Below are 102,313 nucleotides of genomic sequence, written 5' to 3' on the forward strand. Positions count from 1 at the left end.
TTCAGCTGCATAATCATTATATATTTGGACAACTGATATAGTAAGCCTTGTTTGTTAAAAATTTTGTTTGATTCTTTGCATTAGTTTTTGTTTATATACTGATTATTACTGACATAATGATTTTTTTCATAAGTTAATGATATTTATTGTACAATATAATTTCTGTCGTTACTTATGACCTCTTTAGATCTTTATGATGTGAAAAACACCATTTTTTAAAAAGATATATGCGATATATCGAAAAATAAAATTACATTATCGGACAGAATTTTCCGGTGGATCTAATACATTTATTTAAATATATAGCGTCGAAGTCAAAGTTATACTAAACTCCAAATAGTTTCAAGAATCTCTGTAAGTAAAAACGGAAACAAAATCAGCTGTGTAGTGTCTGCCTACTAGTATTTCCCAGGAAAAAACTCATTTCTACTTACGACAGGTTTAACAATGTCGACTTATGGCCGGCTGAAACCGGCGAACAACCCACTGTGCGTCGGCCGAGGAGTCTCGCCAACAAAAAGGATCACTTTGACGACGACACCGGAGGACGGTGCCAGTGATGGTAGTTTGCGCAGAATCGCCGGTGACCGGCGTCTTGATCCGCGTCGGTCGCGCGCCGACAGTCGTGAATCGCACGGCGCCGGTGTCGGTTCGCCGTTTCGTAATTCCCGGTTTCGCGGTTCTCGATTCCTCCCTCGAAAACCCGGAATTGGTAAACCGGAGACACCTATAGCGACCAGTGAAGCGACCCGAAGCGAACTAGTGAAGTGAACAAAAAGAAGACCGGACCAGGTAGTGAGCCGCCAACACCGCTCGTGGAACGAAAAAAGAGACCAGTTTTCGATTGTGACCCTTAAATGGCCCGATCACGTTTGCCAGTCCTTCCCGGAGGCTCCCGATCGAATTGGATCAACCGTCAATGATGTAAGCCAGTTAGTTGTTCAATCAGGCAAAAGATGGACTGTGCTCGGGAGGGTGTCTTCTGATGGAGCGTAGGAGTTATCAGTGATCAGAATGGACGAGCCGGTGACGACGTCCTCTAGCAGCAGCTACCCTGGGACCCAGGACTACCTGCAGGACTACGCGTGGTGGTACAACGGCACTGGTTCCCATGACGATGACTTCTCGAAGGGTGATCAGAATCAGCTGAACAGTCAGGCCAGGAGAGACCCGCTTTACATCGTGGTGCCCGTGATCCTGATCTACGTGACCATCTTCGTGACCGGCACCATCGGAAACATCAGCACGTGCATCGTGATCGCACGCAACAAGTTGATGCACACAGCGACCAACTACTACCTGTTCAGTCTGGCGGTGTCAGACCTGTTGCTGCTGGTCTCTGGCCTGCCGCCGGAGATATACATGGTCTGGTGCAAGTACCCCTACATATTCGGCGAGGGGTTTTGTATTTTAAGAGGCCTGGCAGGCGAAACGTCTGCGAACGCGTCGGTTTTGACCATCACGGCATTCACCGTCGAGAGGTACGTGGCAATTTGCCACCCCTTCCTCGCACAGACTATGTCCAAGCTCTCCAGAGCTGTGAAACTTATCCTAGTCATCTGGCTCGTCGCTCTTTGCTTCGCTTTGCCCATGGCTTTGCAATTCGGTGTCGTGCAGCTGGATCAAGACCCTACCATGGTCAGCTGCACCATGAAGAAGGTCATCGTGCAGCACTCGTTCGAACTTTCCACGTTTCTGTTCTTCGTCGTGCCCATGAGTCTTATCACCGTGCTCTATGTTCTCATTGGCTTGAAGCTGAGGAAGTCGAACATGATGAAGAGGAGCCACGGAAGTGGGGAGGGTGGCAGCTGCAGGAACAACCCTGGAAGGTCATCCAGGAGGGTTCTGAAGATGCTCGGTAAGTGCTGGAATGTTTCTATTGGGTTTCTCGAGGATTTTCTTATAGTCTTTAAATACTTTATTGAATCATATATGTATTCTCCATTTTCATACAATACTTTTTGCCATCTTCCTGGCTTTGATTTGACGTGATTGACTTTTGATTAAAGTCATTTTTGACGTCTTTATTTGAAGCGAAGGTTTTGCCGTTTAAAAAATATTGTTTAGTAATAATCAACAAGTAGTAATCCGAAGGTGTCAGATCTGGAAATTATAGTACTTCATAATTGATGGTGATATTGTCTGGTAGAAACTAAAAAAAGAACGATTCCCTTAAAATCCCACTAAATAGACAGCATCACATTTTTTAAATAAATATTTATATTTTGGAAATACTTTGGGTCGGTTCATCTTTTTTACTACATGATCATTTGTGTTTAACATTTTTGTAGACAACTGATTTCTCATCCCCACTGACGATTCGCTTAAAAAATGGACGTTTGAGATTTTTCTTGACGTTTGAGAATATGCAGAACTCATTAGTTTTGAAATGAAACTAAAACATTTCACGTGATCGCAGTCGAAGTTAATGGATTTAACCTTTCAGCTATCTCAATACAATATACTTCAATCAATACCATTATTTTGTTTTTATCAACTTCAACTGACCGTCTAGAACGTGGTGCATCTTTAACATAAAAATTGCCGAAAGAAAATTTTACAAACCAGTTTTGGCACCGGCGTTCCGTCAATACATTTTCTCCGTTCACGTCAAATAATTTTTGTCTCGCTTGAACAGCATGTTTACCTCATCTATAGTAAAAACATAAAATATGCCGAAAATGCTGCTTGGCACCAAAGGAAAACTATTGCGCTAAATTGAACAAACTTGTTCACAAACAAAGCCTTACTATATCAGCTAGCAAAATATATAAAGTTCATGCGGTTTAAATGTAAAATTGACTGTGAAAAACTATAATTACGTTCTTTGTTGAGAAAAACGAAATTATTTTCCCTCATATAGCCTAATAGACGAAATTTCAATTGAATTTGTTTCTGCGGATGTTCTGTCCGCGTGTGCTTGATCTTCTAGGTAAGATCAGCATAAAATGATCATTTATATACTATGTTATTTAAAATTATTTAAAATATCTTGAGGTTTCATTTGGGAGAGTTCTCATGATCTGATCTTCAACTCATCGCTCGTATTATCGTATCTCCATCAATCTTTAGAAAGCATAACAGCTTCTTGTTAATGTTTCATTATTGAATAAACTATTCTGGGTTCCAATTTCGTTAGCTAAAAATGAAATAAATTTCTAGGGAAAGCTAGTGTCTCGAGTTTTTCAATTTCCAGAATTTTTTAACATTAAAAGTACCAGCGAGATGAAATGACCCCTTTCAAAATTTACTTTAAAATGAAGGAGAAACAAATCATACGCAAAAGTGTAATTAATTCATTATATTATATGTAAAAGTAAATATATATGTGTGATTATTTTATTAGAAATTAGAAATTATTTTACGAAATATTTCTTTTAATAAATTACGAATTTGTTTCTAAAAATTAATGTTTATTTTATAATGGATCAAATGACTCTTTATGGTACACATAGGTATACGTAAAGTGCTGAAACATTTAGTTTCTTACTCTGAAACATTTAGAAACTTAATCAGAAAATATATCGAACACAAGTAAAGTAAGTAAAGTAGAATACAATTAATAATGCAAAATATAAAATAGTACTTTATTGCGCTGTACAATACATTCCTTAAGCATAATTTTTCTGACAATTTCTATGCTACTATATCACAATCAATTGTCTGTTTCGGTAAATATTTTTATTAGTTAATATAAAGTTCAAAAATATTTTATATAAACGCCGCAATATTTTCTGTGTACGTGTATCTTTATGTTTACGTGCATGTACCATGAGTAGTCAAATGCATCGTTTTGCTGCTCGAAATCATGTTTTAGCTGCGGTGCTCAGGTGTCCCAAGGGGCTATACTGACAATAAGTTTTGCAAGGGAGGAAATTTTCTTCTAAAGTTTGCAGCGTTGCAGAAATGGAATTAGATTTTGTCGGCAGCATGGACGAGTTTGTCGAGAACCCGCTGGAAATATTAATCAAGAATTTTGAAGAAAGTTTGCGGTTTGGCGGATGGTATAGGAGAAAACTTTCGGCAAATATCTGCCACCTAGCAAATTAAATTTTCATGCTAAAATTGGTAGCACTTTTCGATCGGTTTCTATATTATTTCATTATTTGCTTTGCTCTGATATAAATGAATCAGAAAATGTCTACTCGGTTTGTGTTTCTTGCGGCTTTGCATTTCGCAGGAAGACACGCAATCCGCTAATGCTTAACAAACGATGAATTTCAATTGCCAAGCCGTTGTTACCCAACGACAAATTTCTCTATGCAAATATATTTTAATATATATTTCCCTATGTAGATATATTTTTTTGTATATTCCAAACTTTGTGCACGACTTTTTGCATCAATGTTACAAATTATAATTATAATTCCAATAGGGACGGGTCGATGTTGACAGTCTGTAGCGGCCATGTTGTTTTGAATGCGTCGATTAAATCTGTTGTTTCCAATTCAGTCGGTTATGCCAAATCACCATGGCAAGTTACACGATTGAGAAACACACCCAAATGATAAAATTGTATTATCAAAATCAGTGTTCGTTAGTAAAAATGTTGCGCGCGTTGCGCCCATTTTATGGTAGACGCGGTGGCCCTGCAAAGTCGACCCTCCAACGTTTGGTGGCCAAATTCTAGACGATCGACTCGGTAAATGATCAGCCAACACGCGTACGTCAACGGAAAGCCAGATCGGCCGAGAACATCGCCGCTGTCCGTGAAAGTGTGCAGGAGAATCCGAGGCAGTCAATTCCTCGCCGTGCACAAGAACTTGGTCTTTCGCAGGCTTCAACTTGGCAAATTTTGCGTCTGGATTTGGGCCTACACCTGTACAAGATCCACCTGACCCAGGAGCTCAAGGTTAATGACCACAGACAACGCTGTTTGTTCGCTGACTGGAATTGACCAACAAGATCGTGCGATTTAACCCCTCTAGACTCCTTCTTGTGGGGTTTTCTGAAGTCGCAAGTCTATACCAGTAAGCCACAATCGGCCAACGCTCTCAAAGTCAACATAGCCCAGGCCATCGCTCAAATTCAGCAAGAGCTATGCGGCAAAGTCATTGATAATTGGACCTCTCGGATACGTGCCACCGTGCAAAGCCGCTGGGGACATTTGAACGGTGTCATATTCCATATATATAATCGACCCGCTCTTACTGGAAAACCCTATATAAGATTTCATCTGTTCGAGCGAAAAGCGTAATTGATAAAAAGGATCAATAAGTAATATTTTTGAAAATATATTCTTTAAGAAACTCCACTGTACAGTAAATTGTAAGTAAGAAGATATATTTGCCACACTAAGATCAAAGGTTATACCGTTTCCTACAAATAAAATGCAAGGTTCGGAAGAAATGTCGTTTCAATATTCTCGAATACTATATTTTTGCGCAAAGTTGAATTGAAACCAACAATCATCACTTCCTGATGATTTGTTGGGATGATAAATGACCGAATAAAGAGACCAAAAATAACAGTTATGTTAAAAATTTACTAAGAAAAAACGTCGATAGAAAGTTGAGTTTAAATTACATAAATCGTTAAATTTTAAAGAAAATTTATCAAATGCAATGATTCAAAAAGATTGACTTTCATGTGCTATGGTTATATTTGATGATATATTTTATTTTATGAATTATCACAATAAAATTTCGGTTTCGATTAACCATTATAGATAACTAGAATGCTAAATCGTTACGGATAATCATTGTAATTGAAGAAAATAAGTTTTGCTTCTGGATAACTATCGCGAACAACAAGAAGTATTACATTGATTAAGAATAACCATGATCGATGATCAGAATTTTCTATCGCTTAACGGTAATCGATGTCGACAAATAACACTTTGTCTTCTCACAGTTACTTGCGTATTGAAGCATATTACAAAATAAGATGAAAAGTAGTTAAATTAAACTAGTAATTAAAATTTTTATGGAATGAAAATATTCCAATATATATATTGAATGCTTTTAAATATTTCAAGACCATGATTTCACTTACAAATTCACGCTCTGGTAATAATAAATGACCAACATCAAATTTTGTTCGTCGATAATGATTATTCGTAACAAATATACATATAGTTGTGAATATCATAATAGCTGTTGCTAACCGATGGTTATTGATACTATTGCGGATCTTCATGCAAAATACAAGTTTTCTACGTCGATTCTACGAAACAGAATTTAAATAAAAGTGAGTTGTTTATTTTAATAACTTTAATATATTGAAAATACTGTAACAGTATTATTAAATTCTCTATTATAGAATTCTATATAATACTAATTAATTCTATATAATATTTATGCTAATAATATTAGTAAATATACTTTTTTGGGGGGAGGGGGGGGGGGCAGGGAAGCGGAAAAATCTTCAGCAAGATACGCGGGATGGGCCGTGCATTCCCCAGGTTATGTGGAATTCTTACCCACTAAAAAACCGCTCCTCAACTCGCGACTTTGAACCCCCTCCCGGAACTGTTTATCACATTACTTCGTAAATATACTAATAATAATATTATACTTAATAATATTATAATCCAGCTACTCATTTTTCCAGTAAATGCATGAAAATCCACCGCCTAGTTATTACTAACCAAAATCATTTTAAACAATCCTGAACGGTTGTGCTTCATTTTGCTCTCGTTTTGGTTAGAACAGTTATGGTCTCTGCTCGAATACATAAGCAAATATTTCTGTATCGGCGCCCCATGGTTCGACGCCGAAAAAATTATTATTACTGTCTATTGTTATTGCGTGTACCGTTAGTCGCCAAGAAAAGAACGATTGTTCGTCTCGCAGCGGTCCTGGATATTTTCACGTTCGTCTCATTCGAACCCCTTTGAATTATTCCGCGAGAAAATTCAGTAAATCTCATCGATGCCGTACCTTCGGAAGCGTCGAGTCATGAGAAGCTATAACAGTTCGATTCACCGGCGAGTATACACTACATTGGTAATCCTGCTATACAGTCCACGCTCATTTCCATTTAAACGGACCCGAGGTCTTCGTTCTAAGACATCCGGGATTCTTTTGGGAGATTCCGCCCCTAACCCACCCTTGTCCCCCCCCGTTGAACTATACAAATTTTAACTGACCTGCTCCTTTGCGCGGGCGTTGTCGTCGACGTCATTCAGACCGCTATTTCCAGAAGATTGACTCCTCTTAATATTATTCATTTATGTGGGATACTCCAGATTGACTATAATACACGCCCCCAAATCAAGGCTACAGTTCCTCGTACAGTAATCCATATTTCGAGAATGATATCCGAACTGTTATGAAGGTAATTCTCGTCCGCTCCTCTTATCTTTTATATATATACTTTTGATTCTTGATAAATTAGATCACTCGGCACATGCATGTTCTATACATGCTTTTATATAGGGTCTGCAATTTTCACCCCTTTCGTTTAGTTATATTCGTCAAGTTTTACATATTTCTCTTTCAATCTTGAAAAACTATTATTTGATCCAATAATATGTTTACGGATTTTCTGTGATTTTATTTGATTCTAATTATGAACAACATGTGTCGAGTCTACATGATGCTGTTTATCTCTGTAACAGCATTATTGTTCTGCACGATTAGCATGTATTTTTATATTTATTGCTTTATTTATTTACCTATTGCTCTACAATATCTTGACGAACTCGTGATGAAGACTCTGACCAATGAGAGGCGAACTCAGCTAGAACGAGGCAGCTGAATAATTATCGTAAATGAAGAACTATGAAAGATTTTTAGTTTTGATACTCTCGTTTCAGTTACGTTGAAATATTTTCGAGAAATTCTGGAGCTCGATGTAAATCGTGTTACGCCCAACTCGCATGAATTAGCACTGAGTTCGTGCTTACATTCGGAAGACCATTCCAACAGTATGCCGCAGTAAATCTCGGGCAAACTGATGCAAATGTCTCTTCGAATGTCGTCCAAACATAACCGACGAGCACGTCACAATTAGTTCACGCGTTGCTCCACATCGTCACACTGTTCAACAACAGTCCATTTACTTCCGCGCGATAAGACATGCAAAACACAGAGATCATCGAATACATGCCAGGACAAGTGTGTCAATTACTCTGTGTCTATTAAAGTGACGTCCGAAGTTTTCGACGAATCAAATATCTAGTTTCTTTTACCTACATCGTACTTCTTGCTACATTTAATTTACGCGTTGATGTGTTTCATATAAGAACGAATTTTGTTATAAGCGAAATATACAGGGTGTCCCGCCGAAACCGAGTTACCTAAATGTCTGCTCCAACAGTGATGTTGCAAAAAACATTTTAGATGGAATTTAACTTATTATAGTGGATATTACGATATTGGAATTTGATCCAAAACATATTTTCTCGAAGTTGTATGTAATATAAGAATAATATAATATAATGATAAATGAATATACAAATGTAGAATATACATTCTTTTATTGCACCAATAAATTTATAATCATATACACTAATATAAAATTTACAGAAAATATTTGCATTCGGAATTATAAAATGTTCTTACGCAAAGGTAAGACAAATGGAGAACGTTGATGGGTATTTAAATAAAGTAAATAACAAAATAACGAAAATTTTTATTTATTATCAAAAGGAAGCAAAATGCCCTGTGGAAAAAAGTTTCTTATCATTGAATTATTAATATTTTGGTGCATTACCGCGTGCTCATATGTCACCTTTGAAACTTTCCACGACAATTTTATCATATTTCGAAGTTTTTTTTCAGTTCCTGCTTTTTCCTTGTGAGTCAATTTCTTAAATTTTGGCCAAATATTCTCGATTAGGTTCAAATTGGTACACTTCGCAGGCCACTTCTATACTGACCAGACCATAAAAGAAAAATTGCGTTATTTTCTATTTATTTTGTATTAGAACATTTTATAATCCTAAACGTGAATATTCTTTGTAAATTTTGTATAAGTGGACCTCGTACAGGCCAAAGCAAGATTATTTCTAACCCATGCCAAAATCAAGCATAAACGGATTTCGAAGCGTAATCTTTTCTTCGAATGATTCCTATTCGTCCTGCACGGGTTTAAATACATTGAGCATGTATAACGATTTGATCTTGAAATGATCTTTGTATCGAACGTGAGAACGAAACGTGGGATTGTCTGTCGGTATTCCAAGATTTAGTTTTCCAAGACAATGTTTGATGATGCGCCGTCAAAAGTCATTCAAGCGTGATGGTAAACATGTTATTTACTTGCACAGGTTTGTGCTCATCGCCTTCGCTATCTTGGGATAGCCACAGGCAGTAATTTCATGTTTCTCTTTCATGTTTGATGTCCAAGATCGTTTCAAGATAAAATCTTTATACATGCAGATTGTAATTTAACCTGGGCTACACGATGGAGTAAACGAAATAAACACTTTAATGCAAATTAACATCATGACCATGTAAACTTTGGAAAACATGACCTCGGTAAACAGACTACTTTGTGCATCGTATTATACATTTGTTGCTAGTCAAATTCCGCCTAAGATGTTTTTGTAACATCACTGTCAGAGAGGTTATTTTGGTAACCTGGATTAGATGGAACACATGCATAAAGCACATAATATGTAACCCTTATCACTCCAAGAACTGTACAGAACGCTGGAACGTCGGCTTAAGCTTGGCAGTATTATTACCGGTTGGAGTGATAAGGGTTAACGAAATGAGGAAAACAATTGATGGATAAATTACTGTTCTTGAAAATATGAATAGTTAATTTCTATGTGTCAGTTACCGAGGATTTCCTAATTACTGTGCGTCAATTCCAGCATACTGATCTAATTACTGTGCTTCAATTACTGAGATCAAATCTAAGTAAAAATAATTTTATTACAGAAATGTAAAAAGTGAAATATTCCATATTAAATTATGTAGCATTATTTATTGTACATATGTGCTTTAATACTGATGATATTATTAAAAAAGTATAGAATACTAAGGTTAGGTATAACGTGATGTTTGCATGAGAGTTGCTCGATAATCAAGGCATGCGGCGAAAAAACATGCAAAATTAATCCAGGTACAGTGCATAGTAATAAAAACATGACGCAAGGACTAGCGGTATATAAGCCTGGTAAAAGTGTTCAAAGTCGAAATGAACTTGGTATGCACGAATCGATAAGTTCTGCGAAGAAAACTTTTCCCACGAGTATTTCCCTTGGTATCTCCACTATTGGGGTGGTTACAAGGTTGAATGCGATTTACGATTCTAGCTATATCTCTCGGATTACCTTAAAGTCACCGACAATGATTTTATCGACACGACGTTAGCAATATATTATCGGCATTGTTATAATATAATTACGATATACGTTATATCGACACGTTTAAATCGTCGGCGAATGTTTACATCGACCCTCGTTTTACGAAAAGTAAACACTACTTTATGTAAAGTAGTGTAAGTACATTTTTTTAAAAAATAATATATGATACAATTTGTGATTAATGTGCTGTAAACTTCTATTTATAGCTAGTTAATATTTAATATAAAGTAACACAGAAATTAACTTTCTTAAAGTATTAGCAAATAATGTATTTTATATAATTATTTCTAACAAGTAAAATTATGTTATAATTTATATATGATTCTGTATAATTTATAATAATCGACTAATCAATGTTAAGAAATCTATATTTTGTACGTATAAGTATCAACTTAAATTGCTTTACCTTTCTTAGAATCGTCGTGTAATGTATGACAATTAATAAAAATGTTGATTAATAAAATAATAACAAACATATCTTTGTTGTTTCTATTTTCACATTTTTTATTGACAAAGTGTCAATAATAACATTCGTCGATAAAATAAGAGTTGATGTAAACGTTTGTCGATGATTTCAGAACGTAGATATGTAAACAATGTTATTTATATTTCTCCTAATCCATTCAACAGAAAATCATTTTAAAAAATTGTGAAGCTTCTATCCTCTTAGATACACATTCGAGAATTTTTTCAGATTTTTCGATTGCAAATCCGGTTTTTAGAGAATCAAGAAATATTTAAATTTTCGATTTTATATTGGCATTGTAAAGAGACATCTTTTATATTTTTACAGATCTTGACTTTTGTTCTAGTCAGTAACATATAATTTTGCCCAAAGTTTCTAAATGTGAGTACGCATTTGAGAAAATTATTTTTCCTCATATTCTATTAAAAACTCACACATTCGATACATGTCTCTCATTAAATGTTTCTTTCATTAAGCGAATCAATGCATCTGTTTAAAATTTTAAGTATATATTTTGAATTAATTGCGTGTATAAATGGTAACGGACGTTGTTGGTAAGTTAATTTTATCGAAACGCATATATTTTCGCTTTTCCGGCCAGGTTCCGGTCTCTTCTTTTTATACTGTTAAGAAGTACATATCGAGCGATGCCCCAGGGTTTTATGAGTCGCTTCTGGGAATTTATGTTGCTTTTGTTGAATACCTAGCAGAACGATTTGAAGGTCTTGCTTCTCAATGAAGACAGAGAGTTAGAGAAAGACCACAAGCTAGTAAATAATACTAATTACAAAGTAATTCTCAATTTTAGCAAACGGAAATTTGATTTTAATCATACCTTGGCTAGCTTTCAAGTGAAATAGTGCAATGGAAACAATTTCTACAAAACAAATGTTCTTGCGGATAGTAATTTTTTAAATTTCTGACTCAAGGTTTGATGTGTTTTTACCATGACACTGTTGATATACTTGAGAAACGGGTTGCAAATAAAGATAACAAAATACTAAAATAATTCTTTTCAAAACAAAAAAATAATTATGGTATTCACAAAACACGTCTAAATTACAAAAAATAAGTAATATAATTGAGTAATTCGGTTACTGTTTATTCAGTTATAGTACCAAGCAACAGAATTGTTTTCTCGAGAGAAAACTTTTTCCTCGAAGTGTCAGCTTGATGTCTCTACTGTGGAGTGATCACACGGTTGATCGTTATTTACGCTTACAGCTCTATTTTGTTCAATAGAAAATTGTGAAAAAAATCATAGAGCTTCTATCCCTTTAGATACACAGTTGAGAATTTTTTCAGATTTTCCGATTGCAAAATCAATTTTTAGAAAACCACAAAATATTTAAATTACCGATTAATTTTCTGATGTTCTGTTTACCGATAACCTTAAGAGAATATTTCTAACAAACGTTGGTCAGTATTTATTTTTCTATATATGCTAATATAAAAGCTTGCGAAAAAGATTTTTGTTTATAAACAGTAAAGAATTTTTTAAATGTTAATAGATACATATTTGTGACCTCATAATATCCTAGTTGATGTTAAAACTGTTTCAATGACCTATTATAGTCTGAAGCTTGAAATAATAACAAAGTAATATCAGCCATAAAAAACGAATTCCCAGGCCACTGTGCTTCGAGCGGATTTTCTTTTCCCTTAATTCCTCAGTGGCAATAATTGATCGCAAAGCAAAATTTTGCGGCTCGATACAAATATCCATGTAATTAGAAAAAATCGCCCGTAGCTTGCTACCAATTGACTCAATGATATCTAAGATCAGGTGCGGAGCTAATCAGATACGTACATAAAATTAGCGCCGTGTGGGAACGGAATGTTACTTCCTTCTTTTGTGACGTGTCTGCTTCGGAAGAGTGGGAACTTTTAACGAATTTCGTGACAACGTCCTCAAACTTTTAGCAATGTCGAGCCAGAGCAATGAAACTTTCTTGTAATTATAACTGAAACATTGCAGAATATGTATAACAAACATAGGACAGAGAATTTTACTTTGAAAATATCATATTGAAGCTGTTCTTTCTATCAGAACTTGTTGAATGTTATTTCTTAATATGTACGTAAGGGTAAAAGTACCTATTATGAAACACTGTCCACATTGTGACCCCTTCTTGAAACAATATAACAAACAATACAATAAAAAATAGATAGAGAATATGAAACTCTACTGAAATGTATTTCTATCACAATATATTCTACTCATAAATTCACTCAAGCAAGTATTGTTATGTAACAATCAGATGTAAAAAACATTTCTAAGGAATAACATACTATGAACATACTGTGAGCATCAGTGTTTCCATTGTCCCCATTTATGGAACAACGTCAGTGTTTCATATGTCAGATATATTATTAAATGGATCCGGACCACTATTTTGCAAACCGTTGATGATACCGAAAAATGTTTGAAATAAAAATGGAATATCTTTTGGAGGTATATAAGTTTATATTAGTAAGAGTTTTCTAGATCGACGCATCTTCTAGCATTTCTAGATCCACGTAAAGAAGCTATGAGGTCAACTTCATTTATCTAAATGGAATCGTTTTTGTTACACCAATCGATGCATCTACTTATCTTCTATAAAAAGAATACACAGCGCTTATTGCGAAAATTCATTGGTTTAAAAGATATTTTAATTTTAGTGATGCAGAGTGCATTCAAAGTAGGCTATTGAAGTTGCTATTCCATGATGCGACCTTCAGTTTGTGTGCAGAGATTTACGCGTCTCTAAAAGATCTTTTAACGTATTCCATTATTTCCATAAAAGTTTCCATGGAAATTGTATACATCGTATGATAAATATTAGTATAACATAATATAATTTAATATAATGTAATATACGACACGATGCGATGCGATGCGATGCGATACGATACGATACGATATGATACAATATAATACAGTATGATATGATATGATATAACATATATAATATAATATAATAATAATAATAATTTAATATATTATATAATAATACATCAGCCGGAGTTATGCAGTTCTGTACGTACATTATTTTTCAGGTATCGCCAGCAGAACAAAATATTTTAGTAGCGACAGGTATTAGTTATTGAAACTTATTATATAAAAAATAAAATATTAAATATAGAATATAAAAATAAACTTAAAATATATTCTAAACCAATTAACTTCTGCAATAAATGTACTTAGTACTTTTTACGTAAAAAAATAACAAGTTGCACCGATTAGTGCAACAAAAACTAAGTTACTCCGTTTGAATAAAGGCAATTGACCTTTACATTTCCTTCATGTGCTCCCTAAAACTAACTTTTGTTTGAAACGTTTTTCAGTATTACCAACGGTTTTTAAGATATTCCTCTGGATCGATATAAACTGGTGACCATGTGTGTATACATATACATGCGTGTGTTTATATGCGTGATTATATGAGGTTCCGTCGGAATCTCTGTGCGGTGAAGTGCTTATTAAAAAGAAAATGAAGAGCAACAAATAATAAAACAGAGAAAGGCAGGCTGTAGGAGAGGAACTGCAGGGATAAAAGATACAAGTTAGCCAATGAGAGTAAAAGATTATAGGAAAAGATGATCGAGATGCAAAAAGGAATTAGAAAGGTATTAGTAGTTCAGGTGTACACTGTTCATATTATACACTTTCAAGTATACACATGTATAAGTTTTTTATTAACGAATATAATGAAATTAAACACAATATTAATTGTTTATCTAAAACCTTTCCGTATAAATTAAGACATAGTAATAAAAAACATATCTTACACTTTGTAAACGGTTCAAATTGATGTTTACAATTTATGATATATGCAAATCTGTTGTTTGTAGAGGGAGAAATTCCCGTTCCGAAATAGGAACGTGAATAAGTAACACGGGGACATGGTCCAAAAACGATATTCCATAATGATACATGCTCGTAATGCATTGCTTTACGCGGAATGTTTTTTATTCGTATTAAATAAATGTTACAAAATTGTAATGAAATTGATAATAATCTTACGTCCCCGTAAATAGCGTTCCATAATAGGTACCTTCATCTTACATTTATTTTTCTATGATTTTAACCCTTTGCACTCGAATGGTGACTCTGAGGCACCACTAAAATTATTTTATTACGTTCGAAAATAATTTTTATAACAATAAAGTTTAGATTTGAAACATTGCTGAGTAGTGAAACTGTAGCTACGAGTCCCAAGGATCAATTTCGTACGTATGAAAGTGCACTCTTTATTGCATAGAACAAGAATACTGCGAGCCAGGAAAATTATTTCACATTTACAGTTAAAATGGCTTCGAGCGCAAAGGGTTAATATTATATCTGATGGCAACATTTCGATAGATTTTTAAGAACTGCAATTTACTCGAAAGCATGTTTCGTTCATTATTTATTTCGTACAGAAATAATAGCAAAAGACAACAAATCATAAAATCATGTGAAATATATGAAATGGCGTCGATCATTATAAATAGTAATTTTTAAAATATCATACCTCTTGAAACATATTGTTGAACAATCGAGGTATAAAACTAGTAACAAAAATGTAAATTTAATAATATAATAATAATGAAAATCGCAGAATAGCAGATATCGAAAATAATATTTTTTGCTCCCATTTCTAAAAATCTATGAAAAATTAAATTATTCCAAAAATCAAGTATCAGTTTTGTAGAGCCGAAAGAGATCTTTCGAATAGCTTACTCACTTTGCTAATTAATGCACGAGAACAAAAATTCTACGAATTTATTCGCCAACTCATTATATTTATTTAAATATACGGCGTAGCGGTCAAAATTACCCACTGTTGACCAGTCTGTGTAAACACACTCCGAAGAATCGCCAAGATGTGGCGTGCTGGCACGAGCGACTCGGAAACGTTATTTCAGATTCAATGGGAGTAGAAGGAACATTCCTGAATGACAGTGACGGAATATGAAATCACAACGGAGTATTATTAATCTCTTGTTCCGAGGTTGATGCTGCCCGCGGATCGCGTCCACGTTTGGAAATTTTATTAAGAGATTTACATGTGTCCAACGACGACACCAACGGGCACAGGCTTGATCAAAGATTGATGAACACGCCGGTCTTTGAATAATTTCGAAAGTAGACAATAGGTCGCGGGTTGTTCCACGAATACGTAATGAGACTTTATTAACCTTCGAACCACTGCACTAGCCGCGTGCTCGTAATTATTCCAATGACTTATGTGCCAACACAGATGCGCGGATTTTTCCTCTTGAAGTAGAACGTAGTATGAATCGGGGAGCTGAATTTCGATGCTTGATTTCCGATTGATCGATACCTCTGTTTACTACGCTCGTATACGTTCGCCGATTTCAGCGACGCGTTCACTCGGTGTAAAATATATTCGGACACCTTTGAGAACGATATAACGTTCTTTAAAACTAGTTTACTGTACAATGACTTAAACGATTTGTTTGCAGGTTTGCTACTACTTGCAGTGACAAGAAAATAAAAGACTATAGTATTTTTAAGTTTCACATCTGATTCAGCCTAGGATAAGTATGTCAATTACTATGTCTCCCTCCGGTTATTGTGTTCTTCATATAATTTTACTGATGTTTAAATATAATATTAACAAATTAGAGATATCGAATTAGTTTTTAAATAAAATTTAATCTGTAATTTTCATAGTTGAATTGAAACTTTAACTTCTTAAGCATTTCTTTTCATAATCTCATCGAAACATTCTAGAAATACGTTGCAAATTAAGACGAAAAAGATACAGAAATGATGTTTAGAAAACAAAAAAATAAACGATTCTATTCATAAAATTTGTTTGAATTATAGAAAATAAATAATAGACTTGTTGACTATTGTTTCAAATTTAATGTAATTCAGCAACTGATACAACACGTCCTGTTGCTATTGTTGTGCACTGTAACTGGGTTAATATTACATGGCTTTTTCGAGGCAAAAAATCACTTTGCTTTTGATTAAGATGATTCACGCTTGCTTTTATATTAATATACTTTTCACCAGAAAGATATTCATTTGATGTGGCGAAAATTCGTATGAATGATTAAGTAATCAACTCATGACTGCGTTTCCATGTTGGAATTCATACAATGTGATTTCAAAAATTTCATGCTGGATGAATGATTAATGATCGCGAGCTTTATGCGTTTGCAATAACTTTGATCTTTGGAGGATTATTAAATCTGCAGCCATGCTTCCACGCTTTGCAGAAAATTATTTCGCCATCTTTGTGGTCGTGTGATAACTAGAACTGCTGATTTGACAAATTTATGATTGCTAAGAGAATTACAGACAGTGTGCATTATTTTCAATCTATCGAATCTGTTGAAAATTAAATTTTAATTTGAAGTGCTTTACACAATTGTTGCAAATTTGTTTACAAATTTTAACTTCAAATTATTCTCTAAGTTTAACTATTTCGTCACAACTCATTTGTTGTCTTTTCACGCAATAGCTGTTTAATTAATTCAGTGACATTATTTCCCACCAGCTTATCGTGGATATAAAAATGTACATAACCTATTTCTACCATTCGGTGTCTTTTGACACCAAAAGGATTTCATAATAGTGTTCAATTTTAACCATTCGCGATCGAGTGATGACTCTGATACACCATTGAAATTGTTCCTTTACGTCCCAAGACAATCTTCATATAAATAAAGTTCAGATTTAGAAAATTGTTAAGTAGTGAAACTGATGAAAATAAGTAGTGAATCTATTTCGTATTCACAAAAGCGCATTTTATTAAATAGAATAGAAATACTACAAGCTAGAAAAATTATTGCAGATTTACACTTAAAATGGCTTCGAGTGCAAAGGGTTAAATAATTTTACATATCAACACCATTTTGTGACATAAGATCGATTATAATCACATTAGATAATCCCTGTTTCAGTTATAACAGAAAATACAGGAGTTGTAGCATAACTTTGATATTCGCTTTCTTTCCGGCATGTTGTATAATGCAGGTCATTGCAGTGTTTTGTTTTTAAAAGATTGAATAACGCCTTTTGTTCTCCAATTCTGATAGTGAGTTCAATACATGTGAATTTTGTTTTTATATATATGTATCTATATAAATTATTGTGGAGTAATTAGTGATTTGTAAAAGCTGTAGTATTGAATAAAGAAAAACTTGTATTACAATACTATTATTATAATTATTGTTGGCTTAATAACATTATTGTGCTTGATCATCTTTCTAATAAAAATGAAAAGATGAAAAGGATAATTCCTTTTATTATTGCTCCTATTGAGATAAGGCATATTTAATTACATGCGTATATTATATATTCATATCTTGCAGATTGATGAATTAATCTAGAATTTACAGCCTAATTAAGTAGTGTTTAATAAATTCATATAGTAGAATTTGTTAGTTAAATTTGCCTGTAAGTAATATTCACATAATCAAATTACACACTGATGAATTAGAAACATTGGCAGACTTAACATAATGCAATTATATTTTACAATAATCCTTTAATTTTCTCGTGACAACAGGAAATGGACTTGCATCACTTTCAAAATAAATGATCCAAATATATCGTTGAAATTATCTATATATAACTAACTATTTAAAAAACACATAAGTTTCGGAAGACAATAAGTATAAACAAAATCGCGGCAGAAATAGTGTTCCAAACCTTCGTTTGAATGTGAAACACACAAGCCCTTGTTACAGTTTCGACGCCGCCACGAATTATTGCAAATCACTCTATAAAAGTGCTCCAGACACACGAACAATTAAGGATCGAGCAAAGAAAAACGTCTAAAAATATATCAGCCGCGTTTCAGTAGCAATTTACGACACGTTGTTGGGATCGCGCGGAAAATTACATCCGGTTTCGCTTAATCAACTTGGACAGCATGAATCAGTGGCAATTTAACGTCTGCCGGTGCATGTATCCAGTTTTTCCCGGAACCGTTTTATTCTCACGCCATTGGGCATTTCAAGCGATTATGCTAAGCAAATCGCTCATGTGTAGAAACACCGAGCGCAAAACAATTTAGCCCGCGATCCAGGTACGGTGTCGCCCTAAGGAGAGAAAAAAAGGAAAATTAATAGACAGCTCGTCATTATTGTACACAGTCGGAGGAAGTGATTGCCATGCATTTGCCATATTGTAATTAGCCTGGCGGCCTTTGGAAATGTACAGGAGGTGGCAGAGAACTGCGGGAAGATCGATCGCGTGATTTACGACGCGCCGATAATTATGAAGCAATAATCGCGGTCTATAATCAGCGTCGTTCCGCGTTCACGATTCGTGTAACGAAATTATAACGCGTTCGAGACGGAAGCTTTCTTATTTAATGCAGAACGGGTCGACAGAAATGCTTGACCAATTAACTGGCAACACCTCGTGCGCGTCTGGAATCTGAAAGACGCGAAATGACATCGATTTTATCGCTCGACGACCATGCAAACTGTCTACGGAGGTCGGTTCGTTATGTAAGGCGAACTTCCTGTTATGGACACGCGAAGTGATCTCCATTTTGATCGGGAAATCGCACGAAAAGAACAGTCCTCGACGAGAATCGATTCGATATCGGTTCTGCCATTATTTCGAGCCTATTGACAGCTTTTTCCGCATTACCGAGCCGAGCACGTGCTCGCCTGACACGTGATTTATGTTCGCAGGATACCTGAGATAAGATAGATCGTCTTATTATTTATTCGAGGGATCGCAATCGATTCTGCCGCGACAGTTTCGGTTATTTCGAAGAGATTCTCCGCTTACACCATCCAGCAATTACCATGCAAAGAATAGTTGGCTAACTGCGGATCTTTATGGAGAATAAACATTTTCTAGATACATTCGAAATCCGTCGCTTTTACGTGATCGGGCCAGTCTTTACAGGAATTCTATATGCCCATCGTAAAAAGTGATTGGTCCATTGAAAATGTAGAACTAAAAATATTCAGTTACTAATAGAACATTGACTCCTACGCTGTATGTTTAAATAAATATACAATGTATGGAGAAAATCTTTTACGATACGCTAAAGTTATAATATTTGAACACACTTTAAAATCCAGTAACGCTTTCAACCCTCTTACTGCCGAAGAACAATATATCGTTGTTGACTACTCTTAAAGAAATATTGTGCTCTTAATATTTTTACTAAATAATAATTGCATTTCTTATTTCCCTCCCCTTCATGAATTTGGTAGCTATCAGATTCTGCAAAATTCTTGCCATTTCTTTTCGAAATTTTATCAAACTTCATGAAACGAGTTTTCTACATTTCCTTCGGATACTCACGACCCTTTAGGTCAGCACTAAAAGAGTTAAAACTAGGCTAAACAACTTAGATTTTGTTTAATTTATAGAGGGACCAGTCTACTAGATCGTAATTATGGCAGACAAATGTTTTCAAATAAAAACTTTAATTTGGACGATGGAACCGGACGATAAAAATGACGATGCGAATTTTGTTTCTACGCTTTATATGCAAACAAGTTGTTGCTAAGATTGGTTTATTGCTTAATTTTCCATAAAGATAGCTTCCTCAGAAGTTCGTCCGATATAATTGGAAAATACAAAAATCGTCTGGAAGATATATTTCGAGTGACTTAAAGAAATGACTCTTCTTTCAGACGTTGAAATGATGTCCAATTCGGGACGTTTTTAAGACGTCTTTTATAGGACATCTGTTTTTGGACGTCTTTAAGACACTTTAAGGGCGTTCTTTTAATGTCTGGTATAAGACGTCTTAAAAACGAACACTTTAAGGCGTAAGATGTTCAGACTTAAAATGGACATCTTTAAGACGTCCAATGTTTATTGAAATTTACATGTGACGTATGCATGACTCTGTATTCCCATAAAATGAATTGTGCCATAGAAAAAGAAAAAAAAAGGAAAAGGTAAAGGTTTCTATTAATGGATACAATGAGAACACTTTATTCACGCCGACTGCTTTCGCTAAATATCAAAATTCGACTAACGCTCTCCTTGGGCAGAAGTTGTAACACCTGCCACTTCAATTGTTTTCCAGTGCGTTCTATTGTTTCTAATGAAGTCAGGCATCGTCCCTCACCACGCACCCAAATAGCTTGCACTATAAACGAATGCTAAACTTGTGTAAAATAGAGATATAAAACTACACCGATCGTAAATAAATATAATAATTTCTAAATGTCGAACTTCTCGAGATGTTGAGACTTTTATTTGATTGCGTACAGTTTTCACGACCGAGTTTAACGAATTGTCGAAGTTCGTTTTTAAATTCAGAGTCAGACGATATATCAAAACATTTGCAAACTTCCAAGAAAACTGATTCATCGATCTCTAACATGTCGCTTGGCTAGCTCAGGAAATGTTATGTCCAGGAAAACATGCCGCTGATTTACGAACCACGATCTAATTACAATTTTGTTTATTTGAAAAAATCAAAATTTTATCCAGGAGAGTGTTAGTGTTTACTACACTATACGTATAAAAAAGAAGTATGCACTTATATGCTTTGAAAACACCGAAAGAAGTGACCTTGAAAATTTTCAGCAGAACACCCTATATAGATCTTGCAGATGTCATGAAGATTTTTCACGAAACCACGCCGCATATAAATTGTTAAAGCTGACTAGACGATGCAAATTAACATCGACGACTGTGAAAAAACCGAAAAAAGTGACGTTGAAGAACAACTAGTCTATGCATCGTATTCATCCCTTGATATTAGTCAAATTCCATATACAATATCTCGTAGATCTTTTAGAGATGAGAAACGAGATCGTCCTAGTATTTTTCATTCGCAGTGATTTTCGAGAGGAATGATCATAATGATCTAGTGACAATGTTTTCAATGCTACATCTAAACAGACGGTCGCTATATTTCCGGGAACGCATTATTATTTCAAAAGATGGATCGCAAACTATAACTTAATTATAATCTCATTCATTTGTAAAATAGCAGTTTAATCCTGGATAAAACGTCGTCTCCCATTAAGATTTTCCATAAAATCGCGCGTCCTGTAAAGTGTCGGAGAACGATTCCGTCAAAGCGGCCACGGTACGTAATCTCGGTAACTCGCATGCTATTTTCTATTGAAACGCATGTTGCATTTGATCGCTTACACTGCGAACAGCCTTTTATGTAATTCACAGTAATAACTGTCCAGGAATATTAGTCGATTTTAGGGATGAAAAACGAGTTCGTTCGACTATTTTCCGTTCCCAGTGGTCTTCTAGAGGAATCATCGTAACGATCTAGTGACAATGTTTTCAACAGAAAGAAAGTCGATATGAAAGCTCCAATAAGGAACTCCATCCTTTCCGAAACTCAAACAGCAATTTCATTCCTCACTTTTCCCCCTATCCAGCGTTACATCTGGACAGACGGCCGCCATATTTCCGGGGACAATTATTATCTCAAGCGATGGGTTAAGCTGCTCTTTATAGCCTCCCACGCCCCTTCAAATGTTCATAAAGTCTCTCACGTTTTCCGACATTTATTCGCAGAAGTATATTTTTATCGTCGTCATCCTTACTGAGTCGCATGTCAAAAGAATTCAGTCTCAAAGAGCTGTCTAATAAGTGAATAAAAGTAAATCGCCGTCAAATTCTACGAGTAAGTATTGGGTTGGCAATTAAGTGATTGCGGATTTTGTTAATAGATAGTGTAGGGGGAGGAGTCGTGCGTGAACACCTCCGGAACTAATATTCCGCGAGATAAACTATCTGTCGGGTTGTAAGGCCGATTACGCTGTGCGACGGAATAGATTAGTCCCGCTATCCGTCTAATTAAAGATGAACAGCTGTTTTCCTTTTTGCGTATAAAATGTATCGCTACAGTGACACGAAGTCGAACTACAGGAATGTAGTAGGTAATCGCTGTGTTGCGTGTCCGGACCTTGAAGACTGAACTTGAAGTGCTATATAAATATAGACTAAATTCGATGGTCTAAGGTGGAATCTGGATGTATCTAACCCGACTCTGGCTGGATGAGAGACGATGTTGAAGATACGTTGATTTGTCGCTATACGAGCGATGCTGTGACGATCAGGAATACTTGTTTTCGATATACGAGCGATGATGAATATTTGCGGAACTCAGAATACTTGTTGGGAATAATATAGCGGAAAATAGAATACTAGAAATATAAGTTCTGTACCCTTTTTATCATTTTCCCGAAAGAACGCTCGAACGCGTATTGGTTAGCGATGAGGTGGAGAGGGAAGTCAGAGAGGGAACAGATGGTTTTAGCACATTCTTTTGTTTTATCAATGTGTTCAAAGCAATTAAGTTATATCGTTTTCTTACTGTCTGGACTTTCATCTTCAATTTAGTAAGAAAATTGTATCAATTAGTTATTTAGTTTCGTTTTTATCACTGTTTGAAGCTGGAAGGGCAAGAAGCGTATTTTATACATATTTTATTGTATTTCCAAAATGACAGGATTAAAGCACCTGATCTATATTGTTTTCTTGCTGTTTGGACTTCCACCTTTAATTTAGTAAGGAAATTGCACAGACTAATTATTTAGTTTTTGTTTTTATTACAGTTTGGAGATGGAAGGGCAAGACGCGCGCGTTTCAGACGAATTTGATTAGATTGTTTCCAACAAAGCAAGCACCGCAAGATTTTTATGTTATATATACAGTATATTAAAACGAAGCCTTGAAAGAAAGACAGTGTCAAAATTGATTTGTCTAATTGAATAAACTTATATTATTTTAAATCCGCAATTACTTAGTTGCCAACCCAATAATTCTCTTCTCTCGTGTGAATCTTTAAGTAGTAATGACGAAAATGTGTAAGTGAAAAGAACTGTAAGAAGGTAAATAATAAAATAAATTATAAAAAGAAGACTTTAACGAAATACTAAAAATGATCGAAGAACGCTTATGCAGTTTCACCATATGCATCTACGACAAAAATATGAAAAAGAAATTCTTAGACACGGTTTTTAAATAAATTCTTTATAATAATTGAGGACATTGATCCTCTGTCATTGGACTCCGGATCTTGTGCATTTATTATAGAAACGAATAGACACGATACAAAACTGTTAGGACACTAGAAAAATTCATAATTAACGTTAATTGTTCCTAATTCAGATTATTCAAACGAAAAACACATTCTCATCTGATATATCTTATAATTAATTTAGAAAATTTCTGTTTTTTACAAAGATCCGCAATGCAATTATTTTATTTTTTTATTTACAATTATATATTAGTAAATACAAAATTGGAAAATTAAAAATAAACTGTACCTTTAATATTTTATTACCTTTCCATTGGAACGGTTAAAAATGGAATTTCCATATAAATGTCTTCAATTTTGTTGCAATGATTTACAAATCGCATGACGACCTTCTCCAGCACCTTCAGGGAATTTCCCACGGTGGTTCACCCTAAGAACCGTTGAATGAAAGAGCGGTGGTGGTTTACCTCGATAATGTACCTAATAAAACAGAAAAGGGGTCATGAGAAACAGGAGACTCGCCGAAGGGAGAACCAGTAGTTCTCGTCCTAGTGCGGCCGCTTAACGAATTACCAATGCCCGAGCGAAACCGCTTTTGCGTTAACGAGTCAATTGAGAGCATAATTTCGTTGACGGAAAAAACTCGGAAGTTTACCGAGGATGGAGTATCATCGGTTATCGCTGCGATGCAAGTATGTACAGGCCGTGATGTATAGCGACGTAACGAATGCGTGGAACGAAAGGGAGGTGATGTTTGCGGATACAACGATGGCGGAACAAGTAAGCAACTTGCCAAGGACGAACGAAGGCAACTCGGAATTTCTGTGCAATTTATAGGAAGCCAATAAGCCCCGTGAAAGCGCGCAGACCTCCGAGCGATTACAGTTCGCCATTTTTACGTGATTTTTATATATTTTATATTACAACCGGGGTTCTTTTTTAAATAATACTGGGTTTATTTCATATTAGATTATGTTGCACTTGAAAACACAATTCGAGCCAAAGGATATCATTTTTAAATGTATGCTCATACACGAAAATATTCGAACACTTACATTTCTAATATTCAGCTATTGAAATATATATGTTAAGCTGAAGCATTTGAAATTATATTGCACGCATAACAAAGGATGAATCTTAAGATTACATAAATGACAGCAGAAAATAATTCAACAATTTATACCGTTTATACAGTACATGTGTCGTAAACACGTCCTAGAAGTGGCTCACAAAAGTATTTAAACGGAACATTTAATAGTTATTTAAATTGAACGACTAAAGATTTTAATAGGAAGTTGATCTACCGTTTACTTTTATAAAAACCCTAAGTCTGTATTCCATTCAGTGGACTGACTTGGAAGTAACATTTGCATCTACTGATTACCATATGTCAATAATATTTCGTTTTAACACTTCTTTCGAAGTTATAACCGCATTTCTTAATCGTTTTCCGATTTGATTCCATAAGTGTTCGATGGGGTTTAAATCGGGACTTTGCGGTGGATGTGGCAACACGCGTGGAACATTATACAGTATCCACTTTTTGACTATTTTAGCAGCATGCTTTGGATCATTGTGTGACTAAAAACAATAATTGTTTGGTAAATTCAATTTTGATACACTGTTTTCTTTTGTCTGTAGAACTTTTAAATACTCCACTTGAAATACTTATACGTTTATAATAAAAATTAATAAATCAAATTCTAAACAGTGAAGACATTGAAAGAATTTAAAGCTACTGTTGTATCATGTTTGACTCCATTACACTTATTAAGAAAGGAAATATGTAACTTATTTTGCATTGAAACGCACAGTCTGATAATTATGCACACCTCTGTACGAATGATCCCAATTAAGATACTAGAGGCGTTGTTTAGCTTATTCTCGAAAAAAATAACTTTATATTTATGAAATAAGACATTAAATTCTTCTATTCTTTTATTCTATTTATTTCTGAATGAAATAATTAAATCCATCCTATTCGATAAATGTAAAGTTAACTACACCTTTGCACTACGACTTCTTCCTTATAGAACAAAATAAGCTTTGTTTCTTGCATAATATCATCACTTACTTTCATTTCGAAACTCTAATAGTAAAACAATCAAATTCTGTTTCGATTCAAAAGAAATTACTAACATTTACGTTTAACAAATTATAATAGTGGAACCAGCTACTGTCGGATGACAAATCGCAGCGCCTTTAGTGTATTTTCGACCATGATAAATTTATATTTGTTGAATAGGACATATCAAATATTTTCATTCAGAAATGAACAATAGGAGAAAGTAAAAAGAATAATTTACTAGTTCCGCTATCATTTATTTCAACGTTTCTTTTAATTTAAAGACACGTGTGAGATATAAAATGCTACAGCAGACCAAGACTTCTAAAGACAAAGAATTCTGAAACCTCGAATTCTGAAGAAGGTGGTAACTAAAAGACGGAATGCCTGTTATCTGTTCGGCTAATTAGACAATGGTGGACGAGATACATTCGTTGACGTCAGGCGGAATTAATCAGCTGGCACTGATACAACATAGATGTTATTTGATCGGGATCGAGCTCGTCAATCAGAAGCATGGGCGAGGTGTAATTCGAGCGGCGTGTTCTGTAAGCACATGTACAGGGTGTAAGAAAAGGTTATACCATAGCTATCATAGGCATTTTCTACCCCTTTAGATCCACGGAAATCTGTTAACAACATTTCCCTTGGCATAACCATGACCATTTTTTTCAAGATCAAATTTTCTTATGATTGCTTCCTATTTTACTCATCGAGAGGAGCAAACTTGCAAAAGGAACCATATGTCCCGAAGCAACCTACTTCCCAAAAAGAAATAAATAATGGTGGCCATATTGAAATTAAAGTACAAGCCGATTCGCTACGTAATATAAACCAAAATGGATTTGTCCTTTGAATTCGAACAAAGAATGACAGATGATTATTTTTCAAAATACGGAGGTAAGATTAATTTCGAACGTTTACGTTCTATAATCACATTTTATTTTCTATTTGATTGATTCTGTTTTCAGTAATGTGTAGCGGCAAATACTAAAATAATTAGAAACTATCGATTCTTAATTATGTCTTTAATGTAACATAATAAATAGTTAAAGAAATAAGGATATTTCTTACCTTTTGGAAAAACGGTTGCTTTGAGATATCGATGAGTAAATTAGGATGCAATCGTAAAAAAATTTGACCTTGAGAAATGTCAAATTTTGAGGAAAGTTTTATTAACCCTTTGCACTCAAAGCCATTGTAACTGCAAAATCTGAAAGTATAGTATTTTCATTTTATGTGACAAAAAGTGCATTTTTTGCATACGAAATTGATTCTTAGGAATCACACCAACACTTTCACTATTAACAATTTTCTAAATCTAAACTTAAAAGATCTCCATCGATCTAAAGGTGTAGTACACGTCTATGGTAGCCACGACTTAACCTTTTCTTACATCCTGTACAATTACAAAATTAAAGATGCTCGCTTACGAGACGTGTTATGAGAAGATAAATCGAACGCGCTGCTTCATAGTTTATAATAATAATCGTTTCGGGTGTATCGTTACATCAATTTTCTCGCGGGTAGACGGCTCTTTCTTGGACCGACTATCAGTCGTTCGATCGGCCGGGAAATTTTTGATGGGGTTCCCTCTTCATCAGCATTCCAGGTCATGACTTCAGGAAATCCGATTTGGCCAGTTAAGATTCAATTAAGAGTTTCGGGTTAATACTTCGTGCACAACTGTTGGTTATGGATCCAGACGATCCGGGAAGCCTGATTTAATTACGTTTGGTAATCACAGTGGTGCGAATAATTATAGATTCGATGTTATTTTCACATTGGTACTGGCATCTAAACGAAAACTTATACAAAATTTCGTATTTGTATATTTTCCATTGTTTCTGATATACGATAGTACAAGGTGTCCTAGTTAAATGATATCACCTACAGTGCTGTGAATAATTATAAACTAAGAGATTATAATTATCGACGTTAATAATTATCTTCTATATCTTCAATGATATTTTAACTAAAATCGAAAAAAGCTATATTTGTATATTTTCATTTTCTATTCTTTTTAATACAGAAGTATACAAATATTATGTTTTATTGAGTTTTTGTAATGTCGCCACTCACTACAGGGTGACCAACTTCTGTACCTTTGGTATATTTTCGAGCATAATTAACTTGATATTTTTCAAATAAGAGATATCAATTTTCTTGTTAAAAAATAAACAAAATAATGAAAAGAAGAATTTAATTCGATGAATAGATTGGTTGATTATGTCGGGAAATAACTCAAAGCACAGCAATTGATCATCGCACAGTAACTGGCTCCATTATTCTAGACGGTGAAATTGATTTTACGCTTTTCCTTGATTTTTAGATTTGTTTGGAGAAATTTTGCTTTAATACTGCAAATATTAAGTCGAGGTGATAGAATATAATCAATTTTTCGTACGTTTAATAAGATTTATTGTACAATTTAATTTCATTGGCTACGACCTTTAACCAGCGTGATGGCAATTTGTAAATAACATTTTTGAAAAATATATGTCTCAAATGAGCATGTGCATACTTATTAAAACTCGATGTGACATTATCCGACAGAACTTTCCGGTAGACCTAATATTTATAATGATGTCTCATGAAAGATGATTTCGATGCAATCTTTCAACATTCGAAAAATTTGATTGACGCTTAGAAACACGTTGATTCAACATTTCATACTCATCTCGCTGAATACTATAACACTGTGAAGTCATGGCCAACTTCTTTTTAACACCACGTATAATTAAACACCGACAGTGAATTCAACCTTTCTGGTATCGAGTCATTATTTGAAGCCATCGATTCAATTAAATCAAACCTTGGAATTCGATTTTGTTTGTCCAAGGCGGGACTAGGTCTATATCATCTCTAAATCGGTGTACACTCCGTTTATTTTCGATTTATAAATACCTCGAGTGTGCTGGGTTGCTCGTGCGCTAAATCTAAATTCAACTTTTGCAAACCTTCCTAAAGTCAACAAAAGAATCACAGAAATTAGAATTTACATGTCGGTAGAAATTTCACCAGTGAAGATTTACGTTAATTATCCACGTTTCTTATTATCCTTTGGATTATTTCGTGCGCGACATAACTTGTTACGCTATTAAAGCGGTGCTAAAGACAATTTAATATTTATCGTTGCATCTTTTCACTGCAAACACCGTATTTGTTTTTCTTCGATGCGATTTCAACTCTCAAAACAGTCGTCCAATACCGAAAACTCGAATAGAAGCGCTGGAGTGAACGCGTTAATTATGTTACGTACGGAGATTACTCCTGACGTTTTCTGCTCCTTCTTGAGGGTTTAGGCTAGCCAACGTCGGTCGGGAGCACGGTTCTGCGATCATAATACAAAAATGTTTAGTCTTCCGACGAACGCCAGCCTGAGGGCTGGAACCACCTGTTTCTGAGTCACGGTATCATCCGCGGTGTAGGCCCCCACGATTCAAACATCAAAAATGTTTAGTCTTCTAACGGACGCCAGTTTAAGGGCTGGGACCACGTGTCACTGTATCATCCGCGGGATGGTCTGGTCACGTAGGCCCAGTCCCCAGTACCAAATTTTATAGTTCAGCCGCATATAAAAGGGTTAAGATTTTTCTTCTCATCGGGCAGTTTCAAGTCAAATCGCGACGCGAGACGTAGCAAGATCGAGCCGAGTTCTTCTTCGAGCAATATTTAACCCCCGCCGACTGGGTGCGTAAACCAGGGAGCGTGTCTTAGGACTATCGCGAATCTTTCACTACACTTACGCACTTGTAATAGACTGAAGTTGTTAGATTATATTAGTTTTTACTTGCAATTCAGTGTACAAGTTATTTCATTCCATTTCCCAGTTCGAGTCAGTTGATGGTAACGATCCCACAAAGATACACCTTTACCGGTCGAGGTGTATCAATTAATATTTGTTTTGAAGTTACGAGGCCAATTAGAATCAATCCAAAACCCCATTACCCAATCAGTGGCGACCCGGTGATGAAAGAGGCATCGACCAGTCGACGCAATTTCCTCCTAGCGGCGACCCGTTGATGAAAGAGGCAACGGCCAGTCCACGCATTTCCTGTCTAGTGGCGACCCGGTGATGAAAGAGACATCGGCCAGTCCACGAAACCATTTACCTTTACACCCTGTGGCTACCCGTTGATGAAAGAGGCAACGGCCAGTCCGTGAACCATCCCTACACCTAGTGGCGACCCGTTGATGAAAAAGGCAACGACCAGTCCACGCAATTTCCTACTAGCGGCGATCCGTTGATGAAAGAGGCAACGGCCAGTCCATGAAACCTTATCCTACTAGTGCCGACCCGGTGATGAAAGAGGCATCGACCAGTCCACGCATTCCTTTCAAAATATCCGCACAAACTCATTTACCTCCGGCCACGTGTGTAAGTGGCCCTCGGCTCGTAACAACTAAAAAACATATCTACTAAGATGACTATAATATTATTGTTTTCTTGTAATTTAATTATACTTTTAGTTTTATGAATATTATAATTTACTTTTTGTTTTCGAAACGTAATTTCTGTATGTTTTTTCAGTTTTATTTGTGTTTCTTAAGCTTTCCAACGAAATCAAAAGAAAAACATATTAAACTATTAGGACCTTGAATAAGTTCTCGCTGTTTTCTTCCCAAAATAAAAGCTTTATTTATAATATAACGTTCAAAATCAGTTCACTCAAAGTGTTGCCCATTACTAGAGACCACTTCTTTCTGACAGTAAAAGAATTCCGCATCGGAAAAACAATTTGTCTTTTGAGGCAATCCATGAATCGATCCATTTTTGGTCTCTTCGTAAGAATGGAAGCACTGCTCAGCCAGGCCATGTGCCATCGATCGGAATAAGTGATAACCGGAAGGAGCTATGTCCGGTGAATATGGCGCGTGAGGTGGAACTTCCGGTTTTATGCGTTTCCAGGTAGGTTTTCACTGATTTTGCAACATATGGCCGAGCGTTGTCATGTTACAAAATGACTTTGTCATGTCTCTGCTCGTACAGCGGTCGTTTTTCTTTTAGGGCTCGACTCAAACGCAACAGTTGTAGTCGATAGCGATCTCCTGTAATAGTTTCATATGGTTTGAGCAGCTCATAATAAATTACACCGTTCTGATTCCACCAAATGCAGAGAAGAAGCTTCGAATCTTGGATATTTGATTTAGCAGACGATGTTGATGCATGGCCGGGCTTATCCACGATTTTTTATACATGGATTATCGTAATGAATCCACTTTTCATCACCAGTGACAGTACAGTGCAAAAAACCTTTTCTTTTCTGTTGTTCAAACAGTAGTTCAGACATCAGAAAACACCGTTCAACGTCTCTCGGCTCCAATTCATACGGCACCCAATGTTCCTGCTCTGCATCATTCCTAACCCTTTTAAACATTTTGAAACTGTTGACGCATCTACTTGTAGTATTTTTCCAAACTCTGCTAACGTCTGACATGGATCTTCATCAAGCAATTCCTCTAATTCTTCATCTTTAAACGTTGTCGGTGCGTCAGAACGTTCCTTATCCTCAAGTTGAAAATTATTATTTTTGAAATTATTTTATTTATGCTCAAAATTATTATTTTTGATTATTATTTTATTCGGCACAAAAGTAGACATCTTCGGAACCAATAAACAAAAGCGTGATTGACACAATAGTGAACAATCATGCACTGAAATTTAAGGTAACATACAGTACTTTCTTGCCGATGAGTCACCATTAGAAATTCCATGCACACAGTATTACTAATACTGTCGTTTGAGAAACAGCGAGAACTTATTCAAGGACCTAATATTATTAAAAATTAAAAAAGTTAGCTTTTGCATATTAGACACCTTAAGAAGTTAAAGTTTCAATTCAGCTATGGAAATGATGGATCAAATATTTAAGAAAATCTGTTCGACCGCGAACGTAAATCTGTCCGCGGCGAAGATTATTTTTTGTATACCGCGTTAAGCGTTTCGAGACAGTCCGGGAAGACCCTTAGACCCCGGACGCGGTCATCATAGGACCCCTTTGTTCACGGCTAGCGCGAGTCGGTCCCCGGATGAGCACGTGCGGGCCAATAGTCTAAACATTCAGGCGACTTTTCGGCGCCGGGTTTTTCCGGATCCCTCGGACGAGAAAGCGGAAGAAGTAGGTATAAATTCTCGGTCCCTTTCGTGGAAAAAGTTAGTTACAATCGAGACGGTCCGGGACGGACACGGTTAAAGGAACGAGTAATAACGTAAAATTTACACATACACTACATACACTAAGAGCGTTCCCTCGGAGTCAATCCAGGTCGAACATCGGACCACTTGTTCCGCCATCGGACAGACCCAGGAGTGTCTGTCATACACTATATACATACCAGAAAAGGTAAAACGCACACACCTTCGTCGAGTAAATGTAAAGATTTGTAACCTGGTCATTATTGTCTGTTTCCATTTTATGGGGTTTTTTATGCCACAAGGCTTTTTCCCCAATGAGCCAATAAATTACTCTAATATTCTCGGCTCAATTCGGCATTACTCATTAATTAATTTTCCTTACCTCTCCTCACACCTTATAATAAATTGAAATACGGAATTTCTCCATGTTGGAGAGATTTCGACGAAACAAAATCTATATCATTCATTTATTGCGAGGACAAAGTTTGAAATTATTGTAAGGACACGGTAACCAGGGGAAAGCACAGTAATTGACGCGCTTACCCTATTTACGTAAATATTATAGCAAACGGTGACATCAGTTTCAATATTTTCCCCGTGGAAAAGCAACATTTCATTCCGATTTCACATCCTGAAAATAAACCGCCATGGAATGCTCCGTTGCGAACGCAATGCGGTGGAATGCCGATTACAATATCGCGCGTTTGCTAAAAAAAAATATTCCTTCCTAACACCGCATTGATGATCCATGACGTGTTTTTCTTGTTTGACAGACCAACTCTCACCTCCTTTCTAAAAGAAAGGACACTTTCCGAATGCATGCGACAGAGATTTTTCCGTGGTTTCTATTATAGAAGTAAATTTTTATGAGGAACGCTATCTTCTGTGGACAATATTATTATTTTCACGTGGCTCTCGTTTATGCAACATTGTTGTACTAATGAAATTTTGATTAGATGTGTAATGTATATTTTCAACATTTCAAACAGAATTTAAATTGCTGGTAGCAATTATGAAAAAGTAGTTCAGTTTCAACAGCATTTCATTGCACAATATTATAGTTAATATTGTAATTAGTTGATATTGGAATAATATACATAAAAGAAAAAGTTATACCGCTCTCTGCAAGTAATATAATGGTGTTTATAACGTTCTTTATTTGCATTACTTTGTTAGGAACGAAGGTGATCATCGGTTTTATAAATGAAATTCTATACATTCCTCCATATTGTATAAAAATGTTGTTGTTCAAAAAAAATTGTTGAAGACGAGTTTGTTCGCGTTCGAAACAAAGTTACGTAAGTTCAACGTAAACATCATCATTGATTTGAACAGAAAAAAAGGATGTTCAAATTACATTAAACAACGATAACAGTGAATTTTTTTATTTAAAGAAGAATTATCTATCATTTTAACATTTCGCCCACATGACGAAAATTCGTCATTTCGCAAACAATTACCAATAACCAAATAACGAAAATTCGTCGTTTATATATTACAGAAAATAATTGATTCTTGTTCTTTTAATTCTAAATAAATTAATTTTTGTTCGACATATTTTCTTATAAATCCAATATTTATGAACATATATACAGTGTGTTCGATTAAATGTATTAAGAAGCCGTTACCTTTCTTCATCATTACCGTCATCTTCGTTACCTTTAATGATAGTAAACAATATTAGAGAAACAAATTTAATAGTTCAAAGGAACACGTTTTATGGTGTAAATAATTTTGTTTAGGAATCATATTTTTCGTGATATCACAGTGATCGATGTCTTTTTAACCCCCAGCTGTCATACTTCCTACGCGAAACACGTACCTTGGTGAGATTACAAGATGATTGGCGGCACAAGGACAAGAGGGGCTCATCGTTAGGACCGTCTATCCTGACTTTTGATGTTTCTATAGATGCTGCTCCACCATATCGACTACCACTCCTGCTTTTCGATTCGCTAAGGTCAATAGAACGCACCAATCCAAAATTCGTGTGCTAGGCTTCTTCTCTGACCAATCGGACCAATTTTTTAACACTTTACCAACCGATAGCCTATAAATGGGCTTTTTCCTCCAACCGTGTACTACCGTGAGTTTTAATATTATCACATAATTTTTTAATATTACATATCTTTCACGATTAATAAAATAAATATAGTCCAAATAGAAACAAAAATTTAAGATTCAGCTAAATTTTTACTGAATTTATGATTATATATGAAATGTCATACTGGGTCACTAAATTCCAAGTCTCCCTTGTAAAGGAAGAAAAAATCAGTTTGCTGCAAAATGTATCTCCTCAGCTGATTTTTTGTCTTCCCCTTCTTCACCTTTATATCTATTTCCCCTCTTACTTGAGTCATGTTTGCTGTCTCAGATGTTGAGATATCGTCATCAAATAAGGATAGAACCACAGTTTCGAGAACTAAGTGCGGGAGATAGTGTGGGAAATTTCTAGATCAATTTTCTGATAACTTATCAATTGACGCATGAATATGAAATCGTGGCAAGCTTTAATTGCTTCTGATGACAGAAATTAGACTCGAACATATACTTGAACCAAAAAAAATGTCGCCAAGAAAGATTATCGTTAATTGCAGCAATTCACAGTGATGATCGTTGCTGTTGTTTATGTATAGAATGTTGGCGACAGACACTTAAAAATCATCATCAAGCATTTTATTCCTGTTAGTTATGTACATCTACCTGTTCAACCGCCCTATCGGTTTACCCCTAACTTCTTCTATTAAAAACTGTTAAATAATTCATTCATTAGATGCGTACAAAATTTGAAACCAGAATATCTTACAAACAAAAGCCAACCTTACAAAAAGTAAGGTGAAATTGTCATTTAAAACTCCTGGGCATTAGGAAAAGGCAGGTAAATTTTTTTTCGTAGGTTGGTAGGACTGTCTATAACAATTGCCAAGCGCCTGTTTGTCACAAGGTTTAATTATCTCCGAGTTACACGTGTTTTTGTAAACAACCAAAAGTGAATTTTTCGATTTTTACAATGGGTGATTTTGTTGAGCAAAGAACTTGCATCAAATTTTGTTTGCGGAACGAATATTCTTGTTCGGATACGTTGAAAATGTTGCGGAAGGCCTTTGGTGATCAAATTATGCCACACAAAAGCGTTTATAAATGGTATGACGGGTTCAAAGCGGGCCAAGAACGCGTTGAAGACGAACCGCGCTCTGGACGACCTTCAACGTCTACCGACGAGGGCCACGTCGAGAAAATCAAAGATTTGGTGCTTGAAAATCGTCGATTGACAATTAGAGATAATTAAGAATATTATTTGAGCGTTATGCGTCGTTTGCTTGAAGCTATTCGTTTGAAACGGCCGGAATTATGGGCGAACAACTTTTGGTTCCTTCATCACGATAATGCACCATGTCATACTGCATTGGTTCTTCGCGACCTTTTTGCCAAAAACTCGACTCATATTGTTCCGCAACCACCGTATTCGCCCGATTTGGCTCCGTGCGACTTCTGGCTATTCAGCAAACTCAAAAGGCCAATGCGGGGACGCCGTTTTGACACGATTGAGGAGTTAAAAACCGAATCGAAGAAGGACTTGAAGGCTATACCGGAAACAGACTATTCCGACTGTTTCGAGGACTAGAAAAAGCGTTGGCAAAAGTGCGTTTTATCGGACGCGGATTACTTTGAAGGGGATGAAATTGATTCGTAAGAATAAATAAAGAATTTACATTTTATAAACAAATTCACCTTACTTTTTGATCACAGTAGTATATCTACTACCGTAGGCCCTCCTTCTTGCTTTCTTCCTGATTGTACATGAGGGGAATCTTCATCCTGAAGAGAAATCGAATTACGTCGGATAATAAAATAGATTAAAATCCAAGAGAGCTCAACAAACTTGCGCGATTTCAAAAGATCGGAATTTTCGGTTCTCCGAAGTTTTAACCCTTTGCAGACGGAGTCATTTTAACTGGAAATCTAAAATATCTTTCCAGACTGACAGCGTTTCTATTTCATACTTGGTGCATTTTATACATTAAGGAATTGAATTTTGTGACTCGTGCGACAGTTGATAGCTCTTAACAATTTTTTTGAGGATAAGTAAATTTTATAAAAATTTTTTCGAAACGCAGCACGATAATTTTTAGCGGCGCTTTAGAGTTGCCACTCGACCGCATAGGGTTAAAGTTCGAGTTTAAGCTATAATACTTGAAAGATGTCGAATTTGAAGAAACTAAAAAAATAAATAGGATTCGCAGAGTGATGAAATGCGTAGCGTCGAAGCTCGCGGACGGATCGGAATATTCCGCGAATTTCGTGCGACCTGCGACAACACTGATGCACACAATTGAAATTGCAATTGCAACGGTATGGAACTCGGCGATCGACTACCGCTGTGCCGTAAGCGATGAACTCATCACATCGGAAGTTGACGAAAATAAAACGAATTTATGTATCGCGAGCTGTCGATATCGCATGTGACGCGCACATGGGTCAACTCTGTGTGTTTGCGATTTTGATTACGATTTCCAAGCAGCTGTACATCCGGCTGTATGCCGCGCGAGGGATAAATGTAATCAAAATCGCCTAGTATTCCCCAACAATTATTACTGCGAATTTGTTAATTGCTACATTACCGGCTGCTCGTAGTGAGAAACGATCGAGTGGAATAGGAAATAGTATGCGAGTTACCGAGGTTACGTACCATGGCCGCTTTGACGGAATCTCTGCTATTTTACAATTAAACGAGATTATAATTAAGTTATAGTTTGCGATCCATATTTGAAATAATAATTTCTTCCCGAAAATATGGCGGCCGTCTCTCCAGATGTAACGCTGGATATGGGGAAAAATGAAGAATGCAATTGCTGGTAAAGTTTCAGACAGGATGGAGTCCCTTATTGGAGTTTTCGTAACGACTTCCTATCTGTTGAAGACATTGTCACTAGATCGTTACGATGATTCCTCTCGAAAATCACTGGGAACGGAAAATACTCGAACGAACTCGTTTTTCATCCCTAAAATCGACTAATATTCCCTGACAGTTATTACTACGAATTTATTGATTACTACATTAAAGGCTGTTCGCAGCGGAAGCGATCAAATGCAACATGCACTTGAATAGAAAATAGTGTGCGAGTTACTGTGGTTACGTACCGTGGCCGCTTTGACGTTATCGTTCTTTAACACTTTACAGGACGCCTGGTTTTATGGAAAATCTTAATGGGAGCCGACCTTTTTTTTCTGTATTAAACTGCTATTTTACAAATAAACGAAATTATAATTAAGTTCTAGTTTGTGATCCATCTCTGGAAATAATAATTTGTTTCCAGAAATATAGCGACCGTCTGTTCAGATATAGCGTTGAAAACATTGTCACTAGATCATTATGATGATTCCTCTCAAAAATCACTGGGAATGGAAGATACTAGGACGAACTCGTCTTACATACCTAACAAAACAACGAGATATTGTATATGGAATTTGAATAATATCAAGGAACGAATACGACGCATTGAATAGTTGTCCTTGAACGTCACTTTTTTGGTGTCTTCACAGTCGTCGATGTTAATTTGCATCGTCTAGTCAGCTTTAATACCTTATACGCGGCGCGGTAAATCATGAAAAATCTTCACGGCATCTCCAAGATATATACAGGTTGTTTTACTTAAAATTTTCAAGATCGCTTCTTTCGGTGTTTTCGAAATATATAGGTGCATACTTTATTTTATTATACAGGGTGGGGCAATAAATATTGCCACCTTAAATATCTTCGAAACTATAAATTTCACAGAAATATTTGCTGAAACAAAATTGCACAGTACGAAGGGGGCCATCCAGTGGCGATAATAGTTTTTTTGCAGGTGGAGGTACTTCGGACATTTGAAGGTCACCTTAATTTTTTTAAATGGATCGGTCTGTTTTTGCTTCCGTATCATGATAGAGGATCTTAAAACGAGTTCAACGACCTATTACACAAGGTCATTGAAAAAAAAAATAGAAAAAATAAAAATATTATTGCAGCTTGTGCGCCAATTAGTTCTGACGCTGTAAGACTTACAAGTCAATCAATCGTAAAAAGAATCCAATGTTGCATTGATAGTTACGGTCATCATTTCGAACACCTACTATAAACTTATGTCTTATTTACTACCAAAACCGTAAGTATTGTCGCCTTTCTCTACTTTCTATGACCTTCAATGACCTTGTGTAATAGGTCGTTGAACTCGTTTCAAGATACTCTATCATGATACAGAAGCAAAAACAGACCGATCCATTTAAAAAAATGAAGGTGACCTTCAAATGTCCGAAGTACCTCCACCTGCAAAAAACTATTATCGCCACCGGATGGCCCCCTTCGTACTGTGCAATTTTGTTTCAGCAAATATTTCTGTGAAATTTATAGTTTCGAAGATATTTAAGGTGGCAATATTTATTGCCCCACCCTGTACAGCGTAGTAAACGTTAACGCATTCCTGGATAAAATTTCTATATTACAAATAAACAAAATTATAATTAGATTATAGCTGTTGTTACGAGCCGAGGGCCGGTTTGCTCACGTGGCCGGAGGTAAATGAGTCTTTTGGTTTTATTCTAATTGGCCCCGTAACTTCAAAAGAAAAGTTAATTGATACACCTTGAGCGGCAATAGTGTATCTTTGTGGGATCGTACCAACAACTGACTCGAACTAGGAAAATGGAAGAAATAACTTGTACACTGAATCACTAGTAAAGTTAATACAATATAACAAGTTCAGTCTATTACAAGTGTATAAGTGTAGTGTGGAATTTGCGATAATCCTAAGTCACACTCCCTTGTTTACGCACCAAGTCGGCGGGGGCTATCAACCTCGTAGACGTACTCAGTCACTATTTGCTCGAAGGAGAACTTCGATAGATCTCGCTACGTCTCGTCGTCGCGATTGGTTTTGAAACTACCCGATGAGAAGAAAAATCTTGGCCCTTTTATATTCAGCTGAAAAGGAAAATTAGGTAGTGGAGGCCGGAGCTACGTGACCAGATCACCCCGCGGATGATACCGGGACTCAGGAACACGTGGTCCCAACCCTTAAGCTGGCGTCCATCAGAAGACTAAACATTTTTGTATTTAGATCGTGGGACCGTGCTCCCGGCCGACGTTAGCTAGCGTAAACCCTGAAGAAGGAGTAAAAAAAACGTTGGGAGTAATCTCCGTACGGAACACTGTAATGACGAAATTTCTTTATTTGTATATTACGGAAAATAACTGGTTTTTGCTCTTTTAATTCTAAATAAATTAAATTCTTATTTTTACCAAACACAGATAATTTTAACCAAAGATGGTATAATTATAGACATCACTGAAAAATATATGATTTTTAACGTTGTTTTTATATAGACCATATCATGCCTGCAGATAGTGTAAAGAAATGCCGGCTTTTTGTGAATGGCGGTGCAATTAAATTACCGGACGAATATGTGTTAAGGTTATGCTTGTTATGACGGATATGTCATAAAAAATTTGTATAATGAAATTACACGTTGATAAATTAGGAGAAACATTGCCAGACACGACCAGATTAACTTATACTTTTGAATTGACTAATATGTTAATCTTTAATGTTCTCCAAATAACAGAAAATGGAGTTGTACTACTTTAAAAGTGAACGATCTATATTACTATTAAAATTTTCGCGATGAAAAAAGCTGTTATACGCATTGATATTATCTTCTTGGTACGACGAAATATTCGTCTTGCCCGTTTAACAGGTAAGGTTACCTCCATTTATTTTGGGTGTTTGTCTTATGGCGCGATACCCAAGCGACTATTTGTTATTATTTATCACAATTTGTTGGGTTAAAAGACGTCAAGCAGACGATGATTCGATGAAAAAAATCAAGGTTGGGCGCAGGCGCCCGATAAACGTAACTACACAGACAATAGCGTTCGTTACGAGACGGAAAAACATTGTTTTCGACGTTGAACTGATTCGACGGTGCATAAACTGTACGAACACGGCACGGCGCTCGCACACAATCAAATCAATTTTCCTATTCTCGTCATAGATCGTCGTGATAACGCGACGATCGGCCACTTAACAATGATTCAACTCGATTCTCGCGAAAAAGCGAAGCATTCACGGTTTGTTGTCTCGACACGGAAATCGTGAACACGTGGCCATTACTTGTTATTAAAAAATTGTTCTTAAAAAATTGTTATTACACGTTCGGATCATTAACGTTCGCGGTAGCCGATGACCATTAGGATAAAACGAGAAAATTAATGCACCATCAATGATCTTTCGTTTTGCTTTTTGCAGACGGTTCATTTGCAAGATTACAGTGGTTATGTATACATGTGTTTGTCAAAGTTTCACGGTCAATTAACTCATTAAGACCTGACGTTGCTTAAACGCATTTCACTCGCAGCTTTTTTTCACGAAGGATTTATATTATTGAATTCCGCTGTACACGTGGCAGTATCGCTTCGTCTACCTAGCGTCACCTTTTTCTTTCGCCTGGATACTTGAGGAAAATCTGCGGAAATAGGAGCACCACGATACGCTAAAGTTTGTCTTGCACCATTAGAGATTTATCATTACTATCATTTATCATTCGTATTATGTAATGGATCGTAGCTGTCTTCATCTATGGATTTTATATTTTAACAGAATAAAATAACGATTTATTTATTTATGTCATTTTCACCGGTCTAAGTATTGCATTTGATATTATGATCTGATATCTGATCATGGCTATGATTTGATGTCTGGAAAACCTGGAAGCACATAGAGACAGTAAAAAATTGTGACTATTATGAGACGACCCTTGGAAATAAGAGAAATAAATAAGCACTATATTTTAGCACATAAATGAGCGCGTATCGTTAAATCGAACACTTTCACACAATTGTATCAATTGAATTATTAGAAACGTAATTCTTTACAGCAACAACATTGGACAACACTGGACAATGCTTCCAAATTGTCAGCCATTTTACTAAGCAGCTCAGCCAGATATCCAGAACAATTTTCTCCCGATTTGTTTCTCCCGAAAAGTACTCCATTATTACTTTCGCAGTGTATATCGTAGCATTATCCTGCTGAAAAATATACTTCTCTGCAATGATTCTTGTAAGTAACGTGTGTAACTGTTCCTTGGTCATTCCAAAATACATTTTGCTACCCCCAGCACTCTCACAGGAGTTGAAAAGTTTGATAGACTGACAATAATAATGATTTTCCAAGGCACGAAGCAACTGTTGCGAGTCCCTGAAATAAAAATTAAAGGTAAGTAAACATCACTCGATGTTCGTAAAAGAAGAAATATCATTTTGGTGCAGAATGTATCTTTTTAGTTGATTCTTTCTCTTCATCTTCATTGCCTTTATCTCCTTTCTTTGTTATTTGAGTTAAGCGTCCTTTCTCAGATGATGAACTATTGTCATCAAATAAAGATAGACCCACGCTTCCGAGAATCAAGATATTAAAGATAGTTGAAAAATTTGTTCCCGACAGCCTTATTGCTTGCTGAATCAATATTCTGATAACTTATCAATTGACGCATGAATAGGAAATCGTGATAAGGTGTTGTCAACTGTAATTGTTATCAACTTATCTCGGCCTCTCTTACTTTAAAGAGCACCGGTGTAATTATTTTTCCCATTTTTCGAAGAATTCTGACCATTGAATGATCAATGATATAACATTTAGAATCAGATGACTTTGTCCAGACGTCTGGCAGTGGTTCCCACGGTTTCCACTTAATTAATGGAGGCTGAAAATTTCGACAGAAGATTCAGCTTCGCACCCTCTCCTTAGGCCCTAGAACGTTTATTTATCGCACCGACACGGTCGAATTGGAAGATATTCGTCGAAAAAGACGCCCTCCTATCTCGTAACTTCTTCCAATCCAGTAATTCGTGCCGAGCCGGGGCGAAAGTTCTCGTTTTTCAATTTCCACAGAAGTTTATATAAATGTACGGTCATTTATCAACGCGAGGCATCGCTCTGTTCCGTGTTTCGTCGGGGATTAAATTGAGACGACGCGTAACGCGACGCACCTGGGGTATTTGCTGGATTTAGTCGGCTAAAAGTCGATTTTGTCAAACTTATCCTATGTAGAAATGTGTCATTTTTTCAAAATGGCAACTGGTTGAGAGACAATAGACCGTTTTCTTTCCGGTTTTCCTTTCCAGACAGAGATAGGGTCATCAAAATTGGAGGAGCTTGTTCTTAGGAAGAATATATAATAATAATGCAATACTATACATATGATATATGATATGTGATATATGATATATGATATATGATATATGATAATATATGATGTATGATGTATGATACATGACATATGATGTATGATATAAATGTAGGATGGGTTACCAGGAAGCGGAAATAAGTGACGCGCTTTAACGGAAAACGGAATATAATAACGAACAAATATAACAATAATGAATACAGATTAAGAAAAGTCGTGTGACGTGCTCGACGATACGGCTAGGTCTGCCTTTTTTCCGTCTCGATCGTTTGGGCCTCGCCCTCCCGATCTTCATCTTTTCCATAACGTACATAATCAATAGCACACGCACATGCACACATCCACTCACTCTCTGCATACGCTTCTGTCTCGCTCAGTCGCTTGCTACCGTTCTCATTCCCACATAAATTCTCAATTTAACACTAAAAATACCACGACGTTAATTATGAACGGTTTCACATTTTCTATTTTAAGGTTATCAATATTATGAACCTGAAAACTCCCTTATTTCTCGATTGCAAATGACTTTTGGGACACTCTGTATATCTGAATCGTATAATAATAATATCTATAATATATTTTGTGATTTTAACGTGTTGCAATTATCGTCAATGTCCCTTAATTGTAATATTTACTTTTTAATGCTTACAAGTATTCTCGCTATGTTAGAATACTATAAATAAATGAATAGGCACAATTAGAATCCATGAAATAATAAAAATAATATTTTGAACATTTTATTCATAATTTTGATTCGTTTGTAACTATATGTTCTAACGCGAGCTACTATAAATAAATTAGTAGGAATCTTGATTTCGTAAATATGCAGTGGAGGAAATTGAAATGCTGTCGGGTTCGAAGGGAGTGCTTATTGCACTATCGTATTATATACGAATACGTTTTCCTTGCATAATTAATTTTCTGATTTACAGTTCGACTGCTGGCCTGAATTCCATCTGTATTATTTGTTCCATGGGATTCCGACATGGTCTGAAATTTAATGGTGGTGCTTCCTATAGGATGTGGGTTCTGCGACAACTGGGCTGACTAACTCTTTGCACGTTACTTAAATATTTCGAATGCTGTGCTCGTGCCCGAGGCGGTGATCGTGAACCAGGGACAAACTTAGTCCATTCAAATGTTGCTTAAACATGTTGAGACTTCTATGGACGACAAAATAAGCTAATGAAGTTTAAAGTTTGTCTTTCTAAATTTAACTTAATTTTTTCTAAAATGAGCTTTTCAAAGAATATTTAACTTTCGATCGGAGAACGTAACTGCTACAACAGAGATGAAAAACGGTCATCGATCCAAACGGTCTCCACAATTCTTAGGCTTCTTTACTCTTCGACTTCCAAAACGACTCTTAGATTTCTTCGCACTTCGACTTTCAGAACAACTCTGCCGTCACTTTCAATGAACAAGCGATTAGCGTCTTAGTCGAACTTGTCTTAAAAAATCCTACTTTGTCTTAAAAGCTACATTTCCCTTACAATCTAATGCTCGCTTTACATTTACGACACTACAATATTATGAGCAACGGAAATACAGCTCCTCTCATCGTTAACTGTTATTAACGAGTGAAATCATTTTGTCTCGTCGATAAATATTACAAATAACTAAAATAGAGATCCTTTAAATAATAACAGTTACGAGCAATCAAATTGGAGCTTGCTTCACTTACAACTGTTAAGAACAAACAAGATAAATTTCCCCCGTGAGTAACTAATATTAGTGACGGAAATAGTAATCCCCCCATCAACAATAGTTACCAATAAGAACGAAATTTTCAGTCGCTTATAATAATTACTTATAATCAAGACAGATTGCAGTTTGTGGTTAATGCCCTCAACTTAAATAAGAAACAAGCTTCGGCTACCGTTTGTTTGAATAAAAATACATCGAAATAACTCTTATTTGTTGTCTCTGCTTTAGAGGACTTCAATTAAAGTTGAAATATTGGGTTTTAAGATAAAGCGAAAATATTACTTTTGTTTACATAACTTATCGTGGAAAGATCTGGTTTTTAAGAGTTAATTTAAATCGATTTAGAAATTCATACAATAATAGCGACTGCGTTTGTCGCAACTCTGCGATCGATAAATCCGCAATATTACTACCGAGAATCGTTCACGGCGCTTCCTGCAAACATAATTTATCCAGCCGTTGCGGTGTCCCGGGGGAGGCGGAACGTTTTCACAGATCCATGAATTTATCAAGTCGGCGTCGAATGCTCCGCTGGAATTTACACGAGTCACGTAGAACATCTTGCAAACAAGTTATCCATCTTGTTGGTAGCTCGAAAAGGGACCGTGTTTCGGCAATCTCGACTCGTTAGCACCGTGCTCGACTTTCGCCTAACTTGCTGGCTGCTCTTCCACCGACTTCGCGGAACTTTTACCCGAGTAAATACACATGATCTGCACGTTTTTCGAGTTTGATTTACTATGCGACCCATCGGTTTTCGAAGTTTAACTGTTCCTGCTGGCATCGATATACGCCCAGGAAGAGGGTGTCGTGACAGATGATGCGAAACCTGACCAGAGAATTACTTGGGCCAGTAAAAACGAAGAAATATTTCCGTACACATTTCTCGAATTTATTTTTTGTCCTCAAATTTCCTATTGATACAGCGACGGACTGAAGTATTGCTACAGCTTGTATATATCATATAATTTTATGTACTATAAGTCCATGAGAAATGTTTCGCGTTCGAAAGATACTCTTGTCTCGCACTCCCAAAAGCACTTGTGTACGTGGTTGTTGATCCGGTTTGTAAGACCAGATTGTGTGTACGCGTTTGGTACAATGCCGTAGTGATACAGACGCTTGGTTGCTTCTATTTACACTTTATTTACAACACTGTATAGGTATAATGAATAAAAATTTCTGAATGTGTTCGAATGTGTTATGTTTGAGTTATAATTTCGTTCTTAGTATGAATGCGTTATGTTTGAATGTTTGCTTTGATATGTCTTTCGTTCGTCGTGGTCTGTATGTTGTCACCTCGGTTTTCCATTGATTGGTGGAGGGTAGTTTTTGGTGGAGGAAATGAAGCGTTTTTGATTGGAGGTGGGTGTGTCGCAAAAAACTTGGAATGAGGAGTAGGAAATTTGGTAGAAAGTTCTTCTTTGTTACAGTAATATTTATGAATAGTTGTCCGTGCAACGGTATTGTGGGTCTGTTGCACGTGTTGTCCGTTCGTCGAATCGAGTTTCGTTAAGTATGGTAGTCGTAAAATGATTAAAAATCTACAGAATTTTCCATCCCGAAACGCGATCGTATTTATTCGCTACGCTATCTTCGAAACAACTGCGCATGTCAATCAAAATGAGATCATGATTATTTTATTCTTTAAACAATTAATTTCAATACTAGTGATAATCGCGACTTTTTCATTTATGAAGCTAATTTTGATATTTATTCGAAATGTTTCAAAACTGGAACAACACGTGATTATTTCGTAATGCTATTGCAAGTCGCGGATGTGTCGATCTGGGCTGATCGTAGATGCGGCAAAGTCAGCCTAAATACTGTACTACTACTACTACAACTATTATATTATTACTACTGCAGCCAGTACAGTGACCAATTAATAATACATAAACGACAGACACTGTACTCGTGATATTGAGAATGTTACTTATAAAAGAAGAGCGTGCAACTCACATTTTTATGTTACGTTGGCTTGAGAAGCGGCAGTAGCAGCAACAGCAAAGGAAGGCAGCAGAATAAAAAGCAGCAACAGGAAGTGCAGATATGAGGCAGCATTTTGGAAAACTGACCAGAAGTGACCAGTAGGATGACCAGAAGTGGCCTCTAGGACGACCACTTATAACCACTTAAATGACCACTTGAATATCCTCGTAATCACTTGAATGAGCACTGATAACCATTTGAGTGTCACTAGTGAGTCCACAGGGTGGACCAAGGGTCAGCAGTAATCCATAGAAGTCCAATGGTTGAGAGCACTTCGCGAGAATATTTGCGGCGAGCACGTTACGACATACGACTACTTTCATCCACACGGTCGCGCTGACTGATTGAATAATAACATACCCCCGACGCCGAACGTTTACCTGAAAGTAACCGTGAACAATAACTTTCATATTGCGTAGTATTCAACCGATTTTCTTTCACTAATAAATTTATTATTTCTGACTTCTTAATATTTATAACAATTCCGTTTGTTAGAAATATGATCAAACATTCTCTTAGCTATTTTGTCATTTAATTTGTTAATAAAAATAACTGATAGAACCAGAGACATGGAATAATTTTTCGAGCACGTATGTTTCGAGAAATTGCCGAATCATTAATAAATTAATTGCTTCTTGACATTTAATATTTACAGGAATTCTTTTTGCCGATTATATTATTAGCACATATTCACAATTTTGACATTATCTGTAGAAATGATATGATCTCTATAAAAATAACGTGATGTTAAAAATTATTTTATATCTAATGTTGTTGAGGACTCGTCAGATGGATGATCAAGATCCTCTAAATATTGCACTTGGTGCCTACTAGTTCGAAGGACCACCCACTGTTGTGGAACTAAATGACTGACTTTATTTGTAACGCGCTACCTAACCGTTACGCGTATCTCTCTATGTCTTTTGTACTGTACTGTCTGGATCTCTAATCTATTCTGTACTATCTGAAGTTCTGATCTGTTCTGTCCTCTCTGAAGCTATGACGTATTCTGTACTGTACTGTGTTGTTTGAAGCTATGATCTATACTGTCCTGTGTGAAGCTATGATCTATTCTGTACTGTGTGAAGCTATGATCTATTCTGTACTGTGTGAAGCTCTAATGTATACTGTCCTGTACTGTTTGAAGCTATGATCTATTCTGTGCTGTACTGTTTGAAGCTATGATGTATTCTGATTTTCGCTAATTTTCTCCATCAACCCCTCTTTTGGGCCTTGAGCGCCCCTCCCTTTTCCCGGAGTCGAGAAGAAACCCACCATCCCTTCCAATGTGCCCGAGGCACGTTGTCAGGTTATGTGCAATGCGCGGAAATTCCAGCTGGCCAGGATTGCCGATGCTGATAGCTGGCGGCCGATTCAAGGACAAGTTATTTATTATATCTAACGGTATGAGATTCAGTGAAAAACCTTTAACACGTTGAGTGCCACGCGATTTTATAACGACTTTCCCGTCAGACCTCGCGCGCTGGTATCGTGGTACAGCAATGCGAAGCGTCAGTCATCGATGACTGACGCGGCCTGAACGGAAAGCTCTGTGTCAGTCACGTGACACTCAACTTGTTAACGATAGTTTTGACTATCATAAACAGCTAGGTCCTTTACTATCTATTCTTCTTCAATTTCACAAACCCTAGCTTCTATTTGCTTTATTACTTGCATATTTAACGGGTGTACATTTAATATGTACACTGCAAGCATTTATTATTATTAATTTCCTGTAGAATTTGGTCATCGGAAACTATTCAAGAGTATCGATCTACTATCATAATAATACGTAGGTATCGATGAATTTGCATGATCTGAAACAGTGTCTGGAAGCTCCAGTGGATCTGAAATTAGATTCCCAGTACGGAAGCATCAGCAAACCGTCCTGTTTCGCATGGCTAGTAGTGATATTACGTAGAACGTCTCTGCCATTGTAATATCTTCTGGATGATTGAGCGTGTTATGCGGACGTACATTCGTTATTGATTGGTGTTCATCACGTGGGTCGGCGATAGGGCGCGAAGAATTGATATATAACCGTGGAATATTGTCTATAGACCGAGCATGTGCCAGGCGTGTGACTTTATAGTCCGATTAAAATGAAGCACCGTCCCATTTTTTCAACGTTAAACCACAGGCTCCGCTTTTACGTCATGAATACTTTGAAGGTCGCAGGACGTTTATGACGGCGTTGCTACAACGACCTAATAAATACGTCCTACCGTCACGGATAACCTGTAATTAAATCTTACTCATTAACATATTAATTCTCAAGCATTTCAATAAATCAATTTCCGTGCAGCGTTCCCAGAAAATATTCCCGCTTTTCGCAAAGTTCTCGATATTTTCAGCCTTCATCATACGCCAATAAGTCTAAACTCATTTCATAGTCCAAATTTTAGTAACTATTTAAGAAAAGAAAATGGTTAATTTTAGCGAGACTGAAATATGTTGTCGAGATCATTGTTTCGAACATCTTTCCTTATACATGTTGCCCGCCGCGGTATTCCATAAAACCTTTCCCATAAAACTTCATACGTATCAAATATAAAAATGAGATATATATTTAGAAACTGAAAAACAATTTGTATAATTACATTTAAATAAATTTTTTAAATTTATCGAAATTTATTGTTTAACAAATTCAATGAATTTCTCGATTGGAATCACTATGCGCCGCTCGGCCTTCATTTCCGAGGTATTTACAAAAATGACTTTATCTATACACTATGTTACCGGCATAAGTATAAAATATCTATATTCGAATATCAGTATTCCGTTAATATCTACAGGGAAAAGTTGTTTGGAATGACGAATTTGACAATATATTTTATATTTGACAATATTATTAACTTAAAATTTGATTTACTACTTCTCTTTTTTCATCGCATTGCACTTTGAACGAAAGGTGTCGGCTGACCTGTCCGACCATGGCCGCCCGTTTCTACTTTCCGCGGAATCGATATTTTGATTAGATCCAATTAATTAAATTCAATGGATCGCGTGACGTCCTTGTTCGATGGCATTTCCCCCCAATGGGAAGCACAGAGTACCATTAATAATCGATAGCAATGAGAGTCAATAATTGCAGTTCATCGGGAGGCGATCGTGAGGTCGATCAGTGTTGATCGACACCGCGATAACGCGTTCTTTATAGACTCGCTTTCGAGCGCGCCGCTCTCTTAATTTCTTCACGTGACAGTTCGTGAAGATGATGAGGGCTACCGACGAATTTACGATAACGTTTGGTCTCGTTATCCCTCGTCCCGAATACTACTAGTGGCACCCTCAGCGCGGAAAAATTGAACGCTAGTTTTCGCAATGATACTCGGTTGAAAGGAGTCATCGACGAAAGAAGTACCCATGCTCCGGGTACGACGAAATAATTGACCGGCGATTGAGGCGCTGTTGGGTTAATTGGGACGATGCGTTTGCTGGCATGCTCTTAGATCAGCACTTGCTTGACCTAATTCCAACAACTATTGTTTGCAAAACTTCTAAGCGCCTTTAAAATACTAACATCAAAAATATAGCGAATTACAGAATGAAATAAGAATCGAGAAACAGGGAATCATAGAAAATTGTTTTAAGTAAAGTTCCTTCTTCGACAGAATAGAATGTACATTTGAAAATATTCACATACTTCGACACAAAAGCGTGCGTCTGGCGGTAACAAAGAATCGTTCTACCAAGATCATTTTAATGAGTTTGTTAAGATCATCGACACTTTTGTTTGCAAGTTTGGGTCAAGACGAATTCAATGACTTATAATAAGGCTCGGAACGCAACATTATATAGAAACGGTGTAATTTATATTATTTTTTCAGAAACGCTTACTGTATCGAGCATCGTTCTGTATTTTTAAAATTTTAACTAATTTTTTAATTGTCAAAATCATCTCGATGTCACCATATTAGAGGTCATTAATCGCGTCTTGTGACAAACGACAGCAATGCGCTGTGAAAAATTAATGTTAATGTGTTAAATACTGTCAACGTGCTTGAAAGAGTCACAAAAATGATCTTGGTAGAAGAATTCTTTATTATCATCAGAGTTACGTATGGAAACCATTTAAATGGCACTTCGTCATTTTTTCATACATTTCTTAATAACATCAATAACTTAGATGTTGAATTTCAATTAATCCCCCAGTATATTTTTAAACATTATTTTAACAATTGTATTTAAATAATTAAAACTCAAAGGGAACAGTATGATATTGTTTTAAGTAAGGTTCCCATTATGGAACAATCGAATTTAAAGAAATGTTTGATAGATATATGGAACAAGATTACGTGTCTGATTATCGCAATACTAATATCTGTAACAGTATTGAACAACTTAATTTAAACAAATTAAGAACGTATTTTTCAGTTACACTTTTCAGAATTGTTAAAACAGAATTTTTTAATTACTTTGGGATTTTCCTTTCTATAACTGAAGCAAAATAAACATGTAGTTAGATTATTTTGTTTCCAAGTGAAAAGTTAAATGGCGCTATTACAATTTCAACGATATTTGCACAATTTTTGTTTGAAACATTTTTTTCGTAATTTATTATACTTGAAAGAATTAAATACCTTCCAGAAAGAAGTAACATTGTCATTTTAATAAAAAAAAATTTGTAAGTGTATAGTATAGGTGAGAGTGTATGGTATGTAAGAAGGAATGTGCGGTTGTATGAATGTATACGATGAACATGAATGCATGGTGCTGTACGAGAAACAAATGAATGATTCGGATCATCGATCGGGCGAGCGAGAAAGGGAACGTAGCAGCACTTCTTCGGTGACGCCACGTGGAGACAGAAGTCGTTTTGTGTATATCGTGATATAATAAAAGTTCAAAATATTCATTTAACCAAGTTCCTTACAATATATCCTTGACGTAAACGTAAAAAATCAGTTAAATATCTTAAAAAATATTGAACCTACAAAAGAAATGTTTCAAACAGAAATTTTGCATTTTTGTACGTGAAATATGATTTTGAAATAAAAAATATAAATAAACAAGATCGAGATGACCTTCGAATAATCTTAAAAACGCCCAAACATTAAATATACTAGTAGTGCCATTTGACACTCAACTCAAAATACTAAAGGACATGTGTCATTTTTCTTTCTCATTTTTAATACTTTGCGCGTGTACGTTATTTTTACAATCCCAATTTAAATGAAGCATCCAGTGTTTGTCGTCCATTGTATTTTCTGCCAATTCTCGTTAAAATTCCATCGTTCAGGTAAATGGGAAAATCATGCCGAAAAGTTCGCACTAGAAAGTATATATTTATCCTTTGAGAAAGTTCAGCGTGCGCTTAAAGCTTTCATGGTATCATACACTGAACAAAATCCTTTTTGACGTCGGGGGGATATCGTTTTAGAACATGAATATTGATAGGGTGTCGAGTCTCACGGATCTTCAGGCGCTGCTCAGATATTGCAGTCCCCGAGCTCTAGCACAATCGAACAACAGATATCAAGTAATCCCATTGAAAGCTCGAATATATGACGTTGTTTCCCTGTATACAAGACAGCAAATAGATTTCCTGGAAATCCGTGTCCATTCATTGGCGAATCTTCCGTGAACCGTGGAACATCTTCCGACTTATCTGTCGGCTTGCGCCTCGAGAATTAATCTTTATCAGATCCCTTGATTGATCCCTCACACACACGAACACATAGCATTGAAATTCAAAACAAAACAGTCATTTAGGAAAATTGTAGATATTTCCGTAGTTTCTATCTTGTAAATTGTTATTACGATCATATAAGGCTAGTTTTTAAGAACCACCGCAGAACAAAATCATAACATAGACAAATTTTGGTTAAAAATTGACCAACTTTAATGAACGACAACTCTGCGAGAAGTCATCGCAAAATAATGACCATTTTTTTAAATTAAAGCTTGAAATCTCTACTTTACGATACTATTTCTTGTTTTTAAGTTCAACACACATTCGACAATGTAATCCTTTAAATCTGAGGCCATAATGGTCACATCGAAAATTGCCAAGTTTGACGAAATGTACGAACTTAGTAAAAATCTTTTTCAGGTATGTCGCTTGCAGCGGGATGTAGTTCGATTTTTGACATTTAGTTTAAAAATAGAAACATAGCTGTGTCTTTTTTCTAAAAATTATAGCATCTCAATAGAACCACTGCAATTTTATTATGTGCCGGTGGCATTTGGATGACTATGGACGAGGGTTCGTGGAATTTCCATAAACTTGGCTGTTTTTAATATAGCAAGTATGGCATTAGATTTAAAGGATTATAGCACCTAAAAGGAAAGATTTCAAGCTTTAATTTAAAAGTAATGATTACTTTTACTATAATATGATTGTAATGATTGAATTATTAGCTTACGACGCCTTCTCGCAGTGTAGCTGTCCATCAACAATTGGCCAATTTTTATCCAAAACTTTGTGTACAATTTGTGCTAAAATAAAACTTTGTGTATAATTTATACGAACAGTGTATCGCAATCGTTTAGAACGTTCGATCTTCATAATTGTCCTATCAAAAAATTTGTATTGTAGCTTGATCTGTATAAAATCTAATTCAAAATTAATCTAAACACATCTTCGAGAGAAAATTGTTAATAACGAGAGTTATTCGCTTAAAAATGCTTATACTACCAATAGAAAACTGCAGTAACCAACTGCACTTGGATAAACCATAATTCCACGATTTGAGAGCAGCACAAGGTGTCTTCCGTGAATTTATAGTGTTTTCTTTAATCGACTTCTTGGTCTCATTAACTTAATAGGAAGTTAAAGAAGAATTGAACTTCGCTCTTTCCTTAGCTATTTACTTATAACGAAACGTCTCATCTTCAGTATTTCAACGGACGTCAGCAGTTTAATGTAGGTTAATAAGGTTACTCAATTTTTTAATTCAGTTCAAGTTCCTCGAACAATTTTGCCGAACAGAAGAAAGTCTTGAGATACTATTTAAATACACTCAAACTACAGCAAACGCTACATAAAACAGTTATCACAACATAAGAATACGTTAGCTGTAGATTTAATTAACGCTGACACTAACAATTTTAGACTAAAAAGATATAACCCCTTAAACTTAAGTAATAGATTCACTAAGTAAATCTAACACTATTCTAAACATAGCCATGATCGCACACAAAAATATTATAATACAATGTACTATCTGATGTAATCACATAAGTTACTTTTCATATCACAGCAAATCATCAACAAATGTACTCATAATTCCACGGAGGACTTGATTATAAATACTACTCTAAAATAAAGAAAAATTTAAATACACCGTTATCGTATCTTGCGAAGCGATTATGTTAACTATAGTGATTTATCAAATTATTAAGGAGGAATTCTAATGGGAATTGCGTGTATCTTTTACTTTGTTATGAAATCTTTTGCAAAGAAACTATTATATTTTCTGCAGTCAAATTGACAAGGTTTATTTGTATTGGGTGTCCAGAGTGTTAACAAGATTTGGTGCAAAATTGACCTTGACCGACTCGATCGAGGTAAATTTTTTTATGGTTGCATCGTGTTCTACTCATCGAGAAGAACAAACGTTTCGGAGGATCCATGAAAACTAATCGTTCTCTTGAAAATAGAATTTGAAGGTTCAATAATACTGGAACTTATTTTATCCAGAATTTCATTACAACATAATTTAATACAGAAGCACTGAAAATTTGCTGGTTAAATTTACAGGTTAGTGAGGAATAGGTGAAAACAACTAAACAGAAGGAAGTTCCAGGACAACGTTATTTTTGGCGGCTACATATGCCATTTAGTCGCCAAGAATTAATATTAACAACAAAGTTAGCCTTTTCATACAATTTTACATTGCGTAATCGTGAATTTTATATTTTCCGCTTTATATTTCCGTATAATAAATAAGAAATAGTCTCGTAGGATTAGTACGTCCGCAGCAACCATGGAAACCTATTCACTTAACTATAATTAATAGTTCCATTGAAAATTAAATTGATCAAAATTAGGGGAAACTAGTAACTAATATTAGTGGAAATATTTAAAATATTTTAGTAATATGTTAACGTTGACCGGAACTGGTAAAGATTACAACATTTTCGTTAAATTACGTGAAATATGTTGCAGTTGCAGTCGTGATAGCATTTTTCATCTGTTGGGCGCCGTTCCACGTACAACGGCTGATCGCTGTTTATGGGACAGAACCGGACCACATAACGTCGAACAGCAAAGGCATGGCTAACCTCTATCTTTTGATGACCTACACGTCCGGCGTTCTTTATTATATGTCCACAACGATTAACCCAATTCTGTACAACATCATGTCGAACAAGTTTCGAGCGGCTTTTATGGTGAGCACCGTTATCTTTTCATTTCAGTCATCAACTTGTTCCTCGGCATTTCAACTTCTCTTCTTCTTAATAGTCTTTATTCTGTTCTTTGTCCTAAAAACATTCATTTTTATAATCTGAATATATAGATTGTTCCCACCCTCATGAAATTGATATTTACCGTATAATACCGTAGATTAGAAAACTAAATGTCACGAGTTTGTTAGGTGTTTAAAATCATAATCTAACAATCACGCTTTATCCATTAAGTACACAAACTGATCAAAACAATTCGTTGAAGACTTGGGAAAATCTTGGAAAAAAGGAATGCACTCAAGTCTATCACGTTCACAATCATTGCTTTAATACGCTCATGACTGTTACGAAATTTCGCCCAGCTAGTTTACTAATAACACACCTTGTATAATATAAGTAAACTGTGGATTTTATGCATTTATGGCAAAAATGAACAAGTCAGACGTTGTAAAGAAATTATACAAATTTGAGGATAACGGTACATTATGTTTAACTTATTACAATTATTAAAGGAGGGAAGACATTTCCACCTAACTTATGTTTCTTATAATTAACTCAGAAAATTTTTTTTTTTCTTTTTTTTTCTTAGAGGTTTTACGTCGCATCAGCTGCAAGGCTATTAGCGACCTTCTATTTAAATAGACCTTATATTTTGTTTATTAAGCCTGTATCTCTCAGAAATTTTAATAGGTCCTTGATTTTGTTGATGTTTATGTTATCCTTGAGCAGTGGTTTTAGTTTGTGTTTGGTGCGCATATAATTGTATTTTCGGCAGTTTAAGATTAGGTGGTCCGTTGTCATTTGGGTGTTGCATTCTTCACATAGTGGGGATGGTCCTTTAGTTAGCAGATATGAGTTTGTGTATCTGGAATGGCCAATTCGGATGCGGCTAATCGCTACTTGGTCCCTCCTGGGTAGTGTACTGGTCATTTGATAGTTACTGAACAATTTTTCTGTAAAGTTAGTTATATGGAGTGGGACTGATTGTTTCCATGTAGTTTCCCATTGTTGCGTTAGTTGGCTTTTGATCGTTTTTATCATGTCTTCCATGTGTAGATTTTGGTCATCATTTGGCGGTGTTAATGCTGTTGCTTCTTTGTCTACTTGGTCAGCTCTTTCGTTGCCAGGGATGCCGACGTGAGATGGGATCCATATGATCTTTATTTTGTTTCCTTTGCATGTAATTTTGTGGTAGATTTCTATGATATTGAGGATGGTGTCGTTATTTGTTATTTTATTATTTAATGTTGCTATTGCACTGTAGGAATCGGTGAGTATGGCAGTATGTTGATAGGATTTTTCGTGTGCTATTTTAAAGGCATGGTTTATACCCATTAGTTCGGCTGAGAGTACTGATGTTGCGTTGGAAAGTTTGATTCTAACTATTGATTCTGGTGTTACTACTGCATATCCAGTTCCAGATTCCGATTTGGAGCCGTCGGTATATATATGTATATAGTCTTTATGGTCATTTAGAATTTCTGCCATTAAGGAGCGGTATATTTCAGGATTTGTGTTTCCTTTTGCATGGAGTAATAGTTCAGTGTTTGTTTCTATTGGTTGGATTGTCCATGGTGGAATTGTTGGAAGTCTTCGAGGTATGGTGGATGTTAATTTGGTGTTTAATTCTTGTTCATATGTATGTATTCTGTAGTGATATGGTTTGGTTGAATGTTTGTTTTGTGTATACTTAGTGATAAGGCAGTTTGTTGTAAATGTTTTTAGGTATACGGGCTTATCTGGGGTTGTCGAAATTTTTATTGCCTGAGAAGTACTGAGTAATTTTCTCCTAAAACTGAGGGGTGGTTCATTTGCTTCTTCTAGTACACTTAGAATTGGGCTTGTTCTGTAGGCTCCTGTGCGATTCTTAGAGCCGTAAGAAAATTTTTATTTTGTATAATAATGCAGTACTACCTGCGCATGCGTCGCCTTACGTAGTTATTTTTCTTGACTACACTGATCTGAAAACGTAACCTCCATGATCAGTGTATTGTGTGTAAATAATTCCGAGTCTTAGACTAAGCTTGAAAACTAAAAGCGGGTATCCATCTGAGAAGACGAAACTCGTGGTGGTTACTTTGTAATCTCGAAGCTCGAATTGCTTTGACACGTGATGCGCGTGTCAACTGTTAATTTATCTCCTCCCTGATCGGCTTTTCCTGGCTAACAACTGACAATCGGTCCTCGTGGCTTGAATGCCGATCACTCTTGCCAACTTTACAAACTGATTTCGTATTACCAGAGTAGTTCTCCGCAAGTCCCGTTGGCATCATGTTGCAGTAATGGGACCCACTCTTGCATGGTTTTCTTGCTCTCTAAATTATCGTGTACATCCATACCATTTACTGCGTGTCCAATCCACAGTAGAGCCTGCATCTGTAGTGAATCGTAAATCAATTAGAGCAATGAAAATTTCTATAACTGCCCTCGCTAACAGATCTTGTTCCGACTTGAAGGTCAAGAGTAGGACCTACTACTGTACATTATAACGGTTATATAAGGGTGTATCAAAATTATTATAACTCTGGAAAATAAGGGGTTCCTGAGATCATTTGAAGTAACATTTTCCTTATCTAAAATACAATCCGCGGCTTAGTTTACCAGTTATTAATAAAAAACAGTACCAAATGAGTAATGAGCGCACGAATTTTCGACATGCTGCAACGAGATCGAGGCAGCAAAGTGAACACTGCTACGCTTCAAAACGGGACGAAAGAAAAAAGCTACATTCAGGCTCCAAGTCGTATTCGAAATAATAAACAAGGAATGAACTTTCCGAATATTTTATTAATTTTAAGAATCTCAGAAAGGTTATTAATATAAAACTCACACGTTTAGTTGAAAATCCATGGCATGGTCGGAGGATGGTCCATTGATCTCGTACAACGTATGAAGAACGGCACGACTTGATCTGTGTACAATAGTGACGAAATGTTTGCTTTCACTGCATTATCACGAAATACTGATCACTAATTCAATAATAATTGTAAAGATTTCCTCGCTTAATACGTGTGGCCTGTTTAATACATCTCGCGGAAGGAACTGCGGAATACTACAAGATAGCCAACGAAGCGGCATCATGCACATCAGAATATTAAAACAGCTGTCACGATTAAATTACTTACTATTTCGGGTCCAAGATGTTGTATATGTTCTTCAGTCATTCTAAAATAAGGATAAACAGTGCTTTTCTTAACCCCTCCCGTGCCACTCCCAGACCAAACTGATGCTTGTGATCAGTCGCAATACGAACCGAAATGTAGATGCCCGCGATACCTGTGGTATTGTCAATTTTACGCGATACTGCTGTTGAGGAAGTAAACTCTAATGCTTTTACTTTTACAGATATTAGTATATTTTGCATATAATAGTGTCGTATATAAATAGTTGTGTATATTATTATTGTAGAAAATATATAACGGTTTCAAAATTACATTGCACGAATAAAAAAATAATAAAAATGTAATAAAAAATAGGTCTAGTATTCTTTGATTGTCACTTAAATTATTTAAGACAGACGCTTTTATTCCATGATGTTCAGAATACTTCCAAACTATAAGTGTATTTTCTGTTTCTTACCAAATCCATGATTGTTGTGTCGTACTTTCCTCTTTACTACTCTCATCTATAATCATACGCCTCACACGCTTTGCGACTGGCGTAATCGCGTCACTATCAGAGGATTCGTTAGCAGTGCCTTCATTTAACACTTTTGTATCTTGCATTTTGAAGAGGATTCTTACATTTTAATAATTGAACTGTTTCGTAACAGCAACGATAACAGTCGTGATTAACTGTCATGAGGTACAATGAGGCCTCTCATTGGCCAATGTTTTTCGTTAATAACTTGTAAACAAATCCGTGGATTGTATTTTCGCTAAGGAATAAGTTACTTCAAATGACCACAGGAACCCCCCGTCTCCCGGAGTTACAATAGTTTCGATACATCCTGTATATAGGGGAACCGAGAACGGTTATAACACTTTGATTTTAGATAGCGACTACGCATAAACTTGCATTTACAATGACAATTATTACACGAACATCTTACTAACGAAATATCTAAGTTAACAATATAATATGAAAGGCGGGTAAAATGTTATAACTTACCCCGATCCCGGATCGGTTGTGTTGTACCACAGCATGACATTCTTTATGTGTCCAATCGTTACAGCCACAATATTGAACCCATTTTTCATTAAATGTGCTTGTTCTATAAGGTACCCCGCTATCTTGATATGCTTTTATACTCATGGTTTCTTTATTAGTTTTTCTAACATTTGTACGAGGCATTCTAACAGTTTAATTGTGATATTAAATAATAACAATTTATTAATTAACATGTTAAGTAAAGTGTAATTAGTTGAAATTATACGATGAAAATTAAGCGTAGAAATTCGAACTGCCTATGTTGCAATAATCCTTCGAACTTTAATTATAAATTTGTACTTATAACTTGGTTATTAATGGAAAGTAATTATCAATATTTCTTTAAAACGTATGATTAGAGTTTTAAAATAAGAAAGGAAAGTTATGTTGTACTTGTTGTAATTATGTACTTGTGCAGATGTATATTTAATATTTACCTAAGATCTTGAACCCTTTCTCGTTCTACGAGCGTTTTCCACAATCGTAGGTCCCCCTTGAAAGCTGGAAAGCATTCTCTGATAGTCAAGGTATTTCGAACCTGAAAGAGAAAGAAAATCATTCCAAAAGAAACCAAATGAAAGAAGAATAAAAATTTCGTTGCAGGACGGAGCATGGCCTCTGCACGCGAAAAACGTGATACCTACTTTAGAAAAAAATAGAACGGATTTTCAAGGAACCAATAAAAATTCAAGGTGGGCGTATACATCTCCTGTAAAACTGGCGAGCGTTCGTAGTTCCGATAACATAAAAGCGATGGGCTTCGAGTGCGATTCTAAATTGCTAAATTTCGAACGTCTGCTTAGATTATCACGTTCAAATCTAATGGAACACAGTTCGCAAATCGTTGATCTTTTGACGATCGTCTAACCAAGCACCTACGTTTGATGGGTTTCTGTTTACAGGAAACGCTGTCGAGGAGTTGCAGGATCCCAGGCCTAGCGATTCGTAACGAGCAGAGGTCCTACTCTAGCCTATCCAGGTCGCAGCAAAGAGCTCTGGGCGCTTCGAGAACAGTGGCTACAGCGGGGACAGGGACGGTGATCCACGAGAGCACCGAGTGTTCCGGAAACTCTATAAAAGAAGACAGCCCGAAGCAAACCACGTCTCTGATCGAACGGGTCGCAGCGGACTCGCAGAACGTGGTCGACAACTACGAGACGAGGAACAAGAGCCAGGAGATCGGGACTCTCGATATCTTGGTGAAAGGAGATCGAAGGATTGACGGATCGATGAGGTACCAGAGAAACGGCGGACCATTGTCAGCGAAATATACCACGGTGAAGGTCTCGAACATGGACGGTTCTGGGAAGAAATGGTGGCGACTGCTAAAGTGGTTTCCCGGCTTGAAGTCGCTGAAGCTGGCCGGAAGAGGCACCTATGCTGTCCCGGAAAACCGTATCATGGAGAACGCCGGCCTTCGCAAAGAGGAATTCTCGATGACTATGTGGAGCATGAACGAGGAGAACGAGCAGAGACCAGTTTGAAGCTCGAGGACGCTGAAACAGTTACCAATGAACAATAGAGTGGTCCTTAGCTGTAAGAGTCAAAAATTCTTTTTAAGAATATTTCGGTCTTACCCCTCCAAGTTGTAGCACTTGTGTGAGCGAGAACATAATGTGGGCAAACATTAGAAGCAATCGGGCAATGACAATCAGCGCCGCACTTGCGTTAAATCTTAAACGTTTGAATGATTTCATTCCATATTCAAACATAATTGTCTTTCTTGTGTTTGACATTTGAGGCCTCAGTGAAGGTTCATCAGTTTAGATGAATACATTAGATTTGTTCACTTATTTACTTACCAATTGCAATATTCCAAAATTCGTGCAAGATGTAATTTTGATAGAAAACGCAAGTTTATAATTAAAACTTGTAAAGTTTATATTGATTAATAAATTATACAGTATACAGAATAACATGTCGGAAAAATGGCTTCCAGGGCTTTGCTGGAACATGCGTACCTCTTTGTTGATGTTTTCTACAACCGTTTTTTCAGTGCTCAATTGCCTTTCTGGAGGCGTGGGTGACGTGTTGAACTAAACCTTAGATTTCAAGAACTGCCAAAGAAAAAAGTTCCACAACATTTTACCGCACAAGTAGCACAAAATTCCAATCTTGCACGAATTTAGGGATAACAAAATGGGATGACACCCTATATGGCTAGATACATAAGCAACATTCTTTAAAGTCTGATGTTTGGCATCGAAATCAATATTTTTATGCTAAGGAGTAGTCGGAACTTTACTTTATTACTGCTATTAAATGTAAAGGAGAGGACACAAAATATTAAACATTAAATATCATTCTCACTATATTTACATACAAATTCTTTTTTCTTAAATAAAATTATTTGGACTGGCAGAATTTAATACTGTTTCATTTGTGCTTGTTTGCAGTAATATTTTGCAAGCTTGTATAAAACCAAAGTCATGACTATAATTAGTCAAGAATTATATAATTAGTCAATGTTTTAGGATTTATTTACACGATTGCAGATAATTCAAAAGAGTTATAGGATCGTCGGCAACTTCACATGTATTCTAGGGTTAAAGTTTTGTCGCGGACTGTATATCATGGCTATGTGCGTCGTTGCAATAACAGAGTTGATAGTAATTTTTCTTTTAATTATGACCTTGTTATTTGTCATATTTTCTGTATTTCAAATTCGATTTATTCCTCTTTGTCACTTTCTGCATCGTATACTGTACTTAATGATAAATCCTTTAAGACTTTTCATATATTTTTAAAGATAACACACAAAGCTCATCATTGTTGGTCTAAGCGTTGTCTTCAACAATTTTTCTAAAATAATGAAATACAATTATGTTTGAAAACGAAATCAAATGGTTAATATTTTTATACTTTAACGCAAATGCGGCACGCGTGACCGTTCATGCGAATGCTTCCTGATAAGGTTCAATAAATGCAGAATTTTATAAATAATGTTTAATATAATAGAATGCATAAAAATAAATAAGTTGTTCCAAAAGTCACTCACAATCTGAAATCGAGGGATTCCTGAGGTCTTTTCATGTAACTTTTTTCCTTAACACAAATGCAATTAGCGGCTTTGTTTACGAATTATTAGCAAAAAAACACTGACCGAAATACTATCCAATTAATTGACTGATGTCACAGTTTTTGTTAATAACTCGTAAACAAAGCTGCAGATTGTATTTGCGCCAAGGAAAAAGTTCCTTCTTATGTCCTCAGAAACATCTCATTTCTCGATTGCGAATGACTTTTGGGACACTTTCTATATGGAACAAACGTCTTTCCTATAAAAATATTAACCCAATATCCGCCATTGTCTTTGTTTTAATTTTCAAATACATATTGAAATTTACAATATTCGTCCGGCCAATGTCTCAGAAATGGGACAGCCAGTATTTTTAAAGTTTCAAAATTAATAATAACCATGATGGTAAGTTTAGTTTATGTAAGCTTAAATTAAAAGCTCTACGTAGATATTTTTATAATTTCATTAGTTTTTCAATTGCGGCGGGTAATGGATTAAGGACAACTGAAGGAAATATTTGGAGCGCTCATTCTTTTTTATGTAACAAATTCAAACATGCGTGCACACGTTATGCAGATTATCTTCCGTTACTTCTAAATGTTGTACACACAACTTTCTCACCAAGTGTAGTAATTGTAGCAAGGGGCTAAGACTATATAGAAAATATAAAGTCGGAAAATACAGATCACCCTGGCGAAGAAACTCGAAAAGATTGGAGACACGTCTCCGACTGTACGGTGGACAATCCTGCTGACGCAGAGTGTGATGATCAGTGTTTTCAGTCTGGTGACGGACATAGATCTTTGGTGACGCGGAGAGATTACTAGTTTCATTTTTGTATTATAAATACTGGTATGCTCCGAACGTGCGACATTTAAACGATGAGCTGGCGTTTGCTCGGAAACGGTCGCCTGCGAAAGATGGCGGTTCTAGACACTGAACTGCGGCTCTTAAGCAATTGTGATAAAAATGGTTAAGTAGAAGAGAGAACCTTGAAGATGTAAGAATTTACGAATGTCGTTTTGTTATTTTTGATCTGGTGAAATTATCTGATGATTACAATAGATCAAGAATTTTATTACACTTCATAAATATCCACAATCTCGCTATGCCATTTGCAAGTCGATTCTGCAACAAACTACACAGAGTGTACGCGTTAGGTTTTGCCACCGTTTGTTATACGTTTCCATTAGTGTAATTAAAAAAGTGTTTCACGCAATATATTTTTAATATTTTATGAGCGATATGTCCTCATATTTTTGAATATCAAAAAATGTTCTTGCTATTCGCATTGTGGAAAAACTCTATCGCAAAATAAATTTATAAAACTATTATTATACATATATATCCTTTACAAAACTTCTCCATTTCTTCCGTAATACGTTGCTTTTTGAATTATGCAAATATCATTTTTAGTTTGGTTTTTATGAGCCAAACCTTAGTAAATTCGACAAATTCGCCCGGTTATCTTCAGATTTGTTCTCGTAAACAAATCCGCTAATTGCATTTGTGCTAAGAAAAAAGTAACTTCAAGAGACCTCAAGAACCACTTATTTCCCGATTCAGAGTTACTTTTAGGACACCCTGTACGATTAAACTGCGCAAAAGTTGCCTTACGATCTTAATTTTGTTATCAAACTTTCTAATTTTAAGCAGCGCAACGCAGTACGGACTCGTCATATTTAGAATATTTAAAGTATCATAATTTTGTAAAGAAATATCGTACCACAAAGAGTCGGGCCTCGTTTCAAAGACCAAAACTTTCGCTTTCGCAGGCCATCGTTGATTTCCCTCTAACATAATTTCGAGCGACGTAGTCATATACGAAACTAAAGAATGTTGCGAATTGAACTGGTGCAGTTAAACTGTGAAAATGATATTTTAAAAATTATAAGGAAAGTAGGTTCGTCATTGTATTATTTGTCATGGATTTCAAAATTGTAGCCTCATCTTTAACGCAATACCCGTCATTATCCTTTTTATTAGGACACGATTACATATTGGCATTTATAATATTAAGTTTTTTTTATATCTGCAGTAGTTCATCGGACCAATGTCTTAAAAATGGAACGGTCAATATTTTCAAGAATGAAAATTGAATAATAATAGTAATGGCAAATTCGGTTTAAGTAAGCTTAAAATAAAATATCTAGGTAGATCTTTTTACAGTGTTATCGATTTTTGAATTGTGGCGATTAATGGGTTAAAACGGCACCAAAAGGCTCGACGTACGAAATTTCTGATATTTTATTCAACTTCAAGCGAAACGTGCACGCCGTGCCATGTGGTTTTCGTGTAATTAAATTTGCGGACAATACAGAGAGAATCGCGATCTACGAATAGCGTGTCTATATAGCTCGACAGTTTAACGCCAGGCCATCGTGTCAGGTCGGCTTCTCGATGCCGCGGAAACTTTCGAGCGTTTTTCCGCGGCATGCGTCGCTGACGAACTCGTTAATCCGGACGAATGACGAGGAATCACGAGCTGTAGTTTACTCTGAAAGTTCTGTCGGAGTGATTCGGCGGCTTAGCCCCGGGCTGCTTCAAGCATCAAGAAGACTGATCCTTATTAAACGTATTTTTCACGAGCAAAAATCGGATCGTGAGCCCAAATCGTCCGTTTAGCCACGGTTGCTCGTGGCTATACTGCGGATTTCGCGTGCGTACAACAAAACGACAAAGTTTTATGTACTCCTATAAAAAAAGGAACACAGCTTTACGAATTTCTAGTACAACCGAATAAATCTTTATCATTTTCTAACAAAAATGAAGCAAGCTTTACGAATGTCTCAGGAAAATGCGGAAAGCTTCTTTACGATAGAAAAGCAATTTGGAAGAGAACTAAATTTCAATTTGGTAGTTTGTTGCAATCGACTAAATGAATAATTATTTTCCGTAAAAATCCGCAATTGATCTACGGGACGTCGTGATCTTTGTCGACGATCGACGGAAACAGGAATCATTGTAAAGAGATAATTCTATCGCATGCCTCAATACGTTTCTAATTTCGATAGGTGTATATAAGAGAAGCGACAATGAAGAATTGCCAATATTACCGACGCCATAGTTGTCGTTTTAGTTTCGACAGCGAGATCTTCCGCGGATAGTTTGAAGTGACAACCAGATCTTCAGAATGTGATACTATTTATTGTGTGACTATTAGAACTGTACATTATCGGCGTTACTTCGAAAGTAGATATATCCCGCTTCGCACCACCGTGTGCTCCTCCGTTTGTGTTGTTTGTAAGTCGATGTATTTTCAGTAATAATATTTTTGATAATTATCAAACTAACTTGACCTTTATTCGCACCATCTTGTCCACCTTTGATATCCCATGATTTAACCTGCTAAAATGTAATTGACGCTGATGTAGATCATGGATCGCTGGGAACATTTTAGACGATCAATGTTTTACAGTAAACTAAAATTATAATAATCAAACTTTATTTCAGATTAGCCTGTAATAGAATATTCCGTAAAAACAGTGAATACCATGTTTTAATAATACACTGAAGAGCATAATTATAGCACCACCTCTATTTTGAGTATTTGATACTTCTCGATGGGAATGCAAAAAAGTCGTTTATATGAGGTGAAAGTGTGTCGAAAATAATTTTCGTGTAAATATCTATGAAATTGCTTTTACGTAAGACATAAAACAGTCGGAGTTCTGATTCTCAGTCGTTACATTACTATAGCATCAGCCTTACTATGCCAAGCTCAATACACTTAGATTTGTAATCTGATTTATATTAGCTGATAAACCATATTCTTTACAAATCGAAGCTTAAATTTCATTTATAAAAATGGTATATTGGTGATTGTAGAAATGCCTCGTGGCAAATATTTAACCGTAGAAAAAAAGGTAAAACAATGAAACGATCGCATAAAGTCATTTTGAATTTCTTAAGTGACCCAGCTAATTATGGTAAAAATAAAAAAGATGGGCCGAAGAAAATATTGAATTCCCGCATCGAACGAATAATTGTAAAACCAGCCAGAAATTCGTTAATAAGCTGCAATAAAATTAAAAGTACTCTAAGTATTCATAATATTAATCCACAAAATATTAATCGACAAAAAAGCTCCGTAAAATGTTAAACCAAAAAATATTTATTACCATTTAATTTCATTTCATTTGAATTTGAAAAAAGTATTGAAATCGAAAGTAGTTATTCTGTTTATACTGTACGCTCTGCAACCATTTTATTAGAAAATCACGATAAAACATTAATATTTTAACACGTTGACGACGGCTTGACCCACCGGTGGGTCATGCGTCAGACCCGTGGGCTGCGTACATTTGTTTATTTTGCTTGCATTTCACAAAATAGATACTACAAAATAGGTTTATGTTATTTTATCTGAACATTATAAACAGATATTCAATAGTAAAAACATAGAAATTCAATATTATAAACTTAACATAATTATTTAATTTTTGTAAATTTCGGGCGCCGACTCACAGAGAAAATCCTGAATATCGGCGCCGGCATCAACGTGTTGAATGGAACACATAAACCAGAAAAGTAATACCCTAATGGTATCAGGCTGGCCAATTTTATCAAAATTTATCAGTTGACTTGTAGTATTATGTATGTCTCCGGTAATACTACATGTGTATATTCTCCGTATTTAACCGAGCCATTACTTTTGCACAACATTAAGTTTTTGGATTCTCTCTGACACTACAAAGACAGGTATCTTTCGACACGCGATAGTTGACTTCAACTTCGCGGAAATCAGAATTACAAGTTGCGTGTTCTTTCTGCACAAATAAAACTTACAACATTTTTAAGTGGATGTTGTCAAATAAATATCAAATATTTCAAGACTTTATAGAAAAATATTTATTTTACTACAAATTATAAATTAATTTGAATCCGAATCACTTATCATGGTTAGATTAGAGTTGCTTTGATTTGTTTCCGTTGTCACGAAACGGTCCAATGTTCGTTCCTTGTAACAAATGATAAAACGTCATAGTTAATAAATCAAAGACTCGTGTAAAATATGAATCGTTTAATAAAGTTATATAATGTACCTGCAACTTTGTTTGTTTTTTTAATTACAGTTGCTATATAACAGATCTTTTATCGGCTTCTTTGCTTTTGTTACGTGCTCCTCTACCTCTACCACTACCTCTACCTCTACCACTATCTCTACCTCTACCTCTACCTCTACTGTGTTTGGGAGGAACTTTATCTGATTTTTCCGCTTCATCTGCGCTGTCACTACAATTGTCAACATCTATTACGTCGTCATTATTAGAGGGTTTTACAGATTTAGCAGTGAACATTGTTCGTATCTATAAAATAATATATGATTATTCAACCTGCGAGACATAGTAGCACATTATTATTTTAAAATGGGTTTGTTGTAGGTACATACTTCTGTGTTTTCCTCTTTCTCATTTCTTCTATCTCGAAAATTTTTAATTTCTTTCTTAATACTTTCTTCGGTTGCTGTAGCTTCACTAGTTTCCACGTGAGACACAATTTTCTTCATTTTATGTCTATATGAGCACAATAAATAGCAACAATAAAATCGAAATTATAATAGAAAATCAGTATTTTAAAATATCTTATTATATTTGCTTTACCTTGATAAGATTTTGAAAGCATCACCATTACCTCCATTAATAAATTGAGTTAATGCTTCATTTAAATTATCCACTGTTAGTGCTGTTAATAGATTTTCATTTTCTTCTAAATTAAAGAATCTTTTTAGTCCTCCTTGTACGGTTTCCTTCCATTGTTGATCCTGTTAATTGAAAAATTGAGCAAATTTCATCATCAAACACTTGTGAAATATCTCAATTTTTGTTTACCTCCGTGTGGGCGAAAATATCAGCCATATTCTGAAGATCATCACTAAGATCGCCATATCTAGACGACGACGATTTCTTACCGGTTTTTTTTTCTTTGCGAAATATAATCATTTCCATAGGATTAGCAATTTCCTCACAATATTTCTGTGCCAATCTAAAATACGCACATTATTTATTATCGTTAGCTACTTGTATTATCTAATATATAATATACGAATGGAATTAATATACAAAATAGAATCTTACTTAATCGTATCAAATACTTCTTCGTCTTTAGTATGAAATATTCTCAATCGAATCAATGGTAGTATTGGTTGCTTTAGATGACCTGACAATTGTTTTGAAGCTTTAGATATTATCTTATTTTCTATGTAATTGTCGACGAATTTAAATGCAGATTCCGCAAGCGTCAAATTATGGTCATCATTCTGTATAATCTTATGATCAAGAATCAAATTGTCAAACACGAAGGGTCTGACAGTTCTTAGTTTTAATTTCTTCATCTTAAACTGTTTACCATTTATGCTCAACAGACCAACGTGTTTAGCCTTTGACTCGCCTTCACACAAGGAAGTTGCAACAGAGCTACCTGTAAGTGCGTTTTTTGAGCAATAGTTTCATAGCTTCCACGTATTGTAATTAATAAATGAATCTGTAACTATACCTGGTTGAGAAATGTAGTACTCTGCTTCAGGGATAAACTCTGGTGTAATACGGCATTCATGTTCATGCCCCCATATAATGAAATCAAGAAACTTGGGAAGTTTTCCCTGAGTAATATATCCATATTCTGAATGGGGAGCACGATTTTGATGTAAAACAAACAGATTAAAGTAATCTGGTGTGTTTTCTGATTGTTCTAGATCCACCTTCAAATGAAAATCATTTGCATTAAAAAAAAAAGAGAAAACGTAGCCCAACACAATCATATATTTCGTAAGTTCACCTTGGAATCCCTGAACATTCTTGATAACCTTTCATCGTTTACGTGGCTTAAGCCATAAAGTGCAACATGGGTTTTACCCTTTCTTATTATCACTGGAGGGATAGTAATGTTGGTGAGATCTGTCGTTTTTCCAAAATAATTTATAAAGCCAGTGGCAGATAACACATCCATTGTTCCAACTGCTCCAAAGCCTGCAATTTTAATCATAGTTACTAATAACCTCAACAATATTGAGGAAACACAGTATATCACATTTCTTACATGGATCATCATGGTTCCCATGAATGGAAAATATTGGCATACCAATATTAATACTTGGATCTTCATAATTTAACATTTTAAATGGACAGTGTTTGAACATTTTCTCTCGATCACCCAAAACATGAAATCTAATTGCTCTAACGAAACAACAATAATCAATATTTGTCATACTTCAAATTCCATCTTGTATAAACATATTTTACTAACCTGGGGCCTAAACAGTATTTTCTTAACAAACTTAAACATTTTAACATAACTGTTTTTGTTGGTTTTGCATCATGAAATAAATCTCCTCCAAGTAGTACAAAGTCTACTTCATGTTCAATGCCATATTGAAGTATTTCTTCAAAAGTATTAAAAGTGTCATCCGATTCCTGTCCTTATATAAATTAATTACTTTTAGCATACCTAAGTACATTTCATGACAACCATGCACAAATAAACTAGCAATAGATGTTAAAATTCCTTGATTGAAAAGCTTATAAGGAAAGTGTAAGACCTTTGAATCATAGGTTGTCTTCTTGTTTATGACAATATAGCATCATATCAGAATTCCTAAACAATAAATCTGGGTTACGATGATCCCAACACTTCAATTAAACATTTATCCTTAATATTTTAACATATGTTATTAATTGCTGCTTCTTTTTTACTTCCTAGTATTCTAACATTATGATCAAATTTCTGCCCAAACCCATGTGGCACACAAACTTTACCCACATACATTGAACCCATATAAAAGATATTTCTCTTTTTTCATTTGCAATAGTCTTAATTGCCTTTGCATTAATTTTGTACCAATATTTCACCAAAAAGGGAACAATAGATTTTAAATAAATTGTGTATAAAATATACTTACTACAGAACATATGAAGATTGATTGTTATTGAAAAAATATGAAAATATAATGTATTATTGAATACAGAAAATATTGATCTTGTCATTCATAGATGAATTTTTGTTTTGAAACCTACATTGTCTTTGATCCCCAATTGTTCGAGCCTGACTTCCCTTTTTGTGCGAAAAATGTATAAAAAATTATGACAGAATGAAAGGAAAAAAGTATTTTTTTCTACGATCAAGCTCAGAATTCAGAATTACCGCGTAAGAACCCTGGCACATGGCCATTGTGTCAAACAGTTGCTTAGTAACCGGTACTAACGAAATTTTACTTAAATTATAACCAAGTCTTCAATTTGTTCTCAGGTCTTACGTTTTCCTTGTTAATTATAATTATAGAACTTTATGAGACTCTTTTTAACTTAAAACTCTTTTAAAAAGTACTATTTGAAAACCAACCTCTTTTCTTATTGAAATTATAACCGAGGTGAATGTCGGTAGCAACTAAGATTTTAAGTGTATGTTTCGGTTTAAGTGTTTCATGAGACTCACGTTCGGACATTTTACTCAATTACGTAAATTACTATGTAAATACTAGAATGTTGTGAAACATAGAAATTATGGAATACAGCAACCGGAACCTCACGCAAAACTTCTACATTCTATAGTGTACCATACCGTTACTGCGCACACATGGAAAACACCCGTATACGTATTCCAAATGTAAGGGTTTGACTTTTAGCAGATATAATCTTGAATATCGAAGTGAGCAGTCCAAGAGCGGAATATTCTGTTTCCTGAAAGTCCAAGCTACGTCTGGGCGGTATTGAAAATGTCAAATTTTAATTTATTGTGAAAAAATTTGCAATATTCGACAATATAACGTCAATGGCGACAGATTTTCTTAAATATCGGAAGATTTAGCGTTTACATACAAAAAATAATACCACACAGCCGTATTCATGCTACATACAGAAGCAGTGATGTGCATTATCAGTCGTTTACGTATTTGGTTAAGAAATTATTTGTTAAAATTCAAAACGTCAGCCATAGGTTCCGACATTTCTAACTACCAACGCAACTGTCGCTTTTCGACCAAAAAGATGCGTCGCAGAAGGGCACGACTGTGATTGTAGTTAGAGTCGGTAATGCAGGACATTTATGTCAATTTTCGATTCCAACGATGACCATCTTGTAAAGAATAATCGCTACAGTCTTCTATTCAATTAATTGAAACTTGCAAAATGAACTTATATAGCATCAATTACGTCTTTAACTTTTGTGTCGCTTTTAAATCTCAATAAAATTAAGAAATTTCAATGTGGAAGATTTCCACACTTGGTCCTTAAGATTCGAACTTCTTTCAAAATATGGAGATCTTCAGGTTCGGTTAGCTAAGTATAATAAATAACTCCGCTAAAAAGCATACAAGATACTTCCTGTGTTGAGAATAGTAAGGAATTTAACCATGTACATAGTTGTAGATCCATTTTCTTCTCAGAAGTATGTGTACGGAGGACGGTGCAATGACTAGCATTGATTTGATTCAATGTATGATGAACTGTACAGTTGATTTGTATACAGTAGAAAAAAACACGATACTTCTGAACTGTTGATTCTTGTAGGGTTCTTTCCAATCATTATTGATGCTTCAAAACGGCCATGAGTAATTTAGAAGTGGAAAAATCAGGTTTTTTAAAAAAATGTTTGGCTAAAATTTTGAACGTTTTCTCAATGCATCGAACGGTACAGTAGAGAGACAAGAGAAATTGAATTGACAAATGATAACAGTACGATCTAATAACCAATCGATCGATTTATGCGTTAACTGATTTATCTAAACGGTTGTACGCATTGCAAACAACAATATATGAAGTAGTTAACAATGCATGTTATAAATTGTTTCTTGTAATTAATATCACAATAAAAGACATTACCACGGCAATGTAAAATAGGCCAAGTAGTTGAGTTTGCTTGGGACTTTGGTTCCCACAAATAAACTCCGACAAATTAACCCACAAAAAGTGTCCACAACAATGAATTCACGCAAACAAGCATACAGAAGATATCAACGTAAAACAATTGGTCCCCCAAAGGAGCCTTCAAATGATATTAGTAAACCCTCCAAAAAACTTCTAAGAATTGTTAATAACAACCCCCCACCCCCCAAAAACCCCATCCTCCACCCCACCCCCACAAAATGGTTTCAAATACAAAAAACGTTAAATTAATGCACAAAAGTAAGTACAATGTTAAACTTCGGAACGATATAAAAAAACTCCAAAATATTGTTTACCGTTTGGGCCGTTTTTATAAAAATCAAACAGTAGACCCACCAAAAAGTCTAAACCCATTGAAATGGATATGAAAAAGTATTCGACCTCTAAATTGAATTGGATATGAAAAAGTACACGGCTTCTAAATTGAAATGGATATGAAAAAGTACTCGACCTCTAAACAGTGCCCAATGTTTATCAAGTATCCAGAAAATATTAATAAATAAATTAGGTTTAGTGGCATAACGTAATTATATTAAAATTAATATTTTCTACTGTTTGATTTTTAAAAAAACGGCCCGCCAATCCACCTTAGGTATAATTTGTTTGGTTTCTCTAAGTATCCGTTATATTGTGAATCCGTTTAAAGTATTGCAGCATTTTAATTATAATAACGCGGTACTCAATTATATAACAACAACTCTATGACTATTCAGTAATGATGTGTTGATCGCTTGGCAGTTCGATCATTCTGTCTTGTTCGTCGGCACAACAGTTCCGTGACAACCCCTATCTTCAGCTATTTCTTTAAGGGGTGTCCACAACAGGGCAGTATCACATTACAGCGACTTGATATAGACAATTCGTCGTAACAGTATCAATGTTTTATCGTGATTTTCTACTTAGCTGGTTATGGAGTACTCTGTACAAACGGAGAAACTACTTTTGATTTCAGTACTTTCCTCGAAATCAAATCACACATTAAGTGGACAACTACTTCTGATTTTAATACTTTCTTCGAATGAAATTAAATGGTAAACAATATTTTGGAGTTTTTTTATATCGTTCCGAAGTTTAACATTGTACTTACTTTTGTGCATTAATTTAACGTTTTTTGTATTTGGAACCATTTTGTGGGGGTGAGGTGGGGGATGGGGTTTTTTGGGGGGTGGGGGGTTGTTATTAACAATTCTTAGAAGTTTTTTGGAGGGTTTACTAATATCATTTGAATGCTCCTTTGGGGGACCAATTGTTTTACGTTGATATCTTCTGTGTGCTTGTTTGCGTGAATTCATTGTTGTGGACACTTTTTGTGGGTTAATTTGTCGGAGTTTATTTGTGGGAACCAAAGTCCCAAGCAAACTCAACTACTTGGCCTATTTTACATTGCCGTGGTAATGTTTTTTATTCTGATATTACTGTACGCAGAGCGATTTCCGGCTGATTTAATGAAATTTGTTTTTTGTTAAACCAGAAATGTTCCATCAATTTTTAATATTTATGCAGCAGCAGCAACTACAACAGCAGCAGCAAAAAGAAAAGGGAGGCAGTGATGCTGCTAAAGTAAAGCAGCTTTGTAAGTTATACCTTAACATTTTTCGGGAAATTACGTAAATTAGTAGAGGCAGTACTGAAGTAATGTCTAAATTATGTATGCATTTACTTTTTATATATTACCGAGCAGTTTTATACTTCTCATCCCAATTTAAATACGTAGAAAGTGATGCATAACTTTCTTTTTGTAGATAGAGGAACATCTGCGAGCTTTTCCCGAAGTGGCCGTGGAGGCCGAGGTGGTGGATGCCGAATTATTATTATTAATGAATAATTTAATTAAAAAGAAATGTACGTTTTCATTTTTCTATCTTCTTTTTATCCCTTAGTCTGTCGGCATTTTTCCTATAAAATCCTATTGGTTTATTTTTGTTTTTTTTTCAGTTCATTCAAAATACCGATACTACCAAACTTCCCTATGCACCAATGTAATATACTTTATGGATATAAATTTGTACAAGTACCGGCTTCGTTCATAATTAATACAAATAGAAATAATAATTCACATATGTCATATAAAATTGAAATCTTTAAGGCTCTGACAACTGTTAATTGAATAACTAGAGAACTAAATATTAAATAAATGCAAGTGGAGATTCATCTTAACGTAAACTTAAGATAATAATATTTAAAATTTATTCGTAATGTGTCATTAATTGGGATTCTTACATTATTAGCTTTTACTAGCAAACCGGGCGAACTTCGTTTCGCCACCAGATGGCTTCGTTTTTTGTAATATTTCGTTTGGGGATTAAAAGATGAAGAAAAGTTATTTTTTTTTGTTTTATAAACCATATTGGTTTGTAGTACATGCTATGTATCAGAGATGGCGCTGTATGTGAAAAATGATTTTCCCTGTTTTCCTGCTTTTCTGTTGAAATTTTTCCAGAATTTTGGTTGCTATAAACCTCACGGAGCCCGAGACCTTTCCAACGAATGCAAAACCGTGGAAATCGGTTCGTGCGTTCTGGAGTTATAGCGTCAGGAAGGAAACCTCGACTTATTTTTATATAATAGATTATATTTTTTAACCTATATATTCATTCAGAACTTATTATTACATTTCATAACCTATTCGTTCAAAATCACAACATTAATTGGGATTCTTACATTATTGGCTTTTATTATATTTTTCAACCTATATATTCATTCAGAACTTATTATTACATTTCATAACCTATTTGTTCAAAATCACAATTTGACGAAATCTGACAGGTGCGTTGTAACACGCTTGGTTATAGCTGCTTGAAGCTGAGCATTAGACTGCGCTCACCTGCCATCTAGCAGTAAAAATGTGTGACCCCGAAAAGTGTATAGTGTTACAAGAGGGAAGTTCGAATGTAAATACAAAATAACGTATATTTGTATAGAGATACAGTATCGGCCGAGAGGAATAACTGAGAATATGTAAGGAGATAATGAGAGAGTTCCCACGAAATTCTTCGTTGAGCCTTTTTTTGATCTAGCGAGACTAATCGAGGAATGTAGAGAAAGTCACGTAGCCTCTCGTAAGACCCTCTCCGATTTCACATGAACTAGACGAGTCACAATAGCAAACCCGGATCTCTCAAGTACAGGACGTCGTAAATCTTTAGACAAGGACTTCTCGAAACCCTCTCTGACCTCTCTCTCTTACTCAGTCCTCAAGCCGAAATCTTCGCGCGCGGCGCACCTCCACAATGTTCGTTTCGGTGGGCTTTTCACCCCTGCGCGCTCGACTCCCGCGCACTCCGACCCGCATGCGCACCGTCGAACCACCAACCACCTTCGAGCTGCAACCGGAAGACGGACCGGCTGACAAATCAACGTCCAGCAAATTCACCAGCGCCCAGCTAATTTTCCTATTGGCTAAAGAAGGAGGGAAGGAAAAGAAGCTGGAAGAAAATGCAAAACTCCACAGAAAACCTCAGATTTAATTCGATAGTCAAAGAAAGCACACCTTAGAGCTCTATAAATAAAGTACCTTTTGCTAAAAGTATTCAAAGTTTGTACCTCTCTCAACAACCTTTCACGAGCAGAGCGGTTCAGCGCTCCACGGGCATCCGAACCATACCGAATTCCCTACATTGAACAATTCAGACCGTAACAATAGTATCTGCAGATGCGTGCACTGAAAATTAAATAAATTTATACTTGCACGTTAAATTGAGATCTCGATATCTCAGCTATTTCTAGCCCAATTCACATATTTAAGGACTTTTTGTACGCGCATGGTGATCCTTAACAACTAGACAATCGTTAAAATTAAATACAATGCGGTTGAAAAGAATAAATCGCAGTTGAAATTTTCGGCAGCCCTAGTCAAAGATAGTTATCCTTGGCAGCGTCGCGCGCGCTAACTCAATTACTTGGCGCGAGACGCTACCGCGTCTCATGATATAGCCAACCGGAATTTATTCAATTTCCAGTTAAACCGTGGTTTTATTTCTCGCCACCAGGAGCGCCACAATCGCCTACAGAAAGTGCGCCATCACTCCCGACAGATCGAACGCATCATTGGGTACCACTGGTCAATTATTAGTTTTTTAAGGTAATTAATTTAATTGTTGTAACTTAATAGTAACAAAACATCAAAGAAAAGAAAGCGATCAGAAGTGTGATGATTTGACAATTGACGATTTTTCGGCACTTATATAGGATATAGGTAAGTTTAAACTGTTGCTTCGTTACCCTTTGACGAAATCTTTCTTTTGCGTCGAGATATTTACAAATTGTTTCGTATAATTAATATCTCTAAATTGATAAATAATTCTAAGTGAAAATGGTTTACTATTTCGGTATTCTTTGCAATTCCAACTGATCGTAAGTAGGCGTGGGAAACGTCGTTCTTTTCTTGTGCCGGTATTCGGTTCCGTAACGCGATTGCGCAGTAGCGCTACTTATTACAATTTACGCGCGAAAAGTAGATCGCAGGCGTTTTGCTTCTTAGAATTTGCAAATATTTAGTTGATTTAATAGATATGTTATTGCTTAAATGTATAAACAAGTGAAATAAGCGCGAGGAATTCACAATGCATCATTAATTAACACTTGCTTCCAGTTGATTCGAAAGAAAGTATGAAATTTTGTTAAGTATACACGTTAACCTGTGTCCATTATTCCGCTTCTTTTTTGTGCAGTAGAAGCATTTTCGATGCATTATTAACCTCTTATACTACGTGCACGAAAGTCGATTCGCGTCCGGCCCAAGTGCCCTTCAGATAATCCCTTAATTTACGACGGTCTCTGTTTGCTATTGAGGACCTTCGGAAAAGACTCTATAACATGTGTTGCAGAGATCTGGAAAATGTCGACTCAAAAATAGCTTCGTCGAACGGGAGTCGTAAATTACGTAAGTTGTTTGCACGAAGAAGAGACTTTCTCTTGTGCGCACGACTGGGCGCTACAATAACCATTACTTTAATGTTTAAATATTAATGGTAGATGGCAGAATTTAATTTTGATTTGAAAGACGCGAATTACGTATTTATTTAGTCTACTTTTTGATGAAATGTTGGTTTATGCAAACGGTTGTACGCTTTTCAGACGATAATATACGGACATACTAATACGTGTTTTAGATACATGGAATTCCAATCGGCTATTGAGCAGAGGCAGTCACGTAAACGAAGATCTCTACGTGGTACATCGTAATTCTTTCTTTATTCATCTTAATTTATTTTGATATTATCTTGCCGTTGAATTTAATCTAATTTCGTGTTATTATTATTACAGATTTAAAAAGGAATCATAACCCCAATATTTAAAAGAGGAGATAAAGGAAAAGTACAAAATTATAGAGGGGTAACGTTGATGTGCTCAGCGTATAAGATAGCTTGATCAACGAAAGATTGAAGAAAGAGTTGGAAGAAAAACTAGTGTATATCCTGAATTTCGTGGCGAACAGAGAAATAGGAATAAGAAGAGGGAAGTTATATACATGCTTTGTGGACCTGAAGGCGGCGTTTGATTGGGTAGATCGGGATAAATTGTGGAATAGAATGAGAGAATTGCAAGTGGAAGGGAAGCTCAGGAAGAGAGTAATGGAAATTTATAAGGAGACAAACAACAGCGTGCGAATAGGAGGGGATATGATGGAAGAATTTCGAACAGAGAAGGGAGTCAGGCAAGGTTGCCCTCTAAGAAAAGCGGGAGAGGGAAGAGTAGTGATAGGAAGGGAAAAGATCTGGTCGCTAATATACGCAGACGACATCATCTTAATGGCAACGTCAGAGGAAGGATTAAAGGAAACGTTAAAAAGGTTAAAAAAATATCTGGGGAAGAAAGATCTGACCCTAAGTGTAGAAAAAACGAAGCAACTGGTATTCGAAAAGGGAGGGGATAGGAAAAGAAGAAAAAGGGAATGGAAATGGGGACAGGAAGAAATAAAAGAGGTGAAAGAGATAAAATATCTAGGCTATGTTGTACAAAAAAAATGAGAAAACGGGGAAACACCTGGAGGAAAGATTCAAGAGGGCTATGATTGCGATGAAGAAGACATGGGGCATAGGTGAAAAATTATTTAAGGAATCGTTTGAGAGAAGGATGAGGATTTGTACAGCACTGGTGGAAAGCGTGCTTCTCTACGGGGCGGAAGTTTGGGGATGGCAGAGCGAGGTGAGGCTGGAGAGGGTAAAAAGGAAGTACATTAAATGGGTATTGGGGCTGGATAGGAACATGCCAAACTATGTAGTAACAGAAGAAACGAAGAGTGAAGAAGTGAGAGACAAAGCATTGGAAAGAGCGATGAAGTACGAAGAAGAAGCAAGAGTGTCAGAGAAAAAGATTGTGAGGAGGTATGTAGAGGAAATTGAAAAGGAGAAAAACACAGGGAGCGATTGGAAGAAAAAGAGGAGACAAACAAGAAACACGCTGGAGCTGGAGGAGGAGAAGATGGAAAGGATTAGGGAACAAGAGGGGGGAGAAACAAAGAAAATTTATAAAAGGATAAGAGAGAGATTGAAAGTGAAGAGAAAGAAAGAGAGAAAAGAACAGATATATTCATCGAAATACAACCCAACGTACAGAGATATAGTAACGGAAAGACTACCGGGATACCTAAGAGATAGAAGAAGAAAGAAGGACCGAACGTTAATAGCAAGATTCAGGTGTGTAAATGAGAGTAAGGGAAGACAGATGCGGAGACAGGAGGAAGAAAGAATGTGTAGAATATGTAAGAGAGAAGAGGAAACGATGGAGCATTTGGTGGAGTGTGGGACAGAAGGAGGAACTAGCATAAAAGAAATTTTGGGAGAGGGAGGAGAGGGGCTAGCAGAATTGAAAAAGATAGTAGAAGAGAGGAGGGGAGGCGACGTAGAGAGAGAAAGAGAGAGAGAGAGAGAGAGAGAGAGAGAGAGAGAGAGAGGAAAAGAAAGAAGAAAACTAAGCACAAACATAGTAATAAGGATAGAAAAGATGCCAAAGAAGCTGAATTTTTATGTGTTAAGTTTTAGGTTAAGCTGTAAAAAACTGTAAACAGTTATAGTTTATAGAAGTTATACAAGTAGAAATAAGAAAAAATTTGTAAACCGGAAGGCATCCTAAGGCGCATAGGCAAGGATTACGATAATAAATATTATTACAGATTTAAAAATAACATGCGAAGAAGAGATCGAGTAGCAAAGTGATCGAATGAATGCCGATGTAAGTGTAATCTATATTAGCACACAAAGCATCTATAATATTGTATAACACAGAATCTATTTGGACATTTAATACACCGATTGAATTTAATCGAATTCCTTGCTGTTATTATAGATTAGGCGGACTACGTGGATAGCTGAGATTGAGAAGCAACGCGGTCGGGCTTCGTCATGGAGGAAATGATGTAAGTATAATATTCATCAGTATGTAAATTATATAGAATATTTCGCAGAAATTAATAACTTCATGAACGATGTTGAACATATTTTAATGCCTGTGTTTTTTTCTATTCCAGAACTCCAGACGTAGGCAACCCTTTGGGTGGTAATCTGTTTTCTAGTTAGGTAAGGTCTTCGTGCTCGTCGCGATTGTTCTATGATTGCTCCAAGTTTCAATAATTTGATTTCGAAGCTGCCGATAAATTGATCTTTTAGAATACGCGTTTATCATAACATGAATGTTCCAAAAATTATATTAGTATATTTGCTGTGCCAATATAGAATAACTTTCCGTTTAAATGCATTACAGATCACGTACAGGAAGACGTCTGCAATAGGTGAAACGTATTTGATAAAAGTTTGAAAGAAACTTTCTTTTTGTTACGAATTTATTATTAAACATATTTAAATATAAAATTGTTATAATAAAATTGTTAAATATATCTGAACATATTTTTAAATTATTATTACGAAATTATGATTAAATATATGCTCATTTTTCAATGAACTTAAAAGAAGCTTAGCTCGCGGAACTAAATGACTCTTTTTAGATAGGATTTTCAGAGATCCGAGGTTCCATGTTCGTTGTTGGAATCCTTCAGAGTGCCAAAGCATTACTCGGGAGAGCGCGAGCAATAGCGCATGGAACGGTATTTAATAATAGTAATAATAACTAGCGACTGATAATGACTAGCGTATCGTGCACGACGTAATTTCCACTTGTGTGTGAGTCTGGTTAGGCAGTGGATTTTGCGTCGGTTGTTTCAAATCGGAATTAACTCGAATAAATCATGTTTCATTGGATTCATGCCATGCAACGTGGATCTATATGAAATATGTATGCAAAGAATGATTCATTTACTATTAGTATCGGTTAAAACGGTTTACTAAAAGCTCGCAAGAGCTTTGAAAATTGAAATCTATTGAAACTGTATTTATTCTCAAAAGACTATATTCGATTAAATCGCAATGATCATTACCATCGTCAGTCGAGTTCAGTAACTAACATATACCTTAGCTGAGAATGAATGTGATCATGTTAGGGTGTCAGAGGCGTCCCGGGACGTTCTCCGCAAGGTATAGCTCCTCAGTGTATGTGTACCAATCGTGAAGTCAATGTGTTGGTGTGATTGTTTTGTCATTTTTTGAATATAACATTAGGTAGGATAGATAACTTTCCTTAACGTGTCTGTGTGTGAATTTGTTAGGTGGGGTCGAAACTGACCGCCGTTCTCTATCGGGTAGACCGCGATGGTCAGTTACCTGTAGGGCTCAAAGGGTTGATTCGAATTTTATTCGAACGAAGCATGACGATAGATGGTTCAATTCAGCATCGTGGTTCAATTCACCATATCGAATATCAGCATTCGATACATGGTTCAAAATCGACCCTTTGAAAATTTTCTTAGCTTCCGTAGTAGTGGACGCGTACACGCGAGAATTGGGGTTTCTGAAACGAAACGATACCGGCTCCATCGCACCAGCAGGATTATCGGCTTTTTCCGAGACATTGTTTTTTGTTTCAGAATTCGTTGGTTTTCTACTAGCTGCAGACGTGTAAGGTTCTTCAAGGCTCATTAGGCGATTCGCCAAAGAAAAGAAGGATGAGGCTAATTGCCAAAAAGACCTCTCCAACAAACTGTTGTGAAAGGCTACCTTATTGTCGTTACCACTTTGCCATTGTACTCATTTGTAGAAATAATAGCTGTAGTAATAGTAATATAGTTTTAAAGTATGGTCAGACCTCACCGCCCAAACGATCGGCGCAGATGGGCATGTCCGTGACTTGCAAATAGCGTTGCGAAATAATTACGCGTTCCTTTGATCAATTGTGAACAGATACAAAAATTAGTGATGTGAATAAAATAAACGTTATTGCCATTAATACTCAAATGAATTCTTTAAAATGCAGCATTGCGAGTGCTACTAATTGTGTTTAAACTTTGCCAGTTGTAGATTTTTCAAAGTTAATAGATTCTTGTTGCTTTTAAAAAGTAAAGTAATGTTTTTTGTATTCCTGTTCGTTGCATTAGAGTTGCGACCAAAGAATCGCGTTGCAGTAGTTAACCCTTAGCGCTCCGCACGTTTTTGTACCACTGCCTACCAGCAACTTCGGCACATTTTCGCAGCGGAACGAATGTGAAGAAGGAGTCTTATTTTAAGTGAGAAGAATTAGATGTACTTGTGAATGTTTTTGATTTTATTTATTTTATACATATGCACCTTCTTCTTGTAAATAGAATGTAAATTTTAAATTTCGTAATTCACCATGCTATGATATCTTTTTAAACAATCTCCCATGTGCATTCTGGGTTTACTTGAACAAGTGTCACAGTATTCACTTGTTTGACGTCTTGCCATCCCTTTGTTTCCTTGTAGAGCACACAACACAGTCGCTCTTTGGACCTTTTCCCATTATGTGCAGTTTTCCGTTTAGTCTGATTTCAAAAATTGATGTAGAAACTCTTGTTCTCTCCTAATGAAAATCTCCTACGAGTTGATCGACTAAAATTTTCCTGTACTTTGGATGCGTCAGTGCTTTCTCATTTTTATTGTGCTGTACAGTTTTATACAAGATGTATGAATTAATTATTGACAACTCCATTTCCCAAAAGAATAGTTGGGGCACGTTTTAACTACAGATAACAATTGCAAAACATTGGGCTCCGCAGCGGAGCCTACGGAGTTACGGAACAAATGACGGATGGCTCCGTAGCGGAGCCAACGGAGCGCTAAGGGTTAACTTTCCGATATTTCAGACGCCTATGCCGCAGCTGCAATAATGGGTAGGACTCACCACCCCAACGAACAGCTCAGATGGGCACATCGCGATTTTATTAGCGTTGCGAAATAATCGCTTTGCAGTAGCTACATTCGTCTTTCAGAGCCCATGCTGCAGCTGCAATCCTCCGCAGTATGGCATTCGTGATGTTTTCTTAGAGTCGTGAGTGGAAAAAAAATTCGATCTATATCCAGGACGACAGGCTCGTAGTATTTTCATTCGATGAGTCGAAATCAACCTCCTGGACAAAGGGAAGCATCTGTTTTGGCGTTACGACATCTAGGCGGATCGGTGGTGCGTAGCGTTGAATTCCGGAGTGAATTCTTAGGAGTTGGTGACAGCTTCTGTTGCTAGATTATCTCAAAATAATAGTAAATAAAAATCTAATACTATGTGTTGTTTTAACGTCGTGAACATTGTCATCGCGTTGCATTAGAGTTACGACATTTTTGAACACTGCAAATCGTTAACCAATCAGAGCAAAGAAAATTTCTATATTAACCCTCGCTAATGAAACAAGCTGCGGCCTGGAGGTGTGCAGGAATTGATCCCATTACTGTACTTCAATTAAATTTCTCCCTAATTTCTAAGAGAAAACATCGGTACCTCCATCTTGTATTTATCAAACAGCTTCACATCTTAGGGTAATACCAATCCTGTAACTAAAGTACGGTCACATACCTACGATACTGCCGAATACATAAAGTAACGTAACTATTCTACGCTGTTAAGGATACATGAATATTTACAGAAATCTGCTGCATTGATAAAACACAAATAATTCCAGAAAAAATCGTTTAATAAATCAATAATTAAGTAACTATTGCTACTACCGTCAACAAGAACTGTTGTGCAATTAAGCGACTAGACTGCTACTCTAGTATTTTATTATTTCGAATTTCTAAATTTGATCGCCACCCCGGGGCCAGACGCAATACCTGGCTGCGCCTGGGTGCTCGCCATGAGCGTCTTGGGGAAGAGGTTCATGGCCCTTTACACGCGCTGCTCAGGTTGGGGACATTCCCCGACCTGTGGAAGCTCGGTCGGATGGTCCTCTTAAAAAAGGAGGGGAGGCCGGTGCAATCCCCCTCCGCGTACCGACCAATTTGCCTACTGGATGAGACGAGAAAGATCTTTGAGAAGATCATCACTGCCCGCTTCACCAGGCACCTGTCCCGCGATGTCCCCGATCTGGCGGACAGCCAATTCAGCTTCCGAGAGGGACGGTCGACGATAGACGCGATCGACCGCATCAAGTCCCTCTCGGAAGGGACCGTGGCTCGGGGTGGGGTGCGCTTGGCGGTATCGTTAGATATCGAGATGCCTTTAACACCCTGCCCTGGTCCGCCATTATGGAGGCACTCGTGGTCCACCTTATCTAAGGGCGGTGATCGGGGCCTACCTGCGGGACGCAGATAGATAATTCCGTCCTGGAGCCCCTTCCCCCCCTCCCCTCCCTGATGGGACCACTACAGTCTGCTATGCAGACGACACTTTAGTGGTTACCGTCGGGGACTCCTTTGAGAGGACCATCCGACGAGCAGTGAGGTCGCGGTGGTGGCCGCCGTCGCGAGGATCCACGATCTGGGGTTGAGGATTGCCCCCGAAAAGACCGAGGCCATCTGGTTCAAGTGGCACCCCCAAGATCATGGATCCAGGTGGAAGGAGCCTGCGTTGAGGTGAGGTCCGAGATGAAGTATCTCGAACTGACTGTCGACAGCCACTGGAATTTCTGGGTGCATTCGGCCGCTTCGTCCCCCGAGTGGAGAGGGCGGCGGCTTGCATGAGTCGCCTTTTGCCCAACCTCGGGGGATCCGGGGATGCGGTAGGTCGCTTATATTTGAGCGTGGTGCGGTCTATGGTCATGTACGGGTCCCTAGTATGGGTCCCAGCGGTCTTGGCTGGCTGCCGTAGGAGACTTAGAAAGCTCCTACGCCGGCTGTAATGGCGTATGGCGATCCGCCTCATCAGAGGATACCGGCGTGGTAGGACCGGCGTAGACCACATGGCGTGAGGAACTTCGGTCTCACGCCGGCCAACGCGTCGCCGGAGCTTTCCTGTCACACCTTACCGGTTAGCGGGAGAGGCGATGTGGCAGGCTCCCTTACCGAGCGACGCAGGTAATAACTGACTAGGGCAGTTTTGGCCAGTACATGTGCCGCATGGGTAAGGAAGCGACGGTGGCATGTTACCACTGCGACGCTGTGCAGCACACGCTGGAGGTGTGCCCCGCCTTTTCAGCGCTGCGCCGAGTCCTAATGGACAATATTGGGCACGACCTTTCGCTCCCCGGCGTAACTGGAGCAATGCTGGGGAGCATGAGGAAGTGGAAGACGGTGGTCTCCTTCTGTGAGTAGGTCATACTGCAGAAGAAGACCGCCGGGCGGCGTCGGGAACGACGCATCGCCGACGCCGCCAGTCGTGCCCTGAGGACATCCCCCAGGCACCCAATGGCCCTGCGTAGGAGCGTGTGCAGGGCCAGGACGAGGTAATTATATAACGAGATGTGTCCCCTTTGTCGGGTGCTGGGGGGGGGGGGGGGGGCTGGAGGGCACTGGTCACTCCCCCCGAGCACAAAGGTGGCCGGCCATGGCTCCCCCGAATCCGTCAGATGAAGGATGCGCGTCCGAGGGTCGCCGCGGGCGTTTTAGTGGTTCGGAACCCACACTGCCCCCGAGCTACGGGGGCGTCTGACGTGCAGATTTCCCCCTCGACATTTTTAGCGTAATGTATGCTTTTGGAGTGGATGCGTTGTACGTTTTATTAAAATAATTTAAAATTTTCTAGTTCACTTTTAGTATCAATTGACATTTGAACAATAAAAAAAAACATTAAGGAAAATCTAAAATATTATTTCACTTTATTTATTATCTTCTAATATAATAACCGCAAGGAATACAGTTCTACTTAATTTTAGTTTTTTAAAATTTGCGAATGAAAATAATACATAATATGTAAAAATATTCATGATCAGGTAATTAGTAATAATTTAAAGATATCATTTCTACGTTAAGATTTCTTATACTATTAGCTCATTACTTATTAGTTTTCAGATATTACAATTGTTTATATAAAATTGTTTTCCAATTACTTGTTTAAAAATTGAAGATTCTCCAATTTTTATCGTACCAAAAATAGAGGATATTCCAATTATTCGTACCAAAAAAGGAGGATTTTCCTATTATCTATGACAAAAATGCGAGGTTTTCGAAAATAATATAACCGGTGTTAGCGTAAATCTAATTACATATAAAAAAAAAAAAACAAAAAAAAAACTTATAATTGCCGAGCTCTCGTACGCGATTAATCACACAAATAACAGGTTCGAGAATAAAAATCGCATTAACCCACCTGTCCGTCGATAAGTTTTCACAAGAAGATTAACGAGCCCCATCGTCGATGTTCAGTGAAAGTGCACGTGCATTCCAATTTGTCGCAGCATTTCAGATCAATATGTTGTTACATTAACAAAGCTTTACGTCCTCGTCGTTACAAAGAAATGAAAACAGAGAAAGAAGAAACAGAAATTGAGCCGTGATTTGCGATGCAGGGCAAGTGCTGTCGCGATATACTGAAATAAGGTAAAATTTTCGTTAAACATACACACGTGTACGTACGTATCTACAACGATAGTAATTGACATTGCTTTAGGAAATAACCATCTACATTTTTAAACTACCATTCTATCAGATTATGTGAAATTATTCAAAGATCATTTAGTGTGACTAACGCTATACGTGTACCTAAAAGTTAAACGAATTGTATTATTATTTTATTTGAATTCCAATTGTTGTACACTTTTATTTGCGAGCAATATACGGTATGTCTCGTACATACAAAACTATGGCAATCTTTTTGCTCTACGCAAATAGTCATCAAAGAGCAGAATACAATACCTATAACATAAAAATCAGACAATTGCTTTTAAAAATATATATTCACACATGTATTACAGTATTATGTATTTACATACATGTAGTATTTTCCAGTGTAATTTGTGCCACTTGTGTGCACTCAATATAACCTTATTTCTTTTGTACATCGATGAATTCTAATTTTATTTCTGTAGGTTAATAAATTAGATTGCAGATCTTTATTCCAAATAAAAATTGTCTGCATTAATTGCAAGACATAGGAACCAATTTCAACCAACAAGTTGTCGTTGTCATATTATAATCATTGATCGTTTTATTATTGTATGTTTTATTTAAGTTGTTTTTGCCTTAAATGCATAACATCGACAGTCTGCTAATTTGACCTTGAGCTATTGACGACCCTCGGAGAAAACTCTAATAAACATGCGCTGGCAAAAACTATAACTTCGTGTATGCTCTAGTAAAATTCCGAAACAACCCTGATTGGCTAACCCAGGCGCTGGGTCTTTTCCAATCAGTGCTGTTCGTTTTTCCGATTCACCACCCATTTCTTCACCTAAACATGCTTCTTTTCGGAACGACGAAATGACAGGAGGGGATGTATTTATCGTGACAATGTGGAACTTTTCTTTGGACCACCTGCGACGGACCCAAGTGGCGAAAGGCTGATGAATCCGACCTCAGTACTCTTCAGAACATGTGCTGGCAAAGTCTAGAAATTATCAACTCCTAAACAGCTTCGTCGAAAGAGAATCGTTGACCGTTTGCACGAAATAAAACTTTTTCATAAAAGGAAGTCATAAAAAAGAATTGGTTTCCAGGACGAAGACTCATTTCTACCCGTATTTGCTGAAGGCGGAAAGCTTAGAAGCTAAATTAATGAACTGTATTCTAAAGAATGTTAAACAAAGCCGTAATTACGAACATATGTAGTTAGAGAATGAATAAAATAAGAGATACTCCAAAACTATTTTTGTGTGTATGTTGTCTTAAATATTTTTCAAATGTTAAAAAATATATTTTTAAAACATTACAAACATATTTGTAAAGTCATTTAAATAAACCATCTGTTATAGAATTGGAAAAATAATGTGTGTTTTAGCGAAAAAAAAACTTAGCCTCCAACGGGATTTGAAAACCCGAGGGTAGCAGCACCGAAATCATACGCCAACCAACCGAGTTGTAGTAAACGGAAACATTTCGGTATGTATATCCCGCTCGTCACAATCTTTTTGCTCGCTTAATTCGCATTTTCTAAGTTAAACAATTGTTTGTTTCGATGCAATAACGTTTAAAATTACTTAATCCACACTTGCGGTAAACTAGACAAGTAGTAGCTTCTGTCTGACAGCAAAAAACATCGACCCATTCGGTTTTCATTCTTATTGACAATGTTGCAGACGAGCAAAAAATCAGAGAAAAATTGAGTACACGAGCCGTGATAGTACCTTATCAGGGAATTAATATAAAAATAACTCATATTTTAGTTTTCAAGAAATCTTCAATTTTCCGATTTTTTTTGGTTTTTCATTTTTGATAATCACAGCTTGCAACAGAAAAATCTGAAAAAATTCTATAACATGCGGCTTGATGTCCAAAATAAGCCACATTTTTTTCAAAATTTTAGGGAGTCGCTAAAGGGGGAAAAATGCCGGAAAATCGCGAAATCTAATTTACCCTGTAAATACCCTCGCGGCAAGTTAAAATTTTGCACAGATGAGTTTTTTTGGTCAGCCATCGAACGGTATATGACTCATTGAAAAACCTCTAAGTGCAGTTTTGACCATCTCAGTCGGCTATACCCTTTGGTATTACCTAAAATAACTACATATATTCATCAATATAAATATGTATTCAGTGACAGATGTCCATTGCACTCCGCTGTATAAAATGAATTATCATAAAATAATCATCAGATTCGGTTAGCTTAGATAATCAAAAAGTACGCGGTTTGATACTAAATCTTAAGGATGAATGATGTTCTCGTAATTTCTAGTGTGAAATATGTTTTTGCAACGATCGATAAAACCAAGTGATTGATGATCATGACTATTCATTGTATCGGAAATTGAGAATATCACGACAGTTTATAGCATCAAGTTTTACAGATTCTCGAAATTTTCTGATAGAAGCCGTATAACGTCGTACTTAATCCTGTAATCAACAGGGGAATGATATAATTAAGATAAAATAAACGATGGAATAACTCGTGAACATTAACAGAAAAAATCATAGAAAATTATCCTTACATTGTAATTTTTAAATAGTTAATTATATAACAATAAAGGATTACGTGGCGAAGTAAGATAAACTGACATACATTACTAACGTTTATAACCAGCGTGGCAGCGAACATGTTAATTTATTCCAAACCAGATAATATGTATTTAATGAGGAAATATTATCCGAAATATGTGTTATTACAAGCATTTTATTATGTCATCGTTACAAAAAATTAGATATGCAAGTATTATTTATGTTTTGCGGTTAAATTCTGCACGTTGCGATCCGACCGTAACAACATGACATCTCCCGTCATCATTGCCACATAACGAGGTCTCTTTATGTACGACGCAATGAGCAGCACGAAAAGAATCACCCTTCTCGAGATGTATAATCATAGTGGGTCTAATAGCCCTATGTGCAACTGGGACCAAAACAATTTAATATCCTGCAAGCGGCGAGTTCGTTTGGTGAAACATTGTGAAATGAGTGCGGTTTCGTGAAAAGCACGCGACACGGGAGTTACCATGGAAAGTGCCCGTATAAAAGGCGTTGTCAGTCTGTTTTACCAGTAGACGTCAGTTGATTATGCGGCCATTAAAATGGGTATGTAGATTTTTTTTCAAATTCGATGAATTCGATATTCGCAAAGAAACTTTATTGCTTGTTCACCGTATGCAGTTGGAGATATTGTTGCTGTTCAATTACGTTGCTGGACAAGCGCGACAAACAGTCCGGCAAGCGGGATACGTTTACGACATACCAAATGTACCATTTTCATTACCGAGTCCTAATTATAATCAGCCAATCTACCAAACCAATCCCACTCCACCCCCGTCAGACGCGCCTTCATATTTACCACCACCGGTACCGCCTTCACCCACACCACCACCTCCGTCACCAAAATATAATTATCCAACACCATCAACACCTCTTCCCACCCCATCGCCGCAACCGACCTATGGCACTCCACTACCGCCACCATCTCCTCCTCCACCACCACCACCTCCGCCTCCTCCTCCACCGCCAGCACCGTCGCCACATTCGACACCGGCACCAACATATTTACCACCATTTGGCCAAGTGGGACTGCAACAAGGTTTTCAAGGACCCGGCGCTTTTGCAACGAGTACAGCATCAACGGTGCCCACTGGTGTAGTGAAAATAAGTGGTCCATTACTGGCGGCAAACGGAAATTTTCCTACTGCTACAACAGCTGCACCATTTTCATCATACAATTCGAGGATCCCTACCACATCGACGAATTATAATTATCCATCTACAACTCCAAGCTACTCGTCAACTGCTTCAACATTTAGTTATTTATCCACGCCTTCAACTCCGAGTTACAGTAATGCACCCGTTAAAATAAGTTTACCGACATTTGGTTATTCGCAAACAACGCCAAGACCTGCGCCACAGCCTAGTTATCCTCCACAACAACCGAGTTACCCCCCTCCGCAACCTAATTATCCTGCTCCACAGCCGACGTATCCCCCAGAGCGACCAAGTTATCCCGCACCACAACCAAATTATCCCCCTCAGCAGCCGAGTTACCCTGCACTACAACCTAAATATCCACCCCCGCAACCAAGTTATCCTGCACCACAACCTAAGTATCCGCCTCAGCAACCAAGTTATCCAGCACCGCAACCTAATTATCCTCCTCCACAACCTAAATATCCACCTCCGCAACCGAGTTATCCTCCCCAACCTAATTATCCTCCTCACAACCTAAATATCCCCAGCAGCCAAGTTATCCTCCTCCGCAACCTAATTATCCTTCTCCACAACCTAATTATCCTCCTCACAACCTAAATATCCACCCCAGCAGCCAAGTTATCCTCCCGCAACCTAATATCCTCCTCAACAACCAAGTTATCCTGCACCGCAACCTAATTATCCTCCTCAACAACCAAGTTATCCTGCACCGCAACCTAATTATCCTCCTCCACAACCTAAATATCCATCTCCGCAACCGAGTTATCCTGCACCACAACCTAAATATCCGTCTCAGCAACCGAGTTATCCTGCACCACAACCCAGCTATCCTCCTCCACAACCTAAATATCCGCCTCAGCAACCAAGTTATCCTGCACCGCAACCTAATTATCCTCCTCCACAACCTAAATATCCACCTCCGCCACCGAGTTATCCTGCACCACAACCTAATTATCCTCCTCCACAACCGAGTTATCCTGCACCGCAACCTAATTATCCTCCTCCACAACCTAAATATCCGCCTCAGCAACCGAGTTATCCTGCACCACAGCCTAAATATCCGCCTCAGCAACCGAGTTATCCCGCACCACAGCCTAAATATCCGCCTCAGCAACCGAGTTATCCTGCACCGCAGCCTAAATATCCGCCTCAGCAACCGAGTTATCCTGCACCACAACCCAGCTATCCTCCTCCACAACCTAAATATCCTCATCAACAGCCAAGTTATCCTGCACCGCAACCTAATTATCCTCCTCCACAACCTAAATATCCTCCTCAACAACCAAGTTATCCTGTACCGCAACCAAATTATCCTCCTCCGCAACCTAAGTATCCTCCACAGCAACCGAGTTATCCCGCTCCGCAACCAAGTTATCCTGCTCCAACTCCTAAACCAAGTTACCCATCTCCACCTCCTCAACCGAATTATCCTCCGCAAACTCTGAAACCGAACTATCCGATGTCGCCACCTAATTATCCTCCTACAACTCCCAAACCAACTTACGGTGTTCCGGTTTCTCAACCTAGTTATCCTGTTCCAGCACCAACACCAAGTTTTCCTTCTCTACCTTATCAACCTTCATATCCTTCCCCTAAACCGAGCTACCCTGCACCATCTCCGCAAGCTAATTATCCTGCGCCACCTAAAGTGAATTATCCTGCTCCACAATCTCAACCTAATTACCCTTCTCCGGTACAAAAGGTCGTAAACATGTACAATTATCCCTCACAGAACGAGGGTTTCGCAGGACAACAAAATATGATATACCTTCCTCCTTAAACTAGCAACACTCATTGTAATGAATATTTTCTAAAACATGAAATTGTAACCTACAAACAAGCTGTAGCAGTGAACAAGAACTACTAATCCTACTGTTTGGAATTAATGTAATTTTATAAGAATGGCTTAAATTGTAAATATATATTTTTTATGTAATGAATACTTAATGTCCAAATATTCTATTATATTCAACGAGCAAATAATTTGTAATTAGAAGTTCATTTTTATAATAATGTTAAAACATTCTGCGAACTATCACAATACAATTCATTGAATTATTCAGAAAATGGAAATTATTTAGTAAAAGTACATTTTATAATATTTTGCAGAAAGATTTAAACTAACAGTAGAAAATTGTATTAGATTTGCAATCGAAAGCAATTTAAAAATAGATAAATGTGTTAATAACGCAATGTAATCGAACATTGCAGAATGAGAGTTTTAATAAAAGTTTTATCGCAAATAGATGCAAAATACTTGTGTAGTTCAAATTTATTTTTGCATTTTGTGAATTTTCCAGTGTCCAAGCCAGCATACATGTACACGATAGTGTCTGACTTGATACAGAAAACAAATGAACCGTATACACTCTTTCATTAACAAAACCAAGTTTATTTTAAATACAGTTTGTACGATACCAGCTAATGCGACTACAATGAAGATCACAGCATTTCTCAGGTAGACATTCTAAATGTCAATCTCAGTAGCTTAAACGGTAAATTATAAGTGATCTATGTACTATGCTTATAACTAATTGAGTAGTGAGTAAAGGATGAGTACTCAACCTAGTTAATCATATCCGTTTCGTATTGTATAGCACGTATTAAACAAAATAATATGTTTCATACGAAACATACGTTAAATCCGCACTACACTAAATTAAACAGCCATAATCCAACGTGTTAGCGTTCTACATCTAACGGGATATGACTCTATATAATTTCTTTACAGTTATTATTTTTACACTTGCGATCAATAATGATCTGCTTACGCTACAATACAAAACGCATTCGAACCAAATAAGTCTTTCACAAAAATATAACATATTAATCGCGAAACTCTTAAAATGACCTATATTGCAAATTATCATGAAAAAATTCAATTTGTTAAGTAGAACATAATTAAGAATTGATTATTGTAGATCTCAATTTTCGAATAAAAATTACACGTTACCCGCAAAATAATTAATTACTTTAGTCTGAAGCAGATTTACAGGAATACTCACGTCTTCTCTTTAGTTAAACATATGGTTAACCGATATCACAATTACTGTCACAAAAAAGAAACAGTTACTATAAAGCTCGAACATTCAATTTATATGCACGACACGTTGGTTACGGATAATTCATTAAATATTTTTCTATAATTTGATGACATATTGCATGGAAAACACATTTGCATCGAAGAAAAAGTAAATCGTTCGAGATTACTATCGCAATGTAATAAGTGAATATTTATGATGCACGTTCATGAACTATAATAACAGATTCTGATTTATACATACACATACCATATAACTTTTACAAAAACAGATTCGATTGACATGTTAAAAACCTAATACAGGTAGTATAGATCTTTTGTGGTCCATTTGATTTATCCGATTCATCTTGGTCCTTTCATTCGTCTCCGGTTTCCGATAACTTGTCCAGACAATCATAAGACTTTGATTGAATGATGTATCTGCAACAATAATCATTTTATATTATAAATTAAAATAAAGTATTTGTTAGAAATATTGTCATTAGTTTAAGTTACACACTATTCGGTTCTTTTCTCAGTTTGAAATACTTTTGTTCTTATTATTCAATATTGTGAATAAATATATACGATATTTATATTTTATGATTGCATAAGTCACAATTTACATAACGATATTCCCATTAAATTATTAATATGTAATTTAAAAATTATTCAATGTTCTAAATTTTCCATGATTTCCAGAACCTGAAGAACCTTGATTCGTCCCAAAGCAAAGCTCCATTAGATATTATGCTGCGCTAATCGAATCTTATAGTCGACAAGTGATATATGTGAAAAAAATTGTTAACACGCTATTGCTTAACATTAAATGTTTAGAGTGAACTACAATGTTCAAAAATACATTGTTTTCCACAGAAAACAATTAATATTTAGACTGAGACTGTATAACATAACCAAAGTTGCATAGTACGTACACAATTGTGTTTTTCGTTTGTAGATGTACGTATTATGCAACTTTGGTTATGTTATACAGTCTCAGTCTAAATATTAATTTCGATATAATTGTACAAACGACTCACATCACGTATCGACTAAACAGATTTGTTAAAATGTTTTCTAATAAAGCAAAGCACCAAAACTAACCCAGTATTATAACCATCAATACTATCGCCTGTAACACAACCGTTTGTGCGTTGGGTCTCGACGACCCACGTGGAGGATCATCTTTCCAACTTTTGCAGCTCTGAATGTTTGTAGAGCTTTTGCGTGCGTCAGTCCATCCATGGATGTTCCATTGATTGCTAGAATTTCATCCCCCACTTTAAGAGTGCCATCTTCAGCCGCTTGACCACCAGCCATAACGTCCTTTACAAAAATACCCATAGATCCTTTATTACTATCCGATCCTCCGACGATAGAGAACCCTAATTTTTTTCCAGAGCCCTTTTCCAGCGTAATGGTCAACAAATCCATTGATAGGCTAGTCGCTCTTCTCGGACAGGAAACCGGATTTGTGCTACGTTTCCGCACTACCTGAAACTTTCTCATACCAGTCATCTTTTGTTCTGATTCCTTTTTTACCTCCCGTTCACTTTCATTCCGCTCCAACACATTCGAAGATAAATTATTTCCGTCCTTCGTGCACTTGGACGAATCTTCCTGTGTGATAGTTTCGATAGACACCGGACTATCTGCCAATTTCTCTTCCTTCAGTGTCCACACTTCGGAGTCGCTTCGAGTGCGGACCAAAATATCACCCCATGTATCGCCCAATTCCTCCCCGAATGTGAAAGTCGGCTCTCTTGCGATTTGCAATTCTACAGTTCCTATGCAGGCGTGCAGAGCTTTTCTAGCTTCCGCGATTGACATGCCGCGCAGCCTACGCCCGCAAACGCGTACGATCTCGTCGCCGATCCTAAATTGCTTCGACTTCGCGGCTTCTCCGTTTGCGTCCATCTTCGAGATCACGTAAAATGGTCTTACGGCTTCACGCCTTTCTACAGAGATACCGAGACTTTCCGGCTTGTCAATAGAAAGTTTCATTGTCTTCAATTCTCGACGAATAAGAGTCTTTGTCAGCGTAGCAGGAAGAGGCGCAATTTGTTCGACTTGCGTTGAGTGCGCGGGTCTCTTCACTTTATTACTAAGAGTGGCTATGTCATCGCGTTCCATATTCGACCGCGTTCTTTTTGGGCTGTAATATTGTAGCGGATCGGTCGAGACCGTTGCACTAATCTTTGATGCAGGCGGACTGTCCTTGCACGGGGAGGCTGCATTGTCTAACAAAATAAGATTGCTAGGACTTCTGTATTTGTTAGATTTCAATGGTATGTGGGACCTGGTTACTTTCTGTGGTTTCTGTATCTTTATTGTTTGCGAAAATGACATCGATGGCACAGATTTAGGAAGTGTACCTTTCTCTGGTATCCTAGTTAATTCACTGTTCTCAGATGTAGAAGTTTTAGATTCTCCAAGTTTATTATTCGCTGAAGATGGATGTGACGTGAATGTTTTTGAAAGATCAGTATCGCATTTTCTCAAAATGTTATCATACTTTGGATACTGCGCAGCGTAATTCATTTGAAATTCTGTGAATCCTTCGAAAGTGTCATCGTCGCAACTATCCGTGTCATCTCCGTCCGACGCCAGTGCAGTCATGTTCGTTCTTGTGGATTCGTTTAAGAGACTCTTTTCAAGAACAACAGTTTCGTCGAGACGGGAAGATCTTGTCTCGATTTCATCAGCTTCCGTTACCGCTTCTGTATTACACGGCATATTCATTGGCAATGACAAATCGATTCCATGGTAATCTTCTGACGTTATAGAGAAGCTGCGGGGTTTTAACATTGGTGGTACAGAGTTCTCGCTATCCGGAGAATCTGCTCCAGCTCGGGTACTGTCCGAATCATATCCGCTTTCATCGCAGCCTAGTCGCAAGTTGTTCAGCAGATCTTCCAAGCCTGTTGTTGGACAGGATCTTGACACGTCAGTTCTGTAAACAAGAGCAAATAAGTTAACAAAATGAGACAATATTGTTCTGACATGGCTAAGTAAACAATACCAAAAAAAAATCCTTACTTATCACATTCGCTGCTACCGATTGTTCGAATATTAAACAAATTCTTCTTAATGTTATTCAATTGAGTATTAAGGAACTCTTTCGTCTGCGTCGATACGCTGCTTTTATTGGTATCCGATGTTGGCTGACTAGTTCGTTTTGGACTGACGTTTCGCCTAGTTTTGTCTAAAGTCTCTTTCGCTAACGCCGAACCTTCTTGCGTCTTTAGTATATCCTGATTCTTTAAAATAAAATCCAAAACGCGTTGTTGCTCCTGAAGATCGTGTATACTGCGACTCAAATGCTTCTTCTTTTCGTAAAGAAGTGTACCACGGTCTAACTGACTGTCATCCGAACTGACTCGGAAGGGTGTACTCTTCAACGCACCCTCGCTCAAAGCTTTTTCCATCGTGTAATGACTGATGCAAGTGACGTCCTCCTCTTGAATCGTCACGTTTCTTGTCGATACATCACTGCCTAGGAAATTATTATTCCGCTCGCTACTTCTGAATAAGTTTCTCAAGGATTCCACTCTGGAGATTCTCTTTGGCTTTGGTGGTTCCGATGAAGATACACTTACACTCTAGAATAAAAACATTGTTGTAGATAGAAATAGGGAGTGAATACTTTGTTTATACTTGATTACACTTATAATATTTCTATTATAACGAATGTATTCCGTTTAACACGCTGACCGCCAAGTCAGGCATAATTTTCTTACTACACTAGAAACTCCAATTTGATTATTTACGGACATTGGTGTGACAGTTGACACATTAAAAAAATGTCTTCCCAAAACATTTTGATGCTAGATATTTTGTACTTAACCATCGCTGAAGTGATCATTGGATAAATTTCATCATAGTCTGCTAACAGCTCATAAAAATGGATTTTTTATTAGAAACACTTTGCTTTTATGGCATTTCTTATAAATCAATTAGTTAGAATGACCAATAAAATAGAAACATTTTAAAAAATATCTATTCTAACGTATGATGAAAATTTAAACAATGTGTTTTCGGCAACATACATTTATGCTGAAACTTTAATACAGACATTGAAAGATGTTAAAATCTCCATAAGTGTCAATTATTATAACTATAACAATATAATTAATTACAATTACGACAAGATCAATTGACTTGGATGAAATTAGCTTGATATAAAAAACGCATTGTTCATGCTTTCGTTATAGACTTAAAAACTTTTATATAAACGCGAATATATGCAAAGATTATCATCTCAAAGAAGATTCAAGTCATTTTGTCCAATTATTAAAAAGTTATTCTTTTTTAAAGAATGTTCGAATATTTTAGTGAGTGACTGTATATTAGTACAATTGTCTTAATCAGATATAGTATAGATCGATGATTATTAAGCTTTAATTGAATTTGTATGTGCGGATGTTGGTCCAGCAATATAAATATTTTAACAAACGTTCAGTGGTAGAATGAATAATAATATTTATGTTTACACTAATCCGTATATGTATAAATATTTACAATCGTTGTTGAAAGTCACATAACCCTGAAAATAGAATATTTACCTTTTCTTTCTCGTCTGTTACATTGCCACAGCTTTTCCGATTCGGACTCCATCGCCTTCTTCGACCCGAAACTGAAAGTAGTTCTGAACTATCCGATCTCTTCAGTTGATCCCATCTTCGACCTACTTTCCTTCCCCATGTTGAAATTCCTGCGAAATGGATAGGTAACATTAATTTTTGTCTCCCAATGGAGTGATTACAAATATTGGGATCTCGTCAAACGTTCTTGTTTCGAATAGTCTGACGATTCACTCTTGTTAGTGGATTGTTACATTTTTGTTGTTCTAAGCAATCAATAAGTACAATATTTCATTTTCTAAAAGCTGAACACTAAGCGAAACAGTCCCAAATTAGATATTGTATAAAAATAGCAGAAATAGTGTTAAAGTCGATTTTTCTAAATACAGAGCTCCGAATAAAACAATGTTAGGCCAAATTTTGTTTTTATTTTGTCACCCTGTACAGTATAACAAGAGCCTCATACTGTACGTCAGAATGAGTTTTTGTTCTTGAGATATTTCACTTTAAAGTTTTATTATAAGTACAGGCAATATTGATCGAATAAAACTGCTCGACTTTCTTCCATAACTAAGTTTTCTATCGAAGTTCTATTAAAAATCTATTGCAATTTCAAATTTATTAGTATATAAAAAATAAAACTGAAAATGTCAATGTAATGCTTTCAGAAACGAAGTTTTAAAAAAGATTTTCTAGATCAAACCTCGATCTGTATATACTCAATGCACACGTTTATTAATCCCTTGCACTATAATAACGAGTCAGACTCGTGACGAAGATTCTACGTGCGATCGACTAAATATGGATATTATTAATTTCTTATAAATCGAAATCAAATTGAATTTTTCTATTATCAAAGTCTAGAAACGGAAGTGAATAAAGACAATACAATAAACAAAAATGATTCAGTCTTATTAAGGAAAATATTAAGAAGAAATAAGTGCTAATCAATGCAACGTAAAATAAGTCGTAGTGCAAGGGATTAAAATCGTTACCTTTGCGATTGGCGATGCCTGTCTGTGACAAAGATGGTTTCTGGGGATCGCTAGCTACTTCTTTGGTGGAAGTTCGTTCCGACCCGTCGTCAGTCCCGTCTTGATCTTTCTTCCTCGTTCGGTCAGAATCCTCGGCGACAATTGCCGGAGGCGCCGTTCCATCTTGTGATAACGGTGTTGCCGAAACCAACTGCGGACTGGTATCAGAGGACTGCCGTTTGAACAGACGCATCGCGATAACCTGCAAGACGAATGGTAACACAGCGATTAGAAAATGGATAACTTAACAAAAAAAAAGACTGAATGAGAATTAATGATTCTTTCTGTCATCCATTTTATCTACGAAAGCGATGAAGTGCCGGCTCACAGAACCGAATTAATTGTCTCAAGTGACTATCGCACCGAAAGGTCTGCAGTTTCTAATCGTCAGAACCGTGTACATTATAGAAATAATATTTCCATTAAAATACTACTACGTATTTTGCAAGATTATGTATTTCGTAAAGTGATTATGAAGAAGTTGATATATGTATATACAGTGGGTCAAAAAGGTATTCGCACACCTAGTCTTTTTTCAATAACTTCATACAAGCAAATAATACATAAACAAAAACTATTTCCATTAGTAGTCTACTGTGTACAAAGATAATGTGCCAATAAAGAATTTCGAATAACGCATAACAAGAAAGTAATGCAAGAAATACAAGAATTTGAGAACCGAAAAAGTATTCGCGCACTTTCAGTTATAATTGAAAGTTTATGATTATTGCAGTACTCTATTGCAATTAATATTTTGTATGCATTCCTTTAGCTTCAAGAATGGCTTCCAGTCTTCTTGGCATAGATTCCACCAGTTTTTGAGTTGTTTCTTGTAATATTTTTTGCCACTCTTCTAAAATTACTCTTTGTAGGTCCGATTTATTAGATATTTTTTTTTCTTACTTTTATATCCAACAGGTGCCATAAATTCTCTATTGGATTAATAACCGGGGACTTTGGTGGTGTAATTAATTATTTAGGGACATTGTATAGTACCCATTCTCGTTTTCTTATTGCTGTACGTTTTGGGTCGTTATCTTCCTGAAAGTGGTAATTTCCAATCAGGCCTAATTTTGCTGCACTTTCTTCTAAATTGCCCCGCAACACCTCGATATACTTTGTGGTATTCATTATCCCATCGATAAATGTAATGTTTCCAACACCACTGTACGTCATACAGCCCCATATCTTTCCGTTGCCTCAGCCGTGTTTCACATTTGGTCTAATATTCTTTTGTCGAAGCTCAGTATTAGGTTTCCTCCAAACAAATCTCTTCCCACCTGACCCAAAAATGTTAAATTTAGACTCATCCGAGAAGATAACACGTTTCCAAAATTCGATGGGATTATTTACATACGTTTTAGCGAAACCAAGACGCTTTTCTCTATTTATATTATTAATATATGGTTTTTTTCTTGCAACTCTGCCATATATTTCAGCAGAGTGAAAAATATTTCGTACGGTTTGAGAGCACACAATCTTCCCTGAAGTTGAACAGTGCTTCCTCTGCACTGTTGTAAAAGTTAAATTCAGCTGTTTACCAGTTTTTCTATAACTCTCCCCACGTTTTCGAAGGAAAATAAGACGATCTCGCACCGATATTGGAATTTCACTTTTTCTTCGCTGTCATGATGCTTGTACCGAGTTCAAAGATGCACTAGAGACACAGTACAGGCCAATGCTACTATGTAAACAAACAGCTGTTTACGTTTTGGTCAGTATTTCTAGAATACATGTGTGCTTCTTAAAATTTAGCAGTCCAATTATAAGTGTACGAATACATTTTTTGCTGTTAAATATTTGTATTTCCTGCATTATTTTTTTGTTATGCGTTAATAAAAATTCTTCATTTGCACATCATCTTTGTACATAGTAGACTTTTAATCGAAATAGTTTTTGTTTGTGTACCATTTGTTTGTGTAAAGTTATTGCAAAAAAACTAGGTGTACGAATACTTTTTTGATTCACTGTACATAGTTTGCACGAAGCATAATTTTTTATGCAGTGGATAACAAAAGTACATGAACGTCACGATGCGTAACGGTTAAATAGTTTTAATTTAAATGTACGCTAAACGCCATTTGCAACAATGAAGAATATTTGACACTGATATTCCATTTAACAGTTATCAACAATTGCTATATTTATGAGAAATGATTAAGTGTCATTTTGTTTCTTTATATCAACAATTTTCAGAAGACAGGAAAGTAAATGAATACTTTCGAGTTTATTGTAATTTTTATCTGCAAGACATAAATTGTAACGTATTCCATTTCAATGTAATCTATGAATGTTGTTTTATTATTTTGTGAAAAGGCTACGTTCATTTTCTCTTATAAATTAATATTTCAGTTGAGATATACATTCTATTCTGTTTTTCATGAAATTACTTCATAAATGACGAAAGTCAAACGCTTAACAAATGAAAAAAGATAAATCGTTATTTTAATGAAAGAAAAACTCATATCCTATCAACAAATTGTTAAATGTTTCAGACAAATCAGGCGCAGCCACGTCTTGCACAAAGTGTTCGACAGTAGGACTGATCGAAGAACGGTAAAATGTAACCAGGAAAAAGTTGCACAAAACTGCAAACTGAAAGTTCGAAACTAGGGATCTCTGTTTCGAACGGCGATTGAGTATACACTTGTTAATATATTCATATATTAACCCGTGTACTTTTTAATACATAAATATGTGTAATTAATATACACTTTTCCTAATTCGTTTATACAGTGAACACAATATGATCTTCTTTGTGTAAATACAAAATTTTAATAAAATTAGGTTATTTCCATATAACTCGCAATCTTTTTTTTTATTTATTTTCTTACCTACTTTTACTACTTTATCTCAGTAGACACTACCATTAATTTTTGTTACGTGTCTCTGTAAAATAATAAGACTTGTATTGGCATACTTGATAATCGAATTAAAACACGTGTATAATAACTGCACGTGTACTCGGTTGCCAGTGTATTTTGAAGTATACAGGTTAACAAACGGATATATTAACTGGACGAATGCACACGTGTACTAACCCACTCGTAGAGCAAACTATTTATTTACTTTCACTGACCAAGTCCTTTAGATACATTATTAATCGAGAAAAAAGAAAAAGAACAAATATGTAATATGTAATGTCAATTAATTAATCGCCGACGTATGATACATAAGTTGTTTAAAGGAAGTAGAAAATGTAAAAATGTCAGCCGATTGAGTGAACTTATTTACGTTAATAATTAAAAGGTTAATTCCACTAAGCTGTCCGTAAGCATAGCGGTGGAATTGTTCCATAAATCGGAACAATGAACAAATTGAGGTACAGAATATGGAACATATATTCTTGCGTAAAAACGCCCGTATTCGAATAAACATTTATGTTTACAGCTGGCTGTTACATAACGGTGTTTACGTGAGTGAGATTACAAAGAACAATATTCAGTGATATAAATAGAATCTTTTATATTCATTTCATATGCTTCATTTAGTTTTCATTGTATTATTATATTTATGCTACTGTTTCAGCAAAAGGTCACAATTCAGGGGTATTTCATAACAGGTATATTTACTTTATTTCCGGCTCAAATTCCGTGGAACATTTTAATGATCTCGTTTGAATTCTCCCTTCAACGGATGGAAAGTAACGAGAGGAAATGGACGTCGAATAAGATGATCTTCGGCAAGCGATCAAACCGCAAAAAAGGACAACGTAAATCGCTGATCATCGGGGAGGGGCTCGAAGATCGGTAAATGTCCAGATCATTGTACGATCACTTTCCAAGCATTCCAGAGACGTTTAGCAACGAGTTTCCTGCTGCAATCTGTTTGCGAGCGAAAGAGGAGAAGTCTCTCCTACTCACGCCAACATTGCGCCTCGACCACGCGAACGCCTTTGCGGTCGATCATGCATGCACGGGCAAGCTTTGCGTTACATCCAACTTTAGAACGCATCCATAGCGAAAACGGTTGAGCATTTTGCCCATAGAGTTTTGCTCCTATTGCTTCCCCTTCGGTGTCGTACTGTAAGTCATTAGCAATTGAACAGCTAAGCGCGGATTCATTTAAGCCCAGAATGTAAACATTATTATTTGACTATCTAGATTATAATAATTATTTGAGATATTCGCATATTTCATTAAGGTCTATAGAAACACAAATATGTATAGAACAGTCATATAAAATTTATTGATAGAACTGTTACTAAATTTTTGAATTCTACATAGTTCAGGTTTCCGTGATGTGTGAGCAAACTGTGATTTTTCACTATTCTCTATTGTTTTTAGTTGATAACAATTTTAATCAATTTAAGTGACGTTTATATCGTGCATATAAATTATAATATTATACATAAGCATTTTTTATCGCTTCGATTAACCCGTTTCTGTGCTGATCTATTACACATTTCTAATTTTATTAGGATCGGCAAGGCATAGGAATGTTGGAAAAGTAATTGATGTGACACTGAAGCCATTAATCTTGATTTAATTAAATAAAGTACTTTTAAGACTGTTAATGTGGCAATCAACTAGATAAGAAATTTTAAATGTTCGTTATAAACTTAGATTTAGATAAAGAAATTGGAAAACGTGGTTTCGTAAGTGATCTTCTCATTCCAGCGAACTGCAGTTTATAAACAATTGTTTAAAGGAATTCCTTTACATGGTATTTAGTCAACTGAACCTTTTCACAGGTCAACAATTTCAAGTCATTTGATCTATTATATAAAAATAAGTCGGGTTTTCCTTCCTGACACTATAACTCCATAACGCACGAACCGATTTCCACGGTTTTGTATTCGTTGGAAAGGTCTCGGGCTCCGTGAGGTTTATAGCAACCAAAATTCTGGAAAAATTTCAACAGAAAAGCAGGAAAACAGGGAAAATCATTTTTCACATACAGCGCCATCTCTGATACATAGCATGTACTACAAACCAATATCTATTATATAAAAATAAGTCGAGTTTTCCTTCCTGACGCTATAACTCC

The 102,313-nt window shown here is 36.3% G+C and overlaps 4 protein-coding genes and 1 long non-coding RNA gene across 9 annotated transcripts in view; 3 read left to right on the forward strand and 2 right to left on the reverse strand.

Annotated features, from left to right (window-relative positions):
• The first annotated feature begins 640 nt into the window (after positions 1–640).
• LOC144479146 (pyrokinin-1 receptor) lies at positions 641–61,646 on the forward strand. Its single transcript, XM_078176357.1, has 3 exons — positions 641–1,858; positions 53,912–54,135; positions 59,202–61,646. The coding sequence occupies exons 1-3, from the start codon at positions 1,015–1,017 to the stop codon at positions 59,781–59,783; spliced, it is 1,650 nt and encodes a 549-aa protein (XP_078032483.1). The 5' UTR covers positions 641–1,014; the 3' UTR covers positions 59,784–61,646.
• Positions 61,647–66,151: 4,505 nt separating this feature from the next.
• Mre11 (double strand break repair nuclease mre11) lies at positions 66,152–69,863 on the reverse strand. Of its 3 annotated transcripts, none has more exons than XM_078197159.1 (11): positions 69,749–69,863; positions 68,564–68,730; positions 68,357–68,493; positions 68,096–68,286; positions 67,814–68,018; positions 67,396–67,738; positions 67,150–67,303; positions 66,922–67,082; positions 66,711–66,834; positions 66,364–66,627; positions 66,152–66,278 (listed from the first exon to the last, which is right to left on the reverse strand). In XM_078197159.1, the coding sequence occupies exons 2-10, from the start codon at positions 68,608–68,610 to the stop codon at positions 66,397–66,399; spliced, it is 1,593 nt and encodes a 530-aa protein (XP_078053285.1). In that variant the 5' UTR covers positions 68,611–68,730; positions 69,749–69,863; the 3' UTR covers positions 66,152–66,278; positions 66,364–66,396. The 3 variants fall into 3 exon arrangements, with proteins under 3 accessions (XP_078053285.1, XP_078053283.1, XP_078053282.1); XM_078197157.1 differs by having other exon boundaries at positions 68,564–68,735; XM_078197156.1 differs by having other exon boundaries at positions 68,564–68,735; positions 69,656–69,863.
• On the forward strand, positions 69,727–73,000 carry LOC144478842 (uncharacterized). Its single transcript, XR_013495410.1, has 3 exons — positions 69,727–69,919; positions 72,668–72,769; positions 72,939–73,000. It is a non-coding gene; the product is annotated as an uncharacterized LOC144478842 (long non-coding RNA).
• Positions 73,001–76,026: 3,026 nt separating this feature from the next.
• LOC144479011 (uncharacterized) lies at positions 76,027–80,264 on the forward strand. The gene is made up of 6 exons (XM_078197451.1): positions 76,027–76,078; positions 76,308–76,369; positions 76,462–78,369; positions 78,484–78,553; positions 78,665–78,713; positions 80,114–80,264. Exon 3 carries the CDS (start codon positions 77,146–77,148, stop codon positions 78,199–78,201), a length of 1,056 nt encoding a protein of 351 aa, XP_078053577.1. The 5' UTR covers positions 76,027–76,078; positions 76,308–76,369; positions 76,462–77,145; the 3' UTR covers positions 78,202–78,369; positions 78,484–78,553; positions 78,665–78,713; positions 80,114–80,264.
• Positions 80,265–91,083: 10,819 nt separating this feature from the next.
• LOC144467949 (uncharacterized) overlaps positions 91,084–102,313 on the reverse strand; it is a 40,783-nt gene continuing 29,553 nt past the window's right edge. For 2 of the 3 annotated variants that reach the window (XM_078176979.1, XM_078176978.1), the window contains exons 2-6: positions 97,286–97,526; positions 96,273–96,421; positions 94,747–95,309; positions 92,852–94,660; positions 91,084–92,148 (exon numbers count right to left, since the gene is read on the reverse strand). In XM_078176979.1, the coding sequence (XP_078033105.1) occupies positions 92,085–92,148; positions 92,852–94,660; positions 94,747–95,309; positions 96,273–96,421; positions 97,286–97,517 (2,817 nt within the window). In that variant the 5' untranslated portion in view covers positions 97,518–97,526 and the 3' untranslated portion in view covers positions 91,084–92,084. Of the gene's footprint in view, positions 92,149–92,811; positions 94,661–94,746; positions 95,310–96,272; positions 96,422–97,285; positions 97,527–102,313 lie in introns of all 3 variants that reach the window. The other variant, XM_078176980.1, reaches the window with a different exon arrangement.

This window comes from Augochlora pura, chromosome 3, assembly GCF_028453695.1.
Source record: "Augochlora pura isolate Apur16 chromosome 3, APUR_v2.2.1, whole genome shotgun sequence".
Classification (NCBI taxonomy): domain Eukaryota; kingdom Metazoa; phylum Arthropoda; class Insecta; order Hymenoptera; family Halictidae; genus Augochlora; species Augochlora pura.

What these genes read in the sequence shown, in the direction of transcription:
- LOC144479146 (XM_078176357.1), top strand. Translation starts at nt 1,015, where the DNA reads ATGGACGAGCCGGTGACGACGTCCTCTAGCAGCAGCTACCCTGGGACC. An exon ending in GAGGGTTCTGAAGATGCTCG is followed by an intron (nt 1,859 to 53,911) that starts GTAAGTGCTGGA and finishes AATATGTTGCAG; the next exon opens with TTGCAGTCGTGATAGCATTT. An exon ending in AGTTTCGAGCGGCTTTTATG is followed by an intron (nt 54,136 to 59,201) that starts GTGAGCACCGTT and finishes TTCTGTTTACAG; the next exon opens with GAAACGCTGTCGAGGAGTTG.
- Mre11 (XM_078197156.1), bottom strand. Translation starts at nt 69,758, where the DNA reads ATGTCCGAACGTGAGTCTCATGAAACACTTAAACCGAAACATACACTT. An exon ending in GAATGTTCAGGGATTCCAAG is followed by an intron (nt 68,019 to 68,095) that starts GTGAACTTACGA and finishes TTTCATTTGAAG; the next exon opens with GTGGATCTAGAACAATCAGA. An exon ending in GTACTACATTTCTCAACCAG is followed by an intron (nt 67,739 to 67,813) that starts GTATAGTTACAG and finishes ACGCACTTACAG; the next exon opens with GTAGCTCTGTTGCAACTTCC.
- LOC144479011 (XM_078197451.1), top strand. Translation starts at nt 77,146, where the DNA reads ATGTTGTACAAAAAAAATGAGAAAACGGGGAAACACCTGGAGGAAAGA.